Raw genomic sequence first — 144179 nt, 5'->3', positions numbered from 1 at the left:
AAACTGAAACTGCTAAATATTTAAAATTTTATATTATAAAGAAACACACTACCCATTGTAGACAAGGGTGTGGGGATATGGAACCTCTTTACCATTGTAGAAAGGAGGTATAAATCAGTAAAACCTTTTTGCAGACTATTATCTGTCAAAATAAAAAGGAAAATGAATACACCCTCTGGCCTAGCAATTTTACTTGCAGGAGAAGTGCAAAAACAAATGTTTTTCAGTGGGCTATTGGAAAATAATGATTATCTATGAAAACTCATGTAATCCCATGCTACTATGAACTCATTAAAATGATTCAGGTAAATAAATAACAAAGTATAGAAAGTATAGTTCTTCTTGCAGAAAATCCCCCCCAAACCCTACTATAAATTTATATATGGATATATACATTCACATACAAATATTTATAAAGATACTTATAAAATATTAACAATAGCTATATCTTGGTAATGGTTTCAGAAGAAGGTTGTTTTTGTGACTTTTTTTAAACTATAAGGCTGTATTACATATAAAATACACACCATTTGAAAGGTTCTCCAGATTAAGAATATTAGACAAAGATTTATTATAATAAATATAGGAATGTATATCACAGCATTATTTATAAATTTGGAAAATAGAAATAATTAAAAGGTCTAGAAACAGGAAAATGGTAAGTTTTGTTGAAAGTATAGAATGAAATTCAGGGTAACATTTAAAAATTATCTCATAAGATAGTATTTTTTGGTGAAAAATTATGTTAGTAATAAAATGCCAGACTGTTTTCAAAAGAGAAGCTATAAAGTATACGGCCTTAATATGCAATGATTATATACAGTCAGTACTATTGACTAACCATGCCTGGAGGGGTCCTCATTCTTTGTCTGGCATCAGTCATGGCTCTACATCCATGGGGCACATTGAGGACTTTGCAAAAATCCTTCATGCCTCCATTATCTGCTATTAGCAATCTAACTTTTTTTCTAAGTTTGGGATATCATTTTAATCCTAAATATTATACATGTAATTGATTTTTACTTTGTCCATTTTTTGTCCATTTGCAATTATATATATAGAGAGAGACAGCATACATTTCCATAATTGTAAACTAACATTTTTATAGCCTTTAGCTCAAGCAACTTTACCTGACTGAATCTGTGCCTTTCCGTCAATCTTATCATCATGATGTCATCATGATGTTAGTACACATACACAGTGGCCATGGAGTTGGAGTTGATGTGTAGGGATATGGGAGAGAATAGATTAACATGTTAATGTTGTTTGTATTTTGTGTTTAAATGATAAGACTACAAGTGGTTTTTATCATCTGTTTCCTTATTTTTATTTTATGAATGTTCTAAAATTAATATGTATTTCTTCAGTAATTTTAAAGTTAGTGGAAAGGCAACTTTAAAACAATGTAGATACAGGAAACCCAATTTTGATTTGGTACTTATGTATATATTATATACCCCAACTTAGTTGTGGTTGTCTTTGGGTGGTAAGAATAGGATTTTTTACTTCCACATATTTTTAAAATTTATAATCAGAATAAAGTCAATAATTAAAAATTTAAGTATGTTCTCGTACTTAAAAATGTTAGTGATCAGAGTCCAAGATGGATGAATAGGAACAGCTCCAGTCTACAGCTCCCAGTGTGAGCGACGCAGAAGACGGGTGATTTCTGCATTTCCAAGTGAGGTACCAGGTTCATCTCACTGGGGCTTGTCAGACAGTGGATGCAGGACAGTGGGTGCAGCCCAGCAAATGTGAGCTGAAGCAGGGTGAGGGAGCACATGGGGTCAGGGAATTCCCCTTTGTAGCCAAGGAAAGCAGTGACAGACGGCACCTAGAAAATTGGGTCACTCCCACCCTAATACTGAGCTTTTACAACGGTCTTAGCAAACGGCACACCAGCAGATTATACCCGGCGCCTGGCTCGGAGTGTCCCACGCCCATGGAGCCTCACTCATTGCTAGCACAGCAGTCTGAGATAGAACTGCAAGGTGGCAGCAAGGCTGGGGGAGGGGCACCCGCCATTGCTGAGGCTTGAGTAGGTAAACAAAGCAGCCAGGAAGCTCAAACTGGGTGGAGCCCACCGCAGCTCAAGGAGGCCTGCCTGCCTCTGTAGACTTCACCACGGGGGCCGGGGCATAGCTGAACAAAAGGCAGCAGAAACATCTGCAGACTTAAATTTCCCTGTCTGACAGCTTTGAAGAGAGTAGTGGTTCTCCCAGCACAGAGTTTGAGATCTGAGAACAGACAGACTGCCTCCTCAAGTGGGTCCCTGACCCCCGAGTAGCCTAACTGGGAGGCACCCCCCAGCAGGGGCAGACTGACACCTTACACATCCAGGTACCCCTCTGAGACAAAGCTTCCAAAGGAAGAATCAGGCAGCAACATTTGCTGTTCAGCAATACTCGCTGTTCTGCAGCCTCCGCTGCTGATACCCAGGCAAACAGGGTCTGGAGTGGACCTCCAGCAAACTCCAAGAGACCTGCAGCTGAGGGTCCTGACTGTTAGAAGGAAAACTAACAAACAGAAAGGACATCCACACCAAAACCCCACTGGTACATCACCATCATCAAAGACCAAAGGCAGATAAAACCACAAAGATGGAGAAAAAAACAGAGCAGAAAAACTGAAAATTCTAAAAATCAGAGCGCCTCTCCCCCTCCAAAGGAATGCAGCTCCTCGCCAGCAACAGAACAAAGCTGGACGGAGAATGACTTTGACAAGTTGAGAGAAGGCTTCAGACGTTCAAACTTCTCCAAGCTAAAGGAGGAAGTTCAAACCCATTGCAAAGAAGCTAAAAACCTTGAAAAAAGATTAGACAAACGGCTGACTAGAATAAACAGTGTAGAGAATGACCTTAAATGACCTGATGGAGCTGAAAACCATGGCATGAGAACTATGACAAATGCACAAACTTCAGTAGCCAATTCGATCAAGTGGAAAAAAGGGTATCAGTGATTGAAGATCGAATGAATGAAATGAAGCAAGAAGAGAAGTTTAGAGAAAAAAGAGTAAAAAGAAATGAACAAAGCCTCCAGGAAATATGGGACTATGTGAAAAGACCAAATCTATGTCTGACTGGTGTACCTGAAAGTGACGGGGAGAATGGAACCAAATTGGGAAACACTCTGCAGGATATTATCCAGGAGAACTTCCCCAACCTAGAAAGGCAGGCCAACATTCAAATTCAGGAAATACAGAGAACGCCACAAAGATACTCCTCGAGAAGTGCAACTCCAAGGTACATAATTGTCAGATTCACCAAAGTTGAAATGAAGGAAAAAATGTGAAGGGCAGCCAGAGAGGAAGGTCGGGTTACCCACAAGGGAAGCCCATCAGACTAACAGCAGATCTCTCGGCAGAAACTCTACAAGCCAGAAGAGAGTGGGGGCTAATATTCGGCATTCCTAAAGAAAAGAATTTTCAACCCAGAATTTCATATCCAGTCAAACTAAGCCTCATAAGTGAGGGAGAAATAAAATCCTTTACAGACAAACAAATGATGAGAGATTTTGTCACCACCAGGCCTGCCTTATGAGAGCTCCTGAAGGAAGCATTAAACATGGAAAGGAACAACTGGTACCAGCCACTGCAAAAACATGCCAAATTGTAAAGACCATCGATGCTAGGAAGAAACTGCATCAACTAACGAGCAAAATAACCAGCTAACATCATAATGACAGGATCAAATTCACACGTAACAATATTAACCTTAAATGTAAATGGGCTAAATGCTCCAATGAAAAGGCACAGACTGGCAAATTGGATAAAGAGTCAAGACCCATCAGTGGGCTGTATTCAGGAGACACATCTCACGTGCAGAGACACACATAGGCTCAAAATAAAGGGATGGAGGAAGATCTACCAAGCAAATGGAAAACAAAAAAAGGCAGGGGTTGCAATCCTAGTCTCTGATAAAACAGAGTTTAAACCAACAAAGATCAAAAGAGAGAAGGCCATTACATAATGGTAAAGGGATAAATTCAACAAGAAGAGCTAACTATCCTAAATATATATGCACCGAATACAGCAGCACCCAGATTCATAAAGCAAGTCCTTAAAGACCTATAAAGAGACTTAGACTCCTACATAATAATAATGGGAGAATTTAACACCCTACTGTCAACATTAGACAGATTAACAAGACAGAAAGTTAAAAAGGATATCCAGGAATTGAACTCAGCTCTGCACCAAGTGGACCTAATAGACATCTACAGAACTCTCCACCCCAAATCAACAGAATACACATTCTTCTCAGCACCACATCACACTTATTCCAAAATTGACCACATAGTTGGAAGTGAAGCCCTCCTCAGCAAATGCAAAAAAACAGAAATTATAACAAACTTTCTCTCAGACCACAGTGCAATCAAACTAGAACTCAGGAATAAGTTCAACTACATGGGAACTGAACAACCTGCTCCTGAATAACTACTGGGTACATAATGAAATTAAGCAGAAATAAAGATGTTCTTTGCAACCAATGAGAACAAAGACACAACATACCAGAATCTCTGGGACACATTCAAAGCAGCTTCTAGAGGGAAATTTATAGCACTAAATGCCCACAAGAGAAAGCAGGAAAGATCTAAAAATTAACACCCTAACATCACAACTAAAAGGACTAGAGAAGCAAGAGCAAACACATTCAAAAGGTAGCAGAAGGCAAGAAATAACTAAGATCAGAGCAGGACTGAAGGAGATAGAGACATAAAAAAACCCTTCAAAAAATCAAGGAATCCAGGAGCTGGTTTTTTGAAAAGATCAACAAAATTGATAGACCACTAGCAAGACTAATAAAGAAGAAAAGAGAGAAGAATCAAATAGACGCAATAAAAAATGATAAAGGGGATATCACCACTGATCCCACAGAAATACAAACTACCATCAGAGAATACTATAAATACCTCTACGCAAATAAATTAGAAAATCTAGCAGAAATAGATAAATTCCTGGACACATACACCCTCCCAAGACTAAACCAGGAAGAAGGTGAATACCTGAATAGACCAATAACAGGCTCTGAAATTGAGGCAATAATTAATAGCATACCAACCAAAAAAAGTCCAGGACCAGATGGATTTACAGCCAAATTCTACCAGAGGTACAAGGAGGAGTTGGTACGATTCCTTCTGAAACTATTCCAATCAATAGAAAAAGAGGGAATCCTCCCTAACTCATTTTATGAAGCCAGCATCATCCTGATACCAAAGCCTGGCAGAGACACAACAAAAAAAGAGAATTTTAGACCAATATCCCTGATGAACATTGATGCAAAAATCCTCAATAAAGTACTGGCAAACCTAATCCAGCAGCACATCAAAAAGCTTATCCACCACGATCAAATGGGCTTCATCCCTGGGATGCAAGGCTGGTTCAACATACACAAACCAATAAATGTAATCCAGCACAGAAACAGAACCAAAGACAAAAACCACATGGTTATCTCAATAGATGCAGAAAACGCCTTCAACAAAATTCAACAGCTCTTCATGCTAAAAACTCTCAATAATCTAGGTATTGATGGGGTGTATCTCAAAATAATAAGAGCTATTTATGACAAACCCACAGCCAATATCATACTGAATGGGCAAAAACTGGATGCATTCCCTTTGAAAACTGGCACAAGAGAGGGATGCCCTCTCTCACCACTCCTATTCAACATAGTGTTGGAAGTTCTGGCCAGGGCAATCGGGCAGGAGAAAGAAATAAAGAGTATTCAATTAGGAAAAGAGGAAGTCAAATTGTCCCTGTTTGCAGATGACATGATTGTATATTTAGAAAACCCCATCGTCTCAGCCCAAAATCTGCTTAAGCTGATAAGCAACTTCAGCAAAGTCTCAGGATACAAAATCAATGTGCAAAAATCACAAGCATTCCTATACACCAATAACAGACAAACAGAGAGCCAAATCATGAGTGAACTCCCATTCACAATTGCTACAAAGAGAATAAAATAACTAGGAATCCAACTTACAAGGGATGTGAAGGACCTGTTTAAGGAGAACTACAAACTGCTGCTCAACAAAATAAAAGAGGACACAAACAAATGGAAGAACATTCCATGCTCATGGATAAGAAGAATCAATATCGTGAAAATGGCCATACTGCCCAAGGTAATTTACAGATTCAATGCCATCCCCATCAAGCTACCAATGACTTTCTTCACAGAACTGGAAAAATAAAAACTACTTTAAAGTTCATATGGAACCAAAAAAGAGCCTGCATTGCCAAGACAATCCTAAGCCAAAAGAACAAAGCTGGAGGCATCACGCTACCTGACTTCAAACTATACTACAAGGCTACAGTAAGCAAAACAGCATGGTACTAGTACCAAAACAGAGATATAGACCAATGGAACAGAACAGAGCCCTCAGAAATAATACCACACATCTACAACCATCTGAGCTTTGACAAACCTGACAAAAATAAGAAATGGGGAAAGGATTCCCTATTTAATAAATGGTGCTGGGAAAACTGGCTAGCCATATATAGAAAGCTGAAAATGGATCCCTTCCTTACACCTTATACAAAAATTAATTCAAGATGGATTAAAGACTTAAACGTTAGACTTAAAATCATAAAAACCCTAGAAGAAAACCTAGGCAATACCATTCAGGACATAGGCATGGGCAAGGACTTCATGTCTAAAACACCAAAAGCAATGGCAACAAAAGCCAAAATTGACAAATGGGGTCTAATTAAACTAAAGAGCTTCTGCACAGCAAAAGAAACTACCATCAGAGTGAACAGGCAACCTACACAATGGGAGAAAATTTTTGCAACCTACTCATCTGACAAAGGGCTAATATCCAGAATCTACAAAGAACTCAAACAAATTTACAAGGAAAACATCAAACAACCCCATCAAAAAGTAGGCAAAGGATATGAACAGACACTTCTCAAAAGAAGACATTTATGCAGCCAAAAGACACATGAAAAAATGCTCATCATCACTGGCCATCAGAGAAATGCAAATCAAAACCACAATGAGATACCATCTCACACCAGTTAGAAAGGCGATCATTAAAAAGTCAGGAAACAACAGGTGCTGGAGAGGATGTGGAGAAATAGGAACACTTTTACACTGTTGGTGGGAATGTAAACTAGTTCAACCATTGTGGAAGTCAGTGTGGCGATTCCTCAGGGATCTAGAACTAGAAATACCATTTGACCCAGCCATCCCATTACTGGGTATATACCCAAAGGATTATAAATCATGCTGCTATAAAGACACATGTAGACGTATGTTTATTGCAGCACTATTCACAATAGCGAAGACTTGGAACCAACCCAAATGTCCAACAATGATAGACTGGATTAAGAAAATGTGGCACATATACACTATGGAATACTATGCAGCCATAAAAAAGGATGAGTTCATGTCCTTTGAAGGGACATGGATGAAGCTGGAAACCATCATTCTCAGTAAACTATCACAAGGACAAAAAACCAACACCACATGTTCTCACTCATAGGTGGGAATTGAACAATGAGAACACTTGGACACAAGAAGGGGAACATCACACACCGGGGCCTGTCCTGGGGTTGAGGGAGGGGGGAGGGATAGCAGTACAAGATATACCTAATGTAAATGACGAGTTAATGGGTGCAGCACACCAACGTGGCACATGTATACATATGTAACAAACCTGCACATCGTGCACATGTATCCTAGACCTTAAACTATAATAATAAAAAAAAAAGTCAGTGAGCATAGTCTAAGTTCTGGTTACTCAAAGTGTAGATCACAGACCAGCAGTGTTTGATGTCACCTGGGAAGTGCAGAAACTCAGAATCAACCCCATTTCTGCTCGTTTAGTATCTGCCTTTTAGCAAGGTGATCAGCATGAATATGAAAATTTCACAAGTACTTCTGTAGGTGATGATTCACTACCCAGAGACTTTTTTCATCTATGTTATCATCGTTCTTTAGCTCCTCTGTTAAAAATTGATTGGCATTAAGTGCTGCTACAGTTAGAAGTGACTGAAGTTGGATGATGAACACTTATTTCTAACACTGGGTCACTCCTATAGTGCTTTGAATAGGATTTCTTTTCTGTGATGCTTTGATTAAAAATATACATAACTTATATGGCTATAAGTAGTCTATTTGAACATCAAGTAAACGAGGGAAGGTAGGGACAGGAGAGTGGAGAAACTTTGACTATAATTAATCCTCACCCATAAGCAGAGAGGAGGTTGTCAGAGGCATAAGTCATGATGGGGTTAAGAAGTGGATATATTTTTATCAATCAAATCATTTTTCTTCAATACTGATTATCAGATTACGGGAGGACTTATTAACAACTTATAACCATATGTAGCTTTTGATTTTATAAATAATTTTTCATAAGTATCTAAATGTATTGTTACCACTACCCAGTGGGATAGACATTTTAAGCAAGATCACTGTGGTTTAGAGAGTTTCACATGTGGCTAAAGAACTGAGAGCTAATCTCAAAGGGTCAAAGCTTCTTTCTGCAGCAATAGCCAAGATTTAAGCAGGGCAGAGTCATGACGATTCTTCCTCATGGACGAGTCTGACTATGATCCCATTGCTTCAGCCATACATCTTTCTCACCTACCTAAGCCCAGGACTGTGTTGGGTACTAGGCAGAAAGCTAAGAAACATAATGTATAGTCCTCACCAACAAAGAGCTTACAATCTTCTGAAGACAGACTGTCATTCCCATATTTTATATATATTTACATCATCCTTATGAACATGACATATCCTAGGTGAGTGTTCATTCTGGAAATCACTTATTTTGTGACAATGCTGGGGACTTACATATATGAACCAGCGTGCTTGTATCAAAATAAGTGAGTTCACTTTTATCAGAACATTTTTTTCCCTTTTCATTGTGATGCCAACATTTATCCCCAGAAAATAGGAATAGCATTTCCCAGATTAACCACCTCAGACCGTTTCAAATGGAAATCCCTCCTGATTATGTAACTTGTTCCTGTTCTGAAGAGCTGCACCCCAGAGAGCAGAGAATGACATTCATCTGCCATTGCTGCTGATCCTGGTTAGAAATGACTGTTAAGTATCGTCACCAAAGTAGGAGGTTTTACTGCTCTGCCTACTTGGTTGCTGGACTCATTAAGATCACTGAAAGGGTTGGCTTAGAAACAAATAAAATGTCTTCAATAATGAATGCTGTAATGAAAACTACAGCTTTTGGTTTCTGTAAACGTGGACTAGAAAATGTTATCAAAATTTTGCCTTAGAACTGAGCATTATAGGCACACAGACATTTTTTCCAACCTCATTTCCATGTATTTACTCATTCTAGTTGATAGCTCCAGATATGAGTCTTTAGACAGCAAAGCAGCAGGGTAAGAGCATGGAGTCTGCAACTGCATTTCCTGAGTTTGAACTGAGATTTGACCAAGCATTAGATGTGTATACTTAGGCAAATTGCTTAACCTTGCTGTGATTCAGCTCACTCATCTATAAAATGGGAATAATAATTGGATCTCATAGTGCTGTCAAGAAGACTGAATGAGATCATGTAACCATGGTGCTTAGGACAGTGCTTAGCATCTACTTGGCATCACACATGTATTAGTTATTGCTAAATAGTGCCTTCTCTGGAACTGAAGTTCAAACATCTTCCTTTCATAGGGAACGTACGGTAAAATATTTCTGTACATTCTATGTGATAGTGCAAGTCTTTACTCCTGCAGAAAAGGAAAATGGTAAAAATAGTACTGAATAAGAAATTAGGAGTTACATGTCAGTAATTATAATTCTCTAAATCAACTTGGGAACTAATTTCTTAGCCTTTCTAAGATACAGTTCTTCATTTGTAAAACAGGAGGTTAGAATAGCTAATCTCAAAATTTTCGTTCAGTCCTAAATTTCAATGATTCTGAGATTTTGGTTAGGGTTCCATCTCGTATGAGAAAGGGAAATTTGGCATGAGTGATCATAACTAATAATTGCATGTATAATAATTCATAATTGAAGCTGAAAGAAAAGGCATTTTAAATTGTCTTAACTAATAGCTAATAGCTATTCTTTATAAAGTTCATTCCAATTATCTGGTGCTTATATCATTGGAAAGAGTATCCACTATACTAGAGCTAACTGGATCCCTTAGAAAACTCACTCCTGGGAGTGAATATTTATCTATTGAACCTCTGGAAGATTGTCTAAAATGACCCTAGGAAGCTGACCCAGAAATGTTGGAACCACTGCTCTAATAATTCCATGGCCCCTGGCACCCAGTGGGAGGTCAAACCAGTCCAGCCACGGGAGGCTGACTCTTGGCCAACAGCTGATTAGCCTGCTGGAGGAAGGAGATCTGAACTGAGGGGACAGACTACTCAGGAGTCTTTGCAGACCCATTGAGCCCCCATATGGCTTATTCAGCAAATGCTTTAGTTTGTATGGTAGTGGGTTGTATATGTGAATCTAATGAAATGACTCTTGACTTATACCAGACTGAGACAGCTTAAACATTTTCCATCCACTGCTGTCAGTAATAATGGAGGGTAAAAATTATATCCAAACTAAACACAAAATGTAAAAAGCCATGATGGTGACGTTGATGTGATTCCTTGCCCTCATGGTGCATGCATCCTGGAATACCTGTCCACCTGGAACCCCCTTAGCCTGTGACATTTGCCTGGGAAATCACCCATTCACATTTGAGGGAAGATTGCTATGGTTTATAATTCACACACCATCATCCTCCCTCCAACCCCACATAACTCCATCTATAACAGTGGAAAAATAACAAGTCCTTGTTGAGATATGCTGATAAGTGACCAGGACTGTAAACTGACATATTAAACTTCTCAGTGTTCTTGAGGCAGGCAAAATGAGAATGCTAAATGTTCTTTATTTAATTGCTCTAACAGATAGGATTTTGCTAATAGTAAGAAAAAAAATTAAAAGAATAGTTGGGAGAAGTTCTATGGATTAGTGCTGTCCAATAGAACTTTCTGCAAAAAAGGCAAGATTTTAGATCTGTGTGCTCTCCACTAGCCATATGTGCTTATTGAATACTTGCGATGTGGCAAGGGTGATAGAGAAACTAAATATTAAATTTTATTTAATTTCAATTCATTTAAATAATATGGCTAGTGGTTACCATTTTAGACAGTGTAGCTATAGATCCTACAAGTCAAGAAACTTGGCTTGTTACTATTTAGTAAATAATTTTAACCCAAGCCCTCTGCCATTGTTTCCACTTTTTTTTCCTCAAAACCACTTGAGAAAAAAAATTAACTTTTAATTTCCAACCTTGGTATTGAGTAGTCCAGCTCCAAGGAAAATTATTAGGGGGGTGTTGTATCTGTTTTTCTCCCGTGGCTTTTCTTAATATCAATTTTCTCCTTTAACTCTATTAACTTCTTACCTTTTTAAGCCCTCAAGCACTGTTTCTTGTCCCATCCTCCTGTTTTGCTCCATTGCTTATAAACAGTTTGTAATGCCCCCTTGGAGCACTTTTATTGCAATATGTTATTACTGAAGACCAAACAGTGTGTTTGAATCCTAAAGCCAATGTTTTTCAAAGTGTGATCTGAGAACCCTGGCATGAGAGCCACCTGAGGGTTTGGGGAAGTGCATGTTGAAAATTTGGATTCCAGGGATCTACCCTCAGATGCTAATTTTTAAAAAATTTGTAGAAGAGGGAACAAGGACTCTTCTTAGGGACCAGTGTAGTGGGTAGACTCTGCAACCAGGCTGCCTTGGCTTGAATTCCAGCTCCAGATTTTACTAAATGTTAATCCTTAAGCAATTAAAAAACCTATTTGTACTTACACTTTCTTCCCTGTGAAATGAGAAAATCATAGTCCTTAACTCAGAGCTGTTGTGAGGAAAAATTCAGTTGATATATGTGACGTGCTTAAAAGAGTGCCTGGTGATATTAAGCATCATATTAACTAGAATTCCTATTACATTTAGCAAACAACTTGAATGAATCTTACATACCTTTAAGTTTGAGAACTCCATTTCAAGGAAAACAGTAGAAAAGTAGAGAACATAGATTGTGTAGTGATAGCTCCTGTCTTGCGTCTGTGTGTCCTCAGCTGTAAACTGAGATGGTGATATTTGCTCAGAGTTAAATGGATATAGAAAACAAATGTGAAAGCCCTTTACATTTCACGTAAGCTGTATTATAGTTTACACATGAGGATACCAGATTGGGGTTTTAGATAGAATGAGATGCTTAGGGGCTATCAAATAGAGTATCACATTGGGAAACTGCGAAGAGAAGGAAGAATCAAATTCATGTATGTGGGAAGGAGGAGTGGTATCCCTCTGTGAGTGCAATTTACAAATAGCTGTGCTTATAACACATAAAGACTTTCAGTGGAACCATTGTGCATACCAGGTTATAAAGCCTTCCATTCCATAAAAAACATACACCTGCCAATTGGGACAGGCACTTTTCTCTTGTCAGCAAGCTGGAGTGAAAGCTTTGCTGATCATCATGCTGGCAGGTAGAAAATGGACCTCATCATCAATTTATTCTGGAAGTGAGAAGCTCCTTGCCCCTGGGAGAGATTATAAGATGGAGTCATTTTACTCCTGACACCTTCAGATTCAGTTACTCGTTGTGGGAAAACTCAAGATTCACATTCTGTGCCTTTGGCAAGAAAACATTTTCTACAAGCTACTGGCTAACACCTCATAGAAAAGTTTTATTTAAGGTCCATGTGGGACCAGAAACCAAAAACCAATAAATTGACTCTAGAGAACACAAAATATCTCAAGGCTGAAGCTGGCAGACTTCTTTTCTTTTCTTTCAGTATTACGGATCAGTATTGTTTTAAATGAATAATTGAATTCTGAAAGCAGTATGTGGTAAGTTTTGATATTTTCTACCCTCTCAATTTCTGAAATAGACATGTAAACTAATTACCCTTCATTTTACTTAGATAGCATACTGTGCTCCATTTCCATTAAAGAAACTATGCATGCTACCGTCTTTCAATATTTTAAAAGTACTACATGTCTATCATTTAAGTATTTTTCTATGAATATGATTGTGCCTTAGAGCTTACTTCAGAAGAGCAAAGTTTAATCTAATTGCCCAGCATAATTACCTGTTTTCTGAAGTTAGTTTAGTTCTAGACTTCCCTTGGGGATGAGACATTAAGTTGCCCTGAAAACGGGGCTGGGGAAATTGAACTGAGGGAACTCATGGTACAAAGGAGCCCTGAGAGCTATAGTCAGCTCTGAAATTGAGACAAGTTGAATCAATGGCACCTCAAAGAGATCTTTATCTAAGCTTCATCATGAAATCTTCCATTAACAGGAGAAAATTGTTAGAAGTTTTTCAAGAGGACTCATCTTCCCTAGAACCCATGAATAGAAAACCTACCGGATTCTGCTGGAGTGAATAGGATCAGCTGAGCACTCAAGAAGGCCAAATTGACACCTCCTGGGGCTGATTATGACTAGACAGACAGGCTTTAGGGCATGCAGAACAAGCTCCTGAACATATTGCTATTTCTTTTGTCTTCATACCAGGTTGAAGTTGAGTTTTAAACATATTTTTCGCCTCAATGTAAGCATTGGAATAAACACAATTAAACACGTTTCTTGAGAGATAATCTTTTATTTATGCCCCCTTTTGTCAATCCCCATCACATTTTCAAAGTTAGTTGTCCTCCACTGTCCCAAGAAAAAAATACTAGCACCTAAAAGCAAAGAGAAATGAAAAATACATACTAATTCTTGGCTTTTGAGCTTCCAGTGACCTAGTCTAGGCAACATGAGGGTCATTTAAGAAAGTTTCAGAGGTAAATCACTATATGCCATTTTGACATTACTGGCTGACTTCGGTGCCAAAGCCCCTGTGTAATTTGACTTCACCTAAAGTCAGTTTTCATCTCATGGAGACTCATAGAAACCTTTGACAATCCAGTTAAAGCAATGAATTCAATCTGTAGTTAAAAAAAAAACAAAAACAAAAAACAAAAGACAAAAAAAACCTCGTATATATAAACACAAAAATTTTGGACGCAATTTTAGAAGGTTTTTGGATATTATGAAGTCAATCCACGGATGCCCAGAACAAACCTAATTTAAATTACACTAATTACACTATCGACTGGAAGGAATAGACTTTGGAATCTGACAGCTTAAATTTGCACCTTGGCTCTGTTACTTCCTACGTGAAGTACCTTGTCTAGACTTCATTTCTGTCCTTTGTAAAATGAGAACAATGAAAGCATCTATTTCCTAGAGTTTTTATGAGAATTAGATGATGTAATATGTACAAAACTCTTAGCACAGGCCTAGTATAAACATAGCATTCAATGAAAGTTGGCACTATTTTGAAATCAATCATTTGAAAACAATGTGAATAGAACTCAACAAAATGAAAATTTTCTTAAATGCCATTATTCTCCTTTTCTCTCGCCCCAGAAGATGTAGTAGATGTAAAATAAAATGGATTTAAAGGAAAAAAAAAAGCAGACAAAGATTGAGAGGGGTGCTTGAACATGGATGTGGTAGAGGAACAAAGTACCATGGTGGAGGAAAAAGATAGGGTGGGCTTTTAATCTGTATCTTTAAGAACTTTCCTGGCCACATGGTAGCTCAAGGGACAGAAATACAGCATTGACTACCCAGTGCCACAGGGCCAGCAGATAGCATTCAGGCTACACAGGAACCTGACAAGTGTTAGGAGAGATAACAAAGAGAACTGTGAGCATGGCAAACCCCATAGCATCTCCAAACCCCATACCATCTCCAAACCCATCCCCAGCATTATCTGACTACCATCAAGGGTTGACAGTCATCTGGTGAGGAAAGTGCAAAGAGGGATGGTCATGTTCAAATTGTGGCATGGTGGGTTTTCTGCCAATGATCAACATCCACATTCACCTACTCTTCAACCCTCAGGAGCACAAGCTAGAACCTGGGCCTCCATCTTCCAATAACAGCCAGAGCAAAACAAGTTCAAAAACAAAAATAACTGTACACCCGAGGAGCATAATTGTTGCAAAGAAAGACAGTCATCCAAACTGCACATACTAGGTGACCCAGCATTAGCACTGCTTCTGAAAATTCTAGCCAAAAACTCTAAACAAAACTAGTAAACATTCTTAAAGAATTAAGATAGAATGGTTGGAATATGAGGCAGAAACAAGCATTTATAAATAAGAACCAAGTAGGCATACTTGGTGTGAAAAATGTTAGTTTAAATAAATTACCAATACCTTGGATAGCTAAAAGATACAGCCAAATAATAGGACAGAATATGGAAAAGTGGGCTAGAAAATTCTCCCAAAATGTCCTAGGAGAGAATAAAGAGAGAGGAAAAAAAAGTCAACATACTTGGAGTCAGCAATAGAAATATCAAAGTATTTTTAAAAAGAAATTCCATTTGGAAAGAAAAAAATGTACGTAGACACAGAAAAGGAAATATTTCAAGAAATGACATCCAAAAATTTCTCTAATTGAAAAAGGTTGGAAAACTTCTGATTGAAGGGGCTTCAGAATGAAACAGCATAGAGAATAAGAAACCCAAACCTAAAAACATTGTAAAATACATGGCTATTGAAGACGAAGAGAAAAACTTTAAAATTTCTAGAGAGAAAAGGAGACTCTCCATAAAGGCAAACAAGTCATATTGGCCTCAGACTTCAAAAAGGCATGCTTGAGTGTAGAACACAGTGATATAATATTTTCAAAATGTTGCAGGAGATAGGTTTCTGATTTTAAATCAAAATCCAAAAATATGCTGTTATATATAATCATTAAGAGACATATTTAAAAACAGATTTTTTGGAACTTGGCAAACTCATGCTCAAATTCATATGGAAAAATAAAAGTCAATTTTTAAGAAAAGAAAATTAAAGGTGTATGGGACAGTTAGAGAGGAGGGGCTTATTCTACCTATATTAAAATGTAACCAAATCTCTAGTGATAAAAATCGTATAGTATTAACTCAGGAATAGACAAATAAACCAATGGATGGGAACAATGTTCAGCTTTCAACATGGCACCACAAAGTAACAGGGAAAAATGATCATTTAGGAATGGTATTTGGAAAACAGAATTAGTATATGAAGAAAAATAAAGCTAACCATGCACATTTCCATGGCATAGATGGTAGACAGATTAAAAACTTGTTATTAAATAAAACGAATAAAAGTGTAAACAAAAGTTTTGTAATTCAGGCATAGAAAAAACTTTTTAAATAAAACCCCAACATATAAACTGTATGGCAAAAATATATGGATCATTTGATTACATTGAAATTAAGGATTTCCGTCTAATGGACAATAGACAAAATCAACAGATAGATGGCATAATAAGAAAGACATTTGTAAGTCAATAAGAAAAAGACAGAAATCTCAATAGAAAAATGGGGAAAATAGGCGAACAAGCAGTGTATAGGTAGATAATACCATGGCTAACAGGAACATATATGAAAGAATACTCGACCCTACTATTAATCAGATAAAGGAAAAATTAAAGAACAATAATATATCACTTTACACAGTCAGAATGGCAAAAAATAATTTTTAGGAATGGCAGGAAGCTGGAAACAATCTGTGTTGTTATTGATCAAAAACACATAAAATATGGACCATGAAGACAATGGAAAAACCAACTACAGGAAGGAAGGAAGGAAATACCACAGAGTAAAATTTCAAATGTGTTAAGCACGAAAAGTAAGAAGCAGAGAAGCTTAAGCAGCAAAATATCCTATACACAAGATTAAAAATACCCTGTCACATAATAATATTACAGGAATATGTGCATATTTAAGACCTGTATCACAAATAGGGTGGTGCCCATGTGTAAGAGGGGAATGGGGGCACACATTGAGAAGAAGAAAAAAATAACAATAGATAAGGTGGAAGCCTTGAATTGACCAATGATGACAATGTGCAATGGGCTGAGGAATATATTAAGTCAACTCTGCACTCAACTTAAAAATAAAAACAAACACATAGATCTTTAAGGCATAGAACAAATTAAGCAAATAAGAACATGAAGATGAAATAGAAAATATTAAAGAGATAAGAAAAACTTTAGATTTGGATAGATTTCAATATCTTTGTATGGAAAAAGTTAACAGTAATTTTTAAAAGTCTAACATAATATAATTTAATATTTTATTTCAGAGATTTAAAAAGTTGTTTTATGTATTTTAGAGATATAGTAAGACACTGGTCAAGGAAAGGAGAGTGTTAATTTTTAAAAAGTATCTGCATAACTGTTTCTGTCAACTCTATTTCTGGCTATAGAGGAAAAATTGTAGAGAACTGTGTAAATTTATAGAATTAAAAAAGTGTTTTAAAGTATAGAATGAAGGATTAGTGGAATAAAAAGAGTTTCTGGAAGGGACTATTAAAATACAAAAAATTCGTAATGTTAGTTTAGACTAATGATCTGATAGAGAATAAAACTGAGGTGACCAAATGATTAGGCTTGGCTCTAGAAAAGGATGGGGATTTTGTATTATAGAAATAGTTGCTGTAGTGGTGACAGACATGGGGACATTTTGAATATCTTGCTTATCCTTCCTTAGTTTCAAAGGATCATATATCTATTATGATGACATTGTAAGTCAAAGATAATAGAACCAGTCATACCTAAAAGGATAAAACTGCAGAAAGAGTTGGAAAGTCACCTAATATTTAATACTGATAATATAAATAGTAATACCATTGATATCTTGAATTAATATACCCCCTCACTTCCTAGGGGCTGAAAGAGCTGTGATCGTAGCCCACAAAATGTTTCACATGAATATAAGACTGCCATCATTTTTTATAGGTTATTATATTGATTCAGTGCAATGAGACCTAGTAGTGCCCCACCTTCTCTGTCAACATCAGAAGGATTTGTGGTCACATTCTCATAATGAAAAGGAAGAATGGGCTGTTAGAACTAGCCTAAGGCAGGAATTTTGATAAAGGAGATGAATCATGCCTCAGGAGAGGGAGGTAGAAAAGAAATGACTAAAAATAATCAGGGTAAAAATAGTTTCAGAAACTGGAGAAAATACTACTGGAATCTCTATATTCATGTTTCAACGATAGGTATTTTTGTTGCCTCCATATGCTTCCTATACACTGATCGCCTACCTTAAATGTCCCCATGTCTGTAAGAATCAAAGCTTCTATTTCCATAATTACAAATCCCTGTCCTTTCCTAGAGCCAAGCCTAACCATTTTGTGACCTCAATTTTATTCTTCATCTGACCATTAGTCTCAAGTAACATAACACATTGATATTTTAATGGTCCTGATCCCCCCCCACCCCAAGACTCCTTTTATCCCACTAATCCTCCATTCTACACTTTAAAACACATTTTTATCTATGAATTTACACATTTCTTTATATTCTTTCCTCTATAGCCAGATATAGAGTTGACAAAAACAGCTATGCGATGACACTTTTTTTTTTAAAATTTAACATACTCTCTTCATTCTTTAAAAAAGTCTGACTACATGTCTTAATTGCTGAATATTGAACATTTTAATGGGGCTCTGAATAAATTGTTATCTTGCTACTGTTTAAAATTAGCTCTATATTATGATTTCAATGCCTTGAATATGTCAAGCATTGTTATAATTCCTTATAGAATCATATGTATAAGATTCCTTATAGAATTATAAAACTAAACAGTTACATAACTTGCTAAACCATGTTGACCACCTTACATAAAACCAATAATATTGTGTGGATGTAATGATTCACAAAAGTTGTTTTACTCCTAAAATGAAATTTTTATGACACAAGGTTGAAATAGTTTGGGCATTATAACCAAATATATCATTATAATAAAAAATTCTATGAAATAAACAATGCAACAATTACCCAGAATTCTCTATTCCTACTAATGTCAACTGAGAATGAGAGAAGAAATTCCAATAGTTTCATGACAGGGCTACAAATTACATGTGTTTCGTATGCTAAGGACCAAGACAAAAAAGCCTCAGAGTTTACACAACCATTTAAACTGTTGAATGAGTGTTTTGCTTTATTAGATAAAAAGATACAAGGTCATTGAAACAGTGAAAAGAAGAGAGGGAATCCTGTATACTCAGCAGAATGTTGAAAAATTCTACCTTGAGGGAAATAATCAAATATTCTCATTATGTTATTATCAACAAATGTAACTTTTTCAGTCTCAGGCAATTCATCTAGTTTTGGAAAATATTAGTGATTATTAGTATATTCTCTGCTGCCTCATGATTTTTGCTTAATAATAAAATATATGATACTCTCATAAACCACAGATGTTTATGTAGAGGTTTATTACTTTCCTTCCTATACAGCTTTAATGTATTTGCTAAATATTTTCTCTTCTCCTCTGTGTCATTTTCATAATTAACAATTTTCAGCATCCCCAGACTGGGTTGCATTGCTTTGTAGCTAAAATATCAAATACTTAATTTGAACTGAATAAATCAGTTAGGAAATACAGCACCAAAGAAAGTGCTCAGCACCCTCTTGCAACTTCTAAACAGAGATGTTTACTTTGCAGCAGAACTATTGCTCATGAGCCTGTAATCAAATAGAGAGAGAGAGAAAGAGAGAGACAGGACAGGAGCCACTGATATAATTAGTTCTTCATTCTTCTCATATATTTAATCTAAAAAATTACTAATAATCATTTTGCCGACATGACTAGTCCTCAAAATAATGGCCGTTTATAACTTTGCTTTATTAGAGACACATTCCTTTATTTGAAATCCTCAGGGCTCAGTTGCAAAAGTCACAAGAAAAAAATACATCAAGGGCATGGTTCATTTCAAGAGCTTATGTATGAAATATACAAATTGATAAAAAGATGACTTTTTTATTGAGATATAATTAACATGGCACAATATTCACTATTATAAAGTATAAAATTCAGTGATTTTTAGTCTATTCACTAAGGTATAACCTTCACTTCTACCTAATTTCAGAATATTTTTAATATTCCAAAAAGAAATCCCATACCCATTAGCAGTCATTCCCCATTCCCACCTTCTACCAACCCTTGGAAACCATGAATGTACTTTCTGTCTATATAGATTTGTCTATTCTGGATATTTCACATAAATGGAATCATATATTTGCCTTTTTGCATCTGGCTTCTTTCACTTAGCATGATGTTTTTAAGGTTTATCCGTGCTGTAGCATGAATCAATATTTCATTTTTTATGATGATATTTCCATTTTCATTTTTTGTTAGGTATGACAAAAAGCAAGACTTTGTCTTGCTTTCATCAGTGCATGGACATTTGAGCTGTTTCAACCTTTTGGCTATGATGAACATGTTTGGAATGTTATGAACATTTATGCACAAGTTCTGGTGAGGACAGACATTTTCAATTCTCTTAGTTATGTACTTTGGAATGGCATTCCTGGTTCGTATGCTAACTCCATGTTTAACTTTTCAAAGAAACTGACAAACTGTTTTCCAAAGCAGCTGAACCATTTTACATTCCCATGAGCAATGTATGAGAGTTCCAATTTCTCCATATCCTCACTAATACTTGTTTATTGTCTGTCTTATAGCCCTCATAGTACATGTAAAGTCACAAGGAAGATTAAGTTTTACAGAAATTCATATTAAAGGAATCTTTTGCCAAGGGATTTCTTTAATGATGACTTATCTTGTTATTTAACTTATGTCAATTTATTACAAAAATCAATTTTTACAAAACTGTAAAAGTTTTTTAAGAAACTGATCCCTCAAACAAACCTGTTAATTAGTTGAAATGATACAGTAACTAAGAAAAGTCTCCAAGCATGTGAGGAGAGATTGATATTGCCACAGTAGTAAATTATTTATCTGGCATCACTGGGGAAAGAGATGGTTTCTTCAGGGAAGATGTCAGGCATATTCTTTTTTAAACTCCTAATACTTTTAAGTCATTTCTGGTGGAATCCTTTCTAAAGTGCCTTTTGAAACAGAAAGTGCAAAGATGGTTTAGTCATTCTTGGTAACTCAGGGAATGTGCTCTGAACATCTATCATAATACTCTGTTTAAATCCAGTTAAACAATCACGGACTTGTCACATGAGATATATAGAGCCGCTTACCACTGCAATAAATTTCCAAGCATTTTCAAATCTTGTGATTGTTTTATAGATTTTTTCTTTTTTTTTTTTTACCCTTCTTTGCTAATGGGCTACATTTATTCATACTGTCAATGAAAACGCTTTTGAACACTCGTTTAATGCTCTTCTTGATGATTTTTAAGCTAGGATAAAACATTAATTGGAGCATTTCTGAATCATCTGAATCTGTATACAAAATTTTATGTTTATATACATACGTTTCCTGGGGAGGCTTTGTGTTTTTTTAAGATATATTGGAAATAAGAAAGGCATACATGTTACCAAAAGCTAACAATGCCTTTTTTAGAGAAAATATAGTATCACTGCTTATTAAGGCTCACCTCTGGTAAACTCTGGATAAATATGCTACTAATGTAACTATTTATTTACTGTCAATATTATTGAACCATATGCCTTTATATTTTGAAGTCTGTGGGTAGCATAGAGGTTTGGTAGATCCTTTCCTTCCAAATCGCCCAAATTTTGACATGATTCAATTTGAGTGTGTTAGCAGGCCCTGCTGTCTGATCACTAATACTAATTAAGGATCTTTAGATCTTGTATTGGTTATACCTCAAAAATGTATCTGCTCAACTCCCTCTTATCATTCGGTTACTCTTTAAAATTTGATCTTTTAAAATTAATTTTCAGACCAGTTATTTTAAAGGCTAGAAACACTTCTTAACTTTGCACATACACTTACTATGCATAAAGTAGACAAACGTCATTTTATTTACAGAATTTTCAGTTGGAAACTAATTATCTAGGTATGGCACATTCCTGAGTTATAGCTTTCTTACCTAGTTCTTCTAGAAAATTTTATTCTGTCTCAACTGCCACAAGATTTCCATCAATAAGTGAAACTGAGATTCTGTTCTCTGACTTCACAAAAACCAAATGTTCAACACTAGATAAATAAGACTAGTTATATTGTGTTCCATTCATATGATGAAATATTATGCTCCCAGTAAAATATGAAGTAAGCATTTTAATGACATAATTCTTGTGATATGTCATTAAATTAAAAACTGGGATCCAAAATTATATATATAAATGATAATTTTTTTGCACAAAAGCATCAAAAATATTAGACAGGAGCATGATAATTATCAACCATGTCTGATCCTAGATTTGGAGATTATGCATGATTCTTGGTAAGAAATTTAGATATTATTCTGCTGTCAACTGAAAAAGTACTATTTTTAGGTAGGGAGTGGCACCATTTGATTTATAATTTTAAAAAGACTTTGGTTAATACATAAATAAGTAGTAATTAGTAAGAAAGTTGTTAGAAGTCTATTGCTAGAATCACATGAAAACTTTCAGAGGCTCAAACCCCAGTGATGACATGAGGTGAATGAGAAGTACCAATATTTACGATAAAATGTAAAGGCAGAATGTAAATTTTTGGACTGAACAACTGGAAATATAGATTTATTTAAGTGGTGAACTCCAATGCCTAATTAGAGAGGGTTGAATATATAACTGAAAGTGAGAAAGTGAAGACAGTGAGTATGGACAGTGAGTATATACTGTACAGTGAGGCTTTTGAGACAGACCTGGTGTATAAAGGAAGTTTTTAAATCATCTTTGTATACTGATAGAGATGATCTGGGTGAAAGTGAAAAATTGATTCTGGGGATAATTACGAAATTTGCAGAAACAAAACTTTGAGAAAAAAAAAGATTGACAATTATAAAGTACTTATTATGCCCAGATGTAATATCATCACTTTACACTTACTAATTCATTATCTCCTTACTCAGTTTAAGTGGGGTACTGTTATTATTCCCAGGTTATGGAGAAGAAAACTAAGACACACAGAGGGTAAGTAATTTATCTTCATTCTTAATGACTGCCTGGTACTACCTCAGAAAACTGATTGTAGGGTTAATCCAGAGGGCATATGGAGGTTTAATACTAGAAAGAAAGAGAGACATTTTTTTCTATTTCAAAGGAAATGAAGTATACATGTGGGGTGGTTGGTGAATTTGGTTTTGGGAAGAGGAAACAGTTCTCATCTGATAGAATTGATTTTCCCTCTGCATGTGAGTGAAAATCGGCTGAGATGGAGATAAGGACTAGGGTTAGAAACTCAAAGAAAAAACAAAGGGGTCTGAACTACTCATTTCAGAGACTAAGGGAATGCAATTTATTGAAGAGGCACAATATAATTACTTGACAATGTGTGACTGGCCATTGAGATTTTGAATGTAGGTACCAAGCAAGGGAACATTTGCATTTACAGAGGCAAATGTATTGAGGGAAAAAGAGTGCCTATTTTTATAGACCCAGAATCTAAGCTGAGCCTCTAAGGAAGGACATGGGAACATGGAGGTGACCAACAGCGACGTGAAAGGATTAAAGTTCCTGATGTAGTCAAGGTGTTATTAAAACGCAAGTGCTAGAGTAACAGATTGGAGGTTAGAAGTGGGGATGCTTGTAACTGGGATTTTTCAAGGTAGCACAGTTACGGAGGAAAAGCTCTTTAGAGGGGGCATGCCAAGGAACTGAGACGCCCAGTGATGAAGGAAAAATGGCTTAGAAGCAACAGTGGGGAAATAGGAGGATATCTATTTCATGTCATTAAAAATTATTCTGCCTCCTATAAATAGTTGTTTAAGGTTACTGAAATCTATGCATTTGTGTTAATGACAGAAAGTATGAACTTACAGAAACCAAAAGTGTGTTTTTATAAACTGATAGTATGTCAAGTTAAACAGCTCTGATAGTAATAAAAGGAGAATGATTGAATATGATATGGATATCAATTATAACAAAATCTTGAAATATTTTCTCTATAATTCTCAGAAATGAATATTTCCATAAGGAATAAATAATAAAGATGTGAGAGAATTCAACTGATCAATGTGCTTCCTGGTAGGAATGCATCTAATGTGAAGCTGGCAAAATAGCAGGAAATGAAATGAGCACAATTTTAATGTATTATTTATTCTAAGTTTTTTACATTTATATTGACACAGGAAATAAGTATAATGAACAGTCACATAGGTTGAGTAGCATTTAAATAGTAAATCATCTAATTAACTAGTCACTTGAAAGCAAAAAGGAAAATTTGCTTTGGATCTGTTGATTAATTGCCACATTTCAAGAACATGTTTTAGCTGGCTGCATTTAAAAAGAAATAATATGAGTCTCTGGTTTCTGTTTATTGCAAATACAAAGGATACTAACAATAGTTTTGGAAAAATGAGTAAAGCTCTCAGAATAACTAGCACAGAGAGATGAAACACTGGTGTGAGGCAGATCAATTCTAACACTATCTCCTGGGAAAAGAACATGCTTTCTTAAAGCTAGAGTGGAAGGAATATGTGCCTCAGAATCGTATGGTTTTAAATAGTCACCTTTGCACAAAATTCCAGTTCTGGCCACATACATTCACAGGAGGGTAAACACGGTGGTTTACTAAAGACTCATCTGTCATATAAACCATTATTGTGTTGCATATTCTAGCAGGCCTTCAAACAGGGTCTTCCTTTATACATGATGGGGACAGGTTCCAATGTCTGAATTATTTCTTTGCAATTTCCCTTTTTGTTAAAATTGCTCCTTTCACATTCAAAACGAAAGGTGGGAAAATAGAAGATTGAGACTCTAATACTTTAAGGTATATAAATATTAGGTTTTTTTTCTAGGCATCTACATGTGGTAATGGGAATAGGAAAAAATAATTGGAAATAAATTGTGAAGAAAGAAGAGAGATTTCAAAAATAGAGTCTATCTGGTGTGTGTCTTTTTCTGTTTTCTCTTTTCCTAGAAGGTTGGTTATGCTCCATTGGTCAGAACAACAACACTTGAGGAATTGTTTCCTCTGTCATGCCATATACCTGATGCAGAAGAGAATGTAACAGTATGGAAAATGCTTCTGATATGATTGTAAGTGAAAAAAATAAACTCCAAGCAGAAAGCCCTAAAGGCCCTGTCCTGACCCCCTATTCCCTCCCTTACTTCACTTCCTATGACTTTCCTTACTGTTCCCTGCATTCCAGCCCCATTGACCTCCTAGGCATGTCCCTGCCCAGGGACCTCACCTTGGCTCCGGCCCTTGTCTAGACCTCTCTTTCCCTAGATATCCATGTGACTAACTACTTCTTCTCTTTTGAGATTGTTTCTAGTGTCAGGATCTCACGTAGGTCTACTCTTTTATCCTATTTAAACTTTCAATGCCCTTCCCCAAACTCCGAGCACACCTTTCCCCTGCCATATTTTCTCTAATTTTTTAACTATAGTATGGCAAAACTTTCTAATATCAACATACTTTACTTCTCTCTCTCTCTCTCTCTCTCTCTCTCTCTCTCTGTTGGGGTCTCACTATGTTGCTTAGGTTCCCGGCTTGAACTGATCCACCTGACTCAGCTTCCCAAGTTGCTGGGTAATTCTTTTATATTATCTGTATTCAACCTCCCAAAGTTTAATCTTCATGAAGGCAAAGATTTTTGGTTTATAATGTATACTAAGGTCTTAAAATGATGTTGGCACTCAATGAATATTTGTTGAAAGGTGAATAGATGCATAAACGGTATTGTCACTATGTTTACTATAGTGTTAAAAATTTTGTACGTATATTGCTAAGGATTCAAAAAATGTGAAAAATTTAAAAGTTAGATTTATTGAGATGACAGAATTGTGAAGAAATGATGTCTTCTTATTTGATGTTGAATTATTTCTAAAATGCTGTACAATAAGAGATAATAAAAATAAATGAAAATATGTGGAGAAGGTTTTTATTTCCTTTCATGCAAAGCAAGAATATTATGAACAGATATGGTGATCAATTCAGTACACTATTGCATACTATAAAGCAGAGATGGCCTAGTTCATCAGTCAATATTAAATGTATTTATCTCTTTTTGAGCAGATTTCAGCCTGTATTAAACAAAATATGCAGTGTAGGAAGCCCTAGGCATGAGAACACATATATTCTTTTAGAAATGCTCTTTAACTCTAAATTCATATGATGATTTGTTATCCCAAATATGTGTGGTCTCTGGAAAGAAATTTTACATAGTGTTTTGCTTTGTGTCCAAGAATGTTTATTTCTTTATTTCAATGTGCAGCGTTACCTGAGATACCTTTCTTTCAATTAAAACTGAATGATCAGTAAGTCGCAAAGCAACACATTAAAATTATAGTAAATATTGTAGTGTTAGCACTTAAAGGATAAACTCACATTTCTCACTTCTTTCTAATTCATGGTAATGAGTTTTATAGTATACTGGATATGGGTTATTGTGTGAGATAATTGATTTATCAATGCACTGTATTAAAAAAAATAATTCAAAGTCCCTGCATCATTTCTGATACTCTTTTACTTCTAATTCTTTTCCATATGGTGGCATGCAATTGAGCAAATTCCCCTGATAAATTCCCTTTCAGGTATATAAGTACTGCATAGGCAACATTTTATCTATCCTATTTTAAAATAATAAATATTTCTGACAGAGGATGAAATCAGAAACTTCACCACGAATATTTGAAATAGTTTCTGAACAAAATGAAATCATTTATGTCCATTATTTTACCTACTTGCTTACAGATTTGGTATGAAAAGAAAGGGAATTCAGAATAAAAGTAAAAGAATTCTTAAATAAAATGATCCTTGCCAGACACAGTGGAACATACCTGTAAACCCAGCAATTTGGAAGGCTGAGTCAGGCGAACCTCTTGAGCTCAGGAGTTTGAGACCACCGTGAGCAACAGGGCAAAACCCCATCTCTACAAAAGAAATAAATAAATAAACTAAAAACTAAAATTGACAGGCATGGTGGTGCGCAACTGTAGTTCCAGCTACTTAGGAGGCTGAGGTGGAAGGGTTGTGTGAGCTCTTAGAGGTTGAGTTTGCAGTGGGTAGCAATTGCGCCATTGCACTCGAGTCCAGGTGACAGAGTGAGACCTTGTCTTAAAACAAAATCCTTTAATTAATTCTTTAAGTTAGAATTTTATGTCAACGAAAAAGTTTAAAGGAAAAAATCATTATCTACATGCACTCAGATTATATTTAAAAGAGAATAAGAAGAAAAAGGGATATCAAGATGCCTTCAAACAGTGTTATTTACCTAGCAAACATTGAATAGACATTTGGGAAAACAAATTTATTCTTTACTTGTTTCACTTCTATATAGAGTGATGTTTTTAAGGTCAGATTCATTAAGGTATAATTTACATACAGCAAGATTCACCTTTTTTAGTGTAAGATCTATGCATTTGACAAATGTGTATGGTTGTGTAATTGCCACAGGAGTCAAGATATGCAATAGTTTCACTCTACAAAAATTATTTCAGTCACCTTTGTAGTCAACTCCTCTCCTGAGCCACAGCCTTATAATGTTCCTTCTTTTTTTTTCTGGTAGTATTCCTTGATCTGAAGTCTATTTTGTCTGGTATGAATGTAGTCACTTCAGCTTTCCTCTAATTAGTGTTGCTATAGTACATCTTTTTACATCATTTTATTTTTAATCTATACTTGTCTTTATATTTAAAGGGGTTTCTTCTGGACAGAATAAATTGTTTGTTAGCCAATATGACCATCTCTGTCTTTTCATTAGTGCTACGATAGTTATTATTATCTGTTCACTTGACCAAATTGAGAAATGTCTAGATGGCTGGTAGAAGAATTATTTCTGTGTGTGTCTGGGAGGATTCTACCAGAGGAAATGGACCTGTGAGTCAGTGGACTGAGACAGGAAGACTCCCTCTCAATGTAGGTAGACATCGTCCAATTGGCTGGGGGAAACAGACCAAAGAAGGGGGATACCCAGTATTCTCTGGCTTCTTCTCTCTCTCTTCCTGAGTAGAATACCTTCCTCTCCTCCTGCCCTTGGACAAAAGACTCCAGGTTCTTTCAGCCTCTGGATTCTGTGATTTGCAACAGCAGCCTCCTGGAGGCTCTCAGACTTCCCTGGTTCTAAGGCTTTTGACTAAGCCATGCTACCAGTTTCCCTGGGAGCCACACTACTGGCCTCTCTGGTCCTCCAACTTGCAGATGGCCTGTACTAGAACTGCATCTTTGTGATCATGAGCAAATTCCTCCTAATAAATTATCTTTCTTGTATATGCTATTGGTTCTGTCCCTCTGGAGAACCCTGACTGATATAAATGCATTTAAATACTTTTATAAATTATAAATATTTATATAGTTAAATTAAAATCTGCTTTCTTGCTATTTGTTTTCTATTTGTTCCATCTGTTTTGTTCCTTTTTGTCTCCTTTTTGTCTAATTATGATTGAGAAATTTATATAATTCTATTATATTTCATGATTAGCTTATTATAAACAACTTTTTAAAATGTAGTGGCTGCTACAGGATTTTCAATGCCCATCATTGATTAATAACAGTGTACTTTCAAATAGCATACTGCTTCATTTAGACTGCAATTTACAAAATGGCATACTGACGATTCTTCCCCCTCATCTTTTGTGCTATTGATTGACGTTATCCATTTTATATTTACATATGATATAAACCCCTAATGCATTTCTACCAGTGTTTTTTAGATATTCAATGATACTTTAGCGTATTTCTGAACGTCTAAAGAAAAGCGATTTAGAGTGATTAAAAATAAAAAGTGTCTTTTTAATTTACTTTCATTTTAACTATTCCTAGAGTTCTTCATTTGCCTGCTTGTGTATAGATTCAAATTTCTGTCTAGTATCATGTTCCTTTGCCTAAAGACATCTTTGTTTTCTGTCTGCTTGTTTTTTGAAATATTTCCTGTGGTGCAGTTCTGCTGATATTAAATTCTTTTACATATGTTTATATGTATGTTTGTATGTATGTATTCTTTTGTCTCAAAAACTATTTCACCTTCATTTTTGATAGATATTTTTTAGCATTTCTATTTGATTCTTTTGAATAGTTTTCATTTCTTTGCAAAAGTCCACATCTGTTCATGGCTGTTGACCATGTTTTCCATGAGAAATTATAATTTATTAATAATAATATTTAAAATTTCCTGTCCAATAGTTCCAATATTTGGGCCATTTCTGAGTCGGTGTCTGTTAATTGCTTTACCTCTTTCCAGTGGGCTCTTTTTGCTTACTTGTTTGTGAGCCTTCTATTTCTTCTATTGAATGTCACTCATTGTGAGTAGCTCCAGTAAGGACAGGGAGAAATAATATATGTGCCTGAAAATAGGCATGCCTCTTTGCTAGACCAATAGTGCATGCAGTTGACTCAATCTCCTCCATATCTGAGCTGGTTTGAGTTTTGTTGTTCCTATTGTTTCCTTGAGTGTATCACAGACTTTAAATCCTGGAAGGTTATCTTGTGTTTATCTTGGGAGCTGGATTGCCAGAGCGTTTTGCTGAATGTTTCTACTCCACCCTTGGCTTTCAGCCTTCCCTTTGTGCCTGCACCTCATAGTGGGTGTCTCAATCCTCTTATCGCTGTCACAGAGATAGACATTTGTAGCTTGCGAATTGGGACTTTCTAACCTTATTATAGAAGTGGAAAGGAGTTTCTCTATTGTCCTGCTCCAGCCTCATTCTTAGGCTGGCCTTGTGTCCCTGGGCCTTAGGGATGGAGCTTTGGCAGTCATCCTGCTGCTCACCTCCCTGGCAGGCAAACCCTCTTATATTTTTGGTAGTTCTTGTGTGGGACTTTCTTGCTGCTCCAGTGATAGGGTTGAGCATGGTTTCCTGTTTCCTTAAAAATAAAAGTTTTTTTTTCTTTTACTCTTTCTCAGGCTGTAATGGATCTTAATTTGTGCCCTGAGGTTGACAGGGCTTACTGCTCTTTCTTCAAGGGCTTAAAACTCACAGGAGAAGATGGTTCTGCCAGGGCTTTGTGCCTTTCCTGCAGTGGTGGCCTCTCCCCTCCTCCAAGCCATAAAACAAAGTTCGATTTTTATTGTTTTCCTGCCCTGGCATCAGAGTTTCTCATCAACACTAGTTGTGTTCCATGGAAAAGAGGATGAGTGGGTGCAAATCCCCCTTGTGTTTATGGCTCCATGGATTATATGGTTTTACACCTACCCACAACCAGCCTTTATCAATTCATTAACAAATTCAGTTAATTTTTTATCTATTTGTAATGGCAACTCTTCCTTCCATGCTCTGTGCTTGTGATGGGCTTGTGTCTCATTTTTCCTTGAAGATGCATCCTTTTTATTAGATTTTAGGCTACCTGGTTGCCCTGCATCTTTCAGTCTGTGGTTCAAATAATTACAATTGTATAGTTTATTCAGCTTTTTGTATTGTGGTTGTTAGAATAAAAACAATGCTCTTTCCAGCTTTCAGCATTTTAAATAGGTATGGAGACCCTAGAATATTTTTTTTTTCCACAAGATCTCCCTCTGTTGCCCAGGTTGGAGTGCAGTGGTGCAATCTAGGCTCGTTGCAACCTCTGCTTCCTGGGCTCAAAAGATTCACCTGCCTCAGCCTCCTGAATAGCTGGGAATACAGGTGGGTGCCACCATGCCCAGCTAATTTTAGTAGTTTTTGTAGAGATGGGATTTTGCCATGTTGCTCAGGTTGGTCTAGATCTCCTGAGTGGTGATCCACCTGCTTCTGCCCCAAAGTGTTGGGATTAAAGGCTGTGAGCCACCATGCCCAGACCCAGCATACCTTCATGAGTGGAAAAGGATGCTACTAACAGTTATACTGGAAAGCAGTATAAGCAAGCACTGGCCAGGGAAACTGGGAAGCATGGTCATTTTACCTAGGTGGGTCTTTTGTGCTGTGCCCCTGCAGCTCACTTAACTTTTCCTTGTTTCAAATGCCTCGCTCCGCTGGTGAAAATCCTACTCTTCAGTTCATTCTTGGTACCACCTCTTCTAAATTGACTTCTCTGATCCGATTTGCCAAACCTTTTCTACAATTTTTGCCTTGGTATTTATAAGTGATATGGATTGATCCTCCCTTCCCATCCCCTATAGTTATGGTTTATTATCATGCCTATAAAAATGTATTGAATACATTGATAACCTTACCTGCTTTGTATATACTCTAGACATTTGTAAATAAAATATAACTTATGTTACTAAAATGTTTGAAATAACTCACCTATGACATGGATATGTTAATTAGCCTAATTTGCTCATTCCACGATATATGCATGCATTGAAGCATCACATTATACCCCATAAAAATATATACAATTATTATTGCTCAATAAAAATAGAATAAAACAAAGAACTGACCTCTGAAACTTTGAGCCAGTCTCTTTAGAGATGAGTGGGATAACTTGCTAATTTTTAAATTGATCTATTTAGTTTTATTATATCATCTTCAACAAGTTTTAGTTAAATGTAAGTCTTTCAGAATTATATGTTTAATCCTGATCATGTTTTTCAACATTGTGTGCCATGTAATATTCAATTATAATTATTTTTATAAACCTTATTTATCTATGACTACTCAGCATTTTTCCTTCAAACTTTCTACACATATTTTCTTATTTTTAAAATTAATTGTGGAGAAAAGCCACCTCTGGTAAGAAAATAATTATCACATATAGTATTTTTGTTTTCTATTCTATTGATGTCTGCTTTAATCCCTATTAATTCCTTCAACCTACTGTGCTTAGGCGTGTTTATTTTTTCTATGTTCTTGAGTTCTTAGTTTTGGTAGGTATATTTTCATTTCTATTTGGTTAATAGAAGCATTTAAGTTACAAATGTTTTTCTAAACACAACTTTGATTATAAGTTTCATCGCACGGTATTGTTTGCAACTGTATAATTGTACTTTCAGTTTTCTCTTTTGATTAAAAAATTATTTAGCAATTAGTTTTAAAATTCACCTATTTGCTATTTCTGTGTATGCTATTGGCAATAATTCTAATCTTATTACATTTTGTGTTAGGCTGAGATATCCAAGAACAAGATGCCAAGACAGGATTAATGTACAAAGATTTAATTAGAGGACATGCTCGCGTGAAGGGAAACAGGAAGGAAACTGGGCAAAGCTGGGAGAGCTACCATACAGCAATGCAATGCTGACCCTGAGTGAGAGAGGGTGGGAACTGTTGGCAAAGTATCCTAGACTACTACTGTGCAGTTTTGAAGTTTCGACAGCGCTTTTGAGGAGTCCTGGAATCAGTTAGCTGAAAATGTAGTCCTCAATCTCCCAGGCATAAATCTTCCTAACTATAACAACTGCACTCAGCCTTTGTTGTAGAAGGGCTTGTGGGATGCATGGCCTTGGTGCAAATGAGGTGATAGATTTCAAAGTGTAGCATCCCAGACCTCATTCGGTTATGTGCCCTATGCCTGGATTTCTGTGAGGTGAATTCTCATGGCCACCACCCACCTCATCAGAGTGTGTTCTGTACTGATTCGTATGTTTATAAAATTTTTTTAGATTCTCTTTGGGTCTAGTTCAAGTTATATTTTGTAAACTTTCCATGGCATTTATAGTACAATAATTTACATGTACTATAAAAAGGTAGATAAATGTATGAAATAAATATTATTCATTTTATTATTCAATTCCTTGATTTCATGTTCTACTTTTTATCCATTTGATCTGCCAAAGACTCAGAGAACTTTCTGTTGTTGTTTTACTCATGAAGCTTTATGTATTTATCAGTACTCTTGTCAGGGGAACATAAATGTGAGCTCACAGTTAACCTGTTTGAATAACAAACATTTTTCTTTGCCCCATGGAAAGCTTTTTCCATTGAATTCGAACTTTTTTGGTATTAACATTATTAACACATGCTTTCTTTGTATTTATTTTATATTTCTGCTTATTCATCACATTTAAACAATAACTTTGTGTTACTTTCTTGTACATCTTTAATAAAGAGCATATATTTCAATTCTCCTTTTGGTCTAATATGATGATTACGTTTTTGTAAGTAGAGGAAACTAATCTATTCACATTAATGTAATAAACAATAGCTTACTATAGTCATATTAAGTTGTATGTCTTTTCTCATGTTTTGGGGAGAGTGAAGTTTATTCTCTCCTTTGCTATATATGCAAACTTTTTTAATGATTGTGAAATCACCTCTTCAGTTTTATCCATTTAGTGTTTAGATTCAATTTTAAAAATAGGTTTTTTATTTAATTTTATTTTATTCTAGGTTCCAGGATACATGTGCAGGATGTGCAGATTTGTTACATGGGTAATCATGTGCCATGATGGTGTGCTGCACCTATCAACCCATCACCTAGGTATTAAGCCCCACATACATTAGGCGTTTATCCTGATATTCTCTCTCCCCCTGCCCCGGAAAGGACCCCTGTGTTTGTTGTTCCCTTTCCTGTGTCCATATGTTCTAATTGTTCAGTTCCCATTTTCATGTGAGAACATGCAGTGTTTGGTTTTCTGCTCCTGTGTTAGTTTGCTGAGGATAACAGCTTCAAGCCCCATCCATCTCCCTGCAAAGGATATGATCTCATTCCTTTTATGGCTGCATAGTATTCTATGGTGCATATGTAACACATTTTCTTTATCCATTCTATCATTGATGGGCATTTGTGTTGATTCCCTGTCTTTGCTTTTGTGAATAGTGCTGCAGTAAACATACACATGCATGTATCTCTATAGTAGAATGATTTATATTCCTTTGGGTATATACCCAGTAATGGGATTGCTGGGTCAGATGGTATTTCTGGCTGTAGATCTTTGAGGAGTCGCTACACTGTCTTCCACAATGGTTGAACTAATTTACATTCCCACCAACAGTGTAAAAGTGTTTCTGTTTCTCTGCAGCCTCACCAGCATCTGTTGTTTCCTGACTTTTTGTAATCGTCATTCTGACTGGTCTAAGATGGTATCTCATTGTGGTTTTGATTTGCATTTCTCTAATGGCCAGTGATGTTGAGCTTTTTTTCATATGTTTGTTGGCCACATAAATGTCTTCTTTTGAGAAGTGTCTGTTCATGTCCTTTGCCCACTTTTTAATGGGGCTGTTCATTTTTTTCTTGTAAATTTGCTTAAATTCCTTATGGATTCTGGATATTAGAACTTTGTCAGATGGATAGAATGCAAAATTTTCCTGTCACGTCCACTTGTTCCAGAGCTGATTTCAAGTCCTGAATATCCTTGTTAATTTTCTGTCTTGATGATCTGTCGAATATTGACAGTGGGGTATTAAAGTCTCCCACTATTATTGTGTGGGAGTCTAAGTCTCAGTGCAGGTCTCTAAGAACTTGCTTCATGAATCTGGGTGCTCCTGTATTGGGTTAACTATATTTAGGATAGTTAACTCTTCTTATCTATTAGTCATATGACTTGTAAACATTTTATATCATTTTGTAGGCTAACTTTTCACTTTTCATTATTTCCTTGGCTATACAGAAGCTTTTTAGTTTGATATAGTCCCACTTATCTATTTGTGTTTTGGTCGCCTGTGCTTTTGGTGTCACATTCATGAAATCACTGCTGAGACCAATGCCAAGACGCTTTCCCCTATGTTTTATCCTAGAAGTTTTATGGTTGCAGATCTTATGTTAAAATCTGTAATTTATTTTACATTAATTTTTGTATATGGTATAAGAAAGAAGTTCACTTTTATTTTTCTGCATGTGGATATCTAATTTTCCCAACAGTATTTGCTGAAGGGGATTTTCTTTCTCAATGTGTATTTTTGGCACTCTTGTCAAAGATCAGTTGACCACATATGTGTGGGATTAGTTCTCTATTCTGTTCCATTGGTCAGTATGCCTATTTTATGCCAGTTAAATATATTTTCTTTAAATAGTTATTTTTAATTGTTGTTTTGTCAGTTGATTCCTCAAACTGAGGCTGAGATAAATTTATGAGTGTTAGAGATTGAGAGGGGGTTGTCTATAAATAGGAAAGGAAATAAGATTAAGCAGAGAGAATCTCCAGAACATAATGCATATCTGACAACTATGACAAGAAAGGTGAAGGAAGAAAGAAAAGAAAAGTGAAAGAAGATTGATCAAGGAGAGCCTCTGACTGCGATCCAGATCTCACAAAATTTCAGCCAACTCCACCACGAGCTCCCAAACAAAGATTGCTTTTAAAAGAGTCCTGCACTGGGTAGAAATGGCCAAGTCCCAGTATTTCTCTTGTGCTAGGTCATTGGCTGAGGTATGCCCAGGAAGTGTATGGCCTTCCCTTGAATGCTGAGAAAGATCTTGAAGGCACTGTTATCTGGAGGCTGTCAGCTCACTACAAACCTTGCTCTCAGACAGCAACTTTTTGCTCTGCCATGGTTTCTGCAGTTGTACTGTATGATATAATAGTGTCCACAGCTATTGTTTACATATTACACAGTTTTATTGTTCATAAAGCTCATTGCCATGCCTATTGTGTCTTTCTATACTTATAATATTTATATTTTTCATTTTCCCAATTAGCTAGATTGACTTTTTATGCATAATTTTCTTGGTGGGCTTTTGAGAAGTACGTTTTCTGAGTCATGCCAAACTTGAGAAAATCTTTCCATTGTTCTGACAATTGGATCAGGCAGAAGCTTCATGGGTTTTAACTGTTTTGCTTAAGTATCCTACAGAAAATGCTCTATTTTCTTCTGGCATGCAGTATTCTAGATGAGAACGCTAATATTGACTTTGATGACCACCTAATTTATTTTCCTTTGATGACCACCTAATTTAATTCTCCCCAGATTTTTGTGGAATTAAAAAATAACTAATTTTTTCAAACAATTCTTCTTAGAAAAATCCATGCTCTTCAATGTCTAGTAATCTTTTTAAACTTTTGCCTGATTTTTGGTAGAAATTTTGAACTGGCAACTTGGTCTTCCTTTAGCCCAGGGATCTTTGAATATTATAGTTGGCCACCTTGGTTCTGTCTTTATGTTTATCATGTGTATATTAGTTTGCCAATTCTTTTGTGCTTTTCTCTATGATCTTACTCTTCTTCCTTTATTCTTTTTTTCTTTTTTTTCTGAGGTCTGGAAAAAATTTTAACTTTTAAAAAAACAATTTTATAAACCATCCAATGTGTTGATCACTATCTTCACTGAGTCCTAAAAATTCAGTAACTGTGAATATTTATTAGAGTAAAAAGAGCTGTCTCAGTGGCTTAACCCAATAAAACTTCATTGCTCATTTATATAAAGTCCCTATCAGTGTTTTGGTCAATGAGAAGCTGTGTGTGGTCAGGGACCTCAGGTGGTTAACCCCACAGTTTCTCATATTGGAGCAGTCTGCTTGCTAGGACCTCAGGCTCCTGTCCCTTCAGCTAGGAGGTTAAGAAAAAGTGGATAATTACATGGTATTTTTAAATGAGCATGTCTGAAATTGATGTACATTACCTCCATTTATATTCCATAGGATAGAACTCGGTTACATAGACAAGAGAAACAGGAATATGGAGTTTAACTGTGTGCCTAGAAATATTAACAACCAGATTTTGTTGAACACAGAGCAGTCTCTCCCATATAATTAATTGTTCTCAGCTAAAATCAAATTTCTCTGATCTAAGATTGATTCTCTTGTGAAATCACCAACTTTTAAAAAATGTGTTATTTTCCTATTTTATAAGTTTATATTTTAGAGGATTTTAATAAAAATAATTCGGCAGAATGATTCTTAGTTTTTTTGGATAACTGAGTCTTTTCATAATTCTAATAATTACAACTTAAAAGGGAGCACTATATTTGTACCATTTATGATGGTATTTACTCCCGACCCTCACACAATCGTATTCTTCTAAGCTCTTCTTGTATCTCAAGACTAGTAGTCTATAAAATACAGACTCCAGACTCACTTGCCCACAGGAAACTATAGCCTGGAATCTAGAACAGATCCACAGCCTATTTTTATATATAAAGTTTTCTTATAACTGATTTTGTACTACAATGGCTGAGTTGAACATTTGCAATCGATATTGTATGGCCTAAAAAGTCCAAATATTTGCTCTCTGGACTTTTATAGAAAAAGTTTGCTGATCCTTGGGCTAGAAATTACAGGGTATAGAAAATTAGGAGTTGTAAGCCCTAGGGTCTAGAAATGTGGAGAGTGGGTCTGAAGTGGCAATTAGGAGATATATAACCAGGAGGGTAAAACAGAATAAGTCTACTTTACATTATTCTTAGATTTATTTTCTCCAAGTGAAACTGTCCCCAATCATTCAGTCATTTTCTAACAATATGTTTTCCCCCACCTCTATCACTACTACCTGGGAGTTCATACATATCACTTAAAATGTGGCTTCAAATTTAATAGTTCATTATATACTTCATTAAAATATATGTAATAGTTTAAAAACCCTGCCAGTATTTTCTCTATATAAATACTTCTTTAAAATGCAGACGCTTGGGTATAATCTGATCAAAATTTCCAGCTTAGAAATAATGTCACAATTTTTTTCTATATATGCCATATTGAAAGGGATCAAGCAAGCAGAGCTCTCTTTCCTGCCTAAAACTCTTCACACCAATTTATTTCCATTTGCTTTTCAGACAACTGGAAGGAATGGCTTGTCTGTGAATTTTCAATTCAATGTCCAACAAAAAATATCAACAGGTTTTGGTTATAAATAATAATCTGCTTTAATAGGCAGATAATAACACTATTTTTAAAAAACTAGATTGGAAATATCTACTGTAATCCCATTTCTCCCTCATCAGTTAAAAAGAATTCAGGGTTTTAGCCAAAGCAGTTTTTCAAGCATAACTTATATTTACATTCCTCTTAGTTCCATCCTTTGAGCAATAGCATGTGAAGAAAAATTGCTTTAAGAAACAGCTTCTCTGAGCTGACACCTTGTTTCTTCCTTGATAACTTATATATGTATACAGTATACACATATATAAATATGTATTTAGGAATATATTTTATATGCATACAGTTTTTTTCTATGACTTTAAAGATGATATTAAAAGTCATGATTTAATTCTTTAAATGCAGACCAAATCAAACTAAATGAAAAATGTAAGAATAATCTTGTAACTTTTAGTTTGTATTTTATATATTAGTTTGTATCTATCCCTTTCATATCCAAATTTAGGCTCTCCTGAAATTCCTTTAGTCTTTGAAAAGTATGCAAAGTCTTTTCTTTCTTCTTTCACAGAACCCAGCTAAGAGCAGAGCAACGAATGTAATGACAGGAATTTTTTATTTCTATCTTTAGGTTTCCCATAGGACTATAATATTATATAATGCCTTCCCATAGGGCTGTCTGATTCTAATCCCAACTCAGAAGAAGATACTGTAATCAGTGTCAGGCTAAATATAGGAACTTAGAAAAGCGAGCTTGCCAAATTAAGAACAGAAACTTTTAACACTAGAATTAAAGGAAATATTTGAGAAAAACTAACAAACCTGAAATCATAGAAAAACTGTTAAAATATTAATTTATATAATTATCTAGTATAAAACAGATTTAATGCTTATGTTATTAGCATATGTGACAAGTATAAAATGCTCCTTTTCCACCATCACCAATGGTGTACATGTTCTAATTACTGGCACCTGTGATTATATTACCTTCTATGGCAAAAGAAATTTCTTAGATGTGATGAAGTTAAGGACCTTGAAACAGGGAAATTATCCTGTATTATCCAATGAATATGGGCCCAGTCCTACTGAAGGGTCCTCAAAAATGAGGGAAGCAGAAAAGAAGAATTAGAGAGAGATGTGATTATGGAAATATGGGCGGATAAATGCAACACTGCTGGCTTTGAAGAAGGAAGATGGAGACTATGAGCTAAAGAATGTTGACAGACTCTGGAAGCTGAAAAAGGCAAGGAAATGAATTCTTCCCTAGAGTCCACTAAAAAGAATACGGGCTTGCTGACACCTTGATATTAGCCCAGTGAGACCATGTCAGATTTCTGAACTATAAAATTATAAGACGATAAATTTGTGTTGTTTTAAGCTACTAAGTTGGTGGAAATTTGTTACTTAACAGAAAATTAATGCATCATACATGGTTATCAAAAATCTTTATGTTCCACTGGTTTTGTGTGTTCACTAATAATCTTTTTAATACCCTGTTTCTCTGTTTCTACATTTTCTATGTTTCTATATTTTCTACTTTGATTAAATTCTCAGTCTAAAAGACTAATTATTTGAGAGGTTGTTTTTTCAGGAAGGTCACATATGTCGCATTGTCTAAATCATTCCATATATGAGAATAATTTTTAATTATCCTTGTTCATAACAGCAAATTTAACAGTGTAAAATTGAATTGTTGGGTCACAATCATTTCCTTCATCCTCTGTATTTTATTTCATGGTCTTTACTCCAACTCTCTCTCTTTCTGTCTGCTAGGCTACACTGGTTTTTCTTTCTTTGTAGGAAATCTTTTCCTATTTATAACTTTAAAAAATATGAATGCAGATCTCTGTATTTCTTTTCCTTATATGTAGTTACTTTGCCCCCAAAACACAAATATTTATTCTGAAAAAAAAATTTTTTTAATATATCTACTCATTTACTGCTCGAATTTCTATTATTTGTATGTTACATTTCCCTCATCTGTTCATTGTCTCTGATCTTTTCTCTCATTATCTTACTTCTTTTTCTAAATATTGCAAGAATTCTCAAGCTGATGTTCTATATTGCTAATTTAATTTTCTTTATTGTGCATTTTACTTACTGTACTTTTTTTAACCATGCTTTTATTCTTTTAAAATCTGCATTCAGGCCTTTCAGATTTTAGATTATTCTTATTTCTTGTTTAACTTTATAAGCATAGTATCTTCTAAAGAACATATGTTAGACATTTTCCTAATTTTAGTTTTCTTCATCCTCTCATTTGTACTGATTCTTCAGAATAGGTACCACCTTTTGGATTCAGTGATATTTCTTGGCTTTCTCATCCTAAATTCAAATCCTAACTCTGCTTTTCTCTGGATATATGAGCTTAGACAATTTAGTAATTATCTCTAAATTCAAATTCCTCATTTATAAAATATTGACATGTACTGTATAATAATTATATTATGAGTAACTAAAATAATACAAAAAAGAGCTAAACAAGGTATCATGCACATGGTAATTCCTCAATGAGCACTAATTGCCATTATAATCACTGTTATCATTCTCTTCCTCCTCGTCATCATCACAGTAGAAGGTCTATTATTATCTAGGTAGCAGCTGAGGTTGATTTTGTGGCAGTGCTTGGATTCCTACTCTAACCTGACACGTATAGATAAAAGGAGGAAGAAAGCCATTTAGAGATACTATAATGTTTCTTTGCCATTTCATAATTTCATTTCATTGAGACCAGCCTGATTGGCAACTGAGCCTGTGGCAGCTACAGCAGAAGCTTTATTTCTGTCTATGAGTGTATTTCCCTTCTTTAATGCGGCAACCAGAAATTTGCTGGGGTGTTCTGCTCCAACCTTTATTTCTCCCACTTGCCTGGCCTTGTCCACTTTCTCTCGCTTGAAGGTGACCATAGCTATACACGAGCTCTTTGCCTGAGTTGATAGTGTAAGTTTCTTCTAATGCTTTCACATTATAACAAAGCTGTAAATGTGAATCTTTTTTCATTTTTAAAAAATTCTCAAATCTTATTTCTGCTCATTTAGAATCTATTTAAGGTTCAGTAATTTCTAAAAATAGTTTGCTCTACTAACCTAAAACATCTAGCATTGCTCCATTATAATGGAGTGAAAACTAAGCCAAGTTTTTACATCTATTGATTTTTGTTGTATGTTCAACTATAGCCCAATCCCTATGTAAAGCTATAAGGCACTTCAAATAGGCAGTTGTATATAGTGGAAATGGAGCCCCCCTCAATAATATGAAGCAACCTAAAAGGCATTAAAAATACTTTCAAACAAATCTCCTTCAGTTGAAGTTAAACAGATGTTGAATATGTTTTCTATTTTAAACACTATCATTGTGGTGTGCTCACATTTTTTCCACCTAGCCAGGAATAAAATGATCAGACTTTTAAATTTTCCCTCTTAAATTACTGGAAGTAATTGTTTTGTGATATGAAATTTTTATTTTAGCTCATATATTGTTTTATAAGATTCCATCAATTTTTCACATCTCTTAGTTCTCTTTTTATGAATTTCCACTTAAAACTAAAAGACTCTGAAATGAGCTTTATTGCCAATTCTTTGTTAAAATCAATTACTTTTAGAATATCTAGAACAACATTACAAAACTACTTACAATTGCAAATACAAAAGAAGTAGAAGTTTATGGGAAGGCTGTGGTGTACATTTGTGGCTCTAACAGTAGTTGAGAAAATTTATAAGATTCACTTGAAAAAGTTAGAAAAGCTATGTTTTGAGTTCCTTTGATGTCTTAGCATGTTTTGTGTTGCTATAAAAGAATGCTTGAAGCTGGGAAATTTATAAATTTACAAAAAGGTTTATTTGGCTCACAATTAGAATGTCTGGAAAAGCTCAAGTCTGGGCATCTACATCTGAAGTTCTCAGGCTGCTTCCACTCACGGTGGAAGGTGAAGGGGAGCTGGTGTGTGCAGAGATCCCATGGTGAGAGAGGAATCAAGAGAGAGAGAGAGGGAGGAGACGCCAGGCTTTTTATAACAACCAGCTCTTGTAGAACGAATAGAGTAAGAAACTAACTCACTCTTGAGGGAGGGCACTAATTTATTGATGAGGGATCGCACCCATCACTCAAATACCTCCTACTATGCCCCACTTCAAACATTGGAGATCAAATTTCAACATGAGGTTTGGCATGCACAAATAGCCAAACCATAGCTTCCCAAGCCAAGTTTTTATATCTATTGAGTTTTTTGTATTTTCAACTATAGCTCAATCCCTATGTAAAGCTATAAGGCACTTTAAATAGGCAGTTATATAGAGTGGAAATGGAGCCCCTCAATAATATGAAGCAATCTGAAAGGCATTAAAAATACTTTCAAAGAAATCTCCTTCAATTGAGGTTAAACAGATGTTGAATATGTTTTCTATTTTAAACAGTATCAGTGTGGTGTGTTCACATTTTTTCCACCTAGCCAGGGATTAAATAATCAGACTTTTAAATTTTCCCTCTTAAATTACAGGAAGTAATAGTTTTGTGATATGAAATTTTTATTTTAGCTCATATATTGTTTTATAAGATTCAATCAATTTTTCACATCTCTTAGTTGTCTTTTTTTGAATTTCCACTTAAAACTAAAAGACTCTGAAATGAATTTAATTGCCAATTCTTTGTCTGTTTTGGCACCAGTACCATGCTGTTTTTGTTACTGTAGCCTTGTAGTATAGTTTGAAGTCCAGTAGCATGATGCTTCCAGCTTGGTTCTTTTCGCTTAGGATTGTCTTGGCTATACGGGGTCTTCTTTGATTCCATATGAAATTTAAATTGGTTTTTTTCTAATTCCGTGATGCCAATGGTAGTTTGATGGGAATAGTATTGAATCTATAAATTACCAGGAAAGAACAAGTTAGGTGAGAGTGTAAGTTTAACCATTGCCTTTTCCACCAAGCCTCATTATACAGGGATTTGACTAAGGGAGTGAATTTTAGAGTGGATGTTAATGCAGCTTCCTTTTGCTTCATCAGTTAAGGGCAGGGTAGCCAAACACATGGCTTTAGTAAGGTGGCCTTCCTCACTCCATACCTTCAAATCCAAATAATCAGCAAGGTCTCTCGTTTTCTTCACTCAGTGATTCTGTAGCCTTTTTCTTTCTCCACGGCACTGCCACTGCTTTTGTTTATACTCATAGTATTGCTACTAGACAATTATAATGGAGTAATTTGCTTACGGTCTTGCTCAACCCTCTATCCCCAAATCTTCTTTCAAATTGCTGATGAATGAGATTTCAGGAAAGAAGATATGATTAACTCATTCTGTTGCTTTGAATGCTTCTAAGGATCTCCACTAATTTCAGGATAAAAGTCAAATGTTGTAGCCATTAGTGATGTAACACTTGCCTATTGCTTCACCTCTACACTGACCTTCAGCCACAATGAAATCTGTTCATGCTCCAAGACAAAACTTACTCCTCCATATCCAAAAACTTTGTCTTCCTGCCATTCTCTTTTCCAAGAGCACTAAGCACTGACTGAAGAAGGTTGACTAATATCTACTCATCTCCAACAGTTGTAATTTGGCTTCTAGATTAATAATACTTAGACATCAAGTAAATTTTTGCATAAAGAAAAACTATGAACTTAAGCAACATTTAAACCTTTATCAGAATAGCAAAGAAATATTGTTGCCTTTAGAAAAATTTTAGTGATTATATAAAATGTTAACCATATACTCCAAATCCTGTGATTACAAATTATTGCTATTTTATGCTTTTCTGTATGTTCTAAGTTTTATGGCCTAGGCACTTAAGTTCATGATGGAAAGAATAATTCTTATAACTTTTTAATGAATGACTAACAGCATAAGAACCTGTGATTATTATATAATTTCTTTCAAAGTATTATAAGTGCTTCACAGGTTTTTCACTCATTTTTAATTTGACATCCTTCTCACCTATGTTGAGGACTGACTTTTTCCTACTTCAAAAGGACAAAGAGTAACTTGCACATCATATCTCAGGGAACCACTGGCAAAATGGTATTAGTAATGTTTTTCCATCATCCTTTTAGCAGAAACCACTGGCAAGGTTCATAGAATCTCAATCAATTATCAAGTTGTCACCATTTATTGAGCATCCATGTGATATAGTTCTCTGTGTCAGGATATCCAAAGCTAAAGAAGCCTTTCAACTATCTGACACAGTCCCTGCCCACCCTCCATGTCCCACATCCCTCAGCTGAAACAACACAACACACAAAATAACAGAACACTTTTAAAATGTGCTGGCCTGACAGGGTTCTTGATTGCAGACAACAGAAACAATAATGGTTACATTGAACAAAAAAGGAATACATCAGAAAGATCTTGCATAGCTCACAGAATTCATGGAAAGTCTGGAGAACCAAGCTCTATAAAGAGAACACAGCCAGAATCAAATAACAGGCATGATTACTTAGGATGCCAAATGTAAATCTTATCGTGTCTTCTCATCACAATAGAGAATTAAACTCTCTCAGTGTGCAAATCCCTTCGGGAGTCTAAAACCCTGAAGTTGTGATGAGTTGGTGAACCAAATTCATGAGCTTACAACTTTAATGACAAGGAAATATGGAATTCTCCTGAAAGAGGAAGTGTGTTTCAAGGCTAGGTAGAACTAAAAGAAAACAATGCTTCCTACTCAAATGCCCACGCAGAAACAACAGATGCATATGTACAAGTTATGGTCCTGAGTGCTGAGAGAAATGCTGGTTGTGATAAAATCAGTTTTCACTCTAGGTTGATCATCTGCTTACAGAAAGATGATGAGGATGCTTGTGACACCATTTTGAAAGGGCAGTGACATAATAATAGAAAAAGAAGAGGAGGAAGAAGAGAAGGAAACTGAAGTCAGAAGAGAAAAATTAAAGTTGAGTGTCTTAGACCATTCAGACATCTACAACAAAAAATACCATAGACCAGGTGGCTTGAAAACAACAAAAATTTATTTCTTTCCATTCTGAAGACTAGGAAGTCCAAGATCTAGGGGTTGGCAGATTCACTGGTGAAGACTTACTTCCTGGTTCATAGATGGCTATCTTATTACTGTGTTCTCACATGGTAGAAGGAGTGAGGGAAAAATCTGGGGTCTCTTGTAGAAGGGTACTAGTTCCATTCATGAGGCCTCTGTCTTCATGACATAATCATCTCCCAAAGGCCTGACTGCCTAATACCATCACACTGGGGATTCGGTTTCAACATATGGATTTTAGGGATAAACAGTAGATAGCAGAGAGAGAGAGAGAGAGAGAAAGAGAGTGCCCAAGGATGGATATAAACAGAAATGAGATGTAGGAAGAAAAGGAGGATGTCAGAGTCAGACATGTGAAGACAAATGGCAAAACAAAATAAAACAAACTACTTTAAAATCTGTAGATCCTTGTTCTTTATAGCTATAGGGTCGTTATTCATAAGAATTCTAAGATTAGAGAACTCGTACTTCCTAGAATGTATCAGGTAGGCACTCAATAATAATCGTTCCTAAGAGAATAAAACACAAATATTAGTTATGTAAACATTTAACCTCATTAAATAATAGCAATCTTGTTAGTGCTATAGCAGCATAGGCATGAAGTGAGGAGTTTTGAGACCAATAAAAGAAAAATATTGTACTACTGGATTTTATCCCTATCTTTAAATTTTTCAGAATATGTGGTTTTATAAATTACCTACTGTTTTTATAATAATGACTATAAGTAGCTTCATAAAATGTTCTACATATTCAAGAGATGAAAGTTTGTTTTTAATCTATGTCAGTAGCTTTCTTGATCCTTTTCCTTCTTATCTGAACACCCATAATTTGGTTTCTTTTGTGAACAACACTTGATTTTATTGCTTACATTTGTGAATATGACAGCACATATTTTCTTAAGCATCTAATAACTCACAATTTAAACTCATTTAAAATCATCTATTTTTTTTCTTAGCCTACAATAGGGGTAGTGGGATTAGAGCATAGGAAGAGAAATAGGACCAATTCAAGTGACATTTTGTGAAACAAGCCAAATTATTGGTAAAAGAAAAGATCACAACAATTTACTCAGTCTTCATGATTTTATTAGTCTTGAGATACATATTATTCAAGGCTACTCACCAAAGTCATAATAGACAAAACTATTTATGTATTCCTATAGATTGCAATTAGTGAGATGGAAGGCAAATTATATTAATATGGGCATTAGGATGTTGAATTTAGTTCAGAGTTCTACAAGAAAACCCAAGTAGAAGCAGGGTTATATGAAGAGATTTATTGCCAGAAACTGGCTAGGCAAGTCTATTATCTGAAGGCCAATGGGCTGGAAACTGTCAGGCAGGAGCTGACACTGCAGTTCATAGCTGGGATTACTTCTTTCTCTGGAAAGCCTCAGTTTTGCTCTTATTAAGGTCTTTCAATGGATTGAATGAGGCTGACTCAGATTATCAAAGATAATTTCCTATAATTAAAGTCAATTTACTGTAGATATTAATCACCTCTAAAGAAATACCTTCACAACAATAACTAAATTAGTGTTTGACTGAATAAACAGCCAACTGGACACATAAAAGTCATGATCACAGATGTTTAGTGAATTAAAAAAGCCTTAACAGAGCTGGAATTAAAAAGTCAACAGTATGTACACTAAGCCCTTAGCAGAGTAGCAAGGGTGACTCCAGAGTCAGGGCCAGGGAAGACTTTCTGGATATTCAATGCAATTTTTAGAAAGGCATTGAATATTTATTGAATAACCTTGAGATTGGTTAAAAGAGAGAGAGAGAGAGTTGTCTTGAGAAACTCCCAAAGCATATCCCTTGTCAGGGATTAACAACAACAGCAGCAGGTTGATTAACCATCAACTAACTTCTATTTCAGGCTCTGTGCTAAGTGTAACCTCATTTCATCTCATAACATCTTCATGAGTTAGAATAATTAATGCCTCCTTTCACAGCTGAGGAAAGTGAAGTTTAGAGCGGTCCAGGCTTGCCCAGCAAATTAACACTTGTTGAAGCCCTATGATGTGGTAGAAACATTGCTAAGCCTTTACGTTACTTGATCTTTGTCATATACTTTCACGCGTGGAATTATCTCTCTCATTTTATATGTGTGCATATTGAGGGCCAGAAAGTTTCAGTAGTGCACCTTGTATTTAGTTTCTAGTAAAAGGGGAATTCGATCACAGATTTTTTCACTCAAAGCCCATATTTGTTCCACTGCTTGGTAGAGAATCAACAATCATTTTTTATCCAGGAAATTTCTGACAAAAGCAGAACAATTAATACAAAGTAATGAGTGGGGTGGGGGTGAGAAAGGGAATTTTTTCTTAACTGGCTACACAAGAGAGAAAGTGGGTCACTGAGCAGGGCTTCAGGATTCACAAAATGCTACCATAAATAAGCAGAGAACTAAGGAGTGTGTTGTGTGTCCCCCCGGCATGTAATTTTGTATTTGTGTTGAAGTTTGATCATTAAATATTTTTATTAAATATTATTAAATATTGATATACGTAATACTCATGCATAATTACCCATATATTAGTAATTATTGCTTAAGTGAACAATAAGGCATATATCCATGCTATTGTTTTACTACAGGGAATTTAAGTAGCAATAGCAGAGCAGTACTAATAACAATAATAATAACACAGCAAGGGTTTCTTAACCAGTGTCACAATACATAACTTTTTCATATTCATTCATGCAATGTAACTTAAGTATTATTATTAACAGTGAAATGCTACAGTTTGTGAATAATGTACTTTTTTCCATAAATCAGAGCAGAAACAAGATTATACCTATAATACCAATCTCTCTGGATTTGGTCAGTCTGAGTTCAGTCAGGAAAATAGCCCCTGAAACTATTCTAGGAATAAAAGATTCAATAGAGAAATTAAAGTTTGTACAAATATGGCAGGAGCTGGATGTTCTGTCGACGCCGGTTTCAAGAAGCAATCGTCAATGATTTCAGTTCAAAACACTGCAATGGCTGGGAAAACTGAGCTTGTGGTGAAACCTAAGACCTTGTTGTGTCTGGACACTTCTTGGCCTGCACAGTGGGAGCTGGTGGAGTAGTCTCCAAGGCTGCCGCGTCTGGCGATCTCCCAAGGATAATGGCTTCCTCCTTGCCTTCCTAATCTTCCTTGAGTGTCTCTTTTTGGCAAACTAGCCCAGAACCAGACAATAAAGGGAGTTCGGGGAAATAAGTCCCCAGCTTCAGCAGGGAGCAGTGGCAGTACTGAGTTGATCACTCACTTGGATTACAGTACGTATCTTTGAGAGAGGGAAAGTATGAGGTAAACTAACACACCAAGAATTGCACATGGGGATGTGTCACCAGTATGAATGTGTTCTTACAATAAAAGGAAAAAAAAAACAGTTCGAAACACCTGTGATAAATGCCTGAGCAGCCTATGGCTACTGAAGGCTGATGTAAAGCCATTTGAAATGTAGCACGATAATCTCTTTGATTAGAATGAGATCACATTTTTAATTTTTGTTTTTTCAAGCTGGATACCATGGAGTGAGGGAAGGAAGGAGGTCAGGTCTATCTACACTCTACACATTTTCCAAGAGTAGGGGTCAACATCAGGAGAAAAATAAGAAGCAGCAAACTTATTTTCTGGAGCAGTGTAACATGCTGCTCTCCTGGTATTCCTACCTGTATAATTTCCCTTGTTACACTGACTGCTGAATAGGAAAGCTTGCTTTTTCACCACTGCTCTGATGTGACACTGGAAGTCTAGGCAATTAACTCATTTATTAAACTGACACCATAAAGTAAATCATTAAAATATAGCACTACACATTCAGGATATGGTCCCAAACACAGATGAAAACTGAGATCTTTTAAAATGAGGTAGTATTTACTTTTTAAGTGAGGCAACATGTGAATTATTATTGGTTAATATTTATGAAGGCCAACAGTGTGCTAGGTATTGTATATCACCCTGAGCAAACAGTTGTTTATATCGTTTACATAGTTGTGTGTGTGTGTGTGTGTGTGTATGTGTGTATACTTGGTATCCTATAATAGGGTCATATGGCATATGGGAGAATGGATCATATCTCAGAAAAAGCAGATGAACATTATCAATCATAACTAATTTATATTCTTCATTTCTACCAGCTGAGGTTTCATTTTTTATATATATTAACATTTCTATTATACATCAATGCTTACAAAAATTATGACTGCTTGAAAAAGAGTTAAGCTTTCATTGTCCAACTGTAAGTTGCCCTAAAGTGGAACTTTCTTTTTTTGATATGTGAAGTACTCTATTTTTATTGAGGTTGTAAGTTGTTGGTGTTGAGCAATCTATTGTAAAGAGGAACAGTAGCTATGTGAGACACAATATTGGTCAAAAATATGTTAAGTTGAACAAAATTTTTAAAAATAAAAGAAACCAATAAACCATGTGTCAAGAGCTGTACTAGGTACTTTCTCAGATGATTTGCCTGTATAATTTATTCCACCTTAGAAAGACCATATTAAAAATAATGATCATAGTTTTCAATATTGAAGATCAGTGATTACAAAGAGAGAAATAGTACTGGATGGAATGGATTAAAAACTGATTGCACAAATGCACCAACAAGGTTTTTCTAAATAAAAAAGAGCCCCTTTCAACTGTTTTTCTTATGCCATTCCATGGAAGAATTAGTTTTGTGAAAAACAAAATAATAACAGAGTCTCAGTTCGTTTGTTCTGATGCCTAACTTTTAAAAGTTCTTAGGAATCAAGCTATCTGCAATAAGGATGGTTGAATTTCTATAATTTAAGGTACATATGAGATAAACATTCTCAAGCTCAGGTGCTTATAACGTTTTTTTATAGTTCAACAGCTTTCCCATGTATTAATTGATTCACAAGACATTTCTATTACTTCCACAGCTGGGGCTAGATAAAATCAAGAAGAACTGTGGCACCCAGAAATAAACAAAAGTTAATGGAACTTTTGCTGAGCCAGAAAGAGTATTTTTAGTGTTTGGCTAAGGGTTCAATTTCACACTTGAGAACTTTCTAGTATGTCCCCTTTTTCACTGGTTTGTACCACTCACACTTCAAGGAGTGATGGAAGAAACTAAGTCAAGCCGACAGGAGCCATGTCTTTCAAGCAAGAAATACAGCTGCCAGAGAACACAAATGCGGACTTTATATAAGCGTAAAGCCAGCAGGGTGTCTGAGGACATCAAATTTCATTGCTCTTGTCTGTTTACTACAAGATGTAAAAACAGTCATTTGCCACTGGGGAGATGTTTCATGAATTGAATGTTATAATTTCATAATCAGATACTATGACTTTAGGAGACTAAATGAACTTTTCAGGAAGATTATTTTTTTCATCCTGTGTTCCTAGAACAGGTTCTAGTTGTCTTTCAATAAGTGAACGTTAATTGCTTAAGTAGATCCTTTTAGTCCTTTCTGGCCTGAACAAAGAACATTAGGAGTTCTCTGTTTCTCTCTGTCTCTGTCTTGCAAAACAGGTGTTTCTTCTCCTATAATTTCATAACTTCCCTATACGAGTTCTTTATTTTTGTTTATTTTTCAATTGTTTGGAATATAAGACACAACCACTTTTAGGAAGCATGCTTGAGTTGTATAATTCATAAATGGTTGTATATTTAAAATGTCTTTTTGTTGTCTTGGCTCGTGAACTTTATCTCATGAATGACAACTTGACTGGGCATAGAAGTTATTGAATTATACTTTTCTTCTCTTTCCAAATAATTACACACTGCTCCACTTATACTGGCATCTAATATTCCAAGATTATTGTACCTTTTCCCACTTTATAGGTGACATATTTCTTCTTTACAGATGCATTCAAGCTCCTTTCCTTAACAAAATATTTGAATAAGAAAAAGTCATTAGTTTGTATCCTAATGTGGATCTTTTTCCTTTATACAGATAAATGAAATGGAAAACACTGTGATGTTCAAGACAGATTAAATGAACCAAATGTTGATATGCAACACAAACTAAGCTTCAGTGGTTTTATTATAACCTCACTCAGACTCACAGGCTGCAAGAGAAGACCTCAAACTGAACTAGCAGTAATAATGCAACACTCAACATGTTCTGGAGATTGGACAGCTGACAGTCCAGCAACTAGTCCGGCCTAGTTCACGAATTTTGTTCACTCCCTATTCAGATCGTGCTTATGATCTTATGCCCTAAAATAATCTTAGGATGTACCCTAGCCTACAAAATCCTCTAAGTATCTTTTCTTAACATTTTACATTGGAGACTGTGTCAAGGTGGTGCCCTCCCTTACACATCTATTTCAGAGACTGGGTCTTGCATGATCAATAGGTATTCCCCTATGTTCTTCGGATGTGGGCTTCAACAGAAATTATCTTCAGGATACAGTTTGCCCTTTATATCTGAAAACCCATGCTTCTTTTTAAAATTTCACAAAATTTCTGTTCTATTATATGTTTGAATATTTTTATTTCTTTTGTTGTCATATTTTCTTCATGAAGCATACCAATTATGCTTCTGAACCTCCATTATTATTTTCATAACTGGCATCTTCTCACTCTTTGCTGTTATTTCTTTGTCTACCTTTTTAAAAACTATTTGTGATATTTCATTTGTTTTTCTTTTTCCTCTGGTTTTCTGCAGTATTGATTTTGTTCTCTTTTCTTTATGAAGCATTGAATATAAAATATTCTTCAATATCTTGGGGAAATTTTTTCTCCAACTGTTTTTTTTTAATTTATATATATATATATTTTTTTTATTATAATTTAAGTTCTAGGGTACATGTGCACAATGTGCAGGTTTGTTACATATGTATACATGTACCATGTTGGTGTGCTGCCCCCATTAACTCATCATTTACATTTGGTATATCTTCTAATGCTATACAACTGTGTGTTTTAACTGTCTTTTGCTTGCCATATTCTCCTACTTTGTGGTTGAAGAATTTTTTCACAGATAACATACTGATTTTTTCTCCCTCTTAGTTTTATTTTTTTTTTTAGTTTAAGTCCTACATGAGTGTCCTAATTGTGCAAAAAGAATATAAGTAGAAACTCTTTGATTCTGTCATGTCTTTATCTGATCTTTTATAAATTTTCCCCTCAAAATTGAGGTTAAAATTTTGAATGTTGAATTTCTCTAGTCTGTGTTAGGACTTGGGATGCTTGAGAAGAGTACTATGGAAGCTGGGGCCAGGAGTACCATTAGTCTTGAAACTTGGTCCCTGTGTTCCTCCCTCTAAATCTCTTTAAACCTCTAGTCCTTCTAAACTAGCAGTATGTTCTGTTCCACGATGGGAATGGAGACCCTCTGGAGGATTTGGCCTGCTTTTGAGCTTTGGCTTCAGCAGGGAAAATTAGCAAGATGCCAAGTGTAAACTATAAATCCACAGTACATTTTGTTTTCTTCAGATGATACTGGTCTTCTATAATTACGAAGCTGGTTACAGGATATTGTTTTATATCTCTTTTCTTCTCACAAACTTAACTTTCAGCATGCGCTTAGATGTTGGAAAGCCAAGTCAATAAAAATGTCACTGAGTATACTGTTTCTGCTTCAGTCCTGGCTGTCATTTCTGTTCGGCAGCAGGGAAAGTTACCACAAATATAGTGTTTTCTATTTCCAATTTCATTTTTTTCAAGTTGAATATCTTAATCAATTATTCAAAAATATATTGTTTTTCTTTTCCTGTGTGCTGTACTATTCTCTAGATATAAAAAGATGTGGCCCAATTACAAGCATCCTGCTAAACTTCTTTCAACCTTGTCTTATGTCCAGCAGGTATTCTTTGGGGTCTGCGCTTTAAAGTTGGAGCTCTCCACCTGTTTCAATGGAAATGAAGTCTTAACTATTTCATTAATTTTGGTGGATTTGGGAGTGTAACTTTGGACTGCACATCTTTCCCAAAGATCTTGTTGACCACTTTAACTGTAGGATCTATGGTTGCCAGTCCTTCTGGTTATCACCTGACACTGGGAAAATCTACCTTAAGCTATCAATTCCCCATGTCTTTCTAGTATTCTCTTGCATAGAGCCCAACATAAAAATATCTACAGAGAAGGAGATAGCATGTATTAGTGGACATCACAGAATTTATAGGAGGGCTTCCAGAAAACCGTGAAGTCCTTGAAAATGCATACTTTGCATATACTCTTCACAACCTTAAAAAATGTCTTTCTTATACCAAGAAGCAGATGTAGATATAAACTTCTTTTGCATTATATATAGTCTTTGTGTATGTGTGTATATACATATGGCTTCAGGATCACATAGTTTCTGAGTCTATGCAATAATCTTACCTCTTAGGGGCCTAAGAAGTTCTTAAACAATGAGTATCAAAGTCCTTAACAGAACTGGCTGATAAAGTACAGGCATAAGTCACTATAGGTTTTGCAAGTAAATTCTTTTTATTTTTTCAGTGCAAAAGGGTCTATTCCTATTTCCTTTCTCTGGTTACTTTCCATAGCTACATGTGGAAAATTTAATTAGCCTCTACTGAGATTGTATAATGCTGCCACATGGTTCTGCTGTTGAAGTTGATTCTTACACAGCTCTGTGGACTTTGTACATTCCGCAGTGACCCTCTTGCTGACTCCAGTTCTTACAAAGGTCATAATAGTGTGTGCTGGGGCCCCAGAGATTATCAGATGCCTTAGGTTACACCCACATATTCTGTCATTTTCTTTTCCCAAAACATCATACCATGCCAAAGTGGTTGAGTCTTAAAGGATATACTGGAATAATTCCTCCTTATTAACCTCAACATCATTTTATTTCAGTAGCTGCCTTGCCTTTCCCTGTCAGTGTGTCTATGTTGAGACCACCTTAATCTCTCTGGACATGTCTTCCTACAGGTTTCTTTTCCTCTAGAAACTGTAGGCTATTTAGCCCCTGTTGATCAGTGATAAACTTTGCATAGGAAGTGATAACTTCCTATGCAAAGATAAACTTTTCTGAGGAAGTGACAACCTTGATAAAATCATAAAAATTCCCATCACATCTTCTCCTACATGTGTATAGTCAAAGGGCACTGCTCATGTGATACCTGAATGTTGCTACGTTCAGGGAAGAGCAGGGAGGTCACTGTGGCTAGACCAGAGAGATGGACATTGAGTGGGTTTAGGATGGGCATAAATGATGGGAAGTAAGGTCTGAAAGATTATAGGTGGCTGAGTGAAGGGCTTCTGCTGGCCCATATGGCAACTCTGTGAGACTTAGAAAAAGGTGCACAAAAATTGCAATGTTTGGAACTCAAAAGATAAATGTTTGAGTGGATGAATACCCCATTCATTCCCCATGATGTGCTTGTTTCCTATTGCGTGCCTGTATCAAAACATCTTATGTACCCCATAAATATAAACCCACAAAACTTTAATTTATTTTTTAATTTTAAAAAAGAAAGAAAAAGGTACACATTAGTCATTCACCAGAACATGCAGTTTAATAAATTGATTTTAACCTCTATTAGCTGGTTCAGCCTACTGCACACATACACAGTGCAAAGCCTATCGAGCAAATAGAGAAGCCCAGAACTTGCATGTCATCATAAGGACATTATGCTCTACTCTGAGTCCAAATGGGAAGCCACTGGAAGCTGTTGAGTAAATCAGTGACATGACCTGACTTACCTCTACCTTTCAAAAGGATCATTTGGGCTGCTCTGCTGAGAAAAGGAATCATGGCAGAAGCAAGAAGGCTAGTTGGGAGGATAGTACATAATTTGGATGAAAAATTATGGTGGCTTGGATTAGGATGTTAGCAGTGGAGGCAAAGAGAAAGCTCTGGTTTTGGCAATATCTTGATGGTAGGTCCTATAGGATTATGATAAAAGGAAGAGTCAAAGATGACTAAAATAATAGAGTAAGCAATTTTTAGTCTTCTCAGAATCAGTCACTGAGTAGATACATTTGGGAAGTGCCTTCAGTGCATTATATTTTAAATTCCTATTTGTTAGATGATAATAATAATATTTTCCTAATTAGTATACTCAGTTGGCATAAGAATCACATGATATGTTGCTCAAATAATTTTCATATAGTAAAATATAATAAATACAGTGTTAATTATATGAGAGTTAGCTATTGGGCCAATTTTGGCTTCAAAAATTGTTTTAAAAGAATTAAGTGTGAAGCTTCTTTTAGTGGCAAGCTTTAGGCCAGGCACCGAGAATTGAGAGAAAATGATATCATAAGGCTTAGTCCAGAAATCCAGGTAAGATGACCAAAAGATCTGAGGAGTTTCCTGAAAAGGCCTAAAGAAGTTCCTAGAAGTTTCTATAGTCCTGTCATGGCTGTGCTATTATGCCCATCTGCAGCCATGAGCTATGTAGTGTGCACAAATGTTCATGTGTCTTCTGCATTCTCCCCCTTCTAGTCTATGCCTTAATAACTATCCTCAATTGTATCTTTGATTTCTCTATTTGCCAGAGAAAAACATACAATACAGACTTGTCCCCTTTTATAAAGGAATCCAGACTAGTAAATATTGCTAGTGATACTTCACAGTGAACATTAGCCAAATATTTAATATTTAGTCACAGAGTAAATTCCCACATCTCCAAAATGTGGAAGATTTAAAATACTTAACTAGCTTTTAGGGTTACTGTGAAAATTCATTAATGGAAAGCCTTGAGGAAAAGTGTTTATAATGCACTTGAAAAGAATAATTACAATGAAAGGCACAGTTAGCAGGCATGTAGAATGTGGTTTAATTTCTTTTGGTTATAAAGCTCATCACTGTACATAAAAACCCAGCTTTCTCATGAATGGATAAGCCAGTTAGAAAAACTCTTGTTAGTCAGTTCTGCAAGATATTATATTCAGTAATTAACTTTACAATAACTGGTTCACACATACAAAGTAGTCAATTTGCATAAAAAATTACTGCTTAAATGACAAATCAATTATTGCACACAAAGTCAATTATTACACACTTGTTTAAAACTGAATATCATAATTAAAATTTCAGCAATTTGCTGTTTTTCCTATTGCAACATAGTACAGTAATTAGTATTCTAGCTCTGTGAGATTAAGCATCTCTATAAAGTCATTAAAATAAAAATCCCTAAATCTAATGCATAGTAGATGCATGATAATTTTAATGTTTCAGGGAAAGTTTTTTTTTTTAATAGAAATGATCACTGAGTTTCCATCTTCTTTCAAAACTTTATGACTGAGTCCACATGGCTATTGGTTAGCACTTTTTTCTGAAACAGAAGTGTGGGTAAGAACTGAGAATTGCAAATCTGGAGAGCAAATGTCTTTCATATTGAATTAAATTCACCTACATAAAACAATTGAAATTGTTTAAAACAAAGCATCAGTTGGAAGGTTCCAAGATGGCTGAATAGGAACAGCTCCAGTCTACAGCTCCCAGCGTGAGTGATGCAGAAGACAGGTGATTTCTGCCTTTCCAACTGAGGTACCGGGTTCATCTCACTGGGGCTTGTTGGACAGTGGGTGCAGCCTACGGAGTGTAAGCCGAAGCAGGGCGGGGCATCGCCTCACCAGGGAAGCACAAGGGGTCGGGGAATTCCCTTTCCTCGCCAAGTGAAGCCGTGACAGACAGTACCTGGAAAATCGGGACACTCCCACCCTAATACTGCACTTTTCCAATGGTCTTAGCAAATGGCACACCAGGAGATTATATCTCACCCCTGGCTCAGAGGGTCCCATGCCCACAAAGCCTCACTCACTGCTAGCACAGCAGTCTGAGATCAAACTGCAAGGCAGCAGCAAGGCTGGGGGAGGGGTGTCCGCCATTGCTGAGGCTTGAGTAGGTAAACGAAGCAGCCAGGAAGCTCGAACTGGGTGAAGCCCACCACAGCTCAAGGTGGCCTGCCTGACTCTGTAGACTCCAACTCTGGGGACAGGGCATAGCTGAACAAAAGGCAGCAGAAACTTCTGCAGATTTAAACACCCCTGTCTGACAGCTTTGAAGACAGTGATGGTTCTCCCAGCATGGAGTTTGAGATCTGAGAATGGACAGACTGCCTCCTGAAGTGGGTCCCTGACCCCCAAGTAGCCTAACCGGGAGACACCTCCCAGTAGGGGCCGACTGACACCCCATACAGCTGGGTGCCCCTCTGCGACGAAGCTTCCGGAAGAAGAATCAGGCAGTGACATTTGCCGTTCTGCAATATTTGCTGTTCTGCAGCCTCTGCTGGTGATATCCAGGCAAACAGGGTCTGGAGTGGACCTCTAGCAAATACCAACAGACCTGCAGCTGAGGGTCCTGACTGTTAGAAGGAAAACTAACAAACAGAAAGGACATCCACACGTAAACCCCATCTGTACTTCACCATCATCAAAGACCAATGGTAGATAAAACCACAAAGATGGGGAGAAACCAGAGCAGAAAAGCTGAAAATTCTAAAAATCAGAGCACCTCTTCTCCTCCAAAGGAATGCGGCTCCTCGCAAGCAACAGAACAAAGCTGGATGGAGAATGATTTTGATGAGTTGAGAGAAGAAGGCTTCAGATGATCATTAATAAGAAACTTATCTGAGCTAAAGGAGGATGTTCGAACCCATTGCAAAGAAGCTAAAAACCTAGAAAAAAGATTAGACAAATGGCTAACTAGAATAAACAGCAAAGAGAAGACCTTAAATGACCTGATGAAGCTGAAAACCATGGCACAAGAACTATATGATGCATGCACAAGTTTCAGTAGCCGATTCCATCAAGTGGAAGAAAGGGTATCAGTGATTGAAGATCAACTGTATGAAATTAAGTGAGAAGAGAAGTGTAGAGAAAAAAGAGTAAAAAGAAACGAACAAAGCCTCCAAGAAATGTGGGACTATGTGAAAAGACCAAATCTATGTCTGATTGATGTACCTGAAAGTGACAGGGAGAATGGAACTAAGTTGGAAAACACTCTGCAGGATATTATCCAGGAGAACTTCCACAACCTAGCAAGGCAGGCCAACATTCAAGTTCAGGAAATACAGAGAATGCCACAAAGATACTCCTTGAGAAGAGCAACTCCAAGACACATAATTGTCAGATTTACCAAAGTTGAAATGAACAAAAAAATGTTAAGGGCAGCCAGAGAGAAAGATCAGGTTCCAGCCAAACTAAGCTTCATAAGTGAAGGAGAAATAAAATCCTTTGCAGACAAGCAAATACTGAGAGATTTTGTCACCACCAGGCCTGCCTTACAAGAGCTCCTGAAGGAAGCACTAAACATGGAAAGGAACAAGCAGTACCAGCCACTGCAAACACATGCCAAATTGTAAAGACCATCGATGCTAGGAAGAAACTGCATCAACTAACGAGCAAAATAACCAGCTAACATCATAATGACAGGATCAAATTCACACATAACAATATTAACCTTAAATGTAAATGGGCTAAATGCTCCAATTAAAGGACACAGACTGGCAAATTGGATAAAGAGTCAAGACCCATCAGTGGGCTGTATTCAGGAGACACATCTCATGTGCAGAGACACACATAGGCTTAAAATAAAGGGAGAGAGGAAGATCTACCAAGCAAATGGAAAACAAAAAAAGGCAGGGGTTGCAATCCTAGTCTCTGATAAAACAGATTTTAAACCAACAAAGATCAAAAGAGACAAAGAAGGCCATTACATAATGGTAAAGGGATCAATTCAGCAGGAAGAGCTAACTCTCCTAAATATATATGCACCCAATACAGGAGCACCCAGATTCATAAAGCAAGTCCTGAGTGACCTACAAAGAGACTTAGACTCCCACACATTAATAATGGGAGACTTTAACACTCCACTGTCAACATTAGACAGATCAACGAGACAGAAAGTTAACAAGGATATCCAGGAATTGAACTCAGCTCTGCACCAAGTAGACCTAGCAGACATCTACAGAAATCTCCACTCCAGGTCAACAGAATATACATTCTTCTCAGCACCACATCGCACTTATTCCAAAATTGACCACATAGTTGGAAGTAAAGCACTCCTCAGCAAATGCATAAGAACAGAAAGTATAGCAAACTGTCTCTCAGACCACAGTGCAATCAAACTAGAACTCAGGATTAAGAAACTCACTCAAAACCACTCAACTACATGGAAACTGAACAACCTGCTCCTGAATGACTACTGGGTACGTAACGAAAGAAGGTAGAAATAAAGATGTTTTTTGAAACCAATGAGAACAAAGACACAACATACCAGAACCTCTGGGACACAATTCAAGCAGTGTGTAGAGGGAAATTTATAGCACTAAATGCCCACAAGAGAAAGCAGGAAAGATCTAAAATTCCCACCCTAACGTCACAACTAAAAGAACTAGAGAAGCAAGAGCAAACACTTTCAAAAGCTAGCAGAAGGCAAGAAATAACTAAGATCAAGCAGAACTGAAAGAGATAGAGACACAAAAAACCCTTCAAAAAATCAATGAATCTAGAAGCTGGTTTTTTTGAAAAGATTAACAAAATTGATAGACCACTATCAAGACTAATAAAGAACAAAAGAGAGAAGAATCAAATAGACGCAAAAAAAAAAAATGATAAAGGGGATATCGCCACCGATCCCACAGAAATACAAACTACCATCAGAGAATGCCATAAACACCTTTAAGCAAATAAACTGAAAATCTAGAAGAAATGGATAAATTCCTGGACACATACACCCAAGACTAAACCAGGAAGAAGTTGAATCCCTGAATAGACCAATGACAGGCTCTGAAATTGAGGCAATAATTAATAGCATACCAACCAAAAAAAGGGTCCAGGAACAGACGGATTCACAGCCAAATTCTGCCAGAGGTACAAAGAGGAGTTGGTACCATTCCTTCTGAAACTATGCCAATCGATAGAAAAAGAGGGAATCCTCCCTAACTCATTTTATGAGGCCAGCATCATCCTGATACCAAAGCCTGGCAGAGACACAACAAAAAAAGAGAATTTTAGACCAATATCCCTGATGAACATCGATGCAAAAATCCTCAAGAAAATACTGCCAAAGCGAATCCAGCAACACATTAAAAAGCTTATCCACCACAACCAAGTTGGCTTCATCCCTGGGATGCAAGACTGGTTCAACATACACAAATCAATAAATGTAATCCATTATATAAACAAAACCAAAGACAAAAACCAAATGATTATCTCAATAGATGCAGAAAAGGCCTTCAACAAAATTCAACAGCGGTTCATGCTAAAAACTCTCAATAAACTAGGTATTGATGGGGTGTACCTCAAAATAATAAGAGCTATTTATGACAAACCCACAGCCAATATCATCCTGAATGGGCAAAAACCGGAAGCATTCCCTTTGAAAACTGGCACAAGACAGGGATGCCCTCTCTCACCACTCCTATTCAACATAGTGTTGGAAGTTCTGGCCAGGGCAATCAGGCAGGAGAAAGAAATAAAGGGTATTCAATTAGGAAAAGAGGAAGTCAAATTGTCCCTGTTTGCAGATGACATGATTGTATATCCTAGAAAACCCCAGCGTCTCAGCCCAAAATCTCCTTAAGCTGATAAGCAACTTCCGCAAAGTCTCAGGATACAAAATCAATGTGCAAAAATCACAAGCATTCCTATACAGCAATAACAGACAAGCAGAGAGCCAAATAATGAGTGAAATCCCATTCAGAATTGCTTCAAAGAGAATAAAATACCTAGGAATCCAACTTACAAGGGATGTGAAGGACCTCTTCAAGGAGAACTATAAACCACTGCTCAATGAAATAAAAGAGGAAACAAACAAATGGAAGAACATTCCATGCTCATGGACAGGAAGAATAAATACGGTGAAAATGGCCATACTGCCCAAAGTAATTTATAGATTCAATGGCATCCCCGTCAAGCTACCAATGACTTTCTTCACAGAATTGGAAAAAACTGCTTTAAAGTTCATATGGAACCAAAAAAGAGCCCGCATTGCCAAGTCAATCCTAAGCCAAAAGAACAAAGCTGGAGGCATCACGCTACCTGACTTCAAACTATACTACAAGGCTACAGTAAGCAAAACACCATGGTACTAGTACCAAAACAGAGATATAGACCAATGGAACAGAACAGAGCCCTCAGAAATAACACCACACATCTACAACCATCTGATCTTTGACAAACCTGACAAAAACAAGAAATGGGGAAAGGATTCCCTATTTAATAAATGGTGCTGGGAAAACTAGCTAGCCATACGTAGAAAGCTAAAACTGGATCCCTTCCTGCACTTTCTACAAAAATTAATTGAAGATGGATTAAAGACTTAAATGTTCAACCTAAAACTATAAAAACCCTAGAAGAAAACCTAGGCAATACCATTCAGGACATAGGCATGGGCAAGGACTTCATGACTAATACACCAAAAGCAATGGTAACAAAAGCCAAAATAGACAAATGGGATCTAATTAAACTAAAGAGCTTCTGCACACCAAAAGAACTACCATCAGAGTGAACAGGCAACCTACAAAATTGGAGAAAATTTTTACAATCTACCCATCTGAAAAAGGGCTAATATCCACAATCTAAAAGAACTCAAACAAATTTACAAGAAAAAAATCAAACAACTCCATCAAAAAGTGGGCGAAGGATATGAACAGACATTTCTCAAAAGAAGACATTTATGCAGCCAACAGACACATGAAAAAATGCTCATCATCACTGGCCATCAGAGAAATGCAAATCAAAACCACAATGAGAACCATCTCACACCAGATAGAATGGCGATCATTGAAAAGTCAGGAAACAACAGGTGCTGGAGAGGATGTGGAGAAATAGGAACACCTTTACACTGTTGGTGGGAATGTAAACTAGTTCCACCATTGTGGAAGACAGTGTGGCGATTCCTCAAGGATCTAGAACTAGAAATACCACTTGACCCAGTGATCCCATTACTGGGTATATACCCAAAGGATTATAAGTCATGCTGCTATAAAGATACATGCACAAGTATGTTTACTGCAGCACTATTCACAATAGCAAAGACTTGGAACCAACCCAAATGTACATCAATGATAGACTGCATTAAGAAAATATGGCACATATACACCATGGAATACTATGCAGCCATAAGAAAGGATGAGTGCACGTCCTTTGTAGGGACATGGATGAAGCTGGAAACCATCATTCTCAGCAAACTATCACAAGGACAGAAAACCAAACACTGCATGTTCTCACTCATATGAGGCAACTGAACAATGAGTACACTTAGACACAGGGTGGGGAACATCACACTCTGGGGCCTGTCATGGGTGAGGAGAGGGGGAGGAATAGCATTAGGAGATATACCTAATGTAAATGACGAGTTAATGGGTGCAGCACACCACCATGGCACATGTATACATATGTAACAAACCTGCATGTTGTACACATGTACGCTAGAACTTAAAGTATTAAAAAAAAGCATCGAAGAGGGACTTATTGAGTGTTCTCATTGGAACATGAAACCCCCATGAACAAAAGATGAGCACTTAGTTAGTTTTAATTCTGCAGAAATAGTCTGTGAGTGAAAAATACTCAAAATGGTAGCAGAGTCATTATGGACAGATAAAAGAGACTGCAAGGAACTATTAAATAAGCTTTCACTCAGAAGAGGCCCACAGGCCCACATGGCCATATAAATCAGGTAAGACACAGGTAATCAATTTTTTCTAGAAACTGACCTCCTCTATCACTACTACCCTGCTCTAAGCCACCATCATCTCTCACCAGGATTACTGGAATAGCTCCAAAACTCCCTAAAAATAACTTCCTAACACCCTTCTAGTAGTTCAACAAAACTGCCAGCATGACCAAATTCACCCATCTGCAGGCTCTTGTCTCCCTTTCAGTACATGCTAATGTCTCTGTTATGATCTAGCTGGCCCTACATGGCCCAGCCCACCACCTCTCTGAGTTATCTCCTATTACCTTCCAGTTCACTCACTGCACTCTGGCCTTCTGGCCTCCTTGCTCCTGCCTCTGGGCCTTTTACCTGTGTTTCACTGAGCCTGGAAAGCTCCTCTCTTCGCTCTGTGCTCGCTCCCTTACCTCCTTCAGATTCCTGTTGGAATGCCCCCTTATCACAGGGCCTTCTCTTATACACCATCCCAGAATGCTCTATCCTTTTCTTGTTTTCTTCTTTTGAAATGTCACTTAATCAAAACAATTAGGTTTTTTCTTTTTAATATTAGAAGGGGTAATTTCTGTTTGTATTGAGTGAAGGCTTCTAATTTGATCTTTCTAAGTGTCAGTGAATCACCATGTTGTTCTTCTCCCAAGTTTACCTAGATGATTGGAACCTGGGTTTTATATTCTAGCTCCCAAAACTTACCAAGGAGCTCTTACTAATATCTCACAATAGCCAAAATTAATTGTCCCTTGTAAGGCCCTGTGCTTTTCCCAGCTTCTGTTAAAAAAAAACTGTGGCCAGGAGCGGTGGCTCATGCCCATAATCCCAACACTTTGGGAGGCCGATGGGGGTGGATCATGAGGTCAAGAGATCGAGACCATCCTGGCCAACATGGTGAAACCCCGTCTCTACTAAAAATACAAAAATTAGCTGGGCGTGGTGGCACGCACCTGTAGTCCCAGCTACTCGGGAGGCTGAGGCAGGAGAATCGCTTGAATTCAGGAGGTGGAGGTTGCAGTGAGCTGAGATCACGCCACTGCACTCCAGCCTGGCAACAGAGCGAGACTCCATCTTAAAAAAATAATAATTGTTTTATTTTTCTGTCTCTATTGGCCAAAAAGAATATAAACTCTGCTAGGGCAGAGACTTTTTGTTCATTGCAATATCTCAATCATCCAGAACAGTGTCTGGCATTTTGTAGACAGTAATATTTTGTTGAATGAATAAATTAATGATCATATTAATAGCCATATACCCCAATCCAATACCAACTTCAGTGTACCTATCTCAAACACTTAAAGAGTCATGATGAATCAGTCACTTCAAAAACTACCACTGTTTCTCACTCATTCATTCTTTTGACAAAATATTATTTATTACCTACAATGTGCTAAGACTTTTATAAGCAGCACTGGAGATATAATAGTAAGCAAAACAGCTAAATTTATACCATAAAATGTATATTCTACTGGAAAAAACAGACAATACATAAACAAGAATATATGTTATAATGCTGGGTAATGATAAGAACTATGAAGAAAAATGAGGGAGGTTAAGGGGTTGCATATTCTCCAGGGGTGCTATTTGAGAAGACTTGGTGAGGGAAGCCCTTTCTGATGAGGGGGCATTTGAGTAGAGCCCTGAGTGACATGTGAGAGTGAGCCAAGAGAAGATCTGGGGAAGAGCTGCCAGATGAAAACTATGGGATAAACCAGGTGGGCGGAGAGGCTGGCATATTGAAGCAAAAAAAGGCCAGGGCCATAGGAACAGAGGCCCAGAAAGGGCGAGAGGAGAGGGCAGCCAAGGGCAGATTTTCTAGGGTCCTTGGATATTATTCTCAGCATGCTGGGAAGGCATTTGAGAGTACTCAGCAGGGGAGTAACTAGATCTGACTTATCTTTTACAAAAAAGGCTCACTCTGACTGTTGTGTAGATTGAAAGAGGGCAAGTGTGGAAGCTAGAAAAAGCACTGAGCCTTACAATGGATAATTATTCTTAGCAGTTGTGAGATACTACTAGGAGCTCCTTGGTAATATTTAGGAGTTGGGATATGAAACCCAGGTGGCCAATTACCCAGGTAAATATGGGAGCAGAACACCATGGTGATTTGATCCTCTAAGCCTCACCATCACAGTCATTTAGGCAGCTCAAATTAGAAGTCCAGGATTCAAAGCACCTATGGCTTATCATCCCTAATATTGAAAAACGAGAATAAAAAATCTACAGCAAGAAATGCAGTATTTTTCAATCCTTCAACTATGAAAAGAGAAAAATTTGATCAGCAGAAACAACACATGAAATTAACCGCCCAGGTCCACCCATTCCCTAGGGAAATATGTGGCCAGATTGGCCCCATTAGTCATATATAATCACATAAATAAGACATTCATGCAGGAAGTCACCCTTCACCCCAAAGGAACAGTTAGATGAGTAACAGCATTGGTCACTACAGAAATCCATTTTTTCTTTCACTGTCCTAATGCACAGTTTTCTTCTTTCTCCTTACTATTTCCTCTGTTAAATATAAGTGTCTGAGGTTGTTTTATAATAAAAAAAATACCGTGAAACTCTGCTTCAACTATTCTAATTCATTCCCCTACAGTTAAATGTCTGGTATTTTAAATCTATGTCATTTATTTACTTGTGGTGTAATCATATTGACTGTGACCTAGAGAGGAACAGATAAGTTAATGAAATGCAGAAGTACCATAGACTCACAAGACCATGACTACTGAAAGGGGTGGTGTTTATGTTTTTGCCCAAATTATGATTTGAAGCCTCTACCTGGCTGAAATTCCATGTAGTATCCCCTCTCCAAGTGTTTCTGATTATTTCTAGAAGGGCTTGTTGATCTCTTAAGACTGGAAAGCTTATTTTAGTAATAGGCTTCCTTGCTTCTGGGAAACTCATTCCCTGTGGATAGTGGGGTAGAGAGGAGTATAGTACAGCAATTACAAGCTCAGGCTCTGAATTCAGACTCGCTGGATTTGAATCCTAGTTTTGTCACTCATAGCTACATGGCACTGCACAAGTTACTTAATCTCTGTATCCGTTTCCTAATTTATAAAGCAGAAATAATACTACCTCCCTACCTCCCTAGTAATTACGACCTCATTGTAATGTTACGAGGAATAGTTGAGATACAAGCTGAGTATCCCTAATCTGAAATGCTTGGAACCAGAAGTGTTTCAAATTTGGATTTTTTTTTTTTGAATTTTGGGATATTTGCATTATTTTAACCATTTGAGCATCCCAAATTTGAAAATCAGAAATTTGAAATGTTCCGGTGAGCATTTCCTTTGAGCATCATGTCAGTACTCAGAAAGTTTCAGATTTTGGAGCATTTCAGATTTCACGTTTCCAGATTGGGGTACTCAAAACCTGTATCTATAAAACTTTTACAACAGTGTTTGACATCCGAAAAATGATGGGCAAATATTGTCAGCCATTAGTGTTGTGTCAGGGAGGGCAGTTGATTTCTGCCTATTACTCCTGTTGATGGTGCCATTTTGAGAATGACAATGTCTAGGCCAAGTATCCTGTATACAGGTGTTCCCAAAGCTACCCTTGGTTAGTGTTAAATTCTGGACAGAGGCAGGAAGATTAGCTATCCTTTAAACTCTTGGTCAGGTCTTGTCTCCTGGGCCCCAAACAGAACTACTTAGATCTATCATCTTATCAAGTTTCCGGCCAGTGGTGAACAGTTCTGTTTGTTTCTAATTCTCTCCTCCATTTATGAGAATTCAAATCCAAACCTTGTGCCTAGACAGTTAAAGGAGTTGTTTTCAGCCTAACCACTGTTCCCACAGAGAACAGACCTCATACCATCCTCTTCTTTCTCCTATTGGTTTTTACTTTTAGCTAAAACCATCCCCCCTCCCTTAGTTGGTAAACAAATGCTTCTATACATAACCTTAGAACATGCAGAAGGAATGAGGGAGAGGAATATTTTCTACACTGTCAGTGTCTTGGTCTAGTTCAGCCGGGTAATTATGCCCTATTATCGATGTTGGAGTTTTATCTCCCTGGTGGGGTCAGACTTAGATGGCCCATGGTTGTCTGATTTAAAAGGTATAATGTGTTCATTAGAGAGGGCCAAATGTACATTTAAAAACATGAAGGCCAAATATGTATGGCTCAAGTGCAATAAGAATTCTATTTCTTGCTCATGTAACAGTCCAAGGTAGATGTAACTGTTGGGCATCTCACCTCCACTCAGTAATTCAGGCAATGATCTAGGTTTCTTTCCTTTTGAGGCTCTAGACTTCGCTATCATTTAGATCTAGCTCTCTAAAGAGAAAAGGTAAGCCTGCTTCTCTTTGCACAAAACAGCATGCTTCTCTTCCACACACGGTCCACTATGAGTTAGTCACATCTACCTGTATGGTCTGTCAAAGGCATTCTCTATGAAAGGGAAAACATCTTTCAGTGGGCATAGAATTATCTCCACATATAGAAAAAACATTTCTGTATTTTATCAGAGTCAAATAATCAAAATGTGTTAACTTTTCATTCAACCTCAGAGCTGGTTTACTGAAAATTAAAACCACTAGTGAGTGATGAGGCAAAACTAAATTTTTTAAAGGATAACTTTAATCAGTATATTTATTCCTCTTGCTACATTCTCTACAAGGAATTGTAATTTAAATAAAAGAAAATATTTGCTGACAACAATTATTAAGTCCTCATTCCAGAAATCAAATCTAGTAAAATTTCACCTTGATTCTAGAAGAAGTAAAGAAGTAAAACGGGGGAACTGAACACCCTCCCACACCAATTTTTGTTAACCTTTTCCATTATTCAGCCAAGGACTCACATTAAATCTCTGGCAAGTTTGAGAAGGTGGTAAATATCCTGACTTCATTGCACTCATTAGCAATATTTTTAAAGACTACTTTAAATTTTAATAAGCTAATTCAATTCATGCTCAGGGAGTTGCTGGATTTCAATGTGCTAAACAAATACCCCTGACTCAGGCAGCATCTTTTTCTACATTACTAATGCATTACACGTAAGCTTTCCTAATATTGGTGCCACTGTGCAAACAGTACTGTCACTTAGAGCCACGTTCACCTTTTGTAAACAAATGATTCAATTAATAAACCTCACCAGGGAATAGTACTTTTGACTTAAAGGTTGCCTTTCTAAGATTGCTTTATAAAACAGTCTTCACATTCCTGGAGCTTATGACCTACGTGCATTTCAGGATTTGCTAATGAACTGCTCAGCTGCTGAGTTGAGTAAATATAAAAGGCCATTTCTCTTTGCTCTTTTCACACCTTTTAATTGGAACAAGTATGTTTTTGGTCTGATTCATACCACTTTCATGTGCTAGAAACTTGCGTGCATAAAAATTTGGTTGAAATTCTACAGGCAGTAGGGGTCACATTTTTTAACGTGGTTGCTTTAATTCTACAGGACAAGGATTAATAGATCATGAGTGGCATGATGGATTTGTTTGAAAATTACATTCCAACCTAAGTGAGTTTTAGCTCCCATAATGTGTCTGTTCATGTTTCTAAAGCAATTATTTCCCAAGTAGAATGCATGAGGCAGCCCAAGGGGGTTAAGAGAGATTGTATTAGTCAAGACTCTTTCTGGTTGCAAGTGATAGAAACACTTCACAAAATGGATTAAACAAAAAATGGAATGTATATGCTCACGTATATGAAATGTCTAAGGTTGAGCTGATTTCAGGCAAGGCTGGTGTATTATTGGGCGTCTCAACAGGAAACAGCTGGCACGCTTATATTAAAATAACCAGAACAGTTTACATACACAAGGAACATGGTGAAGATATAAGACTAGTGAATGAAAATGAGCTAGAACAGTAACCCAGGGTTAGCAGAAGAGCTGTTACCACCTATAAGCCCAATGATATGAGAGGAAGAAGTTACCAGAACCTGAAAAGAGTCTGACAGAGTCAGCCTGAGACAACCCTATAGAGAGACCCAGAGGATTAAATCCCTCACCTCACCTCTGCTGTGGCTTCCCAGTGCCCAACCCCATCTGAAAACCAGAGAGGCACTCTATGTGGTCTCCACAGGTCAGCCTCCTGGGTTGAGCTTCTGGGGAGAAAGGTGCAGAGTGGTTCTCTTCCACACAGCTAGGTATGATACCCTCAGGACTGGGCTGCCATCTCCTGGATCTTTTCTGTTCTCTCATGGCATTACTAGTAGACATGCTTTCTTTCCCCTCATGGTGACAAAAAGATCACCAGCAGCCCCATGACTAACTCCTAACAGCCTAGCTACCCTGAGAGGGTTTCTTTGACCTAAAAGTTGAATGTAAGTCACAAGTCCCCAGATTAGCTCAAAGATCCTTCCCTGAACCAATCACTATAGGCATGAAGTAGAATACACTCACAAGCCAGCTGTCGATTATGTGCCAAACTCTGGAGCTGAGATGGATTCAGCCATAACTGAACCAAATGAATCGAGTTAGAGAAGACTGGGCCCTCAAAAGGGAAGATAGGGTATTATCATCAGAAGAAAGAGAAGCTGATGCTGGACAGGTGGATCCACTGAATATACACCACTTCAGAGATAAAAGCTGGAAGTAGTGTGTGACCAAATCCACTCCTGGTACCAATTAAGCACAATAGTCTCTTTTGCCAAGATCCATCCTGAGAAATGTGGCTGTTTTTCCTTGGGATACATCCACTAGAGAATCTGAATACTTAGTTTAAAAAAAAAATCTTTTCTGAGATGCTGATTCTATCAGTTCAGTTCTTCGTTACCTGTTCTTTTCATGGGTGGAAAAGAGCCCTCTTCTCCCCTGAGAGGCATATGAATGAGGATGGATGATATTGTTTTGGAATTCTTAACATGGAGCCCTTAGAATTCTAGGGAATTTAGTTATAAACTTTATGTTTCTTGTGAACACTTGGAATTACATAGAAAATAAACAATTTTCATTTTTAAAGGGGAAGAGTCCGTAGCTTTTCTTAGATTTTCAGAAAGGTGATCCCAAAATAGTTAACACCCTTTGCTGACTTATGCCCTTTCATGAACAAATACTCTTTGGGATGACTCAGTTCCTACAGAGAACAGCTAGGAGAATGATTCATCAAGGTCTGAGTTCAAGAGAATCCAAATCATTGTTGTAAGCAGACAAAACTACTATGTGAAGAGAGAATCATGGTCTATAAACAGGGAATAAAATATTTAATTGTGAAAGTCCATATAAATAAATCATTAAAATGATGCCCCTAAAAGTTACAGTGCTTTTATTAATTAACTTCATAATGAAGTGATCATAAGTGTCTAGGGTTAATGCTATTTTAAATAGCAAAATATATTTCTCTTCCATATTAATTTCTGTGCCTGTAAATAATAGCTACTATATACCGCTGCCTACAGCCACACAAATATTTACTTCTTATCATAGCCTTATTGTCTTATGTGTTCATAATATGTTAAACTAGATAATCTGGTCAACTAACAACACAGAGGCTAAGTGACACAGTTATGTGCATGTGGCCAGCTCCATGCTCACTGTTGTAATGCTTCACAGGAATAGAACTAAGATTTAAGACCCAAGCAGATGTAGGGGCACAGCAAATAAACCTTGCCTCTCCACCTTCGTTGAACTTTTGGCAGAAGTAAGAGACAGCAACCCAGGAGGAGGCCAGCCAGGATGGTACCAGGGGTATGAATGGGGTAAGAGAAGTTCATAAGCCAGATAAGTGATGTTATTTCCTCCCAGAAATGTTAGGAGCACGTATTAGCTTGCTAGAGCTGCTGTAACAAAGTACCAAAACTGAGTGGCTTAAACAACAGAAATGTATTTTCCCAAGGTTCTAGAGGCCAGAGGTCTGAGATCAGGGTGTTAGCAGGGTTGGTTCTTTCTGAGGCTGTGAGGGAGGATCTGCTTCATGCCATTCTCTGAGCTTCTGGTGGCTTGCTGGCAATCTTTGATGTTCTTGGCTTGTAGAAGCATCACCTTCATCTCTGTCTTTGTCTGCACATGCATGTTCTCCCTATTCGCATGTCTTCCTCTGTGCTCAAATTTCCCCCTTTTTTAAAGACACCACTCATATTAGACAATGGGGACCATAATACTCTAGTAAAACCTCATCTTAACTGAACTAACTGCTTCTACAATGACTCTATTTCCAAATAAGTGCACATTATGAAGGGTTAGGAGTTAGGACTTCAACAGATGAATTCAACCCATAGCAAGGCTAAGCCCTTCAAACACCCAAATTCAGATATATAACACTAACTAATAAAATTGTTAATATCATATCAGATTAAATGTGTTTGGGAGGGTGAAGGTAGCCAGGCAGCTGCAGAAATTAGGAAGGATTAAATATAACTGACTTAAAGGGACAGGAAGTTTTATGGATAGTTTGTGGATTGATTAAAACACAGAATCTTCCTCTGCTCATGTTTGCTGCATGCCACCTGTGTTGCTTTTCTCATTTTTTTTCTGTCCTTTTGCTTTTGAGGGTTATGATTTTGAAGCACAGTGAAATAAAAATGGCTTTCTGAGCCTCTTTTTTGTTTGGATTAGATCAGCACTTTACCTGAGAGGTAATCCCCTCTCAGATTTCAAGTGTAAAGAAAAACAAGTAATATGAGGACTATCTACTTTATCCCTTCTCCTTTTAAGAATATTAGCATATTAGAAGTGCTAACAAGTCCTACAACCAAAAAAAAAAAAAAAAAAAAGCCTTTCAACCTTGCTTGAACAGAGTTTTTTCAAACTTATTTGATCATGTAAACCACTTTTTTTCACTAATCCTATGTATCATCCTGTAGAGCTAGTGTTGCTGACACACATTTTGGGGAACAACAAGGAAAATATTTACCAAGATCTGTTATAGATTAAAATTACTGTAACTTACAGAAAGAGGGGAACAGACAGGTTGGAGGTGGGAAATGGTAACTAAGTAATTAAGTTTCTTCTCTAATATGTTTTCCTCACAGACTCTGAGCCCAGCTTTGTGTTCCTAGGAGGTAAATCACAAATGGAAGACTTGTGGCTTAGGTAAATTTTAGATGAGAGAATTTGCTAAAAATATTGCATTATTCATGGCTGGGAAAATAAGGGTGAGAGACAGAGTACCTGGCACCAGGATGCTAAGAAAATACCCAATGACTCTGATGGAGCATGAGACCAGGTCTCACTAGAAAAGTACACCATGAATTGGTTTAGGAGTACAGAGTAAAGACAGAATACATCCAGGCCTCAATTTTATTTGGCTTAATTCTTAGCATAACTATCTTAAGTCAGTGTTACTGTCTCAGCTTAACATGTGCTGTTCAAAGTCTGCGCAATAGTTTGCCATAGAGCTGGGATAGAAATCCAGATCTGTATGTGCATAATTTTTATGTCCTCACCATCACACGCTATTCTGAAGAGATGTTGGAGGATGTCTTGGGGTCTGAGACAGCTCTTAAGAAGGGTGAGGAAAGGGGGGCTTGGTCAAAGGGGTCTTGTTCTAATGTGTTTCATGTGGGAATTTGTCATCATTGTCGATACTGTTATTTCTAAACCTGAAAAAACAGAAACTACAAAAATAACTTCCTCATTCCCAAGATGATCATGAACAGTAGAGAGTCCAAAACTATCACTGAACCTGCAGTCTGCAAGCAGATTTGTAGAGCTGTGCCAATTTACAGGAAAAAAAAGATATTAATTAAAAAAAATCATGTCCTTAGAGACAGAACCAAATGTGGATCTGTACAATGGTGTGTCTGATCTTCAAGGTGCCTGCTAGATCTTTGACATACCCTTGATGCTCTAGTGGGATCCCTAAAGCTCATTAATGTCACCAGCCAGCCATAATTAGCATAAAATGAGGCAGTCTGAGGTGGCCAAGAATAATCTGAAGCATTCAGTCTGAAACAGCAGCCAGTTGTGGTTGTATAACTCTGCTCCATGGGAGATACATAATCAACATTCAAAATCAGAAACCCAAATGGCAGCTGAATTGCAGGTTGAACTAAGAAGCTTTCTAGCGACACTGCAACCCATTTCAAGTGGCATGGCAGAGCTGGGAACAAATTGGAAGCATCACTGGTAGACAGAACAATATGGCATGAAGCATCACAGATGGGGTGGCTTTTTGAGTAAAGGTGTCAAACAGACTGTGAGGAAATGAAACAGATTCTTAGATGGTGGCTGCAGAAGAAAATGAAAGGGCAATCTTTGTGTGTCTGCCACGTGGAGAACACTGCTTTGCATTTTCCAGCATCAGCAACACCCATACATCCAGATTGTGAGCACTAACAGGGTAGACTTTTAAAGTTTTCTAAAAATTTGACTCACAAGAAAAATCCTTAAAGAACAGTGAACATTCTATCCTTATAATTTACTATGGCATTTTGTACTCAGTGCAGTTCAACCTCCAATAATAGTTATTCTGTATCATGCTATTGTACTAATCATTTTCATCTCCAAACCACATGGGCTTTTTCTCCCAACCAGAATAAGATAAATGGGATAAGATAAGGGGAGGGGCAGAAGAATCTCAAAATGTCATTATATTGAGATATTTTTAAAATGAAACTAAAGAGGTTTAGCTGGAAGAGAAGATGAAGGCATTTGTTGAAGTGAATTGACCAATATAGGAACAGAAGGGTCTTCAGATACTTAAAAGATTATCCTGAAAAAGAGAGAGTAGATGGTTCTTGATTTAAAAGACCAGAACATAAAATCAATGGAAAGAAATCATGAAGAAACAAATTTTAGTTCAGTGCAATGAAGAACTTTCCAACTACATTTCCATCTTACAGAATAGATTGCACTGAGATAGTAACAGAGCTGGCAGTGGTCAGTGACCAGAGAGCCATTTGCTTGGGATGATATAGAATAATCTTATTACAGAGTCTGAGGTTAAACTAAATATACTGTATTTGCTTGTCTCTTATTCTTCCTACAGAGCTTTAAACTCCTTGAAAATAGGGGTGGGCTGTTCTAAATATTTCTTATCTTCACAGAGACCAATAGGGAACCTTGAATAGAGCAGGCTGTCAAAAACCTATAATTAAATTAATTTCATAACTAATTTCATCTTCAGACTTCTATGAAACAGTGAATTCAAAAGTATCCACTCAATTCAATTCGGATAGTTTAGTCCATAAGTAACTAATGTAATAGATTTACTCAAACAACAAAATTTTCAGAGCCGACCATGTATACAGCACTCCTCTCAGACAATAAGCTTTTTTGTCAACAATTTACTTAAAATATATTCATTGTGAGGGCCAGCATCAGTTGACTGACTATATTTCCCACTCTCCAACCTTAAATAACTATTTACATGAGAAAGTAATTTTGGTAATTGAAAGAGATTCATGACAGTCAAATAAAGTAAAATCAGATCATCTCTATAGTTTCTAAACTTTAGCTGTTCCTGCATCTCCTGTTTAAAAATAAAAAATCTATCAAATTATCAAGTGATTTCACTTACATTCTTTCAAAACTTAATATGTGTTTGAATGACCCACTTCCAAATATCATGTTGACCTTTGGAACTTCTGCACTTGAAACTGTCTTAAAATATGGCACTGACATTTTTGTCTTAATACATGCCTTATTAAGGTCAGTGCTACATTTACTATAATAAATAGGGGAGAATTAAGAGCTCATCAGCACTGCCATAGTACAACATTGAATAGATTGAATTATGTGCTTAAGAAGATGAATTGATGACAATTGGCAAACTGGGCTTAAAAAGCTGCTGCCTTGAAAAATATCTCAGAGAAAAAGTGTTTTCATGAATATATTTCCCTCCTTCAGCATATTTTATTTTGATAAAATACACCCATAAATTGGGGTCCTCTTTTAAAGATTCATATTTCAACTTTATCATTTAACAACCGTCTAATGAGCTCACAGGGATCCCTGCCATAGCTGTGGATTTTGAAGTACGGTCTGTGAAAACCCGTTGTTTAGAGTGCTCATTGAAAATATGAGTTGTTCTTCGAACCCAAAGGAGTAATCAAGTTGCTGTCTGTCTTTTTTTAACTGAAGAAATATTGAAATAATGAGGAAGTATGCTTTGTGAGTAGTATGGAGGTGTACTCAGAGCTACTTAAAATATCCTTTGTGTAAAATGAAACATCAATCTAATTCCAAGTGTGGAGAGCCAGCATGGCAAATCCAATGTAGCTGCAAGGCAGTTTACATTGTATCTTACCACTGTTCAATTTAAGAAAAGATTGAAGAACATCAGGCTGCTATAAAAACAATTTACGCAGAATAAATTTGGTACTCGTCAACCGTTTTTCAAAGGAAGCAGCTCTCCAGCAGAGGCAGGGTGTCATGCAACATGGCTTAGCGGTACTTGAATAGAATGATTATTAGGCATAAAATGAGTTCAAAAATAGATTTACAAAAGTATTAAATGATTGAAACGAGAGCACTAGCTGCCATTTAAATAGTATTTAAATTGTGTTAATTGAGACTAGGTAGTAGGAAAAGTATTGAAACTTCCAGGAATTTACAGACCTTTTTCTGTCAGATTTCTATTACAGCAGCCTACAAAATAATAGGATAAGGAAAATCAGTCAACATCTATGAGTTATGCTTGTCTATCCTCTTTGTGATGCATTGCATGATTTTCAGGGCAGTTGTAGGGTCAGGAAGAATAGGGAAGTCTGGGATGGGGGTAGGGGTACAAAAAAGTAAATGAAATTATCCCTAATGCTAGAATGTATTTTAAGAATTCAAACGGAGTGGGAATTCAAAGATAAATTGACTATGGAGAATAAACGAGTGGTTTTGTGGAGAATGTGGAACTGAAGATAGATCTTTGAAGTAGTATAGAGTTCAGTAAAAGTAGTGAACATAAAGCAGACTTCATTGACAGCAAAACTTAATAGTTTAGAGCAAGGGCTATGGGATTAGCATGTCTGGCTACGGTTCTGTCACTTCCTAAGTTTATCTCCTTGAGCAAGTTACTTAACCTCCTTGAGCCTCAGTTTTCACATCTGTAAAATGGGATCAGTTTCATTTGATTGAGATGCTTCTTTGAGCTGATTCAAGAATTAAATGAGAGGATACAAGTATATTAGTTCATTTTGCTTTGCTATAAAGGAATACCTGAGGCTGGGTAATTTATCAAGAAAATTGGTTTATTTGGCTCAAAGTTCTGTACATTGCACAAGCATGGCACCAACATCTGCTCAGCTTCTGGTGAGGTCTCAGGAAACTTCTACTCATGTCAGAAGGCAAAGGCAGAGCTGGTGTGTTACACGGCAAGAGAGGGAGCAAGAGAGAGAGAGAGAGGGGAGGAGGTACCAGACTCTTCCAAAAAATCAGATCTTGCAGTAGCAGAAAACTCACTTACTACCACAGGGAGGGCACAAACTCATTCATGAGGGATCTGTCCCTATGACCCAAACACCTCCCACCAGGCCCAATCTCCATCACTGGGGATCACATTTCAACATGAGATTTAGAGGGGACAAATATTCAAGCCATAACAACAGGTACAGCTTTTAGAGCACTGCTTGACATATAATAAATAATAAAGTTAGCTATTGCTATTAATATAATCATCTTTTTCATCAGCATTATCTGGCTTGAAATTCCTATCATTAATTTTCCTTAACTTCATTTTTTACCTCCGTGACTTCATTTTTTTACCTCCAGTATAAAGAAATGTGACTTCATGTACATTTCTTTTCACAAAAAAAAAGTAAAAGAAAGGATCTTGATTTGTTGAGAAATAAAATATAGACTTTAAAAAATGTAGTTGCTTTAAATAAATGATTATATCAAATTCCCCCTTTTCTTTTTCTGGACATGTGAACAGAAGCCAAAAATTTCCTGCTCTTTTTAATTAGTAAAAAGTCTAATCCAGTTTAAAAATCAAATCTCTCATATACCTCAAGCTCTCCTCTTCCTCCATCATTGATTAGACTCTTGACTGGAGGGGATTGGAATGGAGAATTGAATGTGGTTGTTCTTACTATGTCTCTCTGTGTTTCCTTTCTAGCTTCCCTAGTTTTTGGGGAGGTTTGAGGGACAAACATCTCTTTTCTTAACTAAATGAATCCACAGCTACTGCTTATCGGTTGTTGCTACTTTTTTGACTAACACTGATGGAGCATCAATGTTTTGTGTGTGGCTGGTACCAAAATGTTGATTCTCTTGTGGGATGCATGTGTAGGTTCTTTGGAGGGGCCTTGCTATTGCATGATTTACTGTCATGGGAGATCTTGTTCTGGCTAAACCTCTTCTAGTCCCTCCCTTGCCTTAATTCTTGACATCCATGATTGTTCCCACAGCCTCTTACTGCCTGAATTCTCATGCATGTTGAACAGCCTTGTTGGGTAAGCCTTCCATCTGCCCTGGTAGTTTCTTGCTGAAGGGGAAATTTCCATGGCCAAACATAAAAGAGTAGGCTGTTTCTCATATTTTTCCTAAACCCTGCCATCTCTTTCCAGTTCTCTTTAAGACTACATGGACAGAGGAGCAGATCTGGAAATGTGCCTATACATACATCTAACAAGGAGATAACAAGCCAATTGTCCCTTCTTGCATATATTCTCAACTCTGAGTGATTTTTCTGTGAAGCTATTTTTTTTACATATCTTGGAGGGAGAACACCCCTCACTTCCTACCCAAAACCCTCCCTTTACTTTTGCAGTCCTCTCCCTGTATGTGGCTGTGAAAAGGAAGAAGAGTGGCACAGGATGGCGACGAAGGTTGATGACTGGCTCTGCTGCCTTACTAAGCTTTTCAGGGAGTGTCTGGTTGGTGGGCGTCTTCAGAATGTCCAGTTCTTTTTCTTACTTTGGGACTTGCCTGCAATTCCAGGATAACATGAAAAGAGCTCCTGAGCATCCTGTAACACGTAGGTAGTACTCGCTAATCATCTGAATTGGTAGATACTTTATGTCTGTGTTGCTAAATTCTACTCACTTTTCAAATTTCAGTTCAAATGGCATCTGTTCAAAGAACCCTAACTCCCATTAGTTGAAAATATAATTTCTGATATCTAAATTGTCATGGTCCTTTATTCATAACACTATAGTAATATTATATATTCCTGTGTTTTATAATTATCACTTACCTTTATATATTTTATCATTTTAGGTGATAATATTATTCAAAATGTTATTTAAGAATTGAATGGGAAAAAAACTTAAAAATAAAGTTTACACAGGAATCATCTTCCTTATTTCTCATAGTATTACCAAAGCTCTTACAATGAAATTATTATTTTTAAAAAATTTACTTTTTAAATTGACAAATAATAATTATACACATTATGGGGTACATAGTGATGTTTTGATATATTCGACATATAGTGATAAGACCAAGGTAATTAACATATCCATCATCTCAAACACTTATTCCTTTGTGTTGGGAACATTCAATATCCTTGCTTCTAGCTATCTGAAAATACGTGATATGGTAATATTAACTACAGTCATCCTACAATGCTTGAGAACACTGGAATTTATTCTGCCTATTTAGCTGTAAAGTTGTATCCTTCAACAAATATATCCCTGTTTCCTACTTTCTGCTTACCATTCCCAGTCTCTAGTAACCTGTTTTACTCTTTACTTCTGTGAGATCAACCTTTTTAGCTATTGAATGTGAATGAGAACGTATGGTCTTTAACTTTCCGTTTCTGACTTATTTCACTTAACATAATGTCCTTCAGGCTCATCCATATTGCCATGAATGACAGGATATCATTTTTATGGCTGAAGATTATTTTATTGTGTATATACACAACACTTTCTTTATCCATTAATCTCATGTTGGACACTTGGGTTGATTCTATATCTTGGCTTTGGTAAATAGTGCTGCAATAAACATGGTGGTTTAGATATCTCTTTGGTATATTGGTTTCCTTGGTATACTGATATCCTTTCCTTTGGATAATATCCAGTAGCATAATTGCTGGATCATATGATAATTCTATTTGAAGTTTTTTGAGGAACCTTCATAATGGCTACACTAGTTTATATTCCCACCAACAGTATATAAGAGTTCCCTTTTCACTGCAATCTTGCCAACATTTGTTAATTTTTGACTTTTTATAGTAGCCATTCTATCTGGGGTGAGATAATATCTCATTGTGGTTTTGATTAGCATTTCCCTGATGATTATTGATGTTGAGCACTTTTTAAACATATTTACTGGCCATTTGTCTGTCTTCTTTTGGGAAATGTCTGTTTTGATCATTTGCTCATTTTTTAATTGATTTTTTTCTGTTGAAATGTTTGAGTTTCTTATATATTCTGGATATTTACCCCTGATGTATAAATAGTTTTGAAATATTTTCTCTTATTCTGTAGATTGTCTTTTCACTTTGTTGACAGTCTCTTCAATAAATGGTACTGGGAAAACTGGATATCTATATGCAGAAGAATGAAATTAGACCCTGATCTCTCATCATGTACAAAAATAAAATTAAAACAAATTAAAGACAAATCTAAGACCCCAAACTATGAAACTACTACAAGAAAACGCTGGGGAAACTCTCCAGGACATCAGTCTGGGCAAAGGTTTCTTGAGTAATATCCCACAAGTACAGGCAATCAAAGCAAAAAGGGACAAATGGGATTACATTAAGTTAAAAAACTTCTGCATAGTATTCCATGGTGTATATGTACCACATTTTCTTTACCTAGTCTATCACTGATGGGCATTTAGGTTGATTTCATGTCTTTGCTATTGTGAATAGCATTGCAGTGAACATATGTGTACATGTGTCTTTATAATAGAATGCTTTATATTCCTTTGGGTGTATACCTAGTAATGGAATTGCTGTGTTGAGTGATATTTCTGTCTTTAGGTCTTTGAGGAAACACCACACTGTCTTCTGCAATGGTTGAATCAATTTACACTCCCATCAACAGCATATAAGTGTTCCTTTTTCTCCACAACCTCATCAGCATCTGTTATTTTTTGACTTTTTAATAAGAACCATTCTGACTGGTGTGAGATGGTATCTCATTGTGGTTTTGATTGGCATTTCTCTAATGCTCAGTGATGTTGACCTTTGTTTTCATGATGGTGGGCCGCATGTATGTCTTCTTTTGAAAAGTGTCTGTTCACATCCTTTGCCCACTTTTTATAAGATTGTTTGTGTGGGTGTTTTTTTTTTTTTTTTGTAAATTTACGTTCCTCATAGATGCTGTATATTAGACCTTTGTTGGATAAATAGTTGGCAAGAATTTTCTCCCATTCTGTAGGTTGTCTGTATACACCATGGAATACTATGTCCCCATAAAAAAAGATCATGTCCTTTGCAGGGACATGGATGGAACTGAAGGCCATTATCCTTAGCAAACTAACAAAGGAACAGAATACCAAATACTGCATGGTTTGGCTTATAAATGGCACCTAAATGATGAGAACACACGGACACGTAGAGGGGAGCAACACACACTGGGGCCTATCAGATGGTGAAGGGTGAGAGGAGGGAGAGGATCAGGAAAAATGGCTACTAGGCTTAATATAGGGGTGATGAAATAATCTGAACAACAAACCCCTAAGTTTACCTTTGTAACAAACCTGCACCTGTACCCCCTGAACTTAAAAGTTAAATAAATAAATAAGCAAAAAAAAAAAAGCTTCACAGCAAAAAAAAACAATCAACACAGTGAAGAGGCAACCTATATTTTCCAACTACCGTCTGACAAGTGAGGAAAAACCAGAATATATAAGAAATTTAAACAACTCTACAGGAAAAAAAAATCTAATAATCCAATTTTAAAATAGACAAAAGATCTGAATAGACATTTCTCAAAAGAAGTCATGCAAATGGAAAACAGACATATGAAAAGGTGCTCAACATCACTGATCATCAGAGAAATGCAAATCAAAGCTATGATGATATTATTTCACCCCAGTTAAAATGGCTTTTACCCAAAGGTTAGGCAATACCATATGCTGGTGAGGATGTGGAGTAAAGGGAACCCTCATACACTGTTGGTGGGAATGTAAATCAGTACTGCCACTAAGGAGTGGCAGCTTTTTGGAGATTCCTCAAAAAACTGAAAATAGAGCTACCATAAGATTCTGCAATCCCACTATTAGGTATATCTTCAAATGAAAGGAAGCCAATATATTGAAGAAATAAATGCACTTCCATGTTTATTGAAGCACTTTCATAATAGCCAAGACTTGGAAGCAACCTAAGTGTTCATCAGTAGATGAATGAGTAAGGAAAACGTGGTTACACATATGCAGCTGGAGTGCTATTCAGCCATAAAAACAATGAGATCCTGTCATTTGCAGAAACATGGATTAACCTGGAGGTCATTTTGTTACATGAAATAAGCCTGGCTCAGAAAGACAGACTTCATGTGTTCTCACTTGTTTGTGGAAGTTAAAAATTAAAATAATTGAACTCAAGGAGATAGAGTAGAAGGATGGTTACCAAAAGCTGGGAAATAAAGTGGGATGGGGAGGGGAGAAGAAGGGATAGTTAATGGGTACAAGAAAATAGAAAGAATGAATAAGAACTAGTATATGTGAGCACATCAGTCTGACTATAGTAAAAAAAAATTAACTGTACATTTTCTAATAACGAAAGAGTATAATTGGATTGTTTGTAACACAAAGGATAAATATTTGAGGTTGTGGTTACCCCATTTACCCTGATGTGATTATTACACATTCCATGCCTGTATCAAAATATCTTGTGTAACCCACAAATATATATAACTACTATGTATCCACAAAAATAAAAAATAAAATAGAAAAACAGAGATGGAAAATACTTTTGAAATAATAAAGAATACAAACTCAAATATGATTGAAATTAGTAATAAGCGTAAGCACTTCAACAAAAATTGGAAGGAAAAATGAATTCAATAAGAGCTGTGTTATTTCTGTGCTATTGTAGTTTACTTTAAAACTCAAATGCAGTCATGTGCTGCATAGCGACATTCTGGTCAACAACAGAATGTGTAGACAACAGTGCCCTCACAAAATTATAAGGGAGCTGAAAAATTCCTGCTGGTTAGTGCTATCTTGATGATTCTCACCCTGTATAGGCTTAGGATAATGTGTGTATTTGTGTCTTCATTTTTAACAAAAATATTCAAAAAGTAAAAAAAAATTAAAACAAAAACAGGAAAAAACTTCAGAATAAGGACATAAAGAAAAGCAATTTTGTATAACTGTACAATATGTTTTTGTTTAAAGTATTGTTATAAAAGATTTTAAAAGTTTAAAAATTTAAAAGTTTATTAAGTAAAAAAGTTACAGTAAGCCAAGTTTATTATTGAAGAAAGAATTTGTAAATACATGTAGTGTATCCTAAGTACACAGTGTTTATAAAGTCTGCACTAACAGCATTGTCCTCGGCCTTCACGTTTACTCATAACTCACTCACTGAGTCACCCAGAGCAACATCCAGTTCTGCAAGCTCCATCCATGGTAAGTGCTCTATATAGGTGTACCATTTTAAAATTTTTATACCGTATTTTTACTGTACCTTTTCCATGTTTAGATATGTTTTGGTACAGAAATGCTTACCATTGTATTGCAATTGCCTACAGCATTCAGCACAGTAACATGCTGTACATGTTTGTAGCCTAGGAGCAATAGGCTATACTTTATAGCTTACGTATGTAGTAGGCTATAGTATCCACATTTATGTAAATACAGTCTATGATGTTTCCATAACAACAAAATCACCTAATGACACATTTCTCAGAATGTATCTCCACCATTAAGTGACACATGACCCTATATTTAAGACACATATTAATGAATAAAAAAATCTTTTGCATAACACCACAGGAGAAAGAAGTTTCTTTCTGTGTGTTAATAATCAGATTATGCCCAGCTTTGTCAGTAGCTAAAAGGTCTCCATATCTTTTCCTCCTGAATTATTGTAATCCCCAGCTCTGTACCTTCTCTTTTAAAGAAGTGCCACTTTTATTTGAATCATATTGTCATTTTTACTTAGATCTCTATTTACCTGTCTACCTAAGCAGAAGTGTCAAGTGACCTTGAGAAGTAATCAATGAGAACTTGTCTAACAGAGAACACTCTAATTCTGTCAATCCATATTAGACACTAACGGCTGTCATGGTATCCATTTGAATTTATTTCTTATGTTTTATCCTCAAGTTTTTTTCCACTTGTCTAAAACTGTGAGTTCTCCCAGAAGATCAGAATTAATAAATTTAAGAGTTGGACTGGTGGATCCCTCATCAACTTTTGAATAAATTAAAGCTGCAAAACAAATTAAAAACAAATTGCTAAGTGTCCAGTCACCTCCACTGCTATCCAGTTTAGTATTTTTCTTTAATGTACACCTTTGTTTCATTTTCTCTAAAATACTAAAGTCACAATTGTGGAAATAGGGGTACATATGTAAACCTTCCCCATAGAACTCATTTTAGTATGCTGACCTGTGGAAAACACAATACTGCAGTATTTCTAAACCCTCACTAAAACCTCATGCTTTTAGTGATTTGTACTGATAAGAACAGAATTAAACCTTCTTCTGGACCACTTTGTGATCAAGAGCCTATGTTTCTGAGAATACTCATTTGCAGCTTAATGACAATATGTTGTTGTAAATCAGTAATCAATTAAGATGTCTGCCGAAGAATCAAATCTGCATACTTGTCCTTAACTTAGACCAAACTAACTAGCCACAATAACCAAATTTCAATGTCTTTTGTCTTAAATATATCATCAGGTATAGAATAATTTTGAAAAATTACCAATTCTAATTAGAGAAGAATCATCTCAATTGTATTCCTCTTAACTGAAATATTTTACACCATATTAAACCCTTGAGATCTCATATTGCTGTTTTTGGGGGCAGTTTATTATTATAGTGAATTTACTTTTGTAAAACAAATTCCACATTAGAATATTATGTTTTTACAATGCTACCTTCAATTAACCTTCTCCCCACTGGCAAACTAACAAATTAGATAGGATGATATTCCAAGTTAGATTGGCTTACTGTTAAAACTAGTGGTCATCTCATAAAAGCAGTGCCTCTGTTAGGAAAAAGAAAATAATTTTGAATGCATAAATGCACATAGATTTCATTTATCTCTTGGTCCTTATTACACAGTGATATTCATGGAAATCACTAACTACATAATGTCAGTTTATTCTGCTTCTTTCCCTCTCATAAACTGAAATGCTCTAACATAGCCAAAACAGCATTAGGTCTTCCACTTTACATGCATTAGTCATGTAGGAAGTTAATCATCCGACTATAAATGAAAGCTTGCTCCATTTTCAGCAAGGCAATATTTACTTTCTTTTTATCCTAAGAGATAGAAAGCCTAATTGATGGAGGAAATTAACATTGACATGCCTTGAGATGGTCTATTTTTAAGCAAAATATTTTCTGTTGTAACTTCTTAGAGCAGAAATGTCCACCTTTTAATGATAAGGCAGTAAATGCACCCTTCACTTAAGACCTACTGAGCAGGGAGGAGGTTATGATTCATGAGCCAAAAGAGAAGAAATTCACACTTCTCTTTCACACTCACAGTCAGTACCGTAATCTTCTCCCCATGTTTCATTGTAATTTAGAAAGAGGTGGAGAGTGGGCCTGACAGTTTCCAGTTTTGATTCCCTTCCTTTCTTGGACCCCTAATTTGAAATCCTGGAAAGCCCTGGGCAAAGAAGATTGTCAACCACTGTTAGCATGAAAATGACTACCTAGCTTGCTTATTGCCTATAGACTGAACCCATGGGGAATACCTATATCCATACTGAAGTTTTACTTGTAAGTCACTCAATAGCAAGAAGTGGATCAAGAGATTCAAACTCTATTAGCAATAAGTTGGAAAACTGCTAGTTATTATGTTTTTAAAATTTTCTTACAGATGTAAGAAATCACTAGAATTTAAGATCATACTTTTCTAGTAGAAAAGAATACTAAAAATGATTCATGACAATAGTAGTGAGTAGACTATTTGAAAGATTTTCCATTCTACAATGTCTAAGCATAAACCTTTACCTTGCTTCGTTAGACAAAATCCATTAAAATGATAGAAGAATAAATCTGTGGTAATACAGAAATGCTGCTGTCAAGAAACCTAAAATGGAAAAAGTCCTTGAAAGTAGAAAACAAGTGGTAACAGATCAACCGTGAAACCCAACATAGTTGAAGAGAAAGACAGGCTCTCTGCAAAAGTGAATTTTCCAGTAGAACCAAAGAGTAACCTCAAGATCAAGAATCATGGATCTTGAAGTAGCAGTGAGCCATCTACCAGTAGATCATAATTAATTTAAACACTAGAATTTTTTTAGTCTTCCCAATCTTAGTTTCTGGTTCCAATGTTTGCTGCCAAAAGTAAACCATGACTAGAGCTCTCTAAATAGTAACATTGGCTGAAATACATTCTCAGAATTAAAAGTGAGAATCAGAAGAAAAGCAGGCAATCACCAGGATGAGCACGGCACCAGCAAGAGGGCAAACTCTCTGGGCATCAAAAAACCAGCAACATTTTTGGTACCCACAAACTGGAGACAGCACTTTCTGTGACATTCCTTATCAGGGGAGTAGAGGTTTTCATTTATGTTAGAAAGATTGTATGCAGTTAACAGCATTATAAATATGACTATACTAAAGATCACCAAGAATTTGAGGAAAATCAACACCATTCTGAACAAACCAACTACTCACTAGTGAAAATGTTGATGCCAAAAGTATAAGAAAACTTTAAAATGAGTAATGTTAATAACCTCAGAAAAATTCAAAGGAATAAAATACCCATAAAATAAAAACATGCAGCTATGAAAAAGGAAGCAATTAAGTCCTTGAAATTAAAAGTATGAAGATGAAAAGTTTTTAAAAACTCAGCAGCAGGGCTGAATTACAGGATGTTTCTCACTATTTTTCTATTGTCTTTCATGTTGAATAAAGTTTCATCTTAAGGCTATAAATGGTGGTTCTTCAACCAGTTCCAGGCTCTTTCCTCATAGTCAAAAGACAAGTGCAGTTGTCACAGGTCTCAGATTCTTTCCACAAATATCAAGCAACATTCAGGGATGTCTTCAGGTAGCTGCCGCATAAGGGCAAGGGCTCATTCTTTCATAAGCCTGAGCCATTCAGGACCCATGTCTTACCATGGTGATAGGAGTAGCGTCACGCTCACCCAAAAAATCTTAAAGGAGAATGGTAGCAAGGTGAATTCCCCATGGAAAATCAGTTGGTAGGAAAATGGTGAATGGATACGGTGAGCCAATCAACTACACAAATCAGTTAAAAAAATCAGAATATAGATGATCTGAAAATTAACATGGTTAATTTTAACAGTCATATATTTTTTAAAACAATGTATTTTTAAGTCAAATTATGTTCAAGACACTGGGTCTTGTGAACTTTATCGAGTTGAGAAACTGACAATAATATTTTCTCACTAATTTACAGTATCAAAAATTATATTTAGTTATAAATTTTTTAAGTATATAATGAAGAATAATGTTGGTATCAGCCCCATGGAAACACAATGTTTTCAAAAGCTCAAATCTGTCTGCTAGATATGCCAATAGCCAGTGAGTTTTTTCTTTTTTAAAGATTTAAAAATTTGTGTTAGCCATGTTGCACTAAAATTGGGAATATTACAATGTTAGTGCATAAATCTGGCCAAGGATAATTTCCTCTTATAAGCGAGAATTCTCAGTATGAACCAAAAGTGCTTCATGGCCAGTAATCATATCCATACAAGGAAAAGAAAATGATATAATGTATAACAGATGATTTTAGCAGTGTGTGGTTCCTTCATGATGAGGTTAAGACCATTTTGTAGATGGATGAACATAGTTTTGGAGGGCACTGATCAGAGATGAACAATTCAATGCATCTCTAAATCATAAAACAGAGAGTTGCTTGACCAATATTACATTGCTTCTTCTAATTACTGTCCCTTCCACCCCCTGCTACAGCCACATTTCAGCTTATTCACAGTGAAGAATGTTGATGTAGCTTCAACCTTAGTGAAGAGTTCCAGGTGTTTAAAACGCAGCGTAATTTTTTTTCTCTATGATAGTTTTAGGAACAAATTGGCATAAGTAAAAGTTAAGCATAAGTTTCTTTTATGATGACCAGTAGGACATGAGGACAAAAATTTGATCTTTGGAAAACTGAGAATTTAATATTCTCAGTTAAGCTTCTGTTAAGCTTCGACTATGTATTTGGGTAGGGAAATATTCTAAAATATCATTTTAATTTCCTCTCCAAGTAGTATTTTAGCAAAGTACTCAGAATGCAAGGTTTTGTAAGAATTTCTTAAATGGTATGATTTTGGTCTAGCGATTAAGAGAACTATATTAAACAAACTTTGACGGGCTTTAGAGATTGCTGGTATGTCTTATCACCATTTACTCTTATGTACTACAATGAATTACACTTTATGGAAAAAATTATGGTCAGTAAAATAATCAAAAATAAGCTTTGTGATTTTTATTCAAATAAAAATGTAACATTTACTTCTCAATGTTTATAAACAAACATATTGAGAAACTTTGATTCTATATTTTGTAATATACAGTACAGGAATCTATATTTGAATTGATCATCTTTTTTTTGCAAAGATCTTCAAGAAGCTGTCACTTTCTCACTTGCAGATCAATAAATGTGTATGTTAACTAGTGGATGTGGAAAGTTCTAGACACTTAGGTATGTCTGAAAATCAATACCTGTAATTTGATTTCGATTATACCCATCACTTTATCATAATACCCTATATCAACTTATGGCACTAGAGAATGGCTTCAAATAACCCAGCTTTGACAGTGTCCTCATTTCTACCATGCTGAGGCATGATGTTTGTTAATTCAAGTTACAGATGAAAAATGAGATCTAAAAGAGTGCATGTTTTGAGATTCAATACTAATTGTTAGAAAAACCAAAGCTTAATTTTTATATTAAAGGGTGATTTAGATTCAGTGAAGAGCAGATGTAATTACACAGCTAGATCAGTTTTGACAGATGTATATAAAGGAGCAACCCAAACCCTTATCAAGACTTAAAACATTTCCACAATGCCAGAAATTTTCCACAGGTCCTTTCCCAGTCTATTTCATCACTGTCTATCCTGCTTCAATGATCTATTTATTTACCATTAGCCAATGCCTCACAGTCTAAATTATTTAGATTTATATTGTCTTGGAGTTAGGTAGTGTACCTTCTCCAAATTAGTTCTTACCTTTCAATACTTTCAGGCAATGTTAGGCCATTTGCATTTTCCTTTAAATATTATAATAACCTTGCAAAATGCCATTAAAAAAACTTTCTGAGAATTTGATTGTGATTGTACTGACTCTGCAGCTCAGTTTGGGGAAAACTGACTTTTTAGCAGTATTGAATGTGCCAAGCAGAAACATGGCATACCTTTCCATTTATTTAGGCCTTAGAAAGTTGCTTTCAGTAATGTCTTATATTTTTCAGCAAAGAGAACTTACACATCTCTTAAATGCATTATTAAATATTTTATATTTTTGTTATTGTAAATGCTATTTTAAGAAATTTCAAGTTGTTCAGTAAGAATGTGTAGAAACACAATTGATTTTTGTGCATTGTTTTTGTTTTATAATATTGTAAAGCCTACTTGTTTAATTATTTATTTTATTATTCATTTTATAACAAAATTCTTGGGATTTTCTACAACTACATTCTGTCATCCACCAGAATCTTATGTTTCTTCTTGACTTTCTTTATGTCTTTTAGCTCTTTTTCTTGACTTATGTATCCAGTATGATCTTGAATAAAGGTTGTAATGGCAGATACTCTTGTCTTGTTTCTATCTCAGGAGGAAGATACTCAATAGTTCACTATTCCATACAAGGTTAATTGTAAGTTGTTCTTAAATGTCCTTTATAAGATTGATAAAGCTTTATTTTATTCCTAGTTGTAGAGAGAGTTTGTCATTTATGGAATAAATTCCTTAATATACTTTGTTTTTATATCTTGCTAGATTGTCCTTGCTAATATCTTATTTTTCATGTCTTTAATAATGAGGGACATTGGTCTGTAATTTTCTTTTCTTCCAGTTTCTCTACTTGATTTTGGATTTGGTTACACCAGTGTAATAAAAGGAGTTAATAAGTATTATCTTCTCAGAAATAATTTATATAGGATTGGTATTATTTCTCCCTTAAAATTGATAGAATTCCATAATAAAGCTATTGGGGTCTAGGGTTTTCTTTTGGAAAAGTTTTAAATTAAGAATTTAATTTATTTAAAGAATATCAGATTTTTTGTTTTTGAGGAATTTCTACACTCTCTTCAACAATAGTTGAAATAATTTATACTCCCACCAACAGTGTATAAGCATTCCTTTCTCTCCACAACCTTACCAACATCTATTATTTTTTGACATTTTAATAATAGCCATTCTGACTGGTGTGAGATCTGCCCAGCAAATCCATTACTGGGTATATTTCCAAGGGAATATAAATTATTGTATTATAAAGACACATGCGCCCGTATGTTCATTGCAACACTATTCACAATAACAAAGACATGGAATCAACCTAAATGTCCATCAATGAGAGACTGAATAAACAAAATGTGGTACATATACACCATGGAATACTATGCAGCCATAAAAAAGAACACAATCATGTCCTTTGCAGGGACATGGATAGAGCTGGAGGCCATTATCCTTAGCAAATTAATACAGGAACACAAAACCAAATACCACAGGTTCTCATTTGTAAGTGGGAGCCAAATGATGAGAATACATGGACACATGGACACATACAGGGGAATAACATACACTGTAGACTATTAGAGGTTGGAGGGTGGAAAGAGGGAGAGGATCAGGAAAAATAACTAATGGGCACTAGGCTTAATACCTGGGTGATGAAATAATCCATAGGACAAACCCCCATGACACAAGTTTACCTATGTAACAAATCTGCACATGTCCCCCTGAACTTAAAAGTTAAAACAATCATATTTTAAATTTCTTATTGTATGAATTATGTTAAGATGTGTTTTTAAAGGAATTTGTCAATTTCTTCTAAGTGATCAAATTTATTAAAATAAATTTGTACCCAATTAAAACTTATTGTCATTTAAATGTCTGTAGTATCTGTAGTGAAGTCTGCTTTTTCATTTTTTACATAAGTTATATGTGTTACTCATTTCCTTCACTGTTGTTGCTAGGAATTTATCAAATTTCCCAATTATTTTAAATTTAAATTAAGTTTTTCTAATGTATTTCTGGTTTCCATTATATAGATTCCTGTTCTTACTTTTGCTTGTTTGTCATACTTCTTTGGATTTAATTTGTTCTTTTTGCCTCCCTAGCTTCTTAAGGAATAAATATATAGTCTTAATTTTGCCCCTCTCCCTTTTAACTAATATAATAATGCTATACATTTTCCTCTAAGAGCTACTTTACCTGCATTGCCGAATTTTGATATATTGTGTTTACAATATATTCAGTTCAAGGTGTTTTTTAATTTTTTAAATTTAATATAATTAAATAACATTTACTTTTCAAGTATATGGATATTTTCTATATATCTTATTCACATTGATATATAATATTGTTGTGATAAGAAAATATAAACTTTATAATTAAGATCTTTTGAAATTTGTTGAGACTTGTTTTATGTGCCAGCATATGGTCTATTTTGGTGGATATCTCATATTCATTTCTACTATTGTTTTATGTAAAGTTTTCCATATCAATTAGGTGGTATTGCTCAAATATTCTGTATTTTTGGTGATTTTATTTTTTTTTTAGATGGAGTCTTGCTATGTCACCCAAGCTGGAGTGCAGTGGTGCGATCTCGGCTCAATGCAACCTCGGCCTCCCAGGTTCAAGCGATTCTCCGGCTTCAGCCTCCCAAGTAACAGCCACCACACCCAGCTAATTTTTTTTTTGTATTTTCAGTAGAGATGGGGTTTTACCATGTTGGTCAGGCTGGTCTTGAACTCCTGACCTCAAATGATCTGCCCACCTCGGCCTCCCAAAGTGCTGGGATTACAGGGATGAGCCACCGTGCCCGGCTGGTGATTTTTTAATATATAACCTTATTATATGCTGAGAAGAAGGTTTAATGTCTCTAGCTATGATTGCAGATTTCCTTCTTTCTTTCTTTATTTCTGTCAGTTTTTGTTTTAGGTATTTGAGTGCTTTGTTATTAGGTATAGACATTTACTGTTCTTAATGAGTTAATCCCTTTATTACTATAAAATGTCCCTTGCTATTTCTTGTAATACTATTGTTTTGGATATTTACTTCTTCTTATACTAAAATACCCCTACCAGCTTTTTTAATACTTTCTTATGCTTAGTGATTGCATGGTATATCATTTATTCAGCCTTTGCTTTCAACCTATCTTTTTCACTAGAATTTTCACAGTTATTTTTAAAATGCTGCTTAATAATTTCAACATCAGTGTTATCCCTTAGTTTGATTCTAATGACTATTGACTATTTGATATTTAGATAATGGGACACATTTTCTTGCTTCAACATGTTTCTCATAAATTTTAATTGAATATAAGACATAGTGGTTTAAAGAAGAGTGGTGACTGACATAAATTATATTTATGCCCCAAAAGGGTGCATGTCTCCTGTCTGGCCACTATCTAGTCTGTCTAGTCTGTTGAACATCAGTCTAGTCTGTTGAACACAATCTAGTCTGTTGAACATCGTGTGTCTAGATTCTTGTTGTTGATTTATAGATTCAATCTAGTCTGTTGAACATCATGTGTCTAGATTCTTGTTGTTGATTTATAGATTCATTTCACTCAGTCTTCAAATGATGTGATGGCAGAAACAAATCTTTCCTTTATTAGAGCTTGGAGTCTGAGTGCCTGGAGCATGTCTCAGGTTTTCTGCCCTCTTCTTAGCCATTAGCAGGCCCTATGCACCTGCATCTCGGAAGAGTTTTCTTTTCTGCTCTCATGCAAGGTGCAAATAGTCACTATCTGGTACTCATCATATGGCCTGGAGTGCATGCTGGGTTTCTCTCAGTTCTCCTTCAGACTTAAGCAAGCCTGATGTCACTATACCTTAGAACGTGTTTTTCTCAATTCTCTACTCTCATAAGCACTAAGTGAAGGTCCTTGGAAAAGAGTTATGCGTATTTTTATTTTCTCCAAGACTTCTGGGTCTTTTAAGTGACTAAATCTGTCCACATTCAGCCTTTAAAAACTCAACACAAGGTCAATTCTTCTCTTTTCACACCTGTGGCAGCTGCCTTCCCCTCCCATTGCTCTAACAAGGATGGGTGCAATCATGAATCTCTTCTTTCCTAGGAGGAGCTCATTACTTTCTGAATTTCAATCTATTAGCTTCCATCACAACCTCATATCTCTTTTAAAAGATAAACTTTAAAAAATACATAATTTTGTAGATTATCCAGTGTGTTCTCTCTTTCAATTTGGGAATGATGCTTTCTTGAGATTTTCTATATCTGAAGCAGAAGTTTAAGTGGTTTCAATTGTTTTTAAGAAAATCTGTGACCAACCTAAAATATAAGTAATTTATTATATTTATTGCATACAATGTGAAAAGCAGCTTAAATTTATTTTATATGCTCAATACACATTATAAATATTTAACAAATACATGTTAGACACTCAATTAAATATAAGTATGAAGCCTGTAATCCCAGCATTTTGAAAGACCAAGGTGGGCAGATTGCCCAAGGTCATAAGTTGGAGACCAGCCTGGATAACATGATGAAAACCCTTCTCTACTAAAAATACAAAATATTAGCCAGGTGCGGTGGTGCACAGTTGTAGTCCCAGCTACCCAGGAGGCTGAGGCAGCAGAATTGCTTCAACCCAGGAGGCGGAGGTTGCAGTGAGCCGAGATTGCGCCACTGCACTTCAGCCTGCATGACAGAGTGACACTTTGTCAAAAAAAAAAAAAAAACAGCATATAATTTCTTAACTAGATCTCTTGAATATTTCTACTTGCCAAGAAGAATTAACAACATTTACTCTCCTCTCTCTATTCCATTATGGCAATAATGCAGATGTTTTATTTTCAAATAAAAATTACATTATAATATTGACTACAATTTTGAATTATATCAACTCCACCTTCAACCTACCTGAAGATTCTCATATGGCCCACTGAAAGTCAGGAGCTCAATGTGCTTTTAAAACCCCATTTGGGAATTAATGAGATACACAAAATATCTCTTGATTGTCAGATTTTTTTATTTCTATTGTTTTCTTAATTAAAATTGTTATCTTTAGGTTTTTTTAAACCCCGATGTCACCAGCTTTGGCCTTAAGTGACTTTTATGTGTGTCTAAAACCAAAACTGTTCTCTACACATTGGAGACAAAGGTACTTCTAGATCAGAAATAGTAGGATTAGTCTTATGAATGTAGTGTTGCTTCAGCACTGCCTTATCCTAATTCAGTATTATAGAGTTTCAGCCCTTCTGTACCTTATTAAAATGCTAGCTTTTAAACATTCTACTATTTATTAAAAATGGTTGGTGTCACTACTTATTGAAATAACTAAAAAATACACTACCAGAAAAAAATAGTTTTGAAGACAGTTTCAAAATTTGAATTTCAAAATTGAGCAATGGAAATCATTCTAGTTAAGTAGTGTGACATAAGGGTCCTTTATTAGGTTAAGTGATTTAATAACAAAAAAAAAATCAGAAGATAACTGATTAAACACAGGTAGTATATGCCTCTTCCATAGAAAGGAACCAGAATATAAGTAGATACATTTCAAACAGATTGGCTAGGAGAGAATGCCATGATTCACCAGAAAGGGGACAGGAAACACCAGAAGTAAGGAGAGGGTTCAAGGCAGATTGCCCAGCCGAGGACTGACTGAGAGCCAGGAACACCTCCTGGACACAAGAAAACAGTAAGACAGAAACCCCTAGGGTGTGGCTTTTATGATCTTGGCTGCAGGAGAAACCCTTGACCCACTAGGGCCTTGGTTCTTCCAAAAGATTGCACAGAGATGTTGCTCCGGAAAGGGAACCTACATGGAATCTCACAGGCAAGCAAGACTAGAGCAGCCTCAGCCCGTCGCCATTTCAAGAGTCTAGATACTGGGGATCTACAGACCTGGCTGCTGTTGCTGCACTGCTCCAAGGAGAGAGAGGAGAGAGGGGGTACTGAGCATTCCTGTGCACCCTTGGAAAAGTCCCTACCACGCTGCTGTGAGCTGCTGTTGGGACTGGGACATGAGTGGACTGTACTCCCTGCAGCTTTTTACACTGCTTGCCTGGGACCCCACCCTCTCTGGCTTCAGCCTCAAGTTTCTGTTTTGAAAATTTAAGAGTGGGCTGTGCCCCATCCTCAGGTTGAATTGGGCTGATATAGCTGCAGCTGCCACCCAGCCAGAGAGGGTCAAGGAAACCAGGCCCCGCTATGGACATTTAGGATGATACCCACAGCAATGGGCTGCTGTGAGACTGAGATGTGAGAATACTGCACTTTCCACAGCTTTTTGCTCATGCTGCTTACCTGGGAAGGGCCCTGCTCTCCATGGTTGGAGGCCCAAGGAGCCATTTTGAGAGTTTAATGCTGAAGCAGCCATCACCTGGTCAAAGAGAGTCAGGAAAACCATGTTCTCTTACACACACATAGGACAATACCCACTACCCGCTTTGGACTGCTGTGAAACCAAGACTAGAGCAGACCACACTCTCTACAACTTCTTGCCTATGCTGCTCCCCCGAAAGAGATCTTGCACTCTTTGGTCACAAGCCCAAAGCTTGCACCATTTTGTAAGTTTAATGCTGGGCTGTGCCCTGCCCTTGGACCAAGTTTGAGTTGGCGTGTCTGCAGCCACTACCTGGCTAAGTAGGCACAAGGAAACTAAGCTCCTCTATATTTACTTAGGACAGTACCCACCACCCTGCTACAGGCTGCTGTGATACTGAGACTTGAGTGGGCCACACACTTAACAGCTTCATGCCCCTGCTGCTCATCTGACTGTGGGTGTGGGGGTTGCTGGAGGGGTGGGGCATCCTCTAGACACAAGCCCACAGCTGGCACCATTTTGTGAGTTTAACACTGAGCTGTAGTCTGCTCTTGGGCTGAGTTTGACATGTCACAACTGCAGCCACCACCCATTTGGGGAAGGGAAGGGACGACCAAGCTCTCCTAAACACACTTAGTACAATACCCACCACCCTGCTATAGGTGGCAGTAGGAATGAAGACTAGCCAGCCAGGCCAACTCATTGCAGCTACCGGGAACACCAACACAGAAGGCTTGGGCCCCAGTGGGTTGCTCGATCACTGCTACTGTCATCACCCACATAAGACTAGCTGCCGAGGGGCCTCAGAGCCTGCCCACACCTGGTTCCCTACTCCCTCTATAGCTTCTAAGCAAGCTACCAGCAGGCCCAAGAATCAGCCCTCCACAACACACTGAAACCAGAACTAGTGTAAGCTGCTCTGGGGCCTAAAATAAGGCATGTTTGCCCCACTGATGCCACAACTGGAACCCAAAGACTAGCTCAGTTGCTGTTCATAGTCCCCAGCAAAACTTTGCCACGACTTCAACTAATAACTGTACTCTAAACCACCAAGAAAATAATAAAGACCACTGACATTGTGTACTGCCAAAGAAACATACAAAGATCACGCTATCACAGGCACCCAAAATCAAAAACAAAATATCCTACTTAACCAACAGCACAAATACATTTTTAGGAAAAAATTCTCCCCTACAAAAGTAATTTTGAAACATTGGAACAACCAATTGCTACACCAGATGCACAGATAACAACAGGAAGACATAGGAAACATGAAAAAGCAGGGAAATATGACACTACCAAAGGACTAAAAGAGTTGCCCAGCAACAGATTCCAATGAAAAATAATCCCTTGAAATGCCAGAAAACTATTCAAAATATTAATTTTAAAGAAGCTCAATGGGATACAAGAGAAATCTGAAAAGCAATGCAAGGAAATCAGAAAATCAATTCTGGATATGAATAAAAATTTTCCCCAGCAGATAAATATTTTTTTAAAAAAGTAAGCAGAAATTCTGGAACAAAAAATCATTGAAGGAAATACAAAATATGTTCAAAGCTTTAATAATAGACTAGACCAAGTGAAGAAAGAATCTCGAAACTTGAAGACAGGTCTTTTAAAATAATCGATTCAGACAAAAATAAGGGAAAAAAATAACAAAGCTGAAGGCATCACGCAACATGACTTCAAACTATACTACAAGGCTACAGTAACAAAAACAGCATGGTACTGGTACCAAAACAGATATATAGACCAATGGAGCAGAACAGAGGCCTCAGAGATAACACCACATATCTACAACCATCTGATCTTTCACAAACCTGACACAAACAAGCAATGGGGAAAGGATTCCCTATTTAATAAATGGTGTTGGGAAAACTGGCTGGACATATGCAGAAAGCTGAAACTGGATCCCTTCCTTACATCTTACACAAAAATTAACTCAGGATGGATTAAAGACTTAAATGTAAGACCTAAAACCATAAAAACCCTAGAAGAAAACCTAGGCAATACCGTTCAGGACATAGACATGGGCAAAGACTTCATGACTAAAACACCAAAAGCAATGGCAACAAAAGCCAACATTGACAAATGGGATCTAATTAAACTAAAGAACTTCTGCACAGCAAAAGAAATTGTCATAAGAGTGAACAGGCAATCTACAGAATGGGAGAAAATTTTTGCAATCTATCCATATGACAAAGGGCTAATATCCAAAAGCTACAAATAACTTAAACAAATTTACAAAAAAAAAAAACCATCAAAAAGTGGGCAAAGGATATGAACAGACACTTCCCAAAAGAAGACATTTATTTAGCCAATGAACATATGAAAAAAAGCTCATCGTCACTGGTCATTAGAAAAATGCAAATCAAAACCACAGTGAGATACCATCTCATGCCAGTTAGTATGGCGATCATTAAAACAACAGATGCTGAAGAGGATGTGGAGAAATAAAAACGTTTTTGCACTGTTGGTAGGAGTGTAAATTAGTTCAACCATTGTGAAAGACAGTATGGCAATTCCTCAAGGATCTAGAACCAGAAATACCATTTGACCCAGCAATCCCGTTACTGGATATATACCCAAAGAATTATAAATCATGCTACTATAAAGACACATGCACATGTATGTTTATTGCAGCACTATTCACAATAGCAAAGACTTGGAACCAACCCAAATGCCCATCAATTATAGACTGGATAAAGAAAATGTGGCACATATACCCCACAGAATACTATGCAGCCATAAAAAAGGATGAGTTCATGTCTGTTGCAGGGACATGGATGAAGCTGGAAACCATCATTCTCAGTAAACTGACACTGGAACAGAAAACCAAATGTCGCATGTTCTCACTCACAAGTGGGAGTTTACCAATGAGAACACATGGACTCAGGGAGGGGAACATCACGCACCAGGGCCTGTTGGCAGGTGAGGGGCTAGGGGAGGGATAGCATTAAGAGAAATAGGTAATGTAGATGATGGGTTGATGGGTGCAGCAAACCACCGTGGCATGTGTATACCTATGTAACAAACCTGCACGTTTTGCACATGTACCCCAGGACTTAAAGTAAAAAATAAATAAATAAATAAAATTAAAGAAAACCATGATCCAGCTCCACCTATATGCTGTCTGCAAGAAACTCACCTTACCCATAGAGACAGATACAGACTGAAAGTAAAAACGTCATAAAAGTTATTCCACAAAAGCAACCAGGAATAGCTATACTTATATGAAGCAGATTTTAAATCAAAATGATAATAAAAGGCAAAGGTCATTATGTAATGATAAAGGTATCAATTCAGCAAAGGAACAATCCTAAATATATATGCTGCCAGCATCATAACACACAAATTCATAAAATAAATATTCCTAGTCCTAAAGAAAGAGACAGACAGCAGTACAATAATTCTGAGGAACTTCCACACCTCATTAACAGCAATAGACAGATCATCAAGGCAGAAAATTAACACAGAAACATTGGATTTAAATCAGACTTTATACCAAATGGACTTAATGGACATTTATAGAACAGTCTACCCAACAACTATAGAATATACATTCTTTCCATCAACAGATAGAACATTTCCCAAGATAGACCATGTATTAGGTAATAAAACAAGTCTTAACAAATTTTTTAATAATTTAAATCATATCAAGTATCTTCTCAGACAATAGTGGAATAATGCTAGAAATCAATGCCAAAAGAAACTTCAGAAACTATACAAATACATGGAAGTTAAACAGAATGCTTCTGACTGACCACTGGGACAATGAAGAAATTAAGATGGAAATTAAAACTTTTGAAATGAATGAAAATGAAAACACAATACAATACACCAAAACCTGTGACATACAGCAAAGACAGTGCTAAGAGGGAAGTTTATAGCATTTAATACCTACATTAAAAAACTAGAAAGATCACAAATAAACAACCTAACATCACACCTCAAGAAACTACAAAAACAAGAACAAACCATACCCCAAATTAGCTGAGCAAAAGCAATAACAAAGATCAGAGCAGAACAAAATGAATATGGACCATTAAAGATGATAAACAAAATGAAAAGTTGATTCTTTGAAAAAAGATACATAAAATTGATAAATCACTAACTAGCCAAAAACATGACAGAAGATCCTAATAAATACAACCGTAAGTGAAAAAGGAGACAGTACAACTAATACTACAGAAATGCAACAGATCATCAGAAACTATTATGAACAACTGTAAGCTCACAAGCTAGAAAATCGACAGGAAAATGATAAATTCCTGGAAACTGAAAACTTCCTGAGATTGAGCCAGAAAAAAATAAAATTCCTGAGTAGACCAATAATGAAGAACGAGAGTGAATCAGAAATAAAAAATCTCTCTCTCTCTCAAAAAAAAAAAAAAAAAAAAAAAAAAGCCCAGGACCAGGTGGACTTTCTGGCCCAGAACAGTCAAATTCTACCAAACATACAAAGAACTAACACCAATCTTCCTGAAACAATTCCAAAAAATTGATGAAGGCATTCTCCCTAACACATTATCTGAGAACAATATCACCCTAATATCAAAATCAGAAAGGACACAGCAAAGAAACAAAACTACAGAACAATATCCCTGATGAAATTACATGCAAAAAATCCTAAACAAAATACTAGGACATCAAATCCAGCAGCTCATCAAAAAGATAATACCCCATGATCAGGTGCAATTTATCCCAGGTATGCAAGGATGGTTTAACATATGCAAATCAATAAATGTGATACATCATATAAACAGAATCAAGGACGAAGTCCATACGATCAAATCAATAGACCCAAAGAAAGCATTTGATAAAATCCAGCATCCTTTCATGATAAAAATTCTCAACAAACTAGCATAGAAGGAACATTCCTTTGCATGATAAAAGCAATATTCAACAAGCCCATAGCCAACATTATATTGGAAACATTCCCTCTAAGAACTGCAACAAGACAAAGATGCTCACTTTCTTCACTTTTATTCAACCTATTACTGGAAATTCTTGTCAGGGCAATCATTCAAGAGAAAAAATAAAAAGCATACAAAATAGAAAAAAGGAAATCAGATTATCCCTGTTTACTGATGATATAATCTTATATCTAGAAAACCCTAAAGACTTCACATACATAAAAACTTCTTAGATTCAATAAATTAATTGAGCAAAAGTTTCAAGATACAAAATTAATGTACAGAAATCAATACCATTTCTACATACCAATCATCAGCTTGCTGAGGATGAAATCAATAAGACAATACCATTTACAATAGCTACAAAAATATCTGGAAATATATTTAACCAAGAAGGTGAAAGTTCTCTCTATAAGGATAACTACAAACATTAATGAAAGAAATCATAGATCACATAAACAAATGGAAATACATTCTATGCTCATGAACTGGAAGAATCAATATTGTTTAAATAACCATACTGCCCAAAACTATCTACAGGTTTAATACAATCCTTATGATATTACCAACATCATTTTTCACAGAATTAGAAAAAACAATTCTAAAATTTATATGGAACTAAAAGAAGAACTGAAATAGCCAAAGCAATCTAAGCAAGAAGAACAAAGTTGGAGGCATCACATTCCGCAACTTCAAATTATACTACCAGGTTAGAGTAACCAAAACAGTATGGTACTGGTATAGAAACAGGCAATAGATTAATGGAACAGAATAGAGAACCAGAAATAAAGTCATGTACCTACAACCAAATGATGTTTGACAAAGTCAACAAAAATACAAACTGGAGAAAAGATACCCTATTCAATAAACGGTGCTGGGAAAATTAGCCATATGCAGAAGAATGAAACAACTGGACCCATACCTCTCACTATACACAAAAATTAACTCAAAATGGATTAAAGATCTAAACATAATACCTGAAACTATAAAATTCCTGGAAGAAAACCTAGGGAAAACCCTTCTGGATATTGGCCTGGGCAAAGAATTTATGACCAAGTCTTCAACAGCAAATGTAACAAAAACAAAAATAAGCAAATGGGACTTAATTAAACCAAAAAGCTTCTGTGCAGCAAAGGACACTAACGACATAGTAAACAGGAAACCTACAAAACGGGAAAAAATATTTGCAAACTATACATCAGACAAATGACCAATATCCAGAATCTATAAGAAACTCAAGCAGCTCAACAAGAAAAAAAAAAAAAACTCGTTTAAAAAAAATGCCAAAGGACATGAACAGGCATTTTTCAAAAGAAGACATGCAAGTATCCAACAAACATGAATAAAAATGGTCAACATCACTAATAATCAGAGAAATGCTAATTAAAACAACAATGAGATAACATTTTATACCACTCAGAATGGCTTTTATTAAGAGGCCAAAAACAAGATGTTGGCAAGGATGTGGAAAAAAGGGAATACTTATTCACTGTTGGTGGGGATGTAAATTAGTTCAACCTTTATGGAAAACAGTATGGAAATTTCTCACATAGCTAAAAATAGAACTACCATTCAATCCACCTTTGCCACTACTGGGTATATACCCAAAAGGAAATAAATCATTATATCAAAAAGATACTTGCACTCATATTTTATCACAGCTCTATTCACGATACCAAATATATGGAATAAACCTAAATGTCCACTAACAGAGAACTGTATAAAGAAAATGTTGCATGTGTTTGTGTGTGTGTATATCCATGTATATACACACACACCTTGGAATACTACTCAGCCATAACAAAGAATGAAATCATATCCTTTGCAGCAACATGGTTGGAAGTGGAGGTCATTATCCTGATTGAAATAACTTAGAAACAGAAAGTCAAATACCACATTTTCTGGCTTATAAGTGGGAACTAAATAATAGGTACACATGGATATACAGAGTGGTACAATAGGCATTAGAGACAATACTTGGGAGTCTGGGAAGCGGATGAGGGTTGAAAAACTATCTATTGGGTACAGTGTTCACTGTTTGGGTGATGGGTGTGCTAAAAGCCTCAACGTCACCACTATACACTACATGCATATAAGAAGCCTGTATTTATACTCATTATATATATAGAATGTTTTTTAAAGGGAAAAAAAAATCAGCCACATTTCTTTATGGCCACAATTCAGGTACTTCAGTGGTCTCTGTCAGTGAAAAGAGCTTAATATTTTCTAAATAATATAATAGCATCAGGTACTCTATTATTTCATTTACATTTTATCAATAAGTTGTTATATGAAACAATAAAAGAGAAGACAAAACAGTAAGTTACTTATGGGATTGTGTTATGTGCAATCTGATACTCTACATTCACCTTTTTAACAGGAAACTGTTCATCTAAATTGGATATTTCCTTTTTTAGTCAACAAAGTAATCAGAATTCATGTCAGCACACCTGTACAAGATGCACATTAAATTGAAACAACAAATAAGATAATCTTGAGAAGCTGAAATCCTTTAATTTTTCGAATTTTTTTCTGTTAACATATTTCATTGTATTAAGCTGTATCATTTACAATCAAAACACCAACCTGTCATATTGCTTTTCTTTTTTATATTTATAATATAGGGCATCATCTAATTTTGAATATAATCTTGAATATACTCCAAATGTGAGAAAAAACACTTAGAGATAGCAATAATCATGATTAAAATTTGGCTATGCAAATTCAGAGAACTTATTCTGAAATGATGCAAACATGTATACATTAAGCCACATTGTTTTTACCTCTGAAAAACCTCCTGATAAACACCACTGGCCAAGAGTAGCAATTCATAGCTTCATTTCTATTTGCAAGTCATGATGTATAACACATTAAGCAGACTATGCATATATACATATATACATATATATATAAATATATCAAGCAGACTAAGTTAAAAATAATAATCAACATGTCCATTGCTGCTCTTAAGAAGTGTTCTCAGATGTAATTTTGACTAAAAAGAATTCTATTCGTATTCTATATGCACCCGTAGCAAGAAGTGTTGAAGTATATGAGACACATACACACAGATATCCTTATTACATATACCTAATTTAAAATGTATATATAATTATTGATGGACTAATAAATATTTCTCTATGCTACAGCTTATAGAATTGGTTATGCCTAAAGTATTTAAGGAAATAAGAAAACTAAGGTGCAGTGGGGTACAATTTCTTGGTACTTTTTTGGGAAGAAAGGCTGTGGTAGAAGTCTCCTGACTGTCACATTATATGCCCAGAGAGCTTTGCTATATTCCTAAAGTGTTTAAATTAAAAATGCATTCCTAAAAACTGCATTTTTCCCTAAAGTCCTTAAAAATTACTAAATAACCATGTCTGAGCAACATTAAGTTACATCTTGAGTTTATATGATAAGCTATCGCATCTTGCTTCTGTGAGTCTTACATTGCCCAAGAATTATTAGTCCAGTTCACATGGAAAGAGACATATTTTTATTTACTTGGATTCAAAAGATTCTTTAATGTTATAAACAAATAACACACTCAAAAATAAAGTTTAATATTCAGATTTTACAGTCCTAGCCATTTTTCCCTTCAACTTTAATATTAATTGCTTTCTGAATGTATCATTACTTTTAAGATAGAAACATATAAGTTCAAATATTTAGACACAGGAGACACACTCATCTTATGTGCTTCCACAGATATAAATTAGATATATGCTTATCATAACAGGTTGTAATTGCCATTTTATTTGTCTAACAGCTCAAGAGACTACAAGTTCTATGGAGACAAAGATCATAACTCTTTTAATCACTATTGTAGCTACAGTGCTGGTGTTATATAGCTGGCATATAAGTGATGATCAATACATTTTTGTTGAATTTTTATTCATTCATTAAATACTTATCAGACACCTTCTATGAGCTGTATGATTGGCAGTAAAGATTCTGACATGAACATAACTGAGAAGCTTAAACTCACAGGAAAAATAAAATACAGTGTAGCAAGTGCAATGATAAAAAGCACATTATTTATCAAAGTAATAAAGAAGAAAGAGGACTTAATTCTTTCTGGCATAATTTGTGAAAGACTCCTGAAAGAGGTCACACCTGAGCCAGATTTCAAAGCAGAATGGGCTTTTGCCAGGAAGATCAGTGCGGAGATTTGACAAAATTCTAAATAAACGGTGCAGTATTTGAAAAGGCACACTGGATATGATGATAAAAATTGACAAAACCCATATCCCTAAAACATAAAATAAATTAGCTGTTAAAATATGTGGTAGTTCTTACTCCACAAAGAGTGAATTACCACTCCAAAAATTTTATCAACATCGCCTTAATACTGCTATTGCTTGAAACTATGATCCCACAGAATTTTATATTATCACTATTAGACCTCCATTCTAATTTAATCAGTATGTCCCACTTATCAGCATAAGATAAAGAATTAAGTCACTTTCCTTTTATTCAAATTAAGCTATTCTGAGGTTCTAGTCTATCTCTTCAGAATCTTCTCCTTATTTATTGCTTTAAGCCCCTCAGGGACAGTTTGCTTTTGTTTAATTTTCTTTCTTTTTCTATATATATATATGTCTATCTTATATATGTAAATACACATACATAAATATAAATATATATATATAGAGAGAGACAGAGACAGAGAGAGAGAGAGAGAGACAGAGAGAGAGAGAGAGACAGAGAGAGAGAGAGAGAGAGAGAGGTCTCTGTTACCCAAGCTGGAGTGCAGTGGCGTGATCATGGCTCACTGTAGCCTTAAACTCCTGGACTCAAGGATCCTCCCATCTCTGCCTCGCTAGTAGCTGGGACTACAGACATGCACCTCCATGCGTGGCTAATTTTAATTTGCTTTTTGTAGTGACAGGGTCTTGCTATGTTGCCCAGGTTGGTCTTGAACTCCTGGCCTCAAGTGATCCTCCCACCTCAGCTTCCCAAAGTGTTGGGATTAGAGGGGTGAGCGACTGTGCCTGGCCCAGGGATAGTTTCTTAGTCCAAAAGGTCTCAGGAAAGCAGCCTCTGTCAGACAAGAGTCTTCCACCCTGGCTGCAATACTGTGGTTGCTTCCATAGGACTGGTGTTGTAACCTGGGCAGTCTTCCCAAGAAAATATAGTGCAGGAAGGTCAGGTGTTTCCTAGGGGACCATGTATAGTAACTTGGTACACACTAAGCCCAATGCATGGTGAGCTAGCTTCCAGGTACAATTTATGTCCTAGTATAGATGGTGTTTCTTGCCTCCCCACCTGGTCATGGGTGAAAGAATAAAAAAGATGATTTCATGCTTAATTCTCATGATTCCATGCCACCTTCTTCTTGAGCACCTAACATGAAAGTTGTTTAATAATACACATCTTCCTATTTATATATGCAAATATCCACACAGCCTTTAAAAAAAAAAAAAAAACTAAATCAAGCCCAGATCTAGAAGGGTTGCCTGTTTCAGCCACATGTTATACCATGAATTACATCTCTGTATAGTTTCCAAGAGTGTTAAAGGTTCTCGCCTTTTCTAGCCACACCAGTGATCACCATTTCCTATCCTTGGGTGAGTGATATTTCTATCTATAAAAATCCTAAATTCAATTTGTCCTACAGAATGCTTCCCAGTTAAACTTCTTCCTTAAAGTGTAACTCTTCTTGCACCAATTAAAAATTTGTTTTGGCCCTCTACTGCATGTCAAATTGTGGCCATATGTTCTAGTTTTGAGTCTTCCTACTCATATTACAGCATAACACTTCATGTAACCATAGTCTCACATATTCCTATAGTGATAAGGAATTAGATATCTCCTACTGCCAATCCTATCCAATCTAATCATTTTATTTCATTGATGAGGAATCAGACTAGAATTTTAAAGTTCTATTAGCATAGGTACTTTTCACATTCACTACCATATATTTAATGCTGAAATGAGTACCTGGCCTATCAAAAGTGCTTGCTAAATATTTGTTGCATGAGTTAAAGTTTAGATTCATTTTTCTGTTTATTTCCAAGCTACAAATCAAAGTATGTATACAGGATCTGATTATCTCACCACACCCAAAGTGAGTATTGAAGCAAATTAAAATAAAAATCATACATCTACACTAATTCCCCTAATATCAAGGTGCACAATATTATTACTATTTCAAAAATAATAATAAATATTTATTAAACATTTAGCATGTGCTATATTTTGAATGATTGTCCCCTCCAAACTCATGTTAAAATTTAAAGATTGCCATTGATAGTATCTGGAGATGGCACCTTTAAGAGGTGGTTAGGTCATAAAGTCTCCACTCTCAGGAAGTGACTACCACCATTATCAGGGGAGTAGGATCTCCCACTCTTGCTCTCTCTGTCACCTCTCTTGGCCATTCTTCCATATGATGATGCCTTCAGCCTTCAACACGCCTTCAGATGTTAAGACGCAGCAAAAAGGCCCTCACCAGATTCTGGCACCTGGATATTGTACTTGCCAGCCTCCAGAAATGTGAGAAATACATTTCTGTTTACTTTAATTTATCCAGTTTCAGATATTCTGTTATTGCAGCGCAAAATGGTTAGGCGTTGTTCTGATATTTTAAATATATTAACTAACATAATCTACAAAAAATCCCGTAGTAGACATTAGTTTTATGTCAATTTTACAAACAAGAAAACTGACCACAAAGAAACTAAATTACAAGTACACTGGGAGAAGAATGTAAGAAAATTTTGTCTGTAACATGTGTAGGAGCAGAGAGTATTACAGGTAACTAACTACCAGTTATCCAGGCTTAGTATCTGATTTCATGGAAATGCCAATATGAAGATAGCAAACTTTGAATGAACATTTAGGTTTTGGGGTGTGTATGTGTACTTTAATGTGTTTGGTTTGGGTTTTTATGTGGAGAGACCTTTTATATATCCAAAGAAAAATATTAGGATGGCAGTTGGCTTAGAGGTCAGAAGAGAAGCCTTGAATGAGGATATAAATCTGGGAGTCAATGACTTACAATTTATATAGTGTCTAGCTATGACACACACATGCATAGTGGCACATCCTCATACATACATACATACATACACACACTCAGATACTAATATATAGAACTATGTCATGCTGAACTATAATTTAGCCCAGCTTCTTAATTCAGAAAATACTGTCTTTTAATACTAAAGCTTAGGGTTCTATATTCATTAAGTTTAGCTACTTGTAGCAGAAACCAGAATACAACTATTTATCAGGTAACAAGTCAGGAAGAAGGTATTTTAGAGCTAGCGCTGGTAAGGGCCTCAAGTTTCTTATAGTTTCCTACTCTCCCATTGTAATTATGACATTTGTTTTTATTCATTGTGGTGTTACAATATTCTGGGCAGGGATAAGGAAGTGCAAAATAGTGCGCATATCAGGAAAGCAAAGCATTTCATTTTTTCATGGCCGCCCCTAGAAATAAAAGTTCCTGGGAAACCAGGTTTTTTATCTGAGCATAATGTAACCCCAAATAAAATTGAGTTTATGTTTTTTAAGAAAGGGAGCGTGAATATCAGATAGATATTTGACATGTGCTGTGATTTGAATGTGCTCCTTGCAAAAGTCAAGCATTAAAGCTTAATGGCCAATATGTTAGTAGTAAGAGGTGGAGGCTTTAAGAGGGGATTAAGTCGTGAGGGCTCCAGCCTTCGTGGATGGTATTAGGTGGCCTTACAAAAGTACCTGATGGAGCAAGTTTGTCTCTTTTGCCCTCCACCTTCAATCATGTGAGAGCACAGTGTTCCTCCCCTCTCGAGGATGCAGCATCAAGGCACCATCTTGAAAGCAGACAGCAGCCTTCACCAGACACTGAACCTGCTGGTACCTTGATAGTGGACTTACGAGCCTCCAGATCTGTGAGAAAATAAATTTCTCTTCTTTACAAATTACAAATTAGTCTGTGGTATTTTGTAATAGCAGCACAAATGGACTAAGATAGCATGTCTGCCAGAGAGTTGTTGGGCTTTAGAGCTTTAACAGAATTTGAAACTGCCTTACCACAATTTTCCAGATAAGATTAAAGTGATTTGCTCCAGGCTACAGTTTGAGCAGGTAGTACTGGCAAAAAATAAAACTGGTAAAAGCAGAACCTCGGTGTGCTGGCTGGTAGTACATTTATCATATCATACTGTAATATCAATTGCCTAAAATTTCATAATGCAGTCCACAACCTATCCCAGAGCCCTCTATGTTCCACTTAACTCCCATAGTTCTCTGTATGAATGATCATTATCATATTTATCACACTCTTCTGTAATTATTTGTTAGTGTGTCTACTTGCTCTCTAAATTAAAAACACCCTCTGGAGCAGGCATCATGAGTTATTCATCTTTCTAACCCTTTCCTATCCTCCTCCCACTCTTATTCTCAGAGAACACTCAGCATATTGTAGATGGTTAATAAGTTTTTGTTAAATGAATTAACTTCACATAGAAGAATATAACCTCATGATTATATTTTAGTGTTGCTGATGGAAGGATATTAAATTTTTACAGTGTTGATTTTTAACCCAACAGCCCCCAAGCCATTGACTAAAATCATTGATACATTATTATCATCATAGTCTCAGGGCTAGTGAAAGTCATCTGATTCAGTTCCTACATTCATGTAATCGTCTTTATCATCAGAGTCAACTAAGGACCAGAGAAGTTATATTGCCCAAGGTTACAAGATCAGTAGGTGAAAGGGAGGAGACAGGGCGCAGGTTTCCTTCTTCTTAGGGCTATTTAGTGTCATTATTGTTGTTTTCAGTACATCACATTGCCAAAACTTTATTGCAATGATATATTTCACTTTTATATTTCATATGTTCAAAGTCTAAAATGTGCTATGCTATTTTAAAATATTGAGCCTTTGATATATCTTTGGGTGAAAATGCAAAGGTTTTCACAAGTATGATATTGTATTTGAGCAACAGCAAGTGTGCCAAAATTTATTATCAACATTGAACTTGAGTTTTTCTATTTCTAGGGATTGATACTCATAATACATCTTTAGTGTCCCTCCAGGGCAGCTTAGATAGTCTACTTTTGGTTTATAATGGAAAAAAATAGAGGTTAAAATAAAGGCCAGAGCAACTGTCAGAAAGCATTAGTTTTGCTGCTCTATAAACATATCCATTTACTTAAATTATGCTGGCTCTTAGCATCCACACTTTTGCTATATGCAACATAGTTAACACTATTTTCTCAGCACTTTACTCACTTGAAAATGAGAACATGTATTTTATATGATTAAATAAATTAGACAAGGCTAGGCTATGACATATAGTTCTTGTCTCCAAGACCTAAATGAAATCAGAGAAGTCTATTAAGAGGTAGACAGTAAACATAAAGACCATCAGGTGCAGAGCTAAACATAATCTCATGTATTTCACATAGATATTTCATATCATATATATCAAATCTGTCTTATATATTTATAGTAATCTTCATCTTTTTTTTACTAGTAGTCATGTAAGCACTATTTCCCCTGGACATAAATTCACTGAATATAAATTTGTTGAATAAGAATGATTTTATATTTCTTTTTCAATTCAATGCAACCTACAGTGCGAGTGAAAAATCTGGAAATTGTCTGAACAATGAGAAACAGTTGGGTAAGTCAAACAGGATCAATTGGTGTTTGCATGTCAGGGTTATGCCCCTAATCTGTTTGAAGAGTTACAGCCTGGGATTCTGTTTAAAATATATATTCTTATTTTCATACTTGATCCTATTTGATCCTCTCCAAAACCTCGTAAGTTAAAAAACAAGAGGTTTTCTTATTTCTAGATGATGAAAATTAGGCTCAGGAAAGTTCTACAGCCTATCTAAATTCTCATAACTACTAAGTTACAAAATTGGAAAGTCAGAGGGAATAAAATCCAGGGAATTCTGCTTTGAAATTCTGGGCTCCTTTTATTTCACTACATTTTCCTGTAGTTAGAAGTGAATCAGCCTGGGTTGGGGGGACAGAAACAACACACATCATAAGAGTTAAGCTGATGTTTTACAGATTTGTTTTAATAATTATTTTTTAAACCTAGTTTGGTTACTAAACAACTATACTCAAGACAGGTAATCACTTAAAACCTCATTCATTTCATAAACTTATGAAATACCTGAATAGTAATTAGTTCTGTTACAGAATTGCTTTGATGTGCTACATTTAATGATTATTATATTTTTAAATTTATAATTGTCTAATATCTACTTACCTATTGCTATGGAAAAAAGAGACCTTTTTTGTTATATGTATGCCTTCTAATCCTGCCTTTATATTGCTCTGTGAAAAGCTGATTAGGAGCAAAGTCCATTGAGGTATATATTAAAGGAACTGTGGGAAAATAAGTCAGAAAACCAACATAGGAAGTTAAATGGGAAATAAATTTTTTAACATCTGTTCATTCTTTTTAAATTATATACATTTCCTTTGCAAAAAAAATTTAGAAGTCAGTTATAAACGTGTACCAAGAAGGCTTATTGTGAATAATTCAATACCTTCTTGCATACACCACTGCTTTCTCATAACCAACCTGCCCTCCAAATAATATTATGTAGACTACCACTATAGTTGTATTTGTTTAGTGCTTTAACAATTTTTTCCCATATATTATCTTTTTTTTTTTTTTTTTGAGATGGAGTTTCGCTCTTGTCACCCAGGCTGGAGTCGAATGGCACAATCTCAGCTCACTGCAACCTCCACCTCCCGGGCTCAAGTGATTCTCCTGCCTCAGCCTCCCGAATAGCTGAGTTTACAGGTGCCTGCCACCACGCCAGCTAATTTTTGTGTTTTCAGTAGAGACTGGTTTTCACCATGTTGGCCAGGTTGGTCTTGAACTCCTGACCTCAGATGATCCACCCACCTCGGCCTCCCAAAGTGCTGGTATTACAGGCATGAGCTACCGTGCCTGGCCATCTTTTTGATCTCTTTATATTAGTTGTGTGTCCTTTTATGTCTACATACATACTACATTTCACTGATCATCCCTTTGTCTAAAATGCAAGCTCAGGAGTTATACTTATATCATAGAACCATGTTCAGTTTTGAGAATATAAAGAGTATAACATCTTAGCTAAGCAAGAAGATAAATGTCCTGAGCATCATGCAATTAATTTCATGACAAATATGTCATAAATCATCCAGAATCTCCTCATTTTCTTATACCACAGAGACTTAAGAATTTCAGAAATGTAGTGATGTTATCATCATCCTTTGGTATTCAAAGTGGATTCTTGTTACCAATATCCTCATCTCTATCTGAGGTTGCACCTGAAAAATGTTTGAAACTCTTGGCCCCACACAGACCAAGTCCTGTAACTGTTAATGGCTGTCATTTAAGGGTCTGTGCACCTCTATTTTTCATGCCAAGAGCTTTAATTAAACTTTTGAACTCTACATGCCAGGTTAGTTGATCTGCTGCTATTCTTCCTCCTTTGTAGAGCTGAATTTCTCTGCTCGAAATTATGTAACTTTGTAATGTTTCTTCCATTCATCTTCATCCATCCACACATTCCAGTATTTGTGACTCCCCTGACCACTACTCTAACCAAAATCTGCTTTATGGAATTAGTATTATAAATATTACTTAAATTATTTTGTAAATTTAAGGCACCTTACCCCAAGTGTTTTAATAGCATGGTAACTCTAATTCTGGAATGAAAGACTCTTGAAGATATTGAAGGCATCAAATGAAAAGGAAAAATTCGTAAGATGGTAGTGATGAAAAAAGTAAAGAGCTGAGAACTTGGTTCTGGAGTACAAATTTGGCTGATTCCTTATCCAGATTAGAATCTGACCCTAAGAGCATTTTTCTCTATTCTGATCCTCTGACACACATTCTAGAAAGATTAAGGGTGAGATCTTTGACACTTTAATTTAAAGCCAAAAAGCAATATTTGTGTTAAGAAGAATAATGTCAAACTCAGTAGCAAATGCAAAACATTTCAGCTATTTTATATAATTTAATGCTAGAAATATCCTGAAGAAGGAAATATATTCTTGGAAAAGAAAATATTGGAAATAGAGACATCCCTGGAAAAAAAGGTAATATAATTTTTAAAGTGCCTAATTCAAAATGATTCAAAAGGCACAGAACCTTTTCCCCTTTATCATTTTGCCTACATTCTAAAATGAAATCTTGCCATTTTTATTGTACTTAGAACAAGTATTAGATATGTTATTAAAATACCAACTTAGAGATAAAAATGGGTCAAAGGCAAACCTCGATTTTTATCGTTTTATGCCTTGAAAATTACAACTTAAAATATACAGTTAATAATCTTCCTAATGGACTACAGAAATACCAGTTATGTATATATCCCTTCTGATATACACTCTGTGGGAGAGTGTATCTTCCAGATATATACCATCCTACATATGCTTCTTACAATGTAACATCAACACTTCAGTCAAGAGGTGAAGTCTATTAAACATATCTCATTTCTTTCTCTTTCCTTTTCCTCATTCTCTGACTTCTCTCTTTTATCTTCAGCCACTCTTGGAACCCAGCCAGCCACTCTGCTGTCAGCAAGTCCACACTAGCCATGTAGAAAAATAATACGGAAAGTTCCACATGGAGAGAAACTAACTCCCCCATTCAATAGCTAGTCAAAACAACCAAGGATAAGCAATCCTTCAGATGAGTCCAGCTTCCAGCCATTGGGTCTTCCAACTGAGGCCTCAGATACTGTGGAAAAGAGGTAGGCTATCCCCTTTGTTCCCTATCCAAACTCTTAACCCACATGATCCATCAGGATAATAAATGGTTGTTTTCCTCAAATACATTTTACATAATTTGTTATAGAGTAAAAGTTAACAGAAACATTATCAAATTAGAACTAAGTACTTGGTGTTTTTGTTTTCTACTCTTGGCTTTTGTCATGAGTGCAATTTTTGATTATTATTATTTTTTAAATAATGAAGCAGAGTATTATGTCATCTACTTCATTCCTTCCTTGATTCTGAATCTCCTAGCTGGGTTCAATACACTTCCAGAGGTAGCACATGGCACAACCATATTTCAAGACTAAATGAGCAATTTAGAAACAACATGGGAACATATTTTGCAACTCTATCTGTGTTAGTACCCAGATGTAGAGACATTCAACTTATATCAACATACATTCAGGCCGGGTGTGGTGGCTCATACCTGTAATCCCAGCCCTTTGGGAGGCCAAGGCCAGAGGATCACTTGAGGTCAGGGATTCAAGACCAGCCTGGCCAACATGATGAAACCCCATCTCTACTAAAAATACAAAAATTAGCCATGCATGGTGGTGTGTGCCTGTAATCCCAACTATTCCAGAGGCTGAGGTGAGAGAAGCTTAAACCTGGGAGGTGGAGGTTGCAGTGAGCCCAGATCATGCCACTGCACTCCAGCTTGGGCAACAGAGTGAGAATCCATCTCAACAACAACAAAAATACATTCATTGAGTATCTGTATGTGCAAAAGAAAAAAAAAACGAGCGGATTTATGTTAAGTAATTTGTACAAGGCATGCACTATTAGTTTCTTAAAAATGTACAACAATCTTATTACATAGGGCATCACCACAGATGTGACTCAGAGAAGTTAAATAACTTTTAAGATCTAACTACCAGTTGTTGGTTGAGTCAAGATTCAAACTCATATCTGCATTATGACAAATATATGACTTTTGCACCTTACCTTGTTTCTGTAATGGGATAATAATAGTAACAATTTCAGTGTTTGTCACATAAATTCAATGAAATTCATGGAAGTTCCCTAGAACATAGTAAACAATAAATATTAAAAATTAATGGTATTTTTATTATGTCATTTTTTTCTTTTCTACTTGGTGCTAGATATTGTAAAAAACAAAACTTAGTAACACGTAGTCTTTACCTTCACTATATTTGCAATATAATGTTGGGAGTGTTAAGTTGGATCTATAATGGGTTAGGCATTGTATAAATACACAAATAACTGTAATGTAAAATAAATTGTAATAAATGACTTAAGACAGGTATAAGAAAATGACTATATTCAGTTGAGATATCAAGAAATGTTTTATGAATACGATGGTGCCAAAGATGAATCTTGATGGTTAAGATTTTATTTTAACAGAGAGAAAGAGATACTAATTTCATGTAGAAGGAACTGCATAATGAATGAATATGCAAACATTGGGAAATTTCTCTAAAAATTCTACAAAGTTTGGTATTCCTGGAGAAAAGAGCTCGTTAAATTTTTAAGATGGAAAGATTGGATATGTTTATAAGCTAGGGGAAGGAGTCAGTAAAAATTTTAAGAATAGAGACAGAAAAATGGCTATTCTAAAAAGAGTAAGAATGGAATGGGTCGAGGAAGGTGGGAATGCAATTGTCCCTGAAAAGCAAGTGAAGCACCTCATTCTCAGAGACTGTAGAAAACTGGGATTATAGATTAGGTGACTGCGTATGAAACAGTAGGGAGTGGAGGAAGAATGTATATGATGACTTCAAACCCTCAGTTTGATAGGAAAGGAGATTGTCTGAGTGGTGGAAGAGAAGAGGGCTTGAAGAGGATGCAGAAGGTTTAGAATGGTTTTGAAACTGAATAAAATAAGCAATTGAATAAGGATACATGCAAGGATTGAAAGTATTGTTCCCATGGTAAGTATTTATTGTTTATCTCCCGTGTGTTAGATTTTGAAAGCACAATAATAAACAAGGTAGACACTGACTACACCTTCAAGACAGAGATTAGTTAAGTAAATGAAAAAATTACCATTCAATGTGATTACTGTTCAGGAACTTTGAATGGAAAGGTGTCATTTGAATATCGATAGGCATTAACCAAGCAATGAGAGAAAGAGGAGTAAAGAGTGCTGCAACACACAGCCTACTATATGCAAAGACCCACAATTACAGGAAGTCTGGTATATTCTATTTCACTGAGTATAGTGCCTTCTGGAAGTTCAGAGAGATACAGTTGAGGTGAGGAGAGGAGAGGCTAAAGAATAAGAAGGGAGGGCCTGACTATGTTGGTCTTTATATAGTACAGCAAGGAGTTTGGACTAAACTCCCAAGACATTAGAGAAACGCTGTATGGTTTTAAACAGGAGAAAAATCAGCTCCAATCTACATTTTGAAAGATGTCTTGGTTAAAGCTCTCCATGGCAAAAAAACAGAATACTGCTAGAGCTGACTTAAGCAAAAAGAAGAAATTTATTAACTATATATTATACTGTTTTTCAACCTTTTCCATATCCTGGCACAGATGGAAAATGATAATATTTATACAGCACCCTGGGGAAAAGAGACAAGGCTGCTTGTGGCAGGAGGCAAGCAGCCTGGGGACTCCAGCTGCCCTGAGGCTAGGGGGTCAATATCGCAGCATACATCTGCAACAGACCAGCTGGAGAGCTCAGAGCCACTACGTGAAATTATAGACTCAGGGATAAATCATGCAAGCAGAGACTGGCTGAGCCTCATGAGGCTAGGAACTCTAAAGCCATCAGAAGTCAAGTCTCTTTTCTCAGCGTCTCTCTCTGTCTGGGGCAATGTGGTTCTATCTCTGCTCCTTTTGGTAGATAGATGCTTCCTTGTACACATGGCTGAATCTGCCTCATATCTCCCACATGTGCAAGTTCTTCCAGTTAAAGTATCCAATTAAAAAAACCTAACAGTCCTTAATGTTAACTCCACATTTCCAAGAAAAAGAATCTGATTGAACCAGGTGTCTATTCTGTCTGCATCTTTTGTTATCAGTAAGAAAGATGCCATATAATAAACATGGAGCCATGGAGGCCCACTGCCATGTGATTGGAGGTAATTTCTGAGAAAAGCTGCAGAAGCGGGTGGACTCTTGAGACCTCAGAAGAGTACTCTGGCTACAATAGGAAGCATGTCTAAAGAAAAGACTATATGGGATTCATGGAGATGCATTGAGAAGCTGTTCCAGCAATCCAGGAAAAGTTCAGAATGGCCAAGGCAAGAGTAAGAGTATTAGTAATACAAGCACAGAGATTTGAGCAATAGTTTCAAGGCATAATTAATAAGATCTGGGGTTTGGTTATTTGAAGGTATAAAGAAGAAAAAGAGCCAGATTTCTGGCTTGAACAACCAGGTGAAGGGGATGGCATCTTTCACTGATCGGGGACATGTGGGAGGAATAACAAGATTGAGAGACAGAAGAGTTTCACCATTGGATTGATATGTCCAATAGGCAGCTGTTAGGAGATATTGGAGCTCAGAAGGGCCATCTAAGAGGAATTTAAATGTGGGAGTTTTTAAAATAATGACTAAAGTTTTGGAGTGAAATTGTGTAGGTAGAGAGTTTAGGATGAGAGTAAAAGCTAAGAAACAATGGAAAGGACCCCAGGAAAAAAACATAGTTTGAGAAGTGGTCAGAATAGGAGAGGCCTCCAAAGGAGATTGGGAAAGAGTACCAAGATGGGAGAAGAAATCACAAGAAAGAAAGAGGAAACTGAAAGACAGTTTTTCTACAAATAGGGAGAAAACAATAGTGCCAAATGTTGCTAAGAAGTAAAATAGAATATAAAATAAAAAGAGCTCCACAGATTTAGCAATAAGTGCCTTGGCAAGGCAGCCATCTAAATAGAGGAGTGAGTACAAAAGCCAAAATAGAAAGTATTTAAGAGTAAATGGGAGATAAAAAAGTAAAGCTTTAGCAAGAGTCATGAGAAATTTGGCTGTGAAAAGGCAGAGATATGCCAATAATCAAAGAGAGTTATAAATTGAGGGAGGGTTTTGTTTTGTTCTTAAATATGTCATATTAATTCCATACAATGGTGTATCTGGCAGGCATCTCCAAGCTAAAGAGTGGAGATGAAATGGTGGCAGTAACTCAAAAAGCATGCCAAATCTTTTCTACCTGTGCCTAGAAACGCAGAGGATAATGCTGAACTGCAGGATTTAGAAGTTCATTCTCTGGTCACTGAATGTATCAGGTCAATGAAGCCTTCAAGGTGCCAACAGAGATCATGGTCAGGTGGACCCATATATGAACTCCACCAACACATTGAGAGGATCCTTGCTGGAAAGGAACAGGCTGTTCCTAAGCCAAAATCTGGTGTTTCTCAGAAGAAAAAGATAACCCAAAAGGAACTGAAGAGGAAAATTTAGGACAGGAAATACAAACCACACAATTAATGTAAATAAAAAGAAAATAAGAGGGAAGGATAGGTGACAACTGATATGAAGTATGAGATAGAGAAGAGATGTGTGTGTGTGTGTGTGTGTGTCTGTGTGTGTGTCTGTGAGTGTGTGTGCATGTTGTATTGCTTTTATAGAATGGGAGAGAACTAAGAATTTAGGAGAACTAAGAATGGGAGAAAACTAAGAATTTAGGATTATGCCCAGGACATAGTAGATACTCAATACATATAGTCATGAAAAAAAGAAAAAGAAAGGAAGGTAAGGAGGGAGGGAGGGAGGGAGGAAGGCAAGGAGAAAGGGAGGAAGGGAAAGAAGGAGGCAGGGAAGGTGGGAGGAAGAAAAGAAGGAAGGAAGAGAGGAAGGAAGGAAAGGAAGGAAGGGAGGGAGGGAGGGAGGGAAGGAAGGAAGGAATGAAGGAAAGAAGGAAGGAAGGAAGGAAAGGTGTCTGCAGGCTCAATACAGGGACTCCCTGAAAGTTGATGTCATTGAAGATATACCAAAAAGAATAAATATGTAATGGACCAAAATCCCAGTGTAGATTGAAAAGTATGATGTATAGAACCCATACATTTATTTTTAAACCAACTGAAAAGTGGCTTTAATAGGCAAAAGATTTCTAAAGAGAAAAATATACATAAAAACAAGAATGATAATATATGAAATAGTAAGACAAGCCCCAGAAAACAAAGGCTGATAACACCAAAGATAACTGTAGTGTCTTTAGAATGGTGCTGATGGGGTGAGCTGAGCTACTCCTCCTTGGCTTTCATAAACAATAAAGTAAAAGTAAAACATAGTTCCCAGAATCTGTTGGCTATTTACACAAGAAGCTAAACTATAATCTCTAATGAAAACCAGATGTGGCAGAATGTTGAACTGGACTGTTTCACTCCATTTTGGGGCTGAAGCCTCAAAATAATAAAAATCACATTCGAATTTAGGTACAGCTAAACATGCATGACTTCAAAGGAGTAGTCAAAACCCAGTTTTGTGATTGTTAATCTCTTATCCTCTTTTAGTGCATAAAAGATTTGGAAGTTTGAGAGAAAAGTTGGATAAAAAAGGATCTGTGTAGCGAGTTAATATTCTCTGGGATTCCCTCCCCAAGAGGGAGAAGTCAGAGAAGAGGTGTCTCTTTCTCACTTCATTCCTGGGAAACTGGGTTTCTTGGACACCATGAGGAGAGTTTGATGTTTCCCTGGTGCTTCAGGTGACACAGCAGGTGGCTGTCTAAGAAATCAAGGTTCATAACAGTGTAGTGAACTAAGTGCCCTGGGAATGGAGAAAGGTGGACAAGACTGCGCTGAGTCCGGCCTGCACTCCATGTTGTTATGGCAAAGGGGATGAATGTTTCCTATGGACCAAATGTGGGTCTCTTTCAACAGAGAAAACACGAGTATTTTTAAGACCATCCCTTAAGGTATAAAAGAACTTGACCAGAAAGAATTTGGAGGTACTCTTCTGGAAGCAGAGGGGGTTCTAGGGACAATGTAAGAAATCAGTTCAAGAAAAATGTTACTTCTGTCAAGGCTACTACTAATGAGAAATCCTCAAAGACTACACTCCTCTGTGGAACTCACCAAAGTGATATATGATGAAAACGATTGCAGTGCTCAGAAAATGGTGACACCAAACAGCTTAAATTCAAGAACACATCTTGAATGTTTTCTCTGAGTGAAATATTTATGCCCTTCTTAATTTTACCTCCATTGATCTCATCCATATGCCAATCGTGGAAGGGTCAGAAACTGTTAGAAAGATGGAAAAGGGGATGGAGTCTCTAGATTGGGAGAGAGAATCCTGCCAAGCATTTTCCTTCATTTCCCACTTCAGGAGACCAAACTGGGTAGTTCCAAGGAGAAACAAAACTAACCTAATACTAAATTTGAAGTGTTAATTATTATACCTGAAAGAATATATTAATTATGGGAATGAAACTGTGATCTATGCCTTGAAGTGGCTGGGAGACTTTTCATTATTCTGTGTGTGACTGGGATGTCATGGGTTTGCCCAAGATTTCGTCAAGGGGCAGGCTAAGTACCAACCCCATGCAATAGGTCTAAACAGTGAACAAAGGGAAAAATCAATGCGTTTCTCATTGTCTCACAAGAAACTCTTCTTCATCAAGATGTTTACACAGTATTCATAATCCACCCACTACTTTTTCTCTTTTCCCAAGCAATAGAAAAACAGACATGTCTAGTATCTTAAAAGTTTTACCTGTCTTTATACTTGAATTTAAAAAAGCAATAAGGCGATGAAAAAAATCAGGTGAAACCTGAAGTAATTTTATTTTATACAATATTGAAACAGGTTCTTTTCATTTATTTTCTAGAAGAAGAGAGTTAGAGAAAGTTCGTAGGAGAAATATATGATATGATAGTTCTATATGATATAATCTTCTGTGCAGAATATAACCATACATACATGAATCACTTTCCTCCTTTAATGCTATTTTAATGCTTATTCTAGAAACATATTTTATTAATTAAATGAGCCCAGTGAAACACATTTGTTAGGAGAATAGTTATTATGTGAAATGTTAATGTTAAGGGCTATCTCTTCTCTGGCTAACTGCGGTTTCACAGACTAAATTATTTGTTCTAGGTAAAGTCCCATGTTGTTCGCTTTCTCCTAATACAAGCCTAAATTATAGAATGCTGATATCCATGAGAAATACTTGAGGAAATGAAAGCAAACATCTGGAGGTGAACTAAATTCTCTCCCTATGCAAGGCAACCAACAAAGTACTAAAGTTGAATACTAGAATTTGAGGAGTCTTCCCTATCAAAATCAACCACTGACATTCATGCAGTGACTGCTGTAGGCATTTGAAAATCAAGCAGGTTGGCATTGACTGAGCCATTCTTGCAGTAGAATGTTTCTGCCATGTATTTTTCACCAACATTTTTTGTAGAGGTCATTTAAGGCTTTAAATCTTAGAGAAGTAGAAAGTAAGTTTAATTTTTTTCCTGTGACAGATACACTAGTTCAATTTTTCATCTGAGGCACAATGCTCTCTTTTATTTCTCTTTTCTTACTGTGGTAAAAACATTTAACATGAAATCTACCCTCTTAACAAAACTTTTTTAGTGTACAATGCAGTAGTGTTAATTTTAGGCATTAAGTTGTACCTCAGATCATTGGAACTTATTCATCTTGCATAACTGGAACTTTGTATCTTTTAAATAGCAACTTCTCATTTCTCCCTACCCCTAGTCCCTGAAAATCATCATTCTACTCTCTGCTTCTATGAGTTTGACTACACAAGATACCTCATATAAGGGGAATAATGTGGTATTTGTCCTTTTACTGGCTTATTTCACTTAGCACAGTGTCCTCAAGGTTCAACCTTGTCATCTCATATGGCAGGATTTCCTTCTTTTTTAAGGTTGAATAATATTTTATTGTATACCATATTTTCGTTATTGATTCATCTGGTCAGTGGGCTTTTAGGTTATTTTTGCATCTTGCCTATTTTGAATAATACTGCAATGAACATGGCAGTGCAGGTATCTCTTTGAGATAATGGTTTAAATTCTTTTGGATATACACCCAAAACTGGGATTGCTATATCATATGGTAGTTCTATTTTAAATTTTTTGAGAAATTTCCATACTGCTTTCCGTAACGGCTGTATCCTTCTGTATTACCACCAATGGTGTATAAAGGTTTGAATTTCCCCACATCCTCACCAATGCTTGTATTTGTTTTCGAATTGCTATCCTGACGGTGTGAGGTGAAATGTCATTGTGGTTTTGATTTGCATTTCCTTGATTATTAGTGATGCTGAGCATTTTTTCACATGCCTGTTGGCCATTTGTATGTCTCCTTTGGAGAAATGTCTATTCAAATCCTTAGCCCATTTTTTAAATAGGTTATTATTTTTTTTTTATTATTTGGTTGTTTTTTTTTTGCTACTGGGTTGTAGGAGTTCCTTGTATATTTTGGATATTAATTCCTTATAAGATATATGGTTTGAATATTTTCTCCCATTCTATATGTTCTCTTTTCACTTTATTGATTGTTTCCTTTGCTGTACAGATGCTTTTGAGTTTGATGTAGTTCTCCTTGTCTAATTTTGCTTTTGTTGCCTGTGCTTTTAATGTCATATCCAATTAATCATTTCCAAGGCTAATGTCATGAGGCTTTTCCCCTGTGTTTTCTTCTGGGAGTTTTATAGTTTCAGGCCTTACATTTGAGTCTTTAATCTATTGTGAGTGGAGTTTTATTAATGTGTGAGATTAAAGTATATTTTCATTTTTTCTTCATGTGGATATCCAGTTTTCCCAACACCATTTTTTTGAAGAGACTAGCCTTTTCCCATCATGTATTCTTGGAACCCTTGTCAAAGATCAATTGATCAATTGCATGTATATGCATGGATTTATTTCTAGGCTTTCTATTTTATTCCATTGTTTTAAATGTCTGTCTTTATGCTAGTACCATACTTTTTAAATTACTGTAGCTTTGTAATATATTTTGAAATCAGAACATGTGGTGCCTACAGCTTTGTTCTTTCTTGAGATTGTGTTGACTATTTAAGGTCCTTAATGGCTCTAAATGAATTTTAGGATAGATTTTTCTCTTTCTGTAAATAATGCCATTGGTATTTAAATAGCGATTGCATTGAATCTGGAGATAATTCTGTGTAGTATGGCCATTTTAATAATATTAAGACTTTAAATTGTAATAATATTAAGGCTTTCAGTCCAAGAACACAGGATTTTTTTTCCATTTATTTGTGTCTTCTTTAACTTCTTTTATCAATATTTTATAGCTTTTAGTGTAAAAGCCTTTCACTGTCTCTGCTAAGTCTATTCCTAAGTATTTTAGGGTTTACTACACGTAAGATTATGTCATCTGAAAACAGATAATTTTCTTCTTTTCTAATTTGGATGCCTTTTATTTATTTTTCTTGCATAATTGCTCTGGCTAGGACTTCTATGACTATGTTGAATAGAAGCAAGAGTGGACAGTTTATCTTGTTCCTGATCTTGGAGGAAAAGCTTTCAGCTTTTCACCATAGAGTATGATGCTAGTAGTGGGCTTTTGATGTATGGCCTTTATACTTTCCCTTTGCTGAGCCTATGGGGGATGGGTTATGGTGACTATGTGCTAGTCCAAACATCATGTTTATTCTCATTCTCCCCCAGGCATTTAGAATATGCTATATCCTATAAGTGCTTTGACATGAGAGAGATAAGAGCAAGTGCCTTGGGAAACCCCTGAAAATTTTGAGGCATTGCATATGCAGTCCAATTATTTCCCTCCCCAGGGAGAAGCTGGGAACTAGGGGTTTTCTTCTGATCTTCTGGTCTTCTGCCAAGAGTAGAGGTGATGGTGAGATGATATATTGAACTTTCCTACTGGTTTCAATGTGGCTGATTTTGCCCTGTACAAAAGGGCAGTGGAAGAGTGCAAGAGCCTCTCAACTAGTCTGTGGACTTCTCACAAAGGAAATTTGTATATGTATTGTTGAATTGGTGTATTCTTTGGGTGAACGAGAGTCCATCTTTATTTTCTGCTATCTTACTGATATCATTCCTTCCATAATGTTTTCTTAATTCCTTCCATAATATTTGTGTTTCTTTGATGCTGAATTTTTTGCTGAGTTTGAATAACAGAGTAAAAGGGAAAGATACAGTAATAATTTTCTTATAATAATTTTCTTGAAAAATTTACTACAAATATTAAATATTATGTCTACTTAAACAAAGTCTTACCTGTCTTATTAGAAATTTCTTTTAATATGTTTTCTTTCGATGGTAGTTGTTCCTTAATGCTATTAAATAGAAAGGACAAATATTATGGTCAAGGGGCCAACTGGGAACAGAATTTAAACTGACCTGAATTCAAAAGTCTGATCTAAACTCCAAACAAGTATTCTTTTTATGGTCTACTGAATGGAAACACTTCTTATTCATCATAAATCTAGAAGTCGCATGTTCAGTCTCTACTTCTAAAATCCATTTCTTAACTTGACATGGGGTAGGAAAAGTACAGAGGCAGTGTTTCTTATTACCACTTAGCAGTGTCTCTGGGAAGAAGTTAATAACTGCTTAGCTTGGAGTTTTTATCTTCTTCCAGAGAATGCCTTTGCATGGAAGCAATAAAGTAACTTCCCTCTGTAATCATTAGAAATAAAATATACACACAGCATTGGAACTAGGAGCTCATTTGTTTCCTCTTTCTTGTTTTCTCAATTCATACTCCCCAGAAAAGGAATATATAACATCCACAACCACGGAATACATCTCTTATTCAAAATGGAACCAAGGTCCTCCTTTAAGTACCAATGTCCTTGCAATGGCAGTTACCTCCCTACTCAGTAAGTCATTTTATTGCGAGGATGTTGAGAAAAAAATTCACCTTAAAAGCTCTGCTCCACACCAAAAAACATTAGAAATTTCATGCCAGAAACTTGAGTACTTTGTGGCCCATGAAGTTGGAACTCTATGTTTCCAAAATTGTATTGTAATTTATGCCCTCAAAGACTTAGTTTTTAAAACAAGAATTTGATATGGTTCTACAGGAATTCCTTTGGGCCCTTCCATTTCTTCTTAGCTTTCCTACTACATAATGCATGTCAGATTGTTCACAGAAACTCTTGGACCAGCTGTGCTATTTACCGTGTTGCCTTATTTTTCATGCCTACCACCTGTTAAAGCCCTGTGATTTCAGATTGTTCATTCATTTCATATATTACCTCTGTAAATTATAAGCAACAAAAATAAAGGTAAGCAACATTTCTGAAGGCCTTGATTATAGTATGAAGTGGGAATTTAGTAGTTAACACAAGAGACATGGACCTGGTCATTTATGTCCAAGTAGAAGAAAAAGATGTTAAACCATCATTGATATTAATTATTTGAGTACAATTGAGGGAAGTGCTATGAATGGTGGTATGCAAGACTGTGAAAAGGGCATAATGGTGAATCTGTGCTAATTTGGAGTGTTGGGTGTCAGGGAGTCAATGGGACAGGGGCATTCGAAGAAGAAGAGATGGCAATGTGAGGAGCATGAATGGAAAGTACTAATACACTTCAGGAAATTAAATAAATCATGGTAACTAAAGAGGGTGTGAAGCTCTAGGATTCCACAAGATGTTACTAGATTGGGGAAAAAACAAAGAGGAGGGGAATTTGTTTTAAACTTTACATACCCCACAATGTTTGCACTTGCAGTGATGGATTATTACTGAATGGCCCCAGCAGCAGTTTCATCAACAGTTTCATCAACAGTCTTGTAGCTCTGTAAGACAGTGTGCAGTAGGACTGTGCTCATTTAGACAAGTGCATTCTCAGTTTCTCTGTGAGATAGGGGAGGTCAATGATAAAAGGTGAACACTATGTCACACAAAAGGGAGGACAGTAGATTGATGACATAAACATCTCCCTCTCAAATTGCCTACCACAACCTCTTCTTATTGTCAATGATTGGCTGTTAAAGGTGACTAAGCTCTATTTGTGCAATACAAAATTGTGGGGAAATTTTTATTCTAAAGAAGGTATTTTTGTGTGTCATGACTCAGTTTCTCTCATGCTGCTTTGCTGTTGCTATAAATGTTGCAGAATAAGGATTATGTAGGTTAGAATTGAATTACATTGTGAATTTTTCATATTTCTGTGATTTTTTCCTTCATTTGTTATTACTATGAATTGTATGCTTGTATTCTCCCAAAAATGTATATATTGAAACTTTAATCCCCAGTGGGATGGTATTAAAAAGTGAGGCCTTTGGGAAATAATTAGGTCATGGGAGTGAAAGAGTCATGATGGGATTAGTGCCCTTATAGCAAGAGAAATGAGAGTGCTTTCTTCTTTTTCTGTTCTCTGCCATGTGAGAGTGGATACAAGAAGATAGTCTTCTGTAAACCAGGAAGCGGGCCTTCAACAGACACTTGCTATGCCAGTACCTTGATGTTGGATTTCCCAGTCTCTATAACTGTGAGTAATAAATGTTTCCTGTTTAAGGCACCCAGTCTATAATAATTTGTTATAACAGCCCAAATGGACAAAGGGTTATTTATTATGTCATTTTGTTTTAAGTTTCATCAATGTTTACATTGTCCAAAATGTCAGATATTCCATTAAGGTAATTTTTGAAGACAAATTTGAGATGGTAGAGGAGGATTTTATGGACAATAAGAATTATAAACTTCTAAGTCATTTCACTGTACTAGTGCAAAAAGGAACACAAAATAATTTCATTACAATAAAAACTAGTTATCAATGGGTTTTACATGGATTGTTTATCCAAGTTGTATTCTTTGGTGCAGGTGCATCATTTGCACATCATATCCTGCAGGAAAATTAAAAAGACGTGAGTACAAATCATAGCCATTTTATAGGTAAAGTTGTTGATTATTTTAAATTGCTATTGGAATCTCAGAATAAAAGTGAAATTTTGTTTAAAAAAAGTCACATTTAGCGAAAAGGCTCAGGAAGCAAGTTATTAAGTAATTAAATATGTTGCCTAAAAATATGAAAAAATTGATGTACTTGATGAGAACCTAATAATACTAGCATAGAAATATATAGTGAGGAAAATGATAGGAAGAGTTGCAATATGAGAATTTGAAAAGGTTCTGTATTACATGGTATGCTAAGTTATCATATTGTTGACATGCCACAGGATGAGAAGAACTTTGGGGTAATAAACTGCACATCTTCCCAATGCAAGTTGACGACTCAACAGATTTCATCAATAAGTGTCTTGTTGTAGCATTTGTATCATTTCTAAATGGTGGTGAAATACAAGAAAACTTTTTTCTACTGTATCTATCTTACCCAAACAGCAAATGCCAAGATCTATTTAATGTTGTGCCATCATATGTGGAAACAAAAGGCCTGTCTAAGAGGACCGTGTTGGCATCTATGCTGATAGCACCATGCACCTATTGTGAAAAAAATGAAAATCCCAATGTTGTCATATTCATTGCCTTCTTTACTGAAAGATGCTTCTTCAAAAACTCCTCAACATGAAATTAAAAAGTCCTATGTGATGCTATTAAAATGGTTAACTTTATTAAACAAGACCAGTTCACTCAATAATTTTTAGAAACCTGATTAAAGACATCATAAGTCTGCTCCCTACAGAAATCCATATACTTAATAGAGAAGGAGTTCTCTGTAGGGAGTTTGAACTGAAAGCTAAATTGCAGGAACACTTGCAGAAAGAACACAGAGGCCAGATTTTATTAAGGGCTTGTATGATGAAGAATAGCTGCAGACACTAACCTGCTTAGCAAACATTTTTCATCTCATGAGTCAGTTGGACAAGTCTCTGCAAGGTCCTGAAGAAAATGTTTTGATGTCAAGTGACAAGATGTTTGGCTTTAAAAGAAACAGAATCATTAGAAACAATCATGTTGAAGCAGGAAACCTTGAAATGTTTCCCATGCTGCTTGGATTTGAGAGTGAGAAAGGTTATCAGTCAGTCTCTAGTCTTACTGAAATCCACCTGGAATAACCACAGAACAAAATTGCCTTTTTTTCCCATCCCATTCAACACAAGTACCTGGCTAGGTGAGGGCCCTTTCTCTGCCACTCGTGCTCAGTCTAAGAACTTCATTTTTTAATATTTCTGAAATGAAAAGCAAGCACATGTTTTCCATTATTTTAGTCTATGCATGTGTAGGCCTGTAACAGAGATCAAGAAACTAATGTACATATATAAAAGTTTTATTAACTGTCTAGGCCTATATTTTTGCCTGATATGTGGCTCAGTAGGAAAATGTTTTCAAAGTCTTATATAAAATGGTGCATAAGCTATATTTTTATTCATAGTTCTTTCTCTTACAGTTTTGAGAGCCTTACTATTCAACATTGCCAGTAAATTTTCATGCTGAAATAACATTAATTAAAATCAGTTTATAATATTTATTTAAGTGAAATTTACAAAGCCAATTCTCAGAAAAATTAAATCCCATTTTGGCCCAAACCAATTATTTAAAAGAAACTTATTATGGTTTGTCTTATGGTTTTTTTTAATTTATGAAAATGAGCGAATGATAATTTCAAACACAGTAAGATAAACTTAACTGTTTTTTTAAGTAAAATTTGGATAAAAGGTCACTTTTATCTTTTAATAAAGAAAAACGTACAATTATTCTTGTATGTTCAATATAGCACATAATAAACCTCATTAGCATTTTAAATAGGAAAAATTATAGTACGTCATTTAGGCACACTTGGATATATTTTTTTAAATCAACCATAAAATTATTAAATAAAGAAAAAGCTAGTTTCCTTTACCTACAGGCTGACTTGCATTAGAGTTAGAGCACTTGTAGAGAGGTAGAACAACATGGCAGTAGGAGAATATACTGGCCAAAATAAGCAGATCCACAAAAAAAAATCATTCTTCACTCAAAAAGCATTGACAATTTTAATGCATTATTTTATGTACAATTTATGTTCACACTAACATGCTATGAGCTGTAGATATAATATTTTTATATAGGATTTCCTGAAATATAAGAAGTATTTCAAGGGATCCCAGAGATAAAAACATTAAGAAAGGCTGGGCTAGTACAGAGCAAGTAGAAGGTTGACATATACTAGATGAGGCTCGGGCTGTAGGTAATGACAAGGTCTGATGTGGAGCTAAAGAAAAGTACATATATTAGAAACTCATTAAAACCAAGAGAACTTGGCCCTATATTGTACATAGAGGAGAGGTTAGGGTTAAAAGGTATAAAAAATGAGTTCTATGTTTGTGGTTTACAAGACTGAATGGATAATTGTACAATATGAGGTTCTAGTGAATGTTAGAAAAAGTCCAAGTTTGGGAGATAAGATCAATTGTTCAGTTTAGGCATATTCATTTTGAGGCACCTATAAGACAGGAGAAGGAAATGTGATAAAGGTGTTTGGATAGATAGACCTAGAGCTCAGAGTAAAGGTTTGAGCTAGAGAGATCATGTTGAGATTCTTTTTGATACAAGGGTCAGTCAGTTACAGCTCTGATGAAATGACATGGAGAGAAGCCATTGAATTAGAAAAAATGAGAGCCTCAGAATGACCACTGAGGACTGAATAAGGGACAGACAGAAGGAATGGCCAGAGAAGTATTGGGGAAAGTAAGATGACCGTGGCGCCCTAGAAACCAAGAACAAAGAATGTTTCAAGCAAGAGAAAGTGGTTAGCAATGTTGAACACTGCTAAGGGAACAAGTCTAGTCAGGACTGAGCATCTTGCCCACTAGACTTTTCTAACAAGGAAGTAAAAGTCAGCATAAATAAGAAGAGGTGTGTGGCAGTTGTAGGTGCCCAAGCAAAATCAGGTGAGGAAAGAAGTAGGGAATGAGCAAATGGGATGCAGCAAGATAAGAAAACCACGAGAAGTTAGGTTGTGGAGAGTAGAGAGATAGAGGCTAGCTGGTAAGCCTTTCCTTAACATTGGAAGGCCTGAAATGAGGGTGCGAATGGAGGCCCATATGCTGTATTTCTAAATATTTAAATGTTATAAATCAAGTGAACACAGTGTTAAATAAAAGGTCTATCATCCTACCTTTTAAAATGTGTCTTTATAGGAATCTGGAAGGCCAGGTAGCACCAAGCAGCCATTCACACTTAGAAATTTTTGGTCTCCTCAGATTTGTGCACTAGAATGTCCAGCATGAGGAGTGATGGCCCTGAGCCTCTGTCGCTGGCCAGTGATTGGTTCTTTCCCTCTGGTCCCATGAGGTACCTCACAGTCCTGCACAAGGACACCCCTGCCTGAATGTCCAAGCTGTCTCCAAGCTCTCCTGAAAATTGCCTCCACTTGACCACATCTCACACCCAGGCGTAGTATGGCCTACACTTGGGAAGGGGAGACAGAAGCCTGTGCAGGTCTTAAAGGTGGAGTTGGGGTCTCAAGTACTTGAAGCATGGCCTAGAAAGAGGGAAGATGAGCTCTGGGTGGACATATCTGCTTGAGCCTGTGGACACCTGACTCTGTAAAGAGCTGCCCCAGTACCTCAAGTCAGGTCTAGATCCTCTAAAGCACAGGGTTTATGTCAGAGGTCTCTCTTCCTTAGTTCTGAGGGGAGTATTGCTAGCTAGAGAGACGGGTATGTTAAAACCATGGTCACATTTTTCCACTTTTGAAAACAGACTGTCCTTCTCCGCAGGTAAGTAGAATGGCCTGCTTTTACTCCAACATTTTCTGTTAAACATAATCCAGAGGAGGAAATCGACAAGCTGTAGCACGGCTTCAAAAGAAATGGGCTGGATAAGAAATTCTTGTAAGACATCAGTTTATGAGCTATTTATTCAAGTTCACGGAATAAGCAATTTACAAATCACTTTTCATTGAGCTTGATTCAGCACTCTGAAGTAAATGAATATGGAATCTCTATCAGGCTTTCAGTGCAATATCAGCCCGGCCTAAACAGAGGATGCTGAATTTATGCTATAAATCTAACTCTATTTTGCTATATTTTGACTCTACTTTGTTGTTGTTCCTGAGATTCATATAAAGGCTAGATCTACATTGGCAGAATAAATGTAAACAAAACCAAAAACCACTGCAACAATTACTTGCCACAACAATGTATTTCAAGCAAGATGATTTAGGCTTAATTATCCACACAATTAGCTTATTTTTCTGCTTCATTTTAGTTGCACAAAACTGTCCAAACATAGAGATTTTTCTTGGTCTTGTTCTTTTTAAAATTTGACAGTAATAGTAGATAAAAATGTAATGTCTTACACTGTCCCTCTAAATGTGAAATTGACAGATTTTCACCCAAAAAGATTGTCAATATGACTTATATTTTTCTTTATATAAATGTAATTAATTTACTATACAATGTTTTGATATAATATTATATCTCATACAGATTTGGGAAATATCTCATTTATCACATTAAAAGAGATAATACTTATGTCCTACTACTCTTTATTTACTTAAAGATACAAAGAGGGAGATAAATCATTTAGGGAATCTGTGTATTCAAGTGTTGTTCTACTGTTAGAGCACAAGATAACTAGAAGAAATTATCTGGCATTTATCAAATAATTAGCTATTTTGAAAATTAATAAACTGGAAGAATCAGAGGTTAAAGATATGAAACGAAGCTGTGGCTGGTTATTTAACAATAACGAATTGACCTAAAGGTTAATCAATGAAAATTATTCCCAGAAAGTCTCCTGTTACAGAGAGGGGTATTTTAAAATATGGTTTTATATAACTAGATTATATGGTATATAAGTGACTTAGGAATTATTCCCACATTTCTATTTTTCTCACATTTAAAGTAGAGTAAAATAAGAGGCCCCAAAATACCATTTAGAACTCTCATAAGTTATTTGATAATCAGAATGATTTCAACAATTTTGATTACATTAGTAATTGCTTTTCGTAGTTGGGATAAATCCAGCTTTTGAAAAGTATTGACAATAAGGCCACAGGCAGAGGCAGACTCATTTAGTAACAATTAAAAGTAAAGGGAGCAGAGATCTGCAGCCAAGAATCAGGTTTTACTGAGGTTTTCTCCAGGTTCATGGGTACAAATACGTCCATCTTCTTTTCGACATGAAGTTAAAAAACAGAAAGTAAGTAAATAGAAAGGTGGCAGGAGAATGTTAAATTTTATTAACCCACTAGTGTCTTTATGCTAAATAATGGAGAATATATATATATGTGTGTATATACATATTTTATCTTGGGCCATACACATAAAATGGCTCTTGCCCACAAGACATTTAAAATATCCTTGCCATTCCCCTCATTGCAGAGCACTGATAGTGCATTCAGAATGCTAAGCAGGCAGCAGGCACACATTGGTCTATAAGAAGAAAAAGACGCTCAAATTCAAGGGGCAGAGTGGTAGCACCAGGCAGCCATTCACACTGAGAATGCACACAAAGCATTTTGGGGAAAGTAAAGACTTTTGCAAAAATCTATCAAGAATAGTTCTGTGCTTAAAGTCATCCTTTGTGTGATTGTGTAAGCCAATGGGGGTACGTAAGAGGGAAAGGAAAAGGCATAGGGAAAGGAAAAGGCATAAGAACCTTGAAACAAAATGCAGACATCGTGGCACAAGAGAAACATGGAACTCAAGGGGATTCTCTCCTAAACAGAATTTTTGTGAGAAGATCTGAAGTTATTATCTATTTTTAATCCAAAGAGGAAGTGGAAAGTAGACACTGATAATCAAACTAATACATAGATTTTGCAAATAATTGCATATAAACATACAAACTAGACCCAACAGAGTTATTATTGTAGTGTATTGACTCAATAATATCAAAAAATCTTTTTTGTCATTTTTGTAAAATACTGAGCTAAAAAATCCTGATAATTAGAGAACTGAACCTCAATATACCAGGCCATTGATTTAGGCTTCTAGTGAAGAGAATGGGGGTTCTGTACCTCATTCAGATGTGGAACAGATGGGGTACATAAACACTGCCTTTAACAAAGTCAAAAGTAGAAAAAAATTATAAAAGTTTTACAGTAGTCTTTTTTTTTTTTATACTTTAAGTTTTAGGATACATGTGCACAATGTGCAGGTTAGTTACATATGTATACATGTGCCATGCTGGTGTGCTGCACCCATTAACTCATCATTTAGTATTAGGTATATCTCCTAAAGCTATCCCTCCCCCCTCCCCCCACCCCACAACAGTCCCCAGAGTGTGATGTTCCCCTTCCTGTGTCCATGTGTTCTCATTGTTCAATTCCCACCTATGAGTGAGAACATATGGTGTTTGGTTTTTTGTCCTTGCGATAGTTTACTGAGAATGATGATTTCCAATTTCATCCATGTCCCTACAAAGGACATGAACTCATCATTTTTTATGGCTGCATAGTATTCCATGGTGTGTAGTAGTCTTTAACTCTTTTCTAGAATAAATCACAATATAAATAGTGTAGTCAATATAAATGTCAGCACACATGCTTGAGTGAACTACAAATATAATTTAATTATTCAACAACTTGAATCAATTGCAAATATCTCAAGATAAACGTGCTTAGTGAATTTAGTTTTCTATTATTCCTTCTTAAGGTTGTATCAAAGTTCCAGGCTGCTTTCATGTGACCAAGCAATCAAGGATAAGAGAGAAGAGCATGAATTCTTGGGTTCTTCAATCATCTAGGTACAAGGTAAGAGCTAATGCTGAAATAACCCTCAGCTCAGTTAACCTAGAGGTGTGGGCATCTCTGCAAAGGTTTCTATGACTCCCAGTTACCCGCAGGAAGCTCATAGTCATTTTTTCTTTGAGGCTGTATACCATTTCTGGGCTTTGCCCAAGATATGGACACAGGAATGCTCCCGCTAAGGCCCAGTAACACATCTCTATCTCATTTTTTTCTTCTCCATCTCTTCCTTATGGAACCTAAGGGAATTATTTTCTAAAGTGGAAAATGAGCAGAGGAGACTCTACACTCTTTCCTGTGTTTCTCCCAAATTTATGGCCTAATCTTTGAAAACTCTTTCGTCTTCTAAAGGTTTAGATTTTTGGAAGCCAAAGTTAGGATGACTCATGGGATTTCTTTTCTCTCTGGATTGTCACACCTATCCCCTGAGGGATTGCACATAGAATTAACTAGCTACTCCAATGAGGAAATTGGAGAAACTGAAGAGAAATAATACTGGTTAATAAAAAAGGTGTTTTTTGCCCCACAATAGCTTTTATGATGAGATAACCAAAAGATGGCCATTTACTTTAAATCCTAACACAGACATACATATAGTCTCATAAAATATTATCATGTGTATGCTACAATAGCATGGCTTTTGGCTTCATATAGCTGACTTTCATGGACTATACAATGCAAGTAATGAATAAATAGTACCTGGAAGAATACCCTGGACTTGAAAAATTGGTATTTAAGATCTTCTCCACCTTACTCTATTCTACTCCATCATAAGAAAGAGCACTTAAAAAAAAATTAAACTAGACCTCAAGAATCAAAATATTATGGTTTCCACTTTTTAAATGTCATGTTGTTCTGAGACTTTTGCTTTTAATGATGAACAGAAATTTCTGAAGATGTACAGCAGCCGTCATGACATCAGACAGGAAGAGAGAGCCTTCTGTATAACACACACCCAGGAGAGATGTCCTGCAGAGGAAATGTCACGAACAATGTTATGTTGGGGATTTCTCTAAACCCATCATTGCCAGGCACCTGTGCTCCAGGGCATCCATCCAATCAACTGGAGAGCAGGCACCTTGCCATTTCAGCAGATGGGTATTAATGTTGAAGGCAAAGGAACCATGTACAGTATATATTTCAATTATGAGTGTGGAGACTTGGAGTCCCAGTAGGAATCATGTCCATTCCTTTCTGAGCCTATAACAAACTAGAGATTGTATGATCCAGAATGTAGCTTTACACGGAATTAGCTTTCAGGAAAAATACATATTTACAAAGGAAAAAACATATTTTGTATGACAAGTCAAGAGTTGAAGGAAAAAAAGCTGAATATTTTAAAGAAATTTCCTAGGCTTTGTATTTCTACTGAAGCACCATTGAAAAGGCAGAGAGGAGGGAATATTTCTGCCTCACAGACATATAATGTCAGGATTGACAGAATTGTGAAAGCCTGTGGATTCTTAAATGTCAGTGTGTATTTCAGTTTTTCAAAGTGTTCTAGTCAAACAAACCTGAGAGGTGAAGTGACTTCTGGGATAGGATCTTTTTCCATCTTGGGACTGCATATCTAAGACATAGCTATCCTTTCTGGTCATACTGACTTCAACATTGTAACATTTTAAAAAGGTTGTAAGTAAAAATATCTAAGTTTTACATTGATTAATACTATTCACTGGCCAATTATTATTTCAGGATGTGATAACTTAGCATACTATGTCACTCTGCCTTTGACTATCTAATTTCATTGTTGTTATTATCATCAAAAAATATTGAGATGCTTCCTTTATGTTTTACACATTATCCTGGCCAGTTAGCATTACAAGCAAGTGGCAATACCTGCATGAGTTACAATTATCTAAAGAAATGTCAATTAATTTGTTTACTTCTTTTCATATAATCCTTAAATAAGGGGTTTAACCTATTCTTTCATCTAGTTGGGGTATATATAGAGTTTTTTTTTTAGGATGACCTAAAACATATCTATTATTGCACATGATACATCATCAGTTCTTATGAAATTATTTTATAGTACCTAGGATTAGCACATGGGATAAATGGCAGCATATTTTGAGATGCCATCTAGTCCATGGAATCTTTCTAAATTTTTGTTTAGGGAGTCAAGCATTTATTTTATTGACTATAACACTACTGATATCCTAGTCATGAGAAGCAGTCACAACTCAGGAGCAGAGTGGAAATTAAAAATAGTGGTAGAATTCTTATTGAACCACTCCAATCTGATACACTCATGTATTGGTTATGATGGTATAGACTTCAGGCCGCCATAGTCACCTCAAAACCTGACAACTCAGCTTGTAGTCTAAAAAGTGACTTGAGGCCCTCTACTTTAATAATTCATTCTGGTAACATAGGGACCATAAAAGTAACACCTGCAACACTCCAGAGAATTTTACAGGCAACCAGATGGCCAAACCAGTGGCCAGAGAACAAGACTAATAGAGGCAACAAAGCCCTTCTGCATACTGTCTGTTCAATGAGGATGGGGAAGCTATGTGTTGAATGTAATTCCTAAGCTTCTCATCATTTCCAGCTCAGATTGAGTCCTGTCTCCCCCTTCTCTTGGAGTCCTAGGGTTGAGTTTGAAACTCCCAGAATGCTGTCACCATCACCCTGAAAAAGAGGTTGCCGTGGGCACATGACAGGCCTCAGGCTGGCCAGGACCTGCATTTCCAGGCAAGAAACAGACTTCCTGGCCTGTGAGTAACCACTCACATGGATTTACACTGGCACCCAGTGTCACCAGTGCCACTGCCTCCTAGTTATGATAATATTAAAACCATGCAACAATACCTATGCTTAGGTAAAACACAGATTCTAGACTTAGGTAATTATAAAGAGGATTTTCACCCAGGGAATGTCTTGGAGTCATTGGAAAGGAGAGCAGGGAAGAGTAATGCAGGGCATAGTTCTTCATGGTGGAGTGCCGAGCACCCCCGCTCCCTGCCCACTAAAGTGCCACAGGCTCATCCAATCCTGTTTACCAAAACTCCCTCTAAGGGAAGTTATGCCCCATCCCCATCTTCGGGAATCACCACCCTAAAAGGTAAGCAATATTAGCCGTATTTTACAGATTACAAAACTGATTCTTAAGTAATTGGCCTAAATATCAAATATCTAGTAAGGGAGATTTAAACCCAGACCTGTTTTATTTCTAAAGCATAGGTTCTTCTCACTGCACTACATGGTGTCTTTGGGTCAATTAATTGCTCCATATAAAAGGCACAAATAATTTAATTGGGTAGGGCTGAAATTAGGACTAAACAGCACCTAGACTCCAGACCATGTTTAAGGAATTTCTATTTGATTCAGTTTTGAGGAAGGAAAAAATGTCTACAAATTTTTTTAGCACTTCCACCATCCATTCATTTCCTCATCCAGTTATCCTCACTATCATGCTCATTTTCATTCTGATTTCAAAACACTTTAAAGTGAACACAATCCTGTAAATGTTAAATCAAATAAAATGCAGAACAGGAGCTATAAAACCAACTAGTTTAATTCCATTTTATGTACCGTGAGTGTTGCCTTAACTACTCGGACATAATTCCAGCGGTAGCCTACAACAGCAAGGATTCTTCAATCACAGAGCCCTGCTTTTTGTTGTAATCATTACCTTACTTTCTTCTAACCTACCCATCTCCAGGTTCTCCACTTTATCTTGCTCCATAGCCAAATATTCCCTTGCTGAATTTGTCCTCCAAACCTGGGATTATAAAGTAGGAATTATCTTCACCAGTTAAAAGGATCTTTTCTCATCTCACTCCTACATAACAACCATTAGTATTTTCAGCTTCCTGTTGCAGGGAACACTAAAGTAATGGTTCCCGGGCAGGCTGGTGGCTCACGCCTGTAATCCCAGCACTTTGGGAGGCTGAGGCGGGCAGATCACCTGAGGTAAGGAGTTGGAGACCAGCCTGCCCAACATGGCGAATCCTCATCTCTACAAATAATACAAAAATGAGCCGAGTGTGGTGGCAGGCGCCTGTAATCCCAGCTACTCGGGAGGCTGAGACAGGAGAAGCACTTGAACTCGGGAGGTGGTGGTTGCAGTGAGCTGAGATTGTGCCATTGCACTCCAGCCTGGGCCACAAGAGCGGTACTCCATCTCAAAAATATATAAATAAATAAAAATTTTAAAACAATAAAGTAGTGGTTCCCAAACTTTAGTGAGCATCAGAATCATCAGAAAGTCTTGTTCAAACACAGTTTGCTAAGTCCCACCCCAGAGCTTCTGATTCAAGAGGTCTGGTGTGGGGGCCAAGTTCTAATAGGTTCCTAGGCATTGCTGATGCTACTGATCTGGAAACCACATTGAAAATCGTTGAAGAAACTTCTCCACTGCTTCCGATGGAGGAAATACTGAATAGAGTTCATGTAATGACTAAGAAGCTATATATATATATATTCTTATGTATGTTCCAACAAAATATCAAACAAGATGGTGCTTCAGCATGAAGCACGGCAATGAAAGTTGAAACTTTCATTGCAGTTAATTTTATTTCTTTTTAAAATTTTGTTTTTTGAGAAATAATAATTGTGTACATTCATAAAGTACAAAGTGATGTTTTGATACATATAATGTATAATGATCAGATCCAAGTACTTAGCAGTTTTTTTTTTTTAATCCTTGAACTTCCTGTGAGTTGATAAGAGGGTATAAGTATCTAAACCAAACTTCCATACCTGGAACGTGGCCATTTTAACTCAGCTCTGTATTACCCAGGGAAAATCATGCTATAATAAAGGTAGTAACACCTAAAACTACAACAATACAATATTAGTAATAATAGCAGGTAATATATATTGAATATTTATTATAGGCAAGGCATTGTATTAAGCACTTTCCTTGAATTGTCTCATTTAAATTAGCCTTGTAAGGTGCAGTTATTATTACATTTCTATTTTACAGTTGAGCAACCCAAGATGCAAGGAGGTTACATAACATGCTCAAGGTCTCAGAGCCATAGAGCGTGTTCTCTCTGCTCTAAACCCACCTTGCTAAAGAGTCCACCTCAACAGCTCCCCCTCCTCTGCCTCCCTTCATTATGCAGTGACGTTGACAAGATCCCTTCAGCCACGAGATACAGGTGTTCATAAACATGACAAATATGTATAATATATAGACAACTTTGTAGTGCCCAATGATCCCATTGCCAAATAGTTAGTTGCCAGATTGGTGTGATTTTAGAATCCAGAAGTTTGAAAGATCATGGATTCTTTAATCAGCCTCCTTCGCTTTTATCATATGCAAATCTGACCTTTCAGGCATAACGCTATAGGAAAAAATATGTTAATGATTGGTGAGCATGTCTCACATTTTTATGAATTGTGACAGGTTTAAAACAACATTAGGATACTTTATATTAATTTTTGCCATGATTACAGAAGCTTGGCTTAACTTAAAACTTTCAATGACCTCATACAAAATATGGTTTGAACATGTAGTAACAGGCAGTTGAGGTGGGAGTTTTCAAAGAATCTGAAAATTACATTAAAAACCTGGCTTTATCTAGCTTCCTCAGCCAAACCATGACCTGAAGTGAGGGAATCTAAGTGAAAAAAAATAATGTCAAAACGAATCATTTTTTATAGTTGAAAAAGAAATGCAACAAACAAAACCTGTTTTTTTAATAAATGATTGTAAATGTTTAATAAAATATCAGTAGGGTAAGTGATAAACTATTGTGACTTTAAGACTCAGAATTAAGTAATATATGTTCTGAAAGGTTAGGCCTCACTGGGGTATCATTTCACTTCATTCACAGTATGGTCTATAAATACTATTTATAAACACAGTCTATAAACACACCATAATAAATAAAACTATCAGTCCTTGAAGCAAAATATTTTTCAAACAAAACTGTCACCTTTTACAGAAAAAGAAACCTATAGTGTGACTTATTAACATTTTTATGGCAACATTGATAATTTGTTTCATAATTAACTGTACCTTCTTTGATTTGTAATATCACTTACAGCTTATGTCTGTGTATCGAGGTTTCTAAATAACTCTCATAATAACTTTGGAAAGTGATCTCTTACTATCACCTTTTGAGGAATTTACCTTTAAGTAACGGGAAAAAAATGGAATTGTTTCTGTATGTCTTTCTCATGAGAAAGAAGGTTTCTACCTGAGGTATAGTTAAAAATACTTTTTTCAATTCATTCATAATAGAGCACTACACTAATACATTGTAAGAAATCAGAAAAAATATTTGCAGTTAATAGCCTTTCTACAACATGAGGATCACAAAATGCTCACTTCTGAAAAAGAAAAGTAATCTTAAGATTATGCTATCATTTCAACAGAAACTCAACTAACTTGAATTTACAAATTTAACAAGTGCAAAATTTGAAATAGTATTTCCCGCTTCCTTTTCTAAAAGCAGTGTTAATTTTCCACTGCATATGAACAAGGTTCATAAAAGGTTTTGTGGAACAAGTTTCCATAAAAATGGAAAAAATGGCATGTACATTGGCAAAAACAAATGCTTTTAAAAATTTTCCCCAAGTTAAGCTGGTTTGATTTTAAAGGCAGGCTGTAGTAGATGCACTGAAACCTATTTCCTCAGCATTTCTGATGCCTATTTAATTGGAAAAATATTTGAACAGGGCTGAGGCTGGGAAGGGTAGAAGGCATAGAAGAGCAAACATTGGGAATAAAGTAGGGGTCAAGGTAGAGGACAAAGGGAAAGGAAAAGAGAACAGTGGTAGGGAGAGAAATGAAAACAAATTGGGGCAGAAGCCAGAGAGAGACAGAAGACTTTGTCTAATGGAATAAGCTGCAGGTGAATTAAAAGTGGAAACAGAAAAATGAGATCATGAATTATCTTAAGGATTCCAGGGCATTCAATACCTTGATTACTCTTCTTCCAAGATCATCCAGATAACAGAGGTTCCATCACGTTATTTTTAAAGCTAATATTTTAAAGTTCTAGCCAGCTATATACAAATAACAAAAGAAGTTCATAACATTTTCTAATGATTAACTGGAATGGAAAACACTGGAATACATTTGGTGGTCCTTATTAATATTCTTTCCAATAAACCAGAAAGGCATGTAAAGCATATTTATCTGACAACTTCCCATGTATCTATTTACTAAATATTTAGTAGACATGATCATTTAAAAGTTATGAAAGTAAGTATAAATTTTCATCCTTCAACTTTTTCAAATGTTATTTTCTCTCAAAATAATATTTATAATATTATAGTTTTTAAACAAGTTGCCTATCCCAGGCAAAAGTATAGCAGTCTTTCTCAAAGAAAAATTATCTGCAAAAATATTAAGGCACTTTCACATTCAGTAAATCATTTTTACCCCAAACAGGTAAACCAGGTAATCAGAGGAAGAGGCAAAAAGTCATACTTAAGAACTACGTATCTTGTAATTAATGAATATGTTGATTCTTAGGTAAACCTCAAACTAGCAGAAAAGATGATTTCATAAAGTGTGTCTCCAATATGTTGTGATTATATTTTGAATTGTATATGCTCCAATACCCATCATTAACTCCTATCTGAAAATAATAATCACAACAAAAATACAGTTACTGTTGTAGGATTTTTGTGAATTCAAATAAGGGCAAGATGTAGTTCCAGTTCTGCTCACCGACTTTAGGCAGCAGACCAACCAAACTACTTCCCAAATCTTGAAACAGAACATAATATTTTTCCTTTAAAAAATTTTGATAACTATGATAATTCACATTAATTTCTGAAGTGATGTATGTGGTTGTTAACCAAAGTTCTCTTCTATCTAAACTATGTGCCCATTACACTTTCATAATAAATAATAACTTTTGGCCATAGATCCTAGCTTTGACCTATTGGTATGCCCAAGAAAACCCTGGCATCTCATTCTCAGTACGCTGAACCCCCAAGTAGAAATAGCCTGCAGATTGGGGGGTGGTCAGACTGGTGTGCAGCAGCCCATACACAACAAGCAACCTGATTACAGTGCTTTACTAAGGTGCATTATTTATGGCCCTTGGCAGCTACAAGCTACATTACACTGTATTATGCAAGTATTGCATCTGTGGTTCAGAAATGGAGGAGAAATAGATTTTATTAAATATAGGTCATATTTGATAAGAAAAAAATAATATATGCAATGCAACAAGATGAGTACTTTAACAATCTATCTAAAAAGCTATTAATAATTATTACTTCAGTGTTGAAGCAGTTGATGCTATTTTTATGCAAAGTTTTAGATCACAAATTATATTGGAATGGGAATTAGGTATTTCTTGTGCTGGCCAGATCTGAGTCATTTTCCACAATCCTTAATAAGAAAATCTTCCACTGTGGGCACTGACCATCTGCTGCTATGTCGACCTAGATATGTGGGATACAAGAGCAGCGCTATACAAGGGTGTGAGTGGTCAGTGTGCTGTACATAGGATAGAGTCCTCACTTTTCCTGAAACCCTCACATGGCTCAAATCCTGTGTTCTCATGCATCACATATTTGAACTCCTCTGCCTCCATTAGGAATAGGTGTTTCCTAGAATAAAAATTACAGTAGGTTTATGCATTTTGTTCCCATTCTGACACTGTTTAATCCTCAATACCTCCAGACACATTGCTCAGACACTAAATCAGATTTCCCCCCAGAACCTTTACAACTAATTCCCCACTAAATGTATTGAGAGCTCATTAGGTGTCAGGTTCTTGCTGAAGCTTCTGTCACACATATTCTCCTAAAGATCACAATAATCCAATTAGTTAATTAGAAGCAGTTTCCAGCATAAGATCCCAGTCTCTCCTTTGGTTACTTGGTCTGGTGTTTTCCTGATAATGTATACCTAGGTCAGTATATTTTTCTATAAGCAGGTTTTATGATTCTTAAGTAGACCTAGAAGAGCCCAGAAGGGAACTGGAAGGGAAAAGTGAGAGAAAGGAAAAGAAGAGGTAATTACTGTCATGAAACCATTGGAGTTTTATAAGACAAATACAATTTTTGTAAGCATAATTTTTATTGCAAGTGATTTAAACAAAAGAGCAAAAGGACTTTAGTCTTTTCTGCCCCCATAAGCACTCTCTTCATGCATCTATTATAAAATACAGCAAAATACACTATATTTTAAATTCCTATATCTTTCCCTCTATCATGGCAGGGACTTCCCAATAAATTCTATACTCACTGTGGCCAGCTGAACACCTGACATTTAGTAGACTCCTCAAAAATGATTTTTGAATGAATGATGACTGACCAACTGAATGAATGACCAATCTTAAAGCACCAGTGAATGTTTTTACTGTCTTCACAGAGCTCAGAATAGATCCTTGGAAGCCATTCTGGAAAAGGGCAACTTTCCAAGGATGTTTTCAAAAAGACCAACATATAAGCACGTGTATTTGGTTGACCCTCTTTGCCACCCTAGGATATAAATTAAATCACATCCATTTTAATACTTAAAGTAATTTCTGGAAAACTTTGTATGCCAACAACAACAACAACAACAACAACAACAACAACAACAACAGGACCTCTAGTATCTGCCCCCTTCCCCCCTCCATTCACCTCTACCTTAACTGGGAGGCTTAATTCGTGTGAAACAACCAGCCCTCCTCTGAAACAGATGTCAGGTGATTATCTGAGGCTATAAAAAGTTTCCCAGAAAGCCAGATTGGGGATGATTTGCCTTTTTTGGCTGTTAAGAAATGACGGGTTGAAAATTACTTATAAAAATTGTTTAACAATCTTATTGAGATGTAATTAACTTATACTACAATTCATCCATTTAAAGAGTATGATCCAAAAGTTTTCAGTATATTCACAGATTGTTGTTCTGCATGTTTTAATGCTTTCCTGCCATTGGCTCCAGTAGTAACCTTACTGGCTCATATATCTGCTCAGACCACAGTTGATTCCTTCAGGAAGGAGAATGCAACTTCTTCTGGTAGTATTCAAGGTCAAGGGTACTCCATGCTTAAGCAACATAGCTTAAACCTTCATGCTTTAAGCTTATAAGTCCAATCATTGTTACCACAATACAACACTTGCCCCAGTGCCAAGTTTCCTGAATAGAAGTAAATTCAGGGTTTAAAACAACCATCCCTTAAGATCTGACTATTGAGCTCTGGTTAACAGTCCAGCCTACCTGTAGTATACATGGAAATGTGCTACGCAGATCTCACTTCAGAGAAAGACTGCCCAACTGCAAGAAGTATAGTCAACAGATAGCCTTCATCTGTTAGCTTTTTTAGGAAATGCTTTAGCTGCAGAGTTGCCTGGCCCAAGGGTCAACTTTTTGGAGTCAGCCAATATCCAGTCACTGGGCAAAGCAGGGATATAAAGGCCTGGCCATTGTGGCCTGACACAGGAAATTCTGATGTGGACAATACTCACTCTAGAACTTTCTGCAGGGTTGGTGGAGACTTCATCAAGCTGCTTTGCAATTTGGCCCCTTCCTCTTTTCAAAAGTGCTCCTTTCCAATCCTTGTCATAAGTGTTGATCTCTAATAAACATCTGGCATCTCAGACTCCATCTCAGTGGCTCAGGAGTAACAGCTGCTCTCAGCAGTGGTTTGAGAAAGCAGGCAATAAGATTGTTTTGAAGCTAAATCACTCATACCCATGTGGAAGAAGACCCCATCACCGTTTGGTGTTTAGCACCAATAGCTTGTGGCATAAAGTGGCAGAGCCGTTGTTAAAACTTCCACTGGAGGTTAATTAGGAGGTTTTACCAGTAGAAAGGAGTACACTGGGCTCAGCCTATCTTGTATTTGATAAATATGGAAGAAATAGTAGCTATAAAGATAATGGAATTGTGTGACTATTTCTAAGTGCCATGGATGCTCTACAGAAAGAAACTATACAGCAAAGGGTAAATGACAGCCAACTGAAATCCTGGCATGAAAGCCAGTGAACCTCTTTGGTTACATAAATACAATGAATTTCTCTTCACACACAGCAGAGGGAAGAGAAAGTTGAGAACCACGCCCAGTACCTAATAGTATAAGTGACTTTATTTCGAAGAAAGTTAAATGTAAAACCACAGCAAGCCTGTTATGTGTGGATGGGGGAAATGTGTGAGTTTTCTGGGAAAACCCCAAAGTTGTTGTGATACCTAGCCAATGTGTACTTATAGAAGCCAGGAGAATTTGCATAGAAGTGAATTCTGGGCCGGGCATGATAGCTCACGCCTGTAATCCCAGCACTTTGGGAGGCCAAGGTGAGCGGATCACGTGGTCTGGAGATCAAGACCATCCTGGCCAACGTGGTGAAACCCCGTCTCTAATAAAAATATAAAAATTAGCTGGGCACAGTGGTGCATGCCTGTAATCCTAGCTACTCGGGAGGCTGAGGCAGGAGAATGGCTTGAACCAGGGAGTCAAGGTGGCAGTGAGCCGAGATCACGCCAGTGCACTCCAGCCTGGGCGACAGAGCAAGACACTATCTCAAAAAAAGAAAAAGAAAAAGAAAAGAAGTGGATTCTGAGGATGTTTGATCAAGAAGACCAGAACATTAAATTAGCTAGCAAGCACTTATCGACTTTGGAACGTTTTCTCCAGATGCACCCTAGCACAGATTCCACTACAGTGTGAATTCACTACTAGGATAACTCCTATAAGCATAGAAAAATGATGATCCATTCTGAGATCAGTTGAAATGTCATAATTGTCATGGCAGACAGTGAAGAAAAGAAATCAAGGGCTCAGGGAAGTGGGCATCCTGGAATGAATATATCACATAAGGTTGGAAACCCACCACATGATTACATTCCATAGGAAGGCCAAGAAGACACACTATTTGCCAAGGACACAGGAATGCAGTGATAAGAGGTGTACCAGCAAGTTTAATGGTGGCTTTCCTTTTCAAGTCAACGTTGACAATAGGAAAGCTTGTTACATAAATTGGCTTATTGACAGCAACAGGGGTAACAGGACCTCAAAAAACATAAAATTAGGTAGCAGCATTTAACTTCTGAAACCAAAGGATTGTAATCATTATAACAATTAGGCAGGTCAGGGTTGCACCCAAGAGAACCTGAGCTGAAAAGAGTTATGGAGGTAGTTAATGCAATACAATAACCCAAGTGTCATAGAAATGCATAACCAAAAATGGCACTATCCTAGTTCTCTGGCCCTGTGTCATGTGTGTAGGAGAATTTAGATATCATGTAGAATACCAACTGACCCATTTCACTGGTAACTTTTTATTGGTTGGGCCAGATGAGCAAGAGGTGGCTGGTATATGTGAGGCCTCAATAAGTCATGTGTGCTCTAAAGGGAAGGAAATAAATTTTAGGGACTACCACAACCATAAAATGTTTAGGGGTTCAATGGTTAGGGGTGTAGCAAGACATCCCCTCCAAAGTAACATACAAATTATCATAGCTTGTACATCCACCGCGGATAAAGAAGAACCACACTGGTAGGCTTTTTCCATCTCTGAAATTGGTGCATTCCACATCTATATTCAGAATGATATAAAAGACTGTCAGCCTTAACCGGTGTACAGAGAAGTAAAGAGCTCCACAACTGGTCCAAACTGCTGTGCAGGCAGCCCTCGCACTTGAACCATATGATCTGGCTCACTCTGTGGTGCAGTCAGTATCAGTGGTGTGAAAAGTTGTCATATGGTAAGTCCAAGCGGAAGAACCACAAAGTAGATCCCCTGAAATTTTAGGGCAAAGTCTTGCCATCTGCAGTGCACAATTATACATCTTTTGAAAAATAATTCCAGGCAGGCTAGTGAGCTGTGGTAAAAATGAAATGCCTGACTATAGTTCACCAAGTGAACATGTGGCCAGAACTGTCCATCATTAGTTAACTGCTGTGAGACCACCAATTTATAAGTTAGTGTAGACCCAGGAGCAACCCATCATAGTATGAAAGTGACTATGCACAAACAGGGTTGGAATCAGCCACTGAACCCTTCCCTCAGCTGATTTTTATAGCTGTATGGGGGATCTTGTATGACCCATTGAAGAAGGAAAATACTTCTAAAAAACATATTAGGTATAGTGTACCTGTTTATTAATTTTGGATAAAATTAGTGAAGTTATAATGTATTCAGACTCTTGGGCAATGGTAAAAGGCCTATCTGACTTTTCAGGATTATGGCAGGAAAACAAAGTTTGGGGATGAGGAGGCTGTGTTAGATATATGGGATGTCTATTAGATGGATATATATGGGATGTCTATGAAATGGGCATATGGGAATGGGCACGAAATGGGAATATACATGTCATATGTCAATGCTCACAAAGGAATATCAATCACAGAAGACTCTAATCAACTAAGTACACAAAATAACTCAAGCAGTTGGTGTCAGCCAACCTCTGTATTTAACCTCCCCAGTGTTGACTAAGAGAAAAAATGAATTAAGAGACCACAGTGGCAGAAAAGGAGATTATGCATGTGCCAATGCATGGACTCCCACCTTTGAAGTCCAATTTAGCTGCTGAATTTCTACCCTACCAACACCAGATATCAATGTGGAGCCCTTGATGCAACACCATTCTTCAAGGAGTCCAACCAGTCGTATAAGCCACCTCCATTATGGAAGTGCCATTCATTTATGCTCACAGGACTAGATTTAACATGTATTCCAGATATGAATTTGCTTTTTCTGCCCAAAAGCCTTAGTCATCATTCTAGCTGAGGGATTATGAAATTTCTGATCCACTAATATGTAATCTAACACAA

The sequence above is a fragment of the Pan paniscus genome, chromosome 13, assembly GCF_029289425.2.
Source record: "Pan paniscus chromosome 13, NHGRI_mPanPan1-v2.0_pri, whole genome shotgun sequence".
Lineage (NCBI taxonomy): Eukaryota > Metazoa > Chordata > Mammalia > Primates > Hominidae > Pan > Pan paniscus.
The sequence above is the reverse complement of the archived record's forward strand: the minus strand, read 5'-3'. Positions refer to the sequence as shown.